The following is a 144,179-nucleotide window of genomic DNA, read 5'->3' on the forward strand; positions in this document are numbered from 1 at the left end:
AAAGGAGAAAGAAAACCGAAAAAGAAGACGAAGAAAACCGATGAAGGACGACTGAAGGATATTCAAAGAAAACCGAAGGACAAGGATGAAGAAAAATTGTAAAGGGACTGACTAGTGAAGAACGAAAAAAACCGAAGAACTGAGAAGGACGAAGGAAATCGAAAAAGAAGAAAAAAAAGAACCGATGAAGCAAGGACGACTGATGGAAACACAAAGAAAACGGAGAAAGAACGAAGAAAATTAAAGAAGGACGAAGGACTAAAAAAATCGGAGAAGGACTACTGAAGAACGAAAAAAAGAAAGAAAGAAAGAAAACGAAGGAGAAGAACGAAGAAAACCGACGAAGAAAGAGGAAAATACGAAGGACGAACGACCAAACAGGAGAAAGAAAACCTAGTTCGAAGAAGGAAGAAAACTGAAGAACGACAAAGGACAGAGAAAAAAAGAAGAAGGACGACTAGTGACGAACGAAGAAAGCCAAAGAAGAAGGACGGGGAAAAAACAACAACAACAACAAAACAAGGTTAGAAAAACAAGCTAAAGAAGAACGAAAAACAACAACAGCAATAAAACAGAATAATAAGAACAAAGAAAAAAGAAGAAAAAGGAAGAGGCAAACCAAAAGAGAACAACCAAAGCAAAAACAAAACAAAACTAAACTAAAAATATATCAAAGGGCGAAGGAAACAGGGGGAAATAGCGAAGAAAACCGAAGATCTGAAAGCGAAGAAAACCAGGAGAAAAAATACGAAGAAAACCGAAGATAGGAGCGAAGAAAACCGGGGGGGGGAAAACGAAGAAAACCGAAGATAAGAGCGAAAAAAAACTGGGGGAAATAACGAAGAAAGCCGAAGATAAGGGCAAAGAAAAGCCACCTGCAAGATCAACTAACAAGGGAAAATATATCAAAAGTGAAAAGACACAAAAATAAATTTCATTTTAATTGAATACAATGAATGGAAGCTTTGACAACAATTTACTCCAGATCGTCTGCCGTAGCAATAACAATTACAACACGACCATTAGTTTCATCAATATCTTATTAGAAAACAGTTATTTACAAAGCTTACTCTTGGCTATTTTCAACGCAATCTTCGCGGTGCCTACAACCATCGCTAACCTCTTGGTTATCATAGCTGTTTTTACGACTCCTGAACTACGAACTCCTTCGTTTTATTTAGTAACAAATCTCGCTTTAACTGATCTATTTATGGGACTAGTTTGCCAAACCGGTTATAGCCTGTTTGCAGTTTCGTATTTCAACCTAGATGTTCAAACTTTATGCATCTCTTATGTTCTATTTACTAATATCTCAATGATGGTTACTATTGCATCGGGATTAACAGTAACGGTTATCAGTATCGATAGATACTTGGCCATATCCCTCAAGCTTAGATATCGGTCAACAGTCACCTTACCACGAATACGAAGACTTCTAGTCGTGTTATGGGTCATGGTATTTATTCTGACGTCACTTCCTCTGTATACATCAACCAAGTGGGTTGGTATATTTGGCAGCATTGTTTTCACCATCTGCTTATTTACAATTATTTTCTGCTACAGCAAGTCGTTTAGAGCGCTGAAGGTTTACTGTAATCAGACTAACCCACAGGGTTCCCATCAAGGAAGCAATGAAGCTACACCATCAAATGCTATCGATGTTTTGAAATACAAAAAGCTTTTAAAGACAATGGTTTTGATATTAGGTTTGGTCCTTATCTGTTACTTACCTCTTTTAGTCATTTTTATAACGTTTGAGCAGAAAGGAGATCCAGAACCCATTTTTTCCATAACCATGCTAAGTATTGTAGGCTTGAATTCTACTTTAAATCCTATCATATACCTGGTAAGAATGAGAGATATTAGGCGAGCTTGCATTCGGATTACTAAAAGACTGTTATGCAAGCCTTGATAGAGTGAAGGCAAATAACCCGTGAAATAAAACGTGTAATATTCAAATAGACACAAAAGAAAACAATGAAATTAGGATCTACTAATGTCGGTATTAGTCTAATATGTATTTCACAGGTTCAATGACTTCACTCTATAAAATATATATATATTATAATAAACAAGTTGGATAAAAAACAATTAACAATAATAACAAAAAGCCGATTTTACACACTCGGAGCCTTGTACACTGACTGCCACATGGGTGGCTAGTACTTTCTGTATTTCTTTGGTTATTGATGACTCGGCAGGAATTCCAATCAAACTTAATACATTAATAATGCCTTTATTTTACATTTCGAAAAAATTACAAAATAATTTGAATTTGAAAGAAAAAATATGAAATATACAACAGTAAGAATGTTGGAAGCCTTTGAGAAACGTAGGAGTTATCGAGCTAGGCTTTCATTAGTTGATATATAAAGTTAAGGACGGCGCCTACTAATTGAGAATCAATTATTTTTTTAAATGACTATGTTAATTATTTTAACCTATCAAAGGGTTGTCAAATTCTGGTTAGAAAAGTAGGGGTCACCATGCATTTAAAAGAAAAATAAGGCTTAAAAATCGTTAAAAAGTGATGACGTCATGATTTTACTAACACCAGGAAAAAAATTTTTTTTTCAAAAGATTTTGAGAAATTTCTAATTTAAATCGTCCTAAATAACTGACACTTTGTTTCTTTACTAAAATATACCCAATTCTACCATTACTTTAATAGTTGGCTATAATATATATAATTTTTTAGCTTCGTGCTCCCTATTTTCGATCAGTAGGTACATAAAGATTGTGTCCATATTCTTTTCAAAACCAATTATTTTTTATAAATTTCATTTCACGAGGCTAATTTAGCATTTACTCCATCATTTAAACGAAGGAAAAATAGGGGTATCCAGGCGTTTTTAAGAGATACGAATTTTTAAAGAACATTATTAGGGATAAATCTTATGCCGAATGCCTGACAAGTGTTACACAGCATAAAACACGGCGTGACCACAAACCCTGTTTTTGGCGTGTTTGCACGTCAAGCTAAACATGCTGCTTCCTGCCATGCAAGCAAAAAAACACAGAGAAAAACTCGATATTTATAAGCTTAATAGTTCCAGAAAGACTATTAGGTTTGAAATGAAGTTATTATCGACTTTTTACTTAACAGCAGAAAGGAATTTCTGAAATATTTGGTACGTAATAAGAGGAATTTTTAGATTGAAAACACCAAGGTAAAAGAATTTCATGATGAAAGTGCTTAGCGACCAAAAAAAGATTTTCAAAACTATAATTACACACCTAGATATTGATAAATGATAAGTTTTCAATTTCATATGTATTTCTTGTTTTTTTTTATTCAAGTTTTATAGGATTAAATCTAAAGAAACGGTAAAAAACTTTATTATGGAAAGGATTTGGTTTTTTAGAACTATGAGTCTGCCATCTTTTCAAAACTTGCCCAAAAAAACTTATGATTCTTTGTCAATAATACTTCAACCTTAGCAAATTATCTGTTTAACAAGCCTTGGTTACTTAAGATCGTTTTCTGCTTTAACTTTTATTGAAAATAAACGTTTTGTTTTGTGCAATTCGAGTAATAAATTTTGAAATTCCTCGAATGTAGATGAGCAGTACGTGTGCGCGTGGACAATAGTAGGCACCGTCCTTAAGATAAATTAAATACAGCTACAGTTATAACAATAAAGTTACTCTATAAAAAAATAATTTGTAGAAAAAAGAAAATTAAATAGAAGAATATAATAAATGTTATAATAAATAAAAAGGATACTAGAAAAAAAGTTATTTGACCTACGAATAGGAATCCAAGCAATTCAAACTTCAGCTTAAAAGTTTATAAGCAAAGTTTAAATATTAGTTTTGACTGACTGGCTCATCCATGATTATAGCGGAGCTCCCGCGCGGAGCACCATACTTATAAAAAAATGGTAAATCATCGAGTTGATTTTTCATGACTTGGCTGCGGTCACTTCCGTCCGTACGTCCGTACGTCCGTACGCCCCTGTACACGACACAGGAATCCCGCTTGATGTCAAAGCTAAGCTACTCACAAATGCGGCTCTCAAATGCACAGAAAAAATCGCTTTAGGACAAGTTATAGACCAAAAACAATGTTAAACAACTTTTCATGTAGTCAAAGATGAATCAAGAAGTGTTCTTCAAGCATTCAGGGGTGTGTTTTTAGCAAACATTCGTATATTATTATTTCTTTTGACAAGCATTTTTCTCGACGAATCGACAAATCAAAAACTTTCTCTCAAAACGTTTTATGTTTCTATAGATAAAAGCTTGATTTATTTTAATGCTCGAGGAAAAATAACACGGAGAGTATATTACAACAACAAATATTCGTCCTTTATTTAGCTTTGTAAATCTTTAACAATTCGGCTGTTTTTAACCATTTTTCGTATGTTTTTCGTTCAAGAAAAATGCAGCTTTGTTCGCCTCCTATCGCGGTGTCCCATCGGCAAAACAAAGAAGACTTTCATCCAATAATTATATATTTTCTACAGATAATTTACAACAAATATTCAACTGTTTATTAAGCTGTTCGAGCAAGTATGATTATAAAAATAAGCTTAACTTTGTTTTGTTGATAGATGTTATTGTATAAAGACCTAGACTTTCACTTAAATAGCTAAAAAAATACTCAAAAGCATTTACAGATGCCAATTTACTGACAAAGAAATTAGTCACTTTATATTTTGCATAATTTTCTATTTAGTCTCAGTTGTTCTTGTCAAGTTTAATTGAATGAAAACTTTGTTTTTCGAAAACTTTTGTCGTTCATGATTTCCGTATCTTTCTCGCACACATGAAAACAGATAAAAACTGGTAAAATTGAGTCTCAAAATATAGTAAGCTTAAGGTGGCTCCACTGGGTTTTATCCGCGCGATTCCATGCAATTTCAAATCGCAAATACTCGGACGCAAACAGTCCAATGCTAAATTTGTTTTAGAGGTTTCAAAGGAAAGATGAAATTTTCGAATGAGCATATTCTTACTGAAATTGGAATTAATATAAAATTGCTGTTAAGCATTGGTGCGTTTACTTCATTGCCTATTTTCTCCATTTTTTGACCTAGGTTTTTAAATTGCTTTTGAGATATTGGAGGATAGGTAATTTGCTTAAGGTACAGCCAATTTAAGTTGACCTAATATTTTAAAATATCAAGTGGTACGATTTCTATACAATTTTTACCCAATATTCCAAAGTTATTTGCCATCTTCTTTAGATAAGATTAGGAACTCAAAACTGAGAAAATAAACTACTTTTTCACAAAGTTACTTTTACAAAGGTACCTATTATGGCCGAAAATCAAACAATGTTATTTTTAGTTTTTAGCGTTTTTCTCCTCATCATCCAAAATTTGGATAGGACGAACTTTAGAAATTTCATTATCATCTAGATAAAGCTTTGGTCTTTTGATGTAGGAAGTTTAAAGAAAAAAACGTAGAGCCGTTTTGAAAAAAAACCGCGAAAATGTAAATTTTATCAAAGCTCTCATTTTTGAGTTTTACAACAACAATTAGTAAAAAAACATTTACTCGATGCGCTTTTAAGATTTGACGCTGATTTTTCGTAAGGCTCATTTTACTTTAAGGGTAAGTAAGACGATTTTGAAAATAATTCGCTGTTCCACTGGCAATCAGTGTAAGTCATACAAGATAGGAGTAATATGGTCTTGCTTATGACTCAAAGCTACAAGCCTCGCCCCTGCATTTTGAACAATCTAAAGCGTCTGGAGAGAGGATTTTGGAAGTTCATATAAAAGAGAGTTATATAAGTCAAGTTTAGATGTAATGAAGGCATGGAAAAGAGTCTCACATGCACTTATACTTAGGTACCTAAGAATTTTCCAAAAACTATGAATAAAGAAAAAGCAAGATTTGCACACAACAGTTATATGTTCATCAAATGTGAATTCCTCGTCAAAAATTACTCCAAAATTCCTTGCCGATTAGGACGGGAAGATATCTGACTCAGCTATATGAAGAGAAACAATTGGTGGTCAAGGACGATGAAAATTTGATAAGATCAGAATTTCAGTTTTATCGCCATTTAATTTTAACTTATTGGCAGCCATCCATCTATCAATGTCGGCTGCACAAGCTTCTATTTTAGTCTTTGCAATTGCAAGTCCTGGGGAGAGGATGCAGGAAAAGTATATAATATAACTGTGTGTCATCAACATACAAATGAAAGTCAATGTTATACTTCCGTACTATATCACCAAGAGGTGATGTATACGAGAGAAAAAGAATGGGGCCTAAAACTGAACCTGAGGAACACCACATGAAAAAGTACGAGATGCAGATTAGCTACTCTGTACTCTGACACGAAAAGATCTTTCAGATAGATAAGATTTAAACCATTGAAGAGCTAAGGCATTAATGCCGTACCTAGTGTTAAGCCTTTTTAGCAACAGACCATGTTAAACAGTATCGAAAGCCGCTGATAGGTCAAGCAAGACAAGGATAACAGCGCCTTGACTGTCAATGCTTTCCAAAATATCATTGTGAACTCTGAGAAGAGCTGTTTCAACGATATGAAATTTCTTATAGGCTGATTGAAAAGTTTCATTAAGGGCATTATATTCAAGATATTCGACCAATTGAGATGCAGCTACCTTTTCAATGACTTTGGAAAGAAACTTTAAGTCTGAAATCGGTCGAAAGCTATTAAACTCCTCTGGAGCCGACTGGCAGTGTCTGGTTCTTGAGAATAGGTCTTATGACTGCAGCCTTCAGTTCAGATGGCATAGTACCAGTTGTTATTGAAAGATTAACAATCTTAGTAAGAACAGGAAGAACGTCTGAAAACATTTTTTAAGAACATTAGCAGCCACTGTGGAAAAGTGTGCAAAATTCGTATACAATGAATTTCCTGATTCAGATCGAGTGACTAAAGAAGTTGGGGAATCATTGAATTTAGGCTGAATGGTTAAGATCTTTTCAACAAAAATGTCAGCAAAAGAATTAGCAAGGTGTTCAGAGGTAGGCGCTGCAGGGTGTACCTGTTCAGTGTGTCTGTTTATCCATTTGTCAAAGGCTGAAAATATAACCTTTTGGTTAGACTGGTTGTCCACAATCAAGTTGACAAGTCTTAGCTTGGACAATTAAATCCTTTACTACTCCACACTGTGCAACATACAATTCCCGGTCAACTGTCAAGCGGGTCCTACCCCAAGATCTTTCAAGACCTCTCAATCTTGATTTCATCAGTGTACCAAGGAGATGAAGTCCGAATAGTTATGATCCGCTGCTTTAATGGAGCATAAGTGTCGAGTAAGGAAGATAATGTAGATTCATACTGATGAACCAACCCAGTAAGATCATATGATGGCGAGACTTACTAATGAAGATTTGGCAACATCAGTTGTAAAGGACTCATAATCGATAGATCTGAGTTTACGGCAACTTGAAACAATTCTCTGAAAAGAAGGCTTTTTTACAAGTAGGCCACAAGTGACAGCCAAATGATTCGAGATAACAGGATCAAAAGTGTTCACATTTTTCAAAATGATGTCTCCCGAACTCGTAAAAATAAGATCAAGAATATGTTTCCCAGCATAAGTTGGCTGTGTGACTTGCTGAGTGAGATTGAAAAGATTTAGAAGGCCTAGATCTTCGATGTGAAAATTGAAGTCACCAACAAGAATTAAAGAGCCAGAATCAGTAGAAAATTGTTCAAGAAACTTCCAAAAATCATCAAAAAACATTTGGTTTGTAAGTTTATTACGACTTGACGGAGGAGGCCTATAAATCACAAAATCAAGATCATGAAAGTCGATAAAAGAGAAAAACTCATTGCTTCAAAAGATTTAAATTCAGTAAAAAAAATACGTTTAGGTTTTAGAGATTTATTGTAAAGAATGCCAACACCTCCACCTCTACCATTCCTTGATATGTGATCGAAGAGGTAACCTTTCGGTGTTAGTTCATTTATTACTTTGTTTTTATTTGTATCCAACCAAGTTTCAGTTAAGAAAAACGGATCAATATTATTTTCAACAACAAAATCTTTTACAGTTAAAGCTTTGTTACATACTGACCTGCAGTTTAGAAGACATAATTTAGATTGCTTGATTGAGTCCGTTGAAAGAGGAAAACGGAGAGGATAGGAGAGGTTTTCAAGGTTTGCACTTCGATGAGTAATGTATTGCGAAGAGCTATTCATCATTAGCGGAACGAAGGGAGCAATCTTGAATATTGATGAGATGACTAGAACGTTGAGAAATGATGGTCTTTATTGCTTTTCCACTCTCATCACTTGCTCGATGACGTCCACCTCGTTAGCCCCTGTATCGGCGTAGAATAGATAGAGATTTTAAAGTGTCCCAAGTAGAAGAAACCAGAAGAAAGCTTGAGCCATGACGATGATGTAAGACATTCGGTAAACAGTGGCGGGAAGTTTGAAGATCCATACAAGATTTCCACCAAAGACAGCGTAAAATATAAAAAAATTCTCCTATATGATATCATAATTTAGGACTTATGAACTTATAAAACCAATATCAAAACTAGAAATCGATTAAAACTATAAATAAAACGTAAAAATCTTGATAATCTACGCGCTAATTACATGCATGACACATTTGATGACACAAATGATGACACATTTGGTTTTAACGTTCAGGGCCTTCATTTTTCGAGTTTAGTTAGTTAATGATCTCCAGCCAATTTTCTCTGTGATGCTACCAAAGCATTTGTTTTTTATTCTCATTGCGGTAAAAATACATTTAATATGAAAACATCATAATTCCTATAGAAAACCAAACATCTTTATGTAAAACTGTAAAATACGTAAGTAAGCTTTTTTTTTTTTTTTTTGCTTACCTTAACCAGTTTTCAAGTCTGTTTTATAGTCATGATTTGTTCTTAAAAAAATCTGGAATCTCCGATCCAAAATTTCGATTTTATTAAATGAAAGAAATCCAAGGTAAATTTCACTAAACCTGATATTGTGTTGTGTTGTCTGTAGTTATCTTTCTTTTTTTTTAAATAAAACTAACCAGGAATTCCGAAAGCTTAAAAATGTCGGCCATGAAAGACTTTCGAAGAATCTTCAAAAAAAAAAAGTTTAATTAATCCCGGGGTGGGGGGGGGGGGGGGGGGGGGGGCTAGTTGTGAGTCGTGTACAAAATTCCTAAGTGGGAGGAGTCTACTCGCGCAAAGAAAACAATGTAGTGCATTTCGATTCGATTTCAATGCATTGTTTTTATTACGGGAGACATTATCTTCATATCGAATAAAAAACAATTGAAGATTTTTTCCCCGATCTTATTTTTACCTTTCAGACTCGTTCAATTTGGGCTGCCTGTGACTTTCGTATCGGGAGCTCCGCTTTTAGGGCAGTGCCTAAATATATTTAAAACACTCATTAATAATTCATAAGTTTATGGTCCAATTGGAGCAACCATACACGTCACGTGCATGAACCTTTATACCCGATAAAGTCCTCTTCATTAGTATTCAAGTGATTTTATATAAAGACACATGTGTCTTTATATAAAGACACATGTGATCTTTATATAAAGACCACTCGAATACTATGAGGATGACTTCATCAGGGATGAAGTATGCATCCAAGTTTAGATGAAGACATAGAGCTTCATCAGGGTCATAGTCAAACCTAATGATCTTTGATTAACGTGCCTATCTTTGCTTTGGCACGCAATATCCAACGTGTGGGAGCTTCTATTGAATCTGGTTGCGCATGCCCGTGACGTGAAATCTCTATCGAAGTATAAAAATCCATGTTCGTGACGTGTATGGTGGCTCCAGTTGAACCAAAATCTTATAAATTGTTCATGAGTGTTTTAAGTAGTTCAAAAAACTCGTAGATCGTGTTTTATCAGGTATAAAAGCACTCGGCTACACCTCGTGCTTTTATACCTGATAAAACACTCCTACTCGTTTATTAAACAGTACATATTACGCAGTATCGATCGTTCATGTTTAGATGCTGACGTACATAGTTAGATTCTTAAATAAATACACCATTTTCGCATGTGAGGCACATGTTTTTCGAAAACCAAATACCTATTTGCACAGGTTTAAGCCTCGTTTATAAGTAAGTTAATCATAGATTTCAACGAAAGTTGGTGTTTTTCAAGCCGTACATGTTTTTTTTTTTTTTTTTTTTTGCATTACATGCAGCCGACTTAATTTGCTTTTAGGTAGACGTAGATGAGTCTTTTAGTTATAAAACACAGCGGCACTTGCCAATTGAGAAAAAGTCTATTTCTTTTTAAGCAAAGAGAAATATTTTTATCAAAAATGTTTTGTTAGTCGGTCATGCAATCACTATTGTTAGGTAATCTAGAACAATTTAACAGGTTATTGCATTATTTACATTTACAATTGACTTTCGCAAATAATGTGCTTTTAAAAGCTTCTGCAGATAAATCTTTAATCATAAAACACAACGGTATTTACCGAATGAGAAAAGGGGCTAATATTAAAACGAGGAATCTTTTCTCGAATATATGGTTCTCGTTAGTCTGTCACTGTTGCCCAGCAACATTGGATCATCTAACATGTCATGTGTTTCAGGTGGCAGGCCCGTAGCTAGGATTTTTGTTGGGGGGGTGCTAATTTACAAAAAGTGGACCACACATATACTTTATTTTTTTAAAGTCCCATAGGACGCATAGGTATAAATAAATTAGTAAAGTAAAATTGCTTTTTTTTACTTAGTTTTACGTGAAAATATTATACCAGCCAAAATCTCGCTTGCTTAAAAAGCGGACTTTTAGCAAGCGTGGGGGGGGGGGGGGGGGGGGGGGGGGGGTAGGGGGGGGGGAGGGGGGGGGGGGGGGGTGCGATGATGTTGAGTGTATGACGTCACAGACTCCAAAAAATAATCGTAAAAATATCATACTTTCGTCCTGAATATCGAGAAAACACTTCATACAGTGATTATTGGACCTTTAAAGAGTATTCTTAGGAAGTTTCAGCTTTATCCAAGTTTGAGCGATTTTCGTCATAGTAGCACTTTAAGCGTATTCCTTTTTTTAAGGGTAATCCACAACCGGCAGAACGAAGCCTGGGAATGGATGAACAAACAATGAATGGTGAGGTAAAACAAAGAACGCAGCTTACATGTAGGACAATACACATTGTTTACCATAATCCATGCTTTCTTTGTTTTTGTTATTTTGTCCAATCTCAAGCTTCGTTCTGCCAGTGGACACCGACCCTTTTTTAATGACGGTATAATTTTTTAAGGCTTTGCTGACCGTATTTTTTTCTTCTGTGTTCCAAACAAAAAACAGATAAATTCACTACAAAAAGGGCTGCGATTGCCGCGTAGAAATCACTGAATCCTACCTAATCACGGTTTGATACGTTGGTCAAACGTTTCCCAGTCGATAAAAAGTCGTAAGCAGTCGCAAACAGAGCAACCAAGTTGACCAGCCAGTACGCGGGACTTCGGATAACATCGGCTATCCTCGCCATGCGCCGCTAGCTGTGCACGTGGGATCCGAAAGTAATCCGAAGTTTTACAACCCTTGCACCGGGATGAACTTAATGTCAGTTGTATCGTATGTCATTTAACTACATTTTTCGCTAGTCAAATAGGATATGAAGTATATCTGGGTAAACTCGATGGCATAGTGTCTACTGCTTATTAATATGCAGTAGACACAAAAACTGAAAGTTCTTCGTCGTCCACTCAAGTCGAAAACGTTCTTGGAGGAATGTTTAACTCGTGCTCAGTCCAGGGGTTGACCATTCAAATCAACGTCAACACGCTTCCTCAGGCCGAGAATAAACTTTAAAATTCCTATTGTAAAAAGGAATTCCTAGTCTTTGAAGATTCTAAAAGTGCCTTTAAGGTAGATAGAAAACATTTTTCTTTTAAAGAATCTAGGTACATTTTGCCGTTTGTACGATTGGAAAATTATATAATTGTATAATTTCATCTGGAATGGTAAAGACAAAGTGAAACGCTCACAACTCTTGTAAATGATATTGAGCTTGGAGGACTAAAGAGGCTAGATATCGAATCTTTAATGCATGCATGCACAACGAACTATGTGCATCAAAAAATTTCTGGCAGACTATCCCAGTAGTTGGAAATATTTTTAAACCATTACTTAGAAAAATTAGGTGGGAAATTACTTTTTTATTGCAGCTACGATTTAAAAAACCTACCTCTAAAGCTTCCTAGTTTCTATCAAGAATGTCTGAAATCTTGGTCAATACTTATCCTACAAGACACCCGATTCGCTAGAGGACATAATTTACCAAGTCATGTGGAACAATAAATTTATTTGCATCAATAATAAAAATCAGTTTTTATTAGAAATATTTACTCTAGTGGAATTTGCAGAATAGGCGATCTTCACGACAATCACACCCCAATTCTAGGGAAAGCTGCACAGTTAGGCCCACTGGAAATGTTCAACCTTAGACAAATAATACATGCTATTCCGACAGCTTGGCGTAAAATAGTCAAAGAAAATTACGCAGCTAATAAGACTACTTTTAAATCTTTCCAAATAATTGAGTAATTTATACTCAAGTAGGAAAAAGGCTTAAAATTGAAAAACTAAGTTCTAGGGAAGCTTATACTAAAGCGTTGTAAAAGAAAATATCCCCTCCGACAGCGCAAAAAAAAAAATTGAAGCAAACTATATTTACACAGTACATGATTGGCAAATGATTGGCAAATGATTTACACGATCCCCTATAGATGTGCGCTTGACACAAAGAAACGTGAATTTCAATTCAAAACATTTCATAGAATAACAATTACTTTTCAAAATAGGAAAAAGTGATTATCCTTTTTGTTCCTTCTGCCAGATTCGAGAAGAGAATAATGAAACATCTTTTTTACCATTGTCCTGAGGTCCAATTATTTTGGTCCTCTGTTAAGGAAAATTTATTTAGAAAATTAAAAATTCAGTATCTTGAGAGTTGGACATCTTTCTTGGTATTAAAGATAAAATCAGTGACCAAATTTTAATCAATCATTTAAATTTATTAACAAAATACTATATATATCAAAGTAGTATAAAAAATTTAAAAAAATTCCTACACTACCTTCATTAATAAAGTTAAAATAACCTATTTTATTGAATTAAGGATAGCTATTGGAAAAGAAAAAGGGCACTACCCACAAACTTGCATTCCATTTTTATCCAACTTATGTGTGTTGCTAAGGCCATCATTTAATTCATTTAATTTGACAGTTGGTGTGAAATTAAGCAAATCTAAACTAAAAATCAAAACTTCAAAATTAGATAACTGGTGAGTGTTAAAAACAACAATCTTTTATAAGACAAAGCTCTTACGATTAGGTGTATCTTTTTTTAATTTTAAACTAGAAGCTGTAGGCAGCGATGACTGGGATACCTGGAAGGAAGGGAGTGAAGAACCTGGTTTCAGCATGCATGGAGTATTTAGTTGGTTGAGCTTCCAAAAATACTGATAAAGTAGTACAGGTACTGATAAATAACTCAACTTGGAACTGCAATTCCAGTTACGGTCCGGATCTTGGCAAAAGTAATTAGCTTGCTGTTCGAGCATTAAACGTGCCCATTTTCACGGGCATTGTATAGCTCGCTTTAAAATCAAAATGCTTCATTTAAACCGTAAATACGGGCTAATATTTGCTGCAGATCTCTCTCATAATTGCTTTACATTTTATAATTTATCGATATTTTTTTTATGAATCACCATTTTTTTGAAGAAAAATTAAAGGAGATCATAATGCTTCATAGATGAATCATGAAGAGTAAACCAAAACATGTTATTGCTTATGAAGTTCATTGAAAATTCTTAGAAATAATCGCTTCAAAATCATCGCTATCTGTTCGGCTTGAAAACCTTGTTTTGGAAATTGATAAATTAACATTTTTAGTTCGGTTGTCTTGAATTACAGCAGTCAACGAAATAGGGCATGCGTAACATAACAAGCCACAAGGCCGTTTTTTTGGTGAATATTTGTGACAGCATGTTTCAAGTATCACTGTGATTACTACCACAAATCTGAGTATCGTGTCAATTGGATCAACACTTCGATACAAAGCAGCGTGATATGATCAAATAGCAGTGCTGTTATTATCTTTACCTTTTCGCATTTTGTTCTAACTATAAAATGTTTTATAACTATGATTAGAGATTATAAATTTAAAATGTAGCCTCTCACAGAATTACGGGCGAGCAACCTGAGCAATTCTGTTGCTTTCGGGCGAGCCGCCTGAGAAAGCAAGGAGAGAGGGTTACATTTTCTAGCTATATATTAAACATTTATTAAATAAATACAACTTAATTTGAGCGGGAACATATGCAGCAACAATGCAGCATTTATTGTCAAATTTAAAGAATATCTTATCATAAAAGCTAAGGCTATATATTCAAAATTGGCATGCACGAGTGTGAATGAGCTTCTATAGCTATAATTTTGACGTATTCCACAGAAAGTTCATCTCTAGATGTGACGTAACATTTTTTGCCAGACTTCAGTTTTCGCGCCAATTTATATTATTGGACGTTTGCCCTAAAATACTATCATATATCATCAACTATACTCTAAATTCCTGGATCAAACACAAGTAAAGGTTCTTCTTGAAACATTCCTGTACCTTAATCTACCTCCCGGGTCTACCTGTTTTTTTCTGCTAGATCGAAAATGTGAGCTTTAAGTCGAGAATCATGTTGTACATTACCAAACGCTGACCATTCGACGGCATATTTCGAACAACATACATCAATTTCATGGTCAAAATAGGATCGTGTAGATTCGATTAGCTGTCCAGTATATTTAGTAACGATCTACAGCGATCGAAAAATCGGCTGTTAACCATGGAGGTACCGGCAGAGGATAGCAGAGCAACATAATCATAATGTGTAATACAGTCTTTGAGTAAATACTGCTTCGGTCTAAGGTGGATACCCTGCTGTGGCACAAACATCTCGCCCATCTTTACACACCACAAGTAAACCGCTTATCGCCAAAAAAACGGGCTTGCGTCTTGTTATGCATAAACCTCTGCCACGTGATCTGCTAGCTCCGCCCTCTAATAATCACTTGACAGCATAGTGACATTGATTGACATCTGGTACATCATAATTCATTGGACTATGGATGTGAATCCCATAGCAGATGCCCGCAAAGGTATCTTGGGTAAGTTCCTGAAGACCCCTGGGTGCTATTGCGCTTTTTTACCATTTTGTGGTGAACATCAGAAAACATCTGTTAACATTTGGTCAGCTACGATTTCAAGCTCACGCCCCCTCATGTGAGCCCATACAAATTATGTCTCAAACGGTTTTTGGATCTTTTTTCAAAACAATGACTATCTAGGCAAAAAACAGAAGTGGATTCAGTTAATTCAACTATTCACGGACTGTATGATATAGTTTAGATTGAATTCTATCGAAAAAAACTACCGTACTTTTAGAACCGTATTTTTGCTGATTTTATAAGCTCAAGCTATCTGTTGGCTATACATTTGCCTCTTACTCGGTTTCTTAGGTTTCGAGGATACGAAACACGCTAGTAACCACGGTAGTTAGCGAAAGGACAGAAGATTTACGGGTCATTTAGGATGTTTTGTCACGTAGTTTACTTGTGCTATATAACTTTACTTTTAAGATCGACCTTTTGCTTTGGAAAGAGAGGAAAAAGACCGAATAGAGCAAAAATTCCAAATGTATGGGAATTCCAATTTTTTCCAATGACAGGGAAAAAAAGCAAAGACATTTTATGACTGTGATCCACAGGTATCCCAGTAAAAAGTTTGCTAATTGATAATACTTATGCAAGGGCGGATCCAGGGGGAGGGTCGGGGGGTCGCGACCCCCCTGTCATTCCTGAGGTCAAATGGGCTTCCTGTGGTAAAAATGCGACTGGGTTTCCTTTGCCCACAAAATTTACCCCTGAGACCCCCCCTTCAAAAAAACCCTGGATCCGCCCTTGTTATGATACATTAAGGCAATGTAAAAATCCATTCTTATTTTTCTTTTCAATATTTCTATTAAGATAACCTCAAACCCTTGAATCACATTAAATTTATTATTATAATCTAAAGTCAAAAGGAAAATCTGAAACAATGACCAAAAAATGAACTTTACAAATTGTGATGGCCCCCAAAGGCGAAACTTTCCAAAGTCGTGTGAACTTATTTGTGCAAGTGATCTGTTGAAGACATCTGGATATAAAAGTCTTTGGATTTCCATATAAAGCGACTGGTGAATTTCTAGCTCAAATGCGTAAACTTTACAACCAAACAGTCAGACCCAAAAAGCTTCTACTTCGACTTGTTTTTTTCGCAAAGGCTTTACAGCAAAAAGAAAAAAAAAAATACTAAAGCAAAGGGCACAGTCAGCTGTGTTATCAATTTTCTAAGATTTTTGTGATAAGACACAGTAGTCGTCAAATTTCATGTCAGAAAATTATTTCCATTCGCAACAGAAGACAAGTCAGGAGAAATATAGAAATACTATTTGGCCAAGGTTTGATTCTTAAAGTGAAACGAAATAATAGGTGAACATTATTTTAGTATTTTCAATAGCTTAGGCTTACCAAAGTAGTCTTATTTATTGATTTGGTTGTGTATGATTTCAAGGAAAAAACGAAGAAAACCGAAGGTAATGAAGAAAACCGGGTTAAAAAACGAAGACAACCGAAGATAAGTGAGAAGAAAACCGAAGATAAGGACGAAGAAAACCGGGGGAAATAACGAAGAAAACCGAAGATAAGGAAAATGAAAACCGGGTTAAAAAACGAAGACAACCGAAGATAAGGACGAAGAAAACCGGGAGAAAAAAAAACAAACAAAGAAAACCAAAGATAAAGACGAAAACCGAGAAAAAATACGAAGAAAACCGAAGACAAAGTGACCAAAATCAACTAACAAGGAAAAGTTAACAAAAGTGAAAAAACACAAAAATAGATTTCATTTTAAATGAATACAATGAATGGAAGCTTTGACTACAATTTACTCGAGATTGTCTGCCGTGGCATTAAGAGGTACAACACGACCATTAGTTTCATCAATATCTTATTAGAAAACGATAACTTACAAAGCTTATTCTTGGCTATTTTCAACGCCATCTTCGCGGTACCTACAACCATCGCTAACCTCTTGGTTATCATAGCTGTTTTTACGACTCCTGAACTACGAACTCCTTCGTTTTATTTATTAACAAATCTCGCTTTAACTGATCTATTTATGGGACTAGTTTGCCAAACCGGTTATAGCCTGTTTGCAGTTTCGTATTTCAACCTAGATGTTCAAACACTATGCATCTCTTTTGTTCTATTTACTAATATCTCAATGATGGTTACTATTGCATCGGGATTAACAGTAACGGTTATCAGTATCGATAGATACTTGGCCATATCCCTCAAGCTTAGATATCGGTCAACAGTCACCTTACCACGAATACGAAGACTTCTAGCCGCTCTATGGGTCATGGTATTCATCCTGACGTCCCTTCCTCTATATACATCAACCAAGTGGGTTGGTATATTTGGCAGCATTGTTTTCACCATCTGCATATTTACAATTATTTTCTGCTACAGCATGTCTTTTAGAGCGCTGAAGGTTTACTGTAATCAGACTAACCCACAGGGTTCCCATCAAGGAAGCAATGATGCTACACCATCAAATGCTATCGATGTTTTGAAATACAAAAAGCTTTTAAAGACAATGGCTTTGATATTAGCCTTGGTTCTTATCTGTTACTTACCTCTTTTAGTCATTTTTATAACGTTTGAGCAGAAATAGATCCAGGACCCATTTTTGCCATTACCATGCTAAGTATTGTAGGCTTGAATTCTACTTTAAATCCTATCATATACCTAGTAAGAATGAGAGATATTAGGCGAGCTTGCATTCGGATTACTAAAAGACTGTTATGCAAGCCTTGATAGAGCGAAGGCATATAACCCGTGAAATAAAAAAAAAACACTATTTAACGTGTAATAGTCAAATAGACATATAGATGTTATCATCTTTGCTTGCAGTACAGTGGTATTTTCAATACTTTTACAAATATTTCATGGATAAAAACGCCGAAAAGCTCGAATCATTAATATCAGATAGGAAAGAAAGGCAAGTATATTTTCGCATGTCATTGCAGGCGATTTGTACACATGATATCGTAATAAAATATAAATAGCATGGCACTCGACTTTATAGAAAATCTTGCATCAAATAGTCTTATTTCTTCGGTAAAACCAATAGATAAGTATATCACAACAGTCGCCATTTTTGAGGTAGCTCGCATGGCTCTTTGCAATCATGTTTTGCGACGACTTTATACGCTGATGTTTACTTGAAACGCACAAATGATACATTTTTCGATGTCAGGCTTGTCTGAGGCTATATCTGAGCATATTTATCAGAGTATCGCCACATGATCGAAACTCTATACAATACACTGACATGAGCTAAGGTATGGCGCTCATGCGCAGCAAAATGGCCCCTTGTTGTACCTGGTATTTATTTGTATTAGTTTTCAGAGCCAAAATACCTTTACAATATAGCTTAACATCTAGTGAGTTATAATTGAGTTGGCTTGCAAAATCCGTCAAAGCCATTGATCAGGCGCGTAGTTTTTTAACACGATTAGTTTATTCCTTAGAAATGGTATTGGATTACAGAAAATACAAGACTTGCTCCAAGTCTCCATCACTATTTTTCCGTCGCAAACTCGGATTTAAATAGTGCGCTTTCGGTTACGATGGCTTCTGAATCAAAGCATGAATAGTTAGCCAAAATAATCTATGGCCATTGAAGTTTGAAAATTCTTAGAAATCCTCGCTTATTAGAAGTCCACACCACAGGGGGCCCGGCTTTGGAATTTGTACATAAATAAATGAATCAATAAAATGCTTTGGGTTTCCTGTGTTGAGATTTGAAACAAGACGCCAAAGATATAAATAAATCAATAAAGTAATTTGGGTTTCCTGTGTTGAGATTTGAACAAGACGCTGATACGTTTAAATTCCAGTAATCGTACTACCAGTAACTTCATAGCAGATTAACGTTACGTATCAGTGTAATGCACGACCTAGTAAATGGTAAGAAAGAGAGAAGGGCTGAAACTAATTTGAGTACCTATTTTGAAACCGCCGTTAAAATTTTTCGCCAGGGTTATTTACCAGCAAATACAGCACCAAACGATCACATAACCAATAAACTTAACGACAGCATGTCTCATTTATAGGAAATATTAATCTGTGACACACAAAACAATGATATTTGTAAGCGAGACAGACTAACATCAAAGTTAGGACTAGAGTTAGGATTCCAGTTTTGGGATCGAGTTATGGGATTCGAGTTACGGGAATCGAGTTTTGGGAATATAATTATGATATTTAAAAAATGTCTAAAACTTAAACTCCAAAATGAAAATAAAAAAGAGAAAAAGAATTAGCGCAATAAAAAATAGTGAGATAAAAAAAGAATGATTTAGAAACTGATTGAACTGATTGCAGCTAGCTTTTTTATGGGTAGAATGAATGGAAGACAAATAAAGGAATAACAAAGGAATTAAAATTTCACTGAGACAATTGCAAAATATATCTATTCTGTTTTTTCTTCCCCAATAGCATTGCTCGTTTTCTCTTCGATTTTTTGTTTTTGTATTGACGCTTATGTTATATTTCATTCTTGTTTATTTTCCATTCTTCGTTACTTCTAATTTTTAAAAAAGGCCATCTTTTTCCTATTTAGGTTTTTTACTTTTTTAATATTGCTATTTTTTCCTGATTTTCATTCTTTGTATTTGCGTTCACTCATATTCCGCTCATGTGGGGTTACATTGGGTACAGTGTTTATACCATAATAAATGGTCAACATCATTCATAAACGATGCAGGCAAAAAAATTAAGTACATCTTGTACTCGTTTGAGCAATAATAAACTGTTCAATTTAACGCACTTTTAATATTTCATTAAGTAGAAAAGTTGTTAACAAGTAACCGTTTACATTTGGTAGACAATCTAACGTAAGCTATGGCGTCTTCAATGTGAACTGATAGATCAATGATACGAACAAAACACATTGCGTACGTTTCAATATATCGATTAACTGATTACAAGTATAAGAGGTAGCGAAAAAAAGAAACATCTGGTTGTAAGATAAACTTGATTCCTATTGACAAATCAGACCTGTATTCCACAATCATACATGCTAAAAAAAATCTTATTTGATAATAACTAGCCTCAGGCTTTTCGTAGACTGTCTTTTCCTAGTATGATTTCCGCGTCTTTAGTTCCTGGAACAAGGTAAGATTCATCTCCAGAAGAAAGATTGTAGATACGACTATGTTCGACATCGGCGGCGTTTGTTACAATGAGCTCTAGAACATCGACTATCAAAAGCCATTCGTGGATAACATATTTATTAAAAAAGTCCACCAACAAAACGATTACAAAGGTATGAACAAGTTGAGATCGACACACTATAACACACGAAATGCAATGAAAGTCAGCTCGAAATACGATCCTTCGTTAGTTATTCAATATGGCGTCGTCTGCCATTTTTACTATACATTTATTTCAATTTCAATTTCAATTTATTATTATTTTTCAATTAGAATACTAATTACAATGTAACACGCTCCCGCATATAGCTGCATAGCTAGTCTAGGCGGGTTTGTGAATTATACAAAATTAATCAATACAAAATTAATATAAGTTTGGTTTCTAGCTCAGTATTACAGTGTATTCTCTCTATTGTTGTATTATCTCTAGACTATGTAATGTTTAATAAACGAGCAGGAGTGTTTTATCGGGTATAAAACACGAGGCGCAGCCGAGTGGTTTTAGACCCATTAGAAAACTCATTAATAATTCATGAAGAAAACACAATAGAAATCATGACCATGAAGGTGATTTTAAATCGGATAAAGATTCGTCTTCATTTGCATAAACTTTAACTTGGATTTTCTCTATCAAACTTGGTTCATTTCGTAAAAAAATCGGTACACAATGAGAACAAACATCATAAGTTTTCTAAGCCGTTCAATAATCTCGCAGATCGTGTTTTATCGGGTCTAAAACCACTCGGCTGCGCCTCGTGTTTTATACCCGATAAAGCACTCCTGCTCGTTTATTAAACATTACATAAAACACGATCTGCGAGATTATTAAACGGCTTAGAAAACTTATGATGTTTGTTCTCATTGTGTACCGATTTTTTTACGAAATGAACCAAGTTTGATAGAGAAAATCCAAGTTAAAGTTTATGCAAATGAAGACGAATCTTTATCCGATTTAAAATCACCTTCATGGTCATGATTTCTATTGTGTTTTCTTCATGAATTATTAATGAGTTTTCTAATTACATTAAGATATTTGATATTAATTTTTATCATATAATTATCCATAAAATACCTATATTTCTCCTTTTCGAAAAACTGATATTTTCACATGTGAAAATATCGTTATCATGTGTATTTAAGCATTACTTTATGAATAAAAACTTTTTATAATAATAAAAAGCTTGTTAAGTTGATTTTATGGATAAATATATAATAAAATAATATTACATGAGCGATTGGAGATACGAAATTTATCTTCTCGTGTTGAAAATCTCGAGATCTTTTCAACACGAGAAGATAAATTTCGTATCTCCGCGCGCCTATGTAATATCCTCTATTTACAAGATGAATTTTATGGCTTTAATTAATTAAATTATATTAAAGTTAATATGAAATATTTTCTAAGATATTTGATATTATTACTATTATTTTCTTCTTTTTTTTTTTTTTTTTTCTTTTCTTATTTTCTTTATAGTTTCCTTTTTTTTGAGGTTTCACACCTCCTTATAAATGCAGGGGGTGTATTTTACGCCATGGGACATGCATGCCCAATATTCGCAGAAGTTCGTTTTTTCCCAAACGAAGCCAACAGCTGTCCACATCAGACGTTTCGGCGACAGAGTAATTCAGCATGGACAGCGCTTTCGCTATTGTCCACGCGAAGAGAATCCAGATTTGCTTCCCTGAAGTTGTAGACTATAGGTGTGGCCTTTGTGACGCGATGCGGTGGTGCGCACAAGGGCGGATCCAGCCAAAATATTAGGGAGGGGGGGGGGCTAATTGAATTTAGGGGGGCTAATTGAGTTTCTTCCGTCAACACAACGGAAAACAAGTAAAAAAGCATCGTTTTTTTCTGCTGAAGGGTGGAGCTTCAGCCACCCTTTGCACCCCCCCCCCCCCCCTGGATCCGCTTTTGGCGCAAGTAGGTCGAACTCAAGGAGATCATGATCCGTACACAGGCCAGCCTCAGCTACTGTAAGCAGGTCGATATTCGCAATACGGTCCGGCTCATTGAATATCACAAGGTCAAGCAGGTTTCCCTTTCGCGTAGGAAGTGTGTTCAATTGGTGCAATGAGTGATCTTTCAGTAACTCTCAAAGTGCGAAGTCAGCAGAATTCAAAGAGTTTGAGATACCGCAACCCTCAATGTACTTGATGTATGGATAGTTAAGGTCTCCAAGAAATACGGTACTACGATTGAGTAAGCGAGACTGGTTGTCGAGAAATTTTGATAAGTATTCAATAAATACGAAGTCATAGCTAGGTCTGGAGTCAGGGGGCATGTATACGGTAGTCAAGAGGGTTTTAGAAGATCCTATAAAATTCAGTTCAACACAAACCATTTCCAGGTCCGTCGCTTCCAAATCGGTTCTACGTAGACAGCCGAACGAATCACTAAGACCCCTTCCTTTCTAGAAAAGTTAACGTCGAAAATTAGGACCCCTTCTTTCGAACTCAGTCGAGCGAAATCCTCAACTTCGCTTCAACTTTAGGGTTCCTCCTACTCCACTAAAACCCGCTACTAGTTTTGATCAATCCTCTCCTACTGCACCCTTCACCACTCCCAGAGCATAGACTCTACCACCCCCAATATATTTCTTACCCACTCCACCACCAAGTAAAGAAAAACCAGTCAAGTGGATAAGTTCATGAAGATGCTCATAAATATAGATATGTAGTAAAGCCTCCACGCGTTCAGAACGATTGAGAGCGGTCACAAAGTCAATAACCAAGTGGGAAAAATTCTAAGGTAGCTATAACGGAGATCAATTTTTTTTGAAAACAGAAGGAAAAAAACGTGTGGCTTGAGTTTACTGTATTCCACAGACTTTGTTTGTACAGTATACGATGAACAATAAAGCGAGTTTAACAAATTCACGTCTGATAATAATTATTGTCTGCATGATCTTCTACCCGATCAGAGGTCATAATTTACGAGTTTGGGCGACTTAGCAAATTTCGAGTATAACTAAAATATTTTCAAACATTTCTCGCAAATATGAGATCGAAATAAATATAATATAATCAAATTTGTCATGATACATAACGTTTATTCATCATCTGAATATCGCAGCGACAGTTGCACTGAGGCGAATCCAGCTGGTAATCACGAAAACTAAAAAAGCTCTGAAATTTCTTTCCGTATGAAAGGTCGACCCAGGGGTTCTCTAAGGGTTCTGTGGGGGTTCTGTAGGGGTTCTCTTGATAGATCTCACACACCTAATGTAAATAGATAGTCTAGTTAGTATGGGTGAAAAAACGAGTTTATTAACAGCAGCATTTTGTTTTTGGGTATATATTGCAGTGTTTTTGTAAAGACATAACACTCCAGACTTGCGTACAAGCAAATATATACTGGCCATCAAATCATCGTACTTAGTTGAATAATGAAAATAGTTTCAAGGACAAGTTATCTTCTTTTGTATTCACATGCATTGAACGTTTTATGAATAAATAAATAAAGGATTTTTGGAAAACGTGTTTGCCGTTGTTGTTTAGGCTAGCTCGGGCAAGCCTCAATGTATTGTTCGTTTGTGCCGGGACTCAACTAGGAAACACAAATGAAATTAGTCATGACCTGTCCAGCTATCTGGAGGGGTTCGGGGATATTGCTCCGGAGTTGCTATCGTTACCGAAACGGCTCTTAATAGGTTCTCATATCGTATGACGTCGTTATTATGGTACAATCCAACAAACTAAAAATAGATATGGCGGACCACCCCTCCCCCTACGGGCCCGTGGCCCCTCCGATAGAAACACGGGTTAGTAAGAATATTCATGCTGATAACTCGTATTTATACTCAAGCCAATTAGGTTGTCGATAGTGATCCCCGGGAGTATCGGAATGCGTGAAATAACCACGGGCTGCGGAATTTGGACTCTTCGTCGCGCTGATGCCGAATGAGAATAGCTATGACGTCACCGCTATTACGGGCCCGGAGTAATGTCTGGAGGAGAGCACCTTGTTCCGGTATCATTGCTCCGGAGCCTTCCGGGTGCAGAAGTCTAATTTCATATCTACTTGCGTGAGCTCTTTGGAGTTGTCATATTACTTGGAATGAAGCTCTGAAAGCATCCAGAAAGTTTAGTTGGAATATCATCCAACTCAGATCAAGCCTTCAATTTACAATCTCTTCTCTGCACTCGATTTAAGGTAAGCCTTACGCTGTTTATCATACCTAAAATTATTTATATTTTGAGTTGTTTAGTTATAATTATTGATTATTTTGAGATATTTGTAAGGCTCTAACCTCTCCTCACGATGGCCTTCTTTATCTCATTGTCCCGCCAAACCTTTCTGATATTTGTATATATATTCAACAAAATTTATTCCAGTTGGTGTTATTTAGTAATTTCATATCAAGTATTTAATCAATTAGTTCGAAATTTTGCATGCAGGATTATCTTAGGTTTGAAAAAGTATGACCATATTACTGAAGGCCTCAAACTTTTGAATTGGCTAAGTGTGAAAGGTAAATTGCTTTTAAACGATTTAGTAATTGTTCATAAATGTTTACATGAGCAAATGCCGAGTTATCTAAGTGATACATTTATAAAACGCTCAAAAACACACGGTAGAAATACTAGAAAAAGAGATGAATTGAATCTACCAAAATGTATATTAAAAACAGGACAGCGATCATTTGCCTTTCGAGGCCGGTGCTAAGTTGTATAATGATCTCCCAAATGATATTAAGCAAATCAGTGACACGAAAATTTTTAAGAATAACTTATTTAACGTGTAGATATTTTCCCTTTTATTGATTACCATTATACTTTAAAAATTTTAATTCTTATAATAGTATTTTATAATTATTTACTATTTATTTTTGTTTTACTTATTTTTAGTATTTTTTAGCATTTATAGCGGAAGTACCCCTTTGGGAGTTATAATAACAAAGTGTGTATGTATGTATATATATGCATGTATGTATGTATGTATGTAATTAAATATGAGTATGTATTTTTATATAAAAAGGTACACTATAAATCACTGATTCAAGCTTTATCTGTAAAGCCGTTATATAAAACAAATTGTTATAAAAGTCAAAAGACTTTTCTCATTTTTGAAGAGTTGATTAGAGACTGGTTATTTTTCTTTGATCGAAGGCAAGATGTAAACAATAAGGATGGATGATTTAAACATTTCCAATGAAGTTTACAAAAGTTCTTGAAATTTTTGAAATTCCAATTATCTAATTATCCTAAACATACGCACTTTAGAAAAATTGATCAATGCATAGATGTAATATTTCAAACACGCGAGAGAGTTCTTTCTTCAATTTCCAAACACTGAAAAGTGAGTTGAAAAAACGAGGCGCAGAAAAAGTTTACGAAATTTAATGCAAATTAAGAACACATTTCCAAATCACCGTCACAGTAGTGATTTGCTTTGTTTTCTCCTCATTAAATATTCATGCATTTTAGAATGAATATTTATTAACCATGCAAAATATATGAATTTGTAATTGAAATTTATGAGTTAGAAATTACTAAATTTGCATTGAATGCTTCATAAGGCTTATTCTCAGAAGCTTATTCACTCTGCACGGCTCTAGTTCCTGGATTTTCAAAATACCAAGAATCCCACCAACCCGGTCCAGATTCAGTTGACTCGGTATTTGATCTAATTCTTTATTTACAAGTTTTAGACACGTAGGACAAGTTTGAACATATTCTAATCCAAGAACAGAGCGGGAGCAGATATTTTGCTTGAATTTTCAGTACAAATGGAGCTCGAAGCGAAACAGTAGAGATTTTCCAGTGTTTCTACAGAGAAATTACAGACTTTTATTGAGAAAAAGGATTCGGAAAATACGAAAATAGCGACTAAAAATGCTGTTGCTACTCTCCTCGCTTTTTGGTAGAGAAATACAAGACCGTATGTGAGTTGTATTTGCAAAATCATTGTCAGTTTTCATGCATTTAGCTTGCTAAATAAAGGTCTTATTTCGTAAACTGACTTCTCAATATTTCTTAATTGCTATATAACAAAACACTTAATATCTGGTCCCTCGGGAAATTAGTTAGTTTTGTTTTCCCTCGAGTCTAGATGTTTCACATCGAGACTCTCGGAAACAAAACTATTTCCCTAGCGACCAGACATTAAGTGTATGATAATTTACTATTCGACCAATTGCCCATAGTATATATATTTCGGGATATTTTCATTTATTTTTAACTCAAAAAGAGTTTTAGAATATTTGAATACCCAAACAGAGTTTTAGAATATTTGAATACTTGAAACTTTCAGCGCTACTCACCAAAACGTTTTTGTATAATTTATTTGCTTATTTAAATATTCTACACTCTTTCCTATTTTACCCTCAGGTTATCTAATCTTTATGAATTTTCAAAACCTTCGCGTGGAAAAATGATCCAAACTTTGCAGTGAAACCACTCGCTGCGCTCGTAGTTACACTTGAGTTTGGATCATTTTTTGACGTCATTTAATGTTCAATTTCAGTACAGACCCATAGAAAACTGACTTCGATTTGTTAAATGGAAATCGTAGTTTCCAATATTAGTTTGCTAACGGCAAGATTGTTCAAACCGATTCGAACCAATAGCCTTGACCTCACAACTCTATTGACCAAGAACAAAAGGTCCTTATATTTCATTGCCAAAAATGGACATGTTTGAACTGAGTCAACGTGGCGTCCGACTCTAACAAAGTTTTGAAATTCACGACGAAACTGAATTTACTCAAACAGCTTGGTCAAACTTTTGAAAATTGTAATTAAAAGTGTCAAAAACTCGACCCAAATCTACAGAACTGATAGCTAAGATATATTGCACTAGTTATGCAACAGAATTTTAGGAATGTTTTGTTTACATGAATATGATTTTTGTCATATGATTCTGCAAGTCTAGGATGTTTACTTTAGTAACCGAGACTGTTTTGACTTGGAGATCTACTTGGAGTTAACTCTTTCAAATTAGCCTAAACATTCAAACCACCAATGTTGAACTTGTCTAGATACGTGATGTGAAAAGAATTCCGTTCAGATTGGTTTATATACCTGGTTATATAAGGACGAATAATTTAACTATTTCTGTGCATTCAATATTGTATTTAGTTGTGAACAAGGCTAAGGCTGCAATTCGGGTTGTACTGGGAGGTACAGACCTAAGTAAGGACAGTTGCCGAGTAAGGAATCCCGACTGATAGTAACACCGACCAAGGAGAGTCCTTCTGGTCAGCCTGACTCTGCTCTAGTTTGTGTAGTTAGATCTGACACTTAATTGTATAAAACGTCTAAGACGAGGTTCAATAAAACGAGTGGCTCGACAGACCAGAGATCTCTTGCGTTCCGTAGTCTTACACACTTATAGTTCCATGAAGAATTGTTATTCGGGAAAAGTGGACTTTGAGAATGAGAAATTATAGACGAAACTTTGAAAAACTGCATCTCATTTTCTTCATGCGAGAAAAAGTTTTGAACACAAACTCTCGCAACGCAGAAAATATATTCGGCTCAATAGTGTGGAGTTCTTAGTGAAGGAGTTTGAAGTAAGTCACTTATTCTCGTATTATAGAAAATGTAGTAGCATTTGGATAAATTGGAATTATTTTTATTTTATCTCAATTTTTGTTTCGTTTTTCAATTTTTACTGACGCTAGTAATTTGAAATTTTATGGAAGATTTTTTTCACTCTTAGTTACTTAATTTATATACTTACTCAAGAGTTCATTTATTTGCGCACCATTCATCCATTCATCCACCATCAATCCATCCATCCATTTATCCATCCATCCATCCATTTATCCATTTATCCATTCATCCATCCATCCATCCATCCATCCATCCATCCATCCATCCATCCATCCATCCATCCATCCATCCATCCATCCATCCATCCATCCATCCATCCATCCATCCATCCATCCATCCATCCATCCATCCATTCATCCATTCACCCATCCATCCATCCATCCATCCATCCATCCATCCATCCATCCAAAGGGTGTAACTAAGACGCGGGTGGAGATGGTTCGTCGATTTTTCCGAGCAGAGACTGGTATCTAGACAGACCAGCACGATTGCTTCCGTTCTATATATGATTGACAAGTAGTCTTCAAACACACACGTTGTGATCTGATCGTGACATTGAACTTAGTGTAGTTCAACAGCGCTGCCGAATTTTTTTTCAGAGGTTTTGTACAAAAAAAAAAACAAAAAACAACCATAATGATAGCTTTATAGAGACATAAAAGAAAATCATACTTACATGAGAGTTAAATGAATATCAAGAGGTATTTTACTCAGTTCTCTCTTCCGTGATTTTATCCACAGGTAGCCCAAGCTTGGTTTCTGTGGTGCCATGTTATTCTAGACTTTCACATCCCCATAATCCTTTGCGTCTTTGGGGGGTAACCAGAGGGTAAAAGCACACTTATTTTGCTGATGGCTGATCAGACAATGTTGAAAATACCTTGTTTGGTATCCAAAGATAAAATTAAGAAGTAAAAAACAGAAATAGATAGAAGCTTGAAATCGTTTAAGGTAAATTTTAAGCATTTTTTTCGTAAGTGAATACATTTTCTGTAAGACCAAAACTCTTCACATGCAAAAATAACTTGGAAAAAACTGATAATCAGTATTGTACAGATAAAAGCAAGTATAATATAACTTCAATTAAGAAACCTTTTAATTTGGGACAGTTTTTTGATAAGTTACCCCCCAAAAACGCCAGGCATTATTTAGATGTGAAAGTCGAGAATAAAGAAATGTATGGGAGTGCTAGTTATTCAAAAATTTCAATAAAATCATTGAAACGTAAAATAAAGCTTCGAAATTTTTACTTGATCATTGAGAAATAGCATTTCTTTCTTTCTCTTTGGTTATTTTTTTAAATTTAGCCCGTTTTAAGGATCCCCCCAACAGTAAGAAATAAGAGAAGATTGGAGACTCGGGATCCCAACAGCGAACCATCACGAGTCTTTTAAACCTCGTATGTCTTCGAATTTCATTTCGAGCGCCAAATGTTAGTCATAATCCCTCTCTCATGCCTATAGAACCGAGAAAGTCGCATTAGAGATTAGTCTTCGCGTCTTTAAGGTGTTTCGATACAGTTTCGTGATCACCAAACAGAACAATCGTCGCGTTGACAATGTTCTGTTTGCTGGATCATTAATTTAGAATTTATACGTTGTTGCACTTTGTTTGAAGTTAGCACTAATGTATATTTTATTAAAATCAAAGTTTTCAACGCAAGAAAATGTAGAAAAATCGAAAATTGGAAAAAATAAAAGTGCGCGTGATTCAGATGTGATAAAATATCATAGATTTAAAGAAATATTTTTATGTTAGATTTGGAGAAAATCGCACTAACACTTCATAATCTCAGTTTTGTTTGTCGCTTTTGGACACTCGGTTTAAAGAATTACTATTGAATGAAATTATTGAAAAGTATCCTAAAATGTTGCTGTTGCTCTTGTTTTTAAACTGTGTAAGTTTAGTCAACTACTTCCTTGCTGGTCTTGAGAACGAATTTTTTTTCGAAGAACGTTTTAAATAAAGCAAAATCTTCGAAGTGCTATTTCTCAATGATCAAGTAAAATGTCGAGGCTTTATTTCACGTTTCAATGATTTTATTGAATTTTTTGAAGAACCCCCATACATTTCCTTATAAGGGAATGTGCAATAATTACCAGGAGGGGGGGGGGGGGGGGCTGAAAAACGACACATAACATTGATGATAAGATAGGGGGGGCTCAAAGTAAAATCACTCATTCGACGGAGGGGGGGGGGGGGGGGGGGCTTAAGTTTTATTCAAAATGTATGTAAAATCACTCGGATACATCTCATCTAATGTGACCAGTCTGAGTGACGAAGTCGACCGACAACTTCCAAGTGTGCAAATCAAGCAGATGTTTGTTTCTGGTAGGTTAACCTCATCCAATGTGAATGAAATGCAGGAGGTGTGCCAGTAATTGATGGTCGATGTAACCACTCTCAAATGCTCTGTGCAAAATCTTGAGTTTCTTGAATTGAAAGCTCAAAAAAGGAAAGCTGAACGAAACACTCAAACTCTGACAGCAAAACAACTAAAGATCTACCTCAAGCAGAACAATCTAAACGTATTAACAGGAAATAAAGCTGCGCTGGTAGCACGCGTCCTTATTTTGCTCTAGCTGAAACACCGGAGGGATGAAATAATTAATTCCAGTGATAGTAGTACAGAATTCCTGTCCAGTGATTCCGAATACGACTCTGATTCTTCTGAAAACAGCTCTGATGTGGAATCAGATGACTCTGCAAAGGACGGTTTTGTTGAACATTCTTATTTGTTGCAGACGAGGACATCGAACAAGTAAGCACAGGCTTGCAACAGCATGACAACAGGTATTCACATAAAGAATTTCTAATTGAAGGATGGTAATCATTGGTGGGGGGTTCAACGTTATTTTTAACATAACGGGGGGGGGGGGGGTAAGAACTAAAAAAATGGTTTTTGAGGGGGGTACTGCCTAATACAATACAATACGATACAATTTATTTGGCACCTTATACTTAAGAGTACATGGGTGTTTGATTCCAAATATATTATAGGTATATACATATACTATGTATTAGGTATTTTTTTTATTTCGTTTTCACGTATCAGCATACATTGATAAATGTATGCTGGTATAGCTTTTTGTAGAGACGCTGATTTTGAATTGATTAAGAACAGAAAACGACTGGCGGCGCTCATATTGCTGAAATTAATGCTGGTGTTTTTTTCCTATGAACTCTTTTAAATCGTTTCTATGAGAGTGGACACCAAACTAGAAAGTATTTTTCGTTTTCTACTCCCAACTTACAAACTGGGCGAATCCTTTCATCTTAAATGAGACAAGGCCTCTTATACCTCCCCGTTTCCACTTCAAGCTTATTGTGTGCTAATTAATAATCTGAGGGCCACTCTGTGCTTCGCCTTAATATTGGTGACTTGACTTAAATATTCTTCAAAGTTATAATCCATTTTAAACTGACGAAAGACTCTGAGTTTATTTTTATGTCTGTTGTCTTTCCTTTCACCATTGTGGAGGTTGCTCCATAAAATTTGCCTCTCAATGTCATATATTCTTTGGGTTATTATTTTTCTATATTCATACCATCTTGGAGAAAGTTAATTTTGTTTCATCCAAATTATCCCCAATCCGAGTTGTTCTAAAGTAGTTTTAATTTTTATGCTCCAAAAGGCTTTTTTAATTTCATTTTTAATTTCTTGGTAGACTACAGCTGAAAGATTTCTGGGTGTTGTTCCGACTTTATAATTATATGCCAGAATTTAAAGCTTCTACTACATGCTTTGCTTTTTAGCGGAAACCTTCCTAACTCAGCTCTGCATGCAAGGTTACTAGCATTTTTTGTCACCTTGAGGAGCATTTTGCAAAATTTCAAATGAACAAGTTTCATGGGCTCTAATTTTTTGCTTGATATATCTCATCATTCGGCAGCGCTGTTGTACTACACTAAGTTCAATGTCACTGATCTGATCACAACGTGTGTGTTTGAAGACTACTTGTCAATCATATATAGAACGGAAGTAATCGTGCTGGTCTATCTAGATACCAGTCTCTGCTCGGAAAAATCGACGAACCATCTCCGCCCGCGTCTTAGTCACACCCCCATCCATATATATATATATATATATTTGTTTGAGAAGAAAAAGTCAAGTCTTGACTTTTTCTTCTCAAACAAATATTCTGCTCTACTTCTATCGATGTATTGAGCACTATTTTACGGAAAATCGATTCACAGATTTCTTATATATATATATATATATATATATATATATATATATATATATATGTCATTAACGTTGTCCACCGAAAAAAGACATTTACACATCTACAGTATTTGTGTCCGTGTTGTATCCGATATACAAACTCGAGGCGTAGTCGATATCTGATATCTGATAGAACACGGCCACTCATACTGCATATATTACATACAGGAAACAACGTCTTAAAATATATTATTTGGAGGATTCCTGGCGTAATGTAACCAATATCGGGTCGGCAAGTCTCAAGCCTTCTCATTATTTTTAGGCAGAAATAAGGAATTTGCTTCCTCGTATAATACGGCAAATGGATAAGTTCGGTAATCTTAGCCTGTGTACAGTCGCTTACAGGCTAGGTAAATGTAGCTTTCAGTAATATAAGCGGTATCTCTTTTCAGACGTCCAAAGGAGTTACATATACACGCTACAAGATTCACAGAAGCCAGCGGGAGTTCCCTGATTAATGATAGGGCAATATCTGAGGAAAATTAAGACAAAGATTCCGGCCCTAGCTGCGAACACTGCCGATGACCACGATGGCTACAAATGTTTACCCAGGTTTGTCCCATATTGACTCCTTATTGAAAGGTACATTACCGTATATGAGATATTATAGAGTTCTTCCAGAGTAAGGCATGAAAGGGTTTATTTAATTAGCATTTAGGGAGACATTTAGCTAAGGAGACAACTATTAGATACATAATAGTTTCACTTTGAGTATGAGCCAATAAAAGTTAATCTCGATCATGTCTCCCCATGACCTTAGTGAAGGATATATACGTCATCCCTCGGTGGATATGAGATATACCAACCCGAGACGAAGCCGAGGGTCGATACACCACATATCCACCGATCGAGGAATGAGGTATATCCGCCTTATATCATCACTAAATGAGGTTTCTTAAAACGCGGTTGCTATAACTACTAGATATCAATCTCCTCGGAGTGTTGATAACTAGTTATAAAATAATTTAGATAGTACGCGTGCGTTGATTGGCCTAGCGCCGTGTTTGCATTTCCCTGTGCAAACACGGTCGTGACTCGCGTCGACACCGGCGGTAAAATTTCTGTTTTGTTTGGAAGTTGTACTTGTACACAATTAGTCATAAGAATAAGAATATGGAGAATCTGGCTAGATTCAAGTTGTTCCTGAAAGCCAACACAACCAAGGAAGCTCCTATGTTTCGCAAAAGGTTCTCACACGACAGGAGAAATTCAACTTTGGAGCTCTATTTAGTGGATGTTCCATCGAGTCGGTCCGCGTTTCTTTCAACAACACCGACGGAAATCAGGATGTAATTTAGCGAGTTCTAGATCTCAAAATAGTGTTTTCTTTTCAGTCTAGAATGACTAAACCCATTGTTTCAGCTTTGGGATTATTATTTCATCTAGATCTGCTTGTAAAAGGCTCTTTCTCAAGGGAAAAAGTCGCTAAAGTTTGGCTTCTTCTCGCTTTGAAATAAAGATTGCAAATGCACAAGTATATAAGGAGAATTTGTATTTAAAACTTTGAATTAAGTTCCTCTGTTTTATTCAATCGTGTTTCGTTATTTTTGTTTTTGAAGAAAATGATTTTATAAAACAAATAAAATACATTTACTGTGTTTGCACACGCTAATACAAACCTCGAGCAGGTGCAAACACTCGCCAAGCCGCTCGTGGTTGCACTGATCTGCTCTTGAATTCTCCCAACCACATCTCGGTTTGCATTAGCCTGTTCAAACACAGCAAATGTATCTTATCAACCTGGACATTCCTCCGTTTAATTAAGTTGGGTGAATATGAAGGATAAGCCAGTAAACAAAAGAAATTGACTCAAGGATGATATATTTATTTGAATTTATAGTGAATTTATTTCGCCCGTCAAAACAGCAGCGATATTGAACAAATTAATTATGAACATGTTCTATTAGATGCATCTATTGAATGTTCATAAAATGTTTTGAACCTGACAATATGACTTTGCTTTTGACTGCATATACATTCATAAAATCAAGTATATTGTATGCAGAACAATACTACCCACCTTTATTACCAACTCTATTACACTTCGACTCTCATAAGCGTCGGAGTAATTTAATCTAAAGAAAATATTGTGTAAATAATCATAAACACTTTAATGATGGAGGCATCAATTTTCAACTCAAAGTTATTCTTCACTACTTCATTATATTTGTCTTTTCATTTGTTGTAACGACTTTAATTTTTTTTTAAATATCACGGGGGAAGTGAAATCACTCTCATTCGTCTTGGTGTAATGTTGGGAGTCTTAAGACTCGTTTGAATACAAACGAATTGTTTTCAATTCTAAATTCAATCAAAATATGTCAATCAAGTAGTCATAGGACACAGCGGTTTTTGAATAAGATAAGGTATTGCTACTGAAGTCCCTGTCCAACTTAGTCTCCCCCACAGCCGCTTTCAGTGTCGTCACGCAACGCTTTCTCCCCTGAGTAGCGGCTGCTTACCCGAACACAACATTCCTTTCCTATGAAAGGCAATCACGGCTTAGTTCTCTAAAACCAGGAACCATTCGCGCCATATGGAAAGCAAGATGCGTCGAAGGCTTCGAGATAGCAGCTAAGAAATTTCGCATCAAACAGTTTAATGATCATCAGAAAGACGCTATACGAAAGATTTTACAAGAAAAACAAGATTTCTTTGAAAAACTGCCTACTGGATATGGGAAATCGCTCAAAGGAATAAAATATTGGCGCTCTAGAGTATAGCCCAGCAATTTCTTTCGAGACAAGCTCGCTTGAATAACAGGAGTTCGAAGTTCTTGGCATTTCAAATAAACTGCTAACGCGACGTTAGAAGGTTGGCCATAAGATAACGCTTTAGCTAACGATTCGAGTTTACTTTTCACGACTTTTCTAACAGTGTGAACAAAACAAAATAAAACAGCTTTTCTAACAGTATCAAATTGAGCTAATCCTCGCAGTATACGCGAAGTAAATACCAGAACTGTGAGCGTTACCCAGAAGTTTACAATGAATACCCGTGGAAGTCAACGTTGTGACAGTGTCAGAATTAAAAGTTATCTAGCCTTTTTGCGATTTTCTTTAGCTTTACACTGCATTCGTTGTTTAAAATAAGTGATCTGCGCGGCTCATCTTCTTCGTTTATTCAAAATACTGTCAGACTTTATATTCGAATTCAATCTCTTAAATTTTGAGTCGTCTCGTTTAACTTCCATGAGTCTAAATAACGCTTTTTAAAAAAGTTTTCCAGCTTCTTTTTGCTTCTAATATTTTGGTACGAGCTCGATAGCAAGTACAAACTCGAATTCACTATCGGACGATTAAACAATGTCGATAGGTAAACAAAGAAAACACTTAGTTCCGTCCCCAATAATTTTTTGGGGGAGCATTAATCATTTAACAAGAACGAATTCAATTTTAATTTCCCAAAGATTTTGTCCAACTTCCACTCAATGCGTCTTAGGATTATTTCTCTAGTCTCGCGAATGTTTACAAGTTGTCAAATTCGAAACGTTTTGTTTGATTCTTGAAACACAATGACACTTATCTAATTGGTTGAACACAAACAATAGGAAAGGAATGTTGTGTTCGGGTAAGCAGCCGTTACTCAGGGGAGAAAGCGTTGCGTGACGACACTGAAAGCGGCTGTGGGGGAAACTATCCAACTATGTCTAGATGAAAATATTAGACTTTTTTGACCTCTCAGTAAACAAAAAATATTAAATTACTTATCAGAACCTAATGAGATTGCATTAATTATACTCAAATTATACTCAGTTTTTAGAAGAAAAAAAAAACGGCGAGAGTATGTTGTTATTTGAAACCGGAAAAATTCTAATCTTGTGACCTTCCATAATTACTGTTTAAAAATCCTTTTTCTTGGCTGAATTTCAAACAAACTAGCATCAATGTAAATTTTGGTTTATGTGTATCAACCAATCAATCAATAAATCAATCAATCAATCAATCAATCAATTTATTTATCCTACAAAGATGGATCAGTTAGAGGACTGGAGAGACCACCAGCTGGTATAAAAAATTATCTATGTAAAAATACAATATAAATTGAGCATACAAATATATACAAAGTTTTAAAATATCTAACTAGCATTAAATATATTAAATATATTTAGGCACTGCCTAAAAGCGGAGCTCCCGATACGCGAGTCACAGCGAGCCAGATTTGAACGAATGTGGAAGATAAAATTAAAATCCGGAAAAAAATCTTCAATTTTTTTATTCAATATTAAGATAATGTCTCCCATAATAAAAAAAACATGCACTGAAAACCAATCAAAATGCACTACATCCTTTTCTTTGCGAGAGAATACTCTCCCGATCCCACTTATATAAATTTTGTACACAACTCACCAGCAACCCCCCCCAGGGGCTAGTTTTTTTCTTGGAACATTCTTCGACAAAGTTTTCCATGGCCGACATTTTTTAAGCTTTGAATTCCTGGTTAATTTTACTTATAAAACGAAAGATAACTACAAATAATCCAATACAATATCAGGTTTAGTGAAATTTACATCGGATGTCTTTCAGTGAAATCGAAATTTTGGAGATTTACGAACTTTTATGGACAAATCAGGACTATGAAACAGACTTTAAAACTGGCGGTAAAAAAAAAGGTGAGCAAAATACATAAGCTTACTTTTATTTCTTTTACACAAATAACGATGTTTGGTTAAGCATCAACATCAAAAGTTTTATTTTTTACAAGAACCGTATTTTCATTCATAAAAGTCTTAACTATTTTTCGAGAAGCTTGAAAATATAAGCTTACTAGATTTTGAAAATTCAATTTTACCAGTTTTCATCTTGTTAACAACAAAAGTTTTTGAAAAACTAATAAGTTTACATTCATTTATACTTGACAAGAACAACTGAGGCAAAATAGAAAATAACGCAAAATGCAATGCAAATAAAAAATAAAATTTTCTTTGTCAGTAAATTTATTATTAAAAATATTTTCTTAGCTTTTGAAAGTGAAAGACAAGATTCCGCTCTTTATAACATCCATTTTGAAATCACAAGCAAATCCTGCAATCTGATTGGTTCCCTGCAGCAGTGATTTCAGCATAAATCGCACGATTTTGAGCTCTAAATTGCACGATTTTGCACATCAACTGATATGAACCAATCACAAGAGAGACATGTCATTTTCTAGCCAATTATATCAAGGAATCCATCTGAGTGTTGGACTCAACGCTTCTTGCGAAAAAAAAGGGCCACGGCTTAAAAAAATTTTTCTGAAAAACGATTTTACCGTCAAAAGTCGTAAAAAAAGACTGAAAAAGCCATAAAAAGGACTTAAAAAGACCAACTGATCACTTAAAATTGTCAAAAGCATCTTTGTAAAGTAACTGCTTAAGTAAGTTGAAGATATTACAGCGAAAAGCAGTGGGGGAAAATGCAATCGGCATCTTTTGAATGTGACTTCTTGGCGATTGATCGTGGAAAGTGGTTTCCTTTCAATCTGTAAAGCATAACAACACATCGACGAAAATAGTCATTAAAAGAAGTTTTTCTTAAGAAGAAGATTTTTGCTGAGCTACGTGACTTCTTAAGGACAACCGAAGGACTAAACAACCTTTGATTTTTGCTGTTTTCTCGGCACAAGTGCGATCTTTACATGTTGAACAGAAATCGTAAAAACACAAGCAGTGAGCATTGCCTGTATGGACAATCAGCCAGTTCATTACAACCCTTTTGGACAGGATTGTTTTGCTATTTAATGTAAGTAAACGATTCTTAATACATGTAATGCCTTTTGGTCCGATATAAATTCATTTTAGTTTTGGATTGAAAGTGTTGGTTTTCAAAATGAGAATCATTGCTCGATCAGTATAAACAAGTTCTCTTGACAGCATGTTTGAATCGACTGCTGGTAGATTGTAAGTCATATCGGTTTAACTGGAAAAAACGTCTTTTTCAAAAAAGATTTCAAAGTGGATATAATAAAGTGGTAATTGAACTTCGTGTCGTGCAATTTTGGTCTGAAATCAAACTTGCAATTACAAATCGCACTCCCGCTACGCGGTCGTGCGATTTTGTAATCGCGCGTTTGATTTCAGACCAAATTGCACTCCACTCAGTTCAATTACCATTATTTATACAATAACATATCTCACAACAACAAAAATTTAAGCTCATTTTTATAATCATGTACTAGATCTAAAAACTCAATAAACAGTTGAATATTTGGTGTGATTTTAAAACTCATTCAATGTTTATATAGATTATCTGTAGAAAGATATAAAATTATTGAGTGAAATTCAAAATGAAAGTACTCTTACCATAATAACAAAACAGATACACTTTTTTTCGCACGTTTGACATTCTAGTTCGTTGCTCGTTTGCCGGTAATTTTAGAAATGTTATTTAGCTCTAAACTTTGTCAAAAATCTCTTGGATTTGTTTAATTGTTAAATTCAAAAAGTGCTTTTTCAAATGATTATCTTATACCATGTATGAACTACGAATACTCTTACCATTAAGAACAAAACAAGTACCTTTTTCGCTCGTTCGTCACGCTAGTCCGGTAATGTTGTAGCTATGTTATCTACACTGAATAAAACAAAATAGGAACTTTCCTAACCTCTATCTTCACACTGTGGCGAATTCTTTTTTCCATGATTTCTTCAATAATTTTTTGTTTCGTTTTTACAATATTTACTAAAAAATAATAGTTAAAAAGCTAGTTAAAAAAAGTCGTCATTTTCCAAGTGACCTGTGATTTGAAAGCTCGACCAATCAGATACGCGATGTACACCTGGCGGGCGACACTTTTAGCGTTACGCACAGGGTTCCCATGCGATGACCACGAAAACTGAGTTGGATAGTTTACCATATTCTATGCCTATGGGCTCCGCTAATACTTACAAGCATTAATATTACTGATGCAGCTCTTGATAAATGTATCTATGAACAATTAAATTAATAAACAAGCTACAAACAAGTAAAAATAGGAAAAAAATAACAACAACAACAAATTAATAAAAAACTAGACGCATATCTGCGTGAACTCGGGCTTCATAGCAGAAAATCGAAAGAATCCTTCGTGAACATTGTCACCCTTTTAGATGAAGCAAAGTCTGTGCAAAATCACGCGTGCTAAAAATGTTGAGGGTGTTAGACTCCCCATAATTCATTACTTGAAACAGCGACGAGTCCTTCCTCATATCCGCCATTACTCAAGCATGTGCTCATGGCTGATTCTACGCATGCGCATAGACTTTGATTTGACGCATGCGCCTAAGGGCTTCGAGAGCGATTTTGACTGCAGAAAAAAAATAACGAAGCCCAATTTATACCTCGGGCATTTCTTCGAAAGCCCGAGTAATAAAACAAAGTTAAGATAATGAGCAGCGAAGGAACGTGATATCTAGAAAGCTTAAAATGTTCCTTTTTAAAGGAACACAAGCAGCATCACAGGAAGCCCAAACAACATCGACCGAATACTCGAGCTCCAGTTTTATCTTCTCTGTTGCTTAGGGTTGGCCTCGATTTTGTGCAGAATATTCATGTGTTCTAGTCAAGGTCCGTGGAATTACAAAGTGTTTGTTTTGTTGAAGTGGTGCATTCTTTACTTTACTGTTGGTATTTATGAATATTTAGATGCTGATTTGAGGTTAACCCCGAGTAAATGAGTCAGTAATCCTGAGGAAAACATTGGTTATATCAATAACAAAATCAATAATGGCCGACATTGCGGACTTTTAAAAATAAAAAGCATTTTGAAAATAAACATCACTGTCAGAAAGGGCATATAGAATTTTGTATTTTTGGAAAGTTTTGGTTTCTATACAGGGAATTCCAGTGAAGTTATTTGGAATCAAAACTAAAAATATTTTGTTGTGTTTAGTCAATTGGCTAGCCTTTCTCTCAAGTTTTTAAAATTTTTAATTTCTCATAGCCTCTAAAAAAATTAATATTTTTACCTCATACTTTCTTACTGTGTTTACATGATCATAATCTTCAATTTTATGTAGTGTTTAATTAGTGAAATAAAGTTTTAAAAATTATAGTAATGAAGAGTCGGCGATTATTGGATTGGATATATGTACCAGTGCTGTCTTACGGATTGCATGTGGTAAAATTTATGAGCTGAAAAACACGTAAAATTTCAAAATTAAGAAAATGAACATTACTTGATCTTATGATATTGTTACTATTGGTTTTCAGCTTATCATTTAGGCATTTATTAGGCATTTCCCCCTCATTTTTTTCCTTCCCTACCCAACAGGGGTAGATGCCGGTGAGGCAATTTTATACCACCTTCTTTTGTTCAAATATGAAGGCCAATAATCCTTCCGTTCACAAATTGTAGCGGAATCCAATATTACGGAATATAAAGGCACCATTTTCTTTGTAATCTTGCTTGTTTCTTTTGTATTTTTCGTTTGTATTTTGAATGTAACGAACCTTTAGCCTCAACGATAAAACATCCCAGGAAGGCCAGGCCGAATAACTTGGTACTAATTTTACAACACTCACTCTGATTGGTCTATTTACCATGGTGTAGCACTATAGGTAAATTGGTTGGACGTTCAATTCAAGTGCCGCGAACTCTGAAAACTAGATCGAACCATCTTGTGGGGCAAAAAATCGAATTCGAGTGATTTCGAAAATAAAGCTAGTGAACTTTTGAAACTTATTTTTTTAAATAGTTAACCTTAGGGTTACTATTGGAGAAATAAAATAAAATTTTATTTTTCACAATTTTCATAACTGATGCTCTGGCCTTTACTGGCACTCTAAGTCTTAATAAGGTTAATACGTTTGTATTTTTTCTTTCATTTTTTATATAGACCTTTTGCAAATTCGCTCGAGTGACTTTGCAAAACAATGGTTTAAACAAGTCAAGGTTGGATTTGATAAAACACAATCAATGTAAAAACATATCAACTCCAACCTCGACTTGGAACCATTATTTCGTGGTCCAAAGAATCGGAATCGGATTTGGAAGCCATGGCCTCCTTTGTAACCATGAAAACAACAAACGAGCAAGCGCCGAAGCGAGGCTTACTATTGCCATCGTGGTTTTGATTCAAATACGATCGGAGGCTTCTTGCCTTTAAAAACTTCGACACATGGTCACGGATTCATGAAAGTAAACTGATACTTAATGAATAATAATATAGGACACTCTTATGATTTTATCTTTTTATATATTTTTTTCTATTTTATTCATTCATAAAACAAGACGCTTCCTACTGCCAGAACGTTAACCAGAATTACAGAAGCAACGAAAGAGAGTCTTTTTATGGAGAAATTTATTATTTAGCGTCAGGAGTTTCTTTCAAGGGACCATGGAATCCTTCACCTCTAAAAGGAATATCATTCTATCCCCCAGGTATGTTTGTTAGTACAGGCCTATACTCACAAACTAACTTACGTCTAGGATGCTGTTCAATATTGCTCATGCATCCTAACGTTAACTGACATAGAGGGGAGCACTATGTGTCTGCAAATGCACCGTGTATCACAGCTGTGGTCGTAATTCGATGTTGATTAGTCGCTGGCTGTTATGTTCTGAGAAATGAGGCTGACAGAGCAATTGATTGACCGATGGACCGGAAAGGCTGCTTGATTGGTGGATTGATTGATTGATTTCATTTCACTTGAAATGCATAGCCCTAACACATTGCACGAGAATGTCCTCTCTATCAAATCAAATGATGAAACTCGGCATGAACACGGCGTGAACACGGTCACGCCAGGGTCACGGCACTGCCAGACCAATCACATTGCGTGAGAAAAAAAATCCCCAAATTCAAATTATAGAAAACATCACGATCGCGGTAAGGCACGCATACGGCACCGACTTTTTAAGTCATACGAAAACTTCTCTATGTAGCAACCACAATCACTTAGATGTCATCCTGTGTATACTCGCCGGGTGCACTTTACTTGAAATATACAACTGCTGGTTATTGAGATATTTTTCATTAGCCTAACATGCAACTTCATGCAGTTATATTTTCTTTTTGATTATAGATATCGGTATTACATTGGAAGAATTTCTCAATGACTACCATAAAATTCTACCGTGGATCAGCGATACTCCGGTTGACAAACGAAACCCAGAGCACGTCAAGTTCCTGCTTCATTCTGTTTTCCCTGATCTCGAGACCAAGATAGCCAGGACTGGAAGAACTGAAGACGTTCTCGATATTATTTTGATGCTTTCATGTGTTAAGCAGTGTCCTGTCGTAACGCGCTACGCTCTGCACATGATACTAGAAACATTAACAAAGACCAGCTACGATTCAGGAGGAATGTTTAATGATTTCCTTTTGAAATGTGAATTATTTCTTAGAGACTCTCTTCTCGACAAGAGTATGTTTGATCATGAAAATGCTGAGGATCAGGGCCTCAGGATTTTTGTGTACAGTCGATGTTTGATGATCCTCTATGCAAATATCGTACAAGGGACAATTGCATTAGCAAACATAGACATAAATGTTGAGCTTCTTCTCGTAAGATTAGATGACCTTGAAGAACAAATCTTCTTTGCAGAAAAGGATAAGCCTCGTTATGCCATATGCTGCATTAAAGAAACAATCGCAAGGCTTTTTTTAATCAAAAAGAAGGACGAAGAACAGAAAAACTGCATTCACATGTTTTTAATTCGGTAAGCAGTCATTGTCAGTATACTACCTATAGCTGTTATTAACTATTCCTTCCTTTCTTCCTCTCTTCCTCCCTTCCTCTCTTCCTCTCTTCCTCTCTTCCTCTCTTCCTCTCTTCCTTCCTCCGTCTAACTCAGTATCATTAGATTTTTGATTGGTCCAACTCTCCTTATTTACGGTTGTTAGGGACAGGTCAAAAAGTAGATGGGTAGGGGGGGGGGGGGGTGCATTTCACTTCCCGGTATTGTTGTCACAGTAGTTGTCATTACGTCTAAAATTAACTGTTTATTTGTTTGCTTACTTAGGAGCTCTAAAAACTGTTGGCTTCAAATATAAAATAAACAAAAAAAAATTGATTTAACTGTCCTTTTGGAGACCTAATAATATCACCTTGATCTAGTGACACAATGATTTAATTTTTACATTTCTTTTGACCTAATGTTTATGCACAAAAAAAATTTGGCCCTCCTCTTAAAACATGCACAATTCTTTCTGGCCCTCCCTTTCAGCCTGCATTAAAAATAATGACCCTCCCCCCATTTGAACCACCCTCCCCCCTCTAATTTTCAAAAGCTAAACAAATTAGATATATCATAATTTAAAACTCTGATCACAAAAAAATGATTATAAATTGTTTGATGTCCTGCGAAAATTAAATAAAATTGCCTCGTAATCCTTGTAGTACTCTTTAAAACTGTCTTGTCTTTTGTGGGAAAAGATATCTATGCCATTTGGAAAACGGCTGACAAGGTTATCGGTTCGCTATTGTCTAAGTCCGGTAGGAACTATGAAATCTAATAGAAATTGTTACCACACAGGTTAAAGAAATACAATAGTAAAGGAGAAGAAAACAAAGACCAAAGAAATTCCATTGTTAAAGATTTCCTCTCCAGAATCAAGACTTCCAAAACAGGCTGGTATGATTTTCATGCTGCAGTGTTTTGCTTGGGTTCTCAGGTAATCTAGGACATTCTTATTCTTGTCTCAATTACGTTTTAAATCAGTTTTCGTATGCTTGTGAAAAAGTCTGTGCCATTTCCTTTCCTACCACGACGGGATGTTTTCTAGCATTGTGATTGGGGATTTATTTCTCGCGCAATGGAATTGGTCTGGCAGTGCCGTGAAATTTGCGTGCCCGTGTCCACGGCGTGTGCATGTCGAGTTTCGGGAATATATATGGTATGATCAATTCCATATTTGGATTGTGGCGGAAAAGCGGCAAACGAAAAGGCCGACGTTTTATAACGAATTCGACATGAACATTTTTGAAAAAGAAAATAAAATTAAAAAAGACAAGTAAGAAACAAAAACTTTGGAAAATCGAGGAAGCTTTGGAGGAAAGAGAAGGAGAGGTTCTCTTCCCTAGTCCTTTTTCTTAAAGAGCAACACGAAAATACGAAATACGAAATGGTTGATATGGTGTCGCCACCGTGTTCGTGCCTCGCCCTGAGCTTTTCATAGTCATACGAAAACTGCTCAAAGCATGCAAGGCATGCTGCACAAATGAAAAAGTCATAGCACAATCGTATCATTATTATGTCAACTGAACTCATTTTTTAAAAACCAGATCCATAAAAAGCCAAAAAATAGAGAAATTCTAAAGTCCCTCGTTGAAAACTATGTCATCCAGAATGCTGATTGTTGCAGAAAATGGACCAGCGAGGGAGAGTGGCAAACAGGTCTTGTTCTGGGCAATGTACTGGAGGACATTCTAAATTACAACCATGACAGAAGTATGTAGTGTAAATATGTCAGTTTTGAGTCTTCAAGTTTTCCTACAGCCATTGTTTCCCAAAATAAACTCAATGCCAGGAAGACTCTTTTTTTTTTCTTTTTTTTTTTAATTTCCTTAATTTTGAAAAAGTTAAAATAATCATCAGCTGTTGCTAAATTAATAATTAATAATATTAATAATAATGAAACAGTGAAATAGCTTTTAAAGCTGCTAAAGCATGATTAAGGCTGGACCAATAGAAACAAATTTTTTGTGTGTTTGTTTGATGTTTCTTTACTGAAAGGAGAGGTTCCGCGATACTTTTTTACGTAGGTAAATGGTTGCACTATATTTTTGGGGGGATTTAGGCAACCCCATCCTCCCTCAATTATGTAATGGTCCGTCCCTTAGATATATTGATGTAGGATCTAGACATTGTCTAAGATCGATTACATATATTGATTTGCATCTCAAATCGAAAAGGTATCCTAGTAGCAAAAGTAGCATGTAGAATAAGAAATGTTGAAAGTAAAATATGAAAACTAAACTTAATGTGTTCAAAGTTGCAGGTCAAATACATATTACTACCACAAAACCAGAAAGTACAATGTAGAATGCAAAGTTCGATTTTTGGCTCCGAATGTACGCCATATGCATTGACGTCACACGAAATGCATGATATTTTACTAATATCTATATAAACGATGTTACTGAAAACTTTGTTTTCTGTATAAGCAAACAAATATATATATTTTTTGATAACGTGACGTCAAAGTGAAAAATTCCAATACAATGTATTAATATTTCTTTTACATTCTAGGCACCCGTGCACTTTCCTGTCTCTGTCTTATTTACTGCTTCAAACATTTAACAAAACGAATTTCACTTGAGAAGTTGATGGTACAACAAAGTTTGCAGCGCAGTCTTTATGGACCAAACAGAGAACTACGCCAAGTGATTTTAGATCACTTGGAACTTGGTGAAAGAAAAAGAAGAAAAAGAGGCGTTACCATGAAAAACATGAATGAGCATATCTCCATCACCCATTCGATGGATTATTTGGTTCAAAAGTACAAGAAGCAGCTTTTACCGAGTTCACAAGATTTCAAGATGAAAAACAAACTAAAAGGCTACTTTTCAGTGAGCTTTCGTGGTGAAAAGGCGTTAGTCAAAATCATAGAAGCGACCAAAGGTAATACACCCATCCCGGCTATGCTCGAGTGACCACCAAACAATGTGTAGTTTTCCCAATGGAATACAGAATGTCCTACCAACAAACTTTAATTCATAAGATACTTTAGTAGTTATCGATAAGTTTCTTAATGTACCTTTATAGAATAAATTGATTCTAAGACAGAAAATTTTCAGCAGTCCATGCTGCATCAAAAACACATTTTAGCTTATCTGACTTAGCAACAGTAACTAAGGATTTAGAACAATGAATTTAGTATCGGTGAAGTAATAACTGCTGTAACTAAACTTTGTGGACTACCATCCAGCTGATCTGAGAAAAAATAATAGCCAATCAAAATCGACAAAACTAATGTGTCATTTGACGTCGTTTTTCATTGTTTACTGAACCCGAGACTGAGAGAGAGAAACCATTTAAAAGTCCCCTCATGATTTTGACCATATTCACAAGTTAAGCTCATTTTTCAAATGATTGCAGCAAAAATTCCTTATTTTTTAGATGACTTGGTAAGAGAAAAAAGAAAAGGTCCAAGCAAAGTCCACCAACAACTTGTTATAGAAGCTTACACCCTACGACGTCTGAATTGCAAGCCACACCCTAACATACTAAGGGTGTTTGCTTACGATACGTTAGCTCAGCCGTATCACCTCATTACAGAGTTGGTGTCTGAAGGTTCTCTTTTGCAGTTTTTGCACAGTTTAAGGTATGTTTAAACAGAATCCCCAATTTAACTGTTAGCAATTCCTAAACCTAGTGAAAAACAGACCACTAAGTACTGCTTTTTCAAAAAACAAAGTAAAATGATATAAGCATTAACAGACTTTTTAGGACATACGAAGAAATTTTTTCTTATGGCGGACGCAAAATCTCAAGATAAAACATTTGAAAAAGTAAGTATGTCACTTTTCGTATTAAAAAGCGGTTTGGAAAGGATATCGAAAACACGTCAAACTTTCGAAAAATGGCAAAAAAATCGAATTCGGAAAATTTGATCGTACTAGCACTTTAACATTTGGAAATGTCTCTGCTTGCTTTTAAGTAATGGCGCCCTTATAACTGATATCAATCTCTCTCTACAGGGGACCGGTTGCAGAAGGAAAAAATTATGTGCATTCGGCATTGGTTCCCTACTGACATATCACAATATTTTGCTCAACCTCGTCCAATAGTTTACATATATTATTTGTTTTACGATACTTTTGCTGCTAACACGCTTTTTTTTGTTTAAAAGGTCTCGCCCAGAACCCATGCCAGTCCCATCAGCTTTAATAGAAATGATGTTTGGAATCATGGATGCTGTAATCTACCTCAATGAACAACATCTTGTGCATCTTGCCGTCGTGGCCGCAAAATTCTTAGTTTCCCATGACAACGTTTGTAAATTAACTGGATTCCATTATGCAAGAGAAATGATAAAACAGGTATTATTCTCACCACAACAAGCATCCATGTAGTCATAAAGGTTTTTGTAGGTTGGATTCATATTATGAAAATAAAGTTGACTTGATTAACCAATAGGCCTTTTGCAACAATACATCGGGCAGAATGGGGCGTCACATCCGGGACATTTATGAGCTCAAAAGCGCCAAATTCAAATGTTCAGCTCGATTGCTCGCGCTCATTTACAAAGAAAATAGGCCAAAATGGCCATAGTTGTCATCAAAAACGCTTATTTCTGGCATGAAGAAGCACTTAACTTAAAACGTTTTCATACGGTTTTTGTAGAACTAGAGTTCCACTTGCAAGATCCGAAAAAAATAACTTGAAAAATCGCATATCTTTGCCATTAAATGCTATCTAAAGTTTGCCTACATGAACGAACTGAAGTATGAAGATTTTTTAAAGAGCTGATGATTTAGCTCATATTTCTACAATCACTTAAGAAGTCAAAACGTTTTCATGTGGGAAATGTTTCCAGACATCGAAGGATTACCTCTGCGAAATTTCATTGACTTTCCATAAATATTTTTGCCATTAAATGGAATTTTTCGAAAACAGATAGCGAAATGCATACTGATCAGAGTGGTTTAAATCTACCGCGGCCTCCAAAAGAAACACAAGCTCCGCCTACTGGAACCACCAAGCGCATCATAATAACAAGGGACACAAAGGCTTTTAATAGCGTGTGCAAAGAGTAAAAATCACAACAAGTTATCACTCATTGAAACTTTAACTTTAACCCAAATAAAGTCGCTTTAGTTTACTTCTCGACTTCGGTTGTCAAGAAAAACACAACAAATGTTTCCTGTGATCACTCATTGAGACTTTAACTTTAACCCAAATAAAGTCGCTTTAGTTTACTTCTCGACTTCGGTTGTCAAGAAAAACACAACAAATGTTTCCTGTGATCACTAGTTGAAACTTTAACTTTAACCCAAATAAAGTCGCTTTAGTTTACTTCTCGACTTCGGTTGTCAAGAAAAACACAACAAATGTTTCCTGTGATCACTAGTTGAAACTTTAACTTTTAACCCAAATAAAGTCGCTTTAGTTTACTTCTCGACTTCGGTTGTCAAGAAAAACACAACAAATGTTTCCTGTGATCACTAGTTGAAACTTTAACTATCATTTGAATAAAGTCGCTTAAGTTTACTTCTCGACTTCGGTTGTCAAGAAAAACACAACAAATGATTCCTGTGATCACTCATGGAAATGACCCTACCCCCCGAAAAAAGGGACGCTGTGTCAAAATGAACAATAGACATGGATAGAGCACCTCTATATTAGTAAGAAGCCAAAGTTTCAGCTTATGAAATGTAACACAGGAGAAATGGTATTAAATACAAAACCGAATATTTTATAAGGATTTGTATGGGAAAATGTGCTGTAGGGCAAACTATGCCATCCAGCACATTTCCCCTTACAAATCCTTATGAAATATTCGATTTTATATTTATTGCCATTTGTACTATAGTCAACATTATAAGCTAAAACTTTGCCTTCGTACTAATGTTGAGGTGCTCTTTCGATTTCTGGTGTTCGTTTTGACACAGCGTCTCTTTCTTCGGGTGTAGGTTGTTGCAAAAGGCCTATTATCTGGTAAAAAAATGTTGCAACTGACAAGAAAACTACTGAGGCTGAAAGGTTATTTGGCGAAACAGAAGTGTAATCTAACATTCAATCATTGTTGTAAGGATCACAAAGTGTTGTCTCGATCGCTTCAAACTAGGCTGCGGGTAAAGAATCAATCAGGATATCGAGGGGCTAAGAGGTATGGACTATAATTTCTATCGATAAGAATCCGTGAAAATCATAAAATGATCATGAAGCATACAGCAGAGATTAGTAAGATCACTATAGAGCTTTGGGAACTGTGCAGTGGAAGGCTTTTACGACGTATTAGACGAGAAGCTGACGACTATTATAATATAATATTTGAGAAAACGAAACTACGGCATATTAACAAATTAAACAAGCTTATAAAACACCAAATAGCCGTTAAGCCTCCTATCAATCCAAAGTGGGTTGTTAATATGTCAAGTAGAGATCTAACCGATAGTGATCAGATAAGTCAGTTTTAACCAAAGCATTAAACTTTGCTCCTGCACCACGGAAACTAACTGTTGAGAAACTTAAGTCAGAAGTAAGAACTAAGGTAACTAATGTTTTAATTAGACGACGCAACTTTACCTGATGATAACATGACTAAAGAAGAAAAAAGATCAGTAGAGTCTCTACGTGATGATAAGAGCATCATCGTCTTGAAAGCAGATAAAGAAAATTATACAGTGGTTATGGATTGTATTGATTATGATAATAAGATCGAGGCCATGTTGAATTTTTGTCTAAATTCTACTGAAGTCAGTTTCAAGAGTAAGTAATACAAACAGATACATGGGTTCGCCTATTTCTGTATGTGTGACTGATTTAGTCATGGAGGTAGTTGATTATGAATCGACAGCGTTTTCGACAGTCGGTTGCTACACCACGTGTCTTTAAAAGATGCGTCGACGACACTGTCAGTGCATTGTCAAGAAAGATCAGATCAATGTCTTTCATGATAATTTAAACCAACAAGACCTGAATATCAGCTTTACTATGGAGAGATACTTTGAAGCGGGAATTCCGTTTTTGGATACTCTGAATAGAGTGTCTGAAGACGGTGGAATTAAGATTTCAATCTATCGCAAGAAGACGCACACAGACAAATAATGGTTATTTTTTTCCGTCTCTGTTGGTCCAAGTTCTGTTGATAAAATTAAATCTATGGCCAATGACTTCTATTTTGATCTTAATGATGAAAGCTTTGTCCCCAAACAATACCCTTTGTCTAAACAGTTTACTCTCCATACAATAGAATGTAAAGACTTTGAAGACATAGTACTGTCCATGCCTTTCAGTAAGGTCCCTGTGATTGACAAAATCCCAGTTCGTGTCATCAAAGATTGTCTTGTACCAATTCTACCTACAATCACATCTATTGCTAATGCTTCACTTAGCTCTTCTACATTCCCATCTTGTTGGAAAACAGCTGAAGTAGCACCCATACCGAAAGAAGGCGACCACGAACAAGCAAACAACAACAGACCCATTTCACTCCTACCGGTTTGTCTCAAGTTTGTTAAATGGTCGTCCACAATCAGTTTACGTCGTATTTAACATCAATAGCATTGTTATCAAAGAACCAAGGTGGGAATAAAGCGTGGCATTCGACTGAGACCTCTGTCATCAAAACAACTGATGAACTTTTGAGCGCAATGGATAAAAAGAAATTATCTGCCATTGTACTGTTGGACATGAGCAAAGCCTTTGATAGTATTAGCCACAAGATCCTGCTGACAAAGTTACAAGATGTAGGGGCTTCTCATTCACTCATCCAGTGGTTTGGTAGTTACCTTAGTGAAAGACATCAAGTCGTTAGGATCAATTCAGCAGTCTCTGAGCCTCTCCCTTTGGTCAGCGGTGTTCCCCACGGAACCATTTTGGGCCCTCTTCTTTTTATTATTTACACTAACGACCTTCCTTCTGTGTCTAAGAAATGCAACTCACAGTGTGACGTAGATGATAAGAAACTCCTCATATCTTTTCAAGTGCAAGACAAACAGTCCGCCATATTTCTAACCTGAACGAAGACCTCCTTAACGTTAGGAACTGGCGTTTTAACAACTACTTGCTCCTAAATCCAACCAAGACTAAGCTCGTGGTGTTTGGAAGTAGGCAAATGTTGCCTAGATTACAAGAGTTTACTGTATCTCTACTAGAAAAGACCTTATTCCTGTTCAAGAGGCCAAAGACCACGGTGTGACTCCCGATCCTCATTTATCATACGACGAACATATCATTAATACTAGTTCTGCATGCATGTGTCGCCTTGGACAGATTAATCGTGTTAAACATGCATTTGAAAAAAAGACTCTCTTAACTGTTATAAACACTCTAGTTTTCAGTAAATTATATTATTGTTCTAATGTTTATGTTTGGGCAAATTCATCATTGCACAACCTTCAAAAATTGCAGGCCGTCCAAAACTTTGCATGTCGAATTGTATGCGGGGCTAGGAAGTATGATCATATCATGCCTTTCTTAAAACAATTGAAATGGCTTCCAGTCGACTGCCAATTATATTATCGTAGTGCTACCTTGGCGTTTAAATGTATGAGCGGCAGTGCCCCAGAGTATCTTTCGTCGCAATTTGTTAAACGCGCAGAAATAAGCAATCGCACTACTAGAAATTTGCAAAAAAACTGAATATTCCTCTCTTCAAGACGGCCAGTGGCCAAAGAACATTTTATTATAGAACAGTAAATCTCTGGAATTCTATCAAATCGTCCCTTCAACTGTGCAGAAATGTTAATATTTTCAAACAGTCGCTTAAATCTAAGTTATTACGGGAGTTCTTAGATAATTACCTCTCCAGTTTATTAGTTTATTCATCTATATCTTCATACTTTCTACATTATTTATAGATAACTATTATTTTACTGTAAGATATTGTAATATATGTTTTTTCTTAATATTAATAATTATATTGTTATAAATTAGTAATTAGATATTTAGCTGACTTTTTAGATGTAATATATTGTCTTTGAAAAGTCATTATGGGGAAAGATAATAAAGTATGTATGTATGTATGCCATACGACAGTCATCACCTTTTGAGTCACAAAGCAGCGGCAGTCCACATCCTTCCTCATCGTAAAGAAACTCTGCTTAGTGACTAGGGTTCAAAAGAGAACGAGAAAGATCATCTCACAGAGAGTTTAACACAAAACGGCTACCCTATGAAATTTATCAAGAAATACTCAGTCATGCGTAGAAAGAACCCAGAGAACGATGAAACGGAAGATCCCAAAGGCTTTGCGGTGTTACCGTATGTTAAAGTAACTACTGAGAAGATCACTAGAATTCTTTCACGCAATAAAATCCGATGCTGCATGAAACCAGAAAGAACTCTGCGGAATGTCTTATATGTCTCAGGTCCCCCAGGAAAAGCAATTCTGCAAATTATATAAATCTTTTGTAATTTTTCGTGTTTTCGGGTTTGCGCGCGCGATTCTATTACTCGCTCGCGCAATTGTCCTAAGTTTGTTCGCGTAGTTTTTTAAATATTGTAACGTATTTGAGTTCCTCCGAGGAACTCTGTCCGTCTCGGTCGAAAGGGAAATATATATTGAATTACTTAAAGGTTGATGAGTCAACTTTATTTTCATAAGTATATAGTTTCTAGTTCAAATCAAAGTCTTAGACGGAAAGAAAATCCTAAAAAATCAACCTTATTGAACTTTCTGTATAAATTGATAGTAATGTATAAATGGTATATTAGATGCGAACATAAAAAGTACCTTTTTCCGTTCCAGAGGGGGGGTGGGGGGGGAGGGGACTTATGCAATATGGCTTCCATTAACTAAGTAACAGCTAAATTATAAGCAATCAAAAACATCAAAAATTGCAAAGAACTGTATGTTTATGTAAGAGTTAATTACCCAGAACGGAGGCTATAAGCCATATACATCCCGCATAGCCATATATTGACCTCGCATTTATAATGAGGGTTATAACAAAAATAAAGCCTTGTGAACAACAAAGAAAACCGTGTCAATTGAGAAATAATAGGGGCAAGCGTCCCCAGTAATTATACACATTTCTTTGTAATTTTTCAAAATGTTTTGGAGGCTGCTACACAAAAGGTATAAATCCCAAAATATTGAGTTTCCAGAAATCTACAGATTTCTTTATACTTTTTCTTGTTATGGCGTTTATTTTTTTACTAGGTTAAAGTAATTTTTTTCAATAAGAGCAATAATGGCAAAAAGCGCCAAAAACTAGACCTTCGTATGAGTTTCGATCCTAGTTTTCGTTTTCGGTTAACACTCAAAACCTTTTTAAACAGTTAGAAAATGATGTACTATGATAAAATGCCTGTTTGAAGCTGTATTTTCAATCGTAAAAAGATTTTGTGTTGCATTTGTGTTAGAATGTAATTTTGTCAGTTTTTTTTTATAGAAAATATATGGAAAATAAACAAATGAAGGCCTAAACATCATTTTCGATTCAAATTTTTGTTTTGGGTTAACACTTTATTCAATTTCATCGGTCATCTCCACTTCCAAACAAGTTAAACTTTCTGAATAACAAGATTTTAGCCTTGTACAACAGCCTTTCTTCAAGAAAATAGTTTTTGGCCGCTCGAATACGAAAATAATTCTCTCTTAATTCGTTTCGAGTCCTCAACTCGTTTCTAAAGTGGCCAATTTACGTGTAATCTCTTTTTTGGAGTCCTTCATTTGCTGGAAATGTCTTTCCTTCGATCGGAAAAGTACGATAAACTCGTGTTTCGTAGTCCTGGCTGTATGAATAGTCAGTCCATGTATTTGCTTCCTTTCAAATTTCTACATAGGACAGCATGCGCATAGGGGATTTTGTAGAAAAAGAAAAATGCTATTGTATCTTATTTTCCATTGATTTTTCCATTCGGTAAAAAAAAATTAGCACACTTTCTTGGCCTCCACTACAAAAAATGGAGTTTCTTTTTTGGATTTGATTTTCGTCTGGCTTTTATCATTCGATAGAGATTACTTCATGCAAAGCGCGCGCGTACGGGATTTTCGCACGAGTTGGTGCAAATTTCAGATATAAAACCAACGAGTGGGAAAATCCCGTACAAAGCGCTTCCCATGCTGTAATTTATTTATTTTATACATACTGAGATTTTGTTTTTTTAATTATTCAACTTTAATGCGTTCTCTAAAAAAATACAAAACCCCTTTATTTAAAAATTCTCTTCGAAAAGCTAAAAAAAGCTTTTAAAAAAGCTACATGTAAAACTATTGCAAAGTAAATAGCAAAACGTTTAAATTATAAGCTAAATATGAAACTGTTCATTTGAAAATAACGAAATAAGCAACCAAAATCGGTAGGTCAATGAAGTCTTAACTTAGCTTGTCAAAGCGGAGGGCTGTCTTCGTCTGACGATTCAAACACACGCTTGATGCGTTTGAAGCTACGTATTGACTCTGTTGGCTTGAATGAGTTATCGGTGGAAGTCGGCGACTTGTTTAAAGTGTTTATTGTTATGTTAAACTGTCCTCCGTGAAAAACTGCTCCACTGAATGGGCCTGCTGTAGGAAAACTAGAACTTTTCATGAATGAAGATTCACGGCACTCGGTGCCCACTTCACTTTGTAAACTCGACACTGGCCTTTTTTCTGTTGACGTACTTGTAGTATTTCCACTCAGAATCAAAGACATGTTTTTCTGTTGTTCGTTTGAAATAGTACTGTAATTGTTGACGCTTTGAACGTTTCTGTGACCAGATAACTGCATTATATGAGCTAGCGAGATGTTGTTGTCATTCAGTTTTTGCATCATAGTTTTTCGTGGTGAATGGTGAATCACTATCCTTCATTGAGCTAGGTCTTTTTTCAGAATATAACTTGTAAACAAACACTGGATCTCTGTCCGGCGAAGCGTTTGCAAAACTGAAAGCTTTAGGTTTTACTGTTCTGACATTTCTCGTATCGGCTCCGGTCCTTGTTTTTGTTTGTCGCTCTGAATATTCTAAATATTCACCTCCATTCACATCTGTTAGCAGCTGAATGTCTCCCCACTTCATACGACGGTGCTCGTCACATCCCCTCAATCCAAACTGATTGGTGTTCATAAACTACATTGTGTTTAGCAAAGCCTCAGCATTTGAAATTCCAAGTAATTTTTTATCGTATAAAATGTTTACTTCTTCATCGGTAAGAGCTTCTGCTGCGTTCTGCTTGTTTCCTTTGCAGTCTAACTCTTTTTTGAGTTCTTTACTTCGAGCTTCTAAAGCTTTTCTCACTTGTTCAAACTGGCTGTCTGAAATAATACTGCAAGGATCTGTTGGCTTTCAAGTGCCGATTAAAGCTGCAAATTAGCCCTCTTAAACTAGGAGGCTCGAAATCTTCACCATCTTTTCTTCTAACAGCTACAATAAATTCACTGATATATCCATTAAGCTCTTCTGGCGGGATTTCCTCGACTCTTCTCGTTTCATTTTTGGAGCTGAGAAACTCAGTCAGCAAACTTACATCTCTTCGTGTTTTCAAAAGAGTGTTTCTGTTTTTTTGGTCTTCGATAAACTTGTCTATAGGTTTGTCTAGAGACACAAATCTTCTTGGTTGTTCAGTCATCCTCACAAATATCTCCGAGCTCTTGATTAGATAAGTTTAATTTGAACTACGAACAACTTGAATATACTGAAAATATTTAAAAGCTGCTCGACAAAGCTACCCGCGATGACCGCGAAAACACGATTCGCCTCGACAGTGGTTTGCGATTAGACGAAACGCTTTTTTCGCGCGTGATAAATCGTTTCGCCTCTCTGATTGGCTAAAAAAAGTCGCGCACTTGTTTTTCACAGACGGAAATTTGATAAGAAAATCTCAGTATGTATAAAATAAATATATTTCCTTTATGGCAATAGATATGTGGAATAGTATTCCCATAGACCTCAAAACATGTAAGAATACTATTTCGTTTCAAAAGCAACTTAAAAGTTATCTACTAAACCAGCAAAGGTCTAAATAACTCAAACAACATTGTTATTTTCTTTATTAACTTCACTTGATACATACTGTAAAATATTTCTCTTATAGTAGTTTCTTTCATATTTATTTATTATATATATTATTAGTTCTTTAGTTGTTGTTTTTTTTTTTTGTTTTTTTTTTTTTTTTTTTTTTTGTTTTTTTTTTTTTGTTTTTTTTTGGTTTTTGGTTTTGTTTTTTTTTCTTAATATAACATGTCAATACTAAATTACGCTCTTAAATCTACAAAATGGCAACAAAATACTGGGAGCTAGCTCGAAAACCTAACGGTTTATCTAGCTCTCAGGTTTATCGTCTACATATAACCTTTCTCTATTTATAAAGTAACCATCAATTTTTATATGTATCACGAACGTAAAGAGCAATAAAGATACTATCTATTGGGATCATGTGATCCTGAGCTTTCGCGCAATGTTTTACCATAAATTCAGACCACGTGTCGGTCCCAAAAGTATTATTTCTCTGTTTAACAGTTGCGCATGAGAAGACACATGAATATAGATACAACTCAAACGAAGAATCTTATTCTCAAAAGAATGACAACTGGTCTGAATTTTTGGTAAAACGTTAGGCCCAAGCCGAAAGGTTCAATTGGGCCAATGAATACATCTGTCTTTACATATATTTTATGCTTGCAGCAAAGTGGCAATTATGAGTATGTGTCAATTCATGATAACACAGCAACCCGACATGCAGCCCCAGAGTGTTTGGAAAATGGCCGATTCTCAGAAAATTCTGTTTCCTGGGCAGTTGGAATTTTGTTGTTTGAGATGCACACCTATGGCGTATCGCCATACAATCAATACAGCAATAATCAAGCCGATGAAATCCGGAGCCACGTAAGTCCATTTTTGTGATCATCCACTTCTTATCTATCTCACAACGCTGCATCGTTCCTTGAACCTTCACATTACTACATATGCCCCTACTGTAATTTATTTGTGGTACTTCATGCAGGATTTGAGTTCAAACAACCGGATAGATCTTCTTGGAATAACCAAAACGACGGTTGGTGAAATAACCAACAGGTGGGACTTTCCCTTATTTTTCTAGCTTCCATCGCCCGATGACAACTCAGCATCGTCCCTTAAAACCCTCATATCCTATCTACTTTTATTTATCGATTGTTATTCACAAGACTTTTTTTTGTTGTAACCCTCATTATATATGCTGGTTAATAACTATATGTTGACCTCGCATTGATAATAACCAATAGACCAGTTTCGAGCTCCAAATTACCGCTGTGTTCCTTGATTACAGACTCATTTGCACCTGGTTAGCCTTGAAAAATTCACATTCGGGTCACGCTACATACTGCTTTCTGATTGGCAACAAACCCAAGTCTGTCGGGGAAGGGGAATTTGTTTCGAGCTTGGTATCACGTTCGGCCAATCAGAATGCAGTATGTAACGTGACCCGCTCACGCTTTACAACGACCGTTTGAACACCATCGATCACACGCTGTAGAAGAAATCAAATATTCGAATTCAAGCCAGGATTTTTCTGGAAATATTTGGCGTAGTGGCATTCAGAATACATGTTTTATTATATGTCATCAATGTTTCGCGCGCTCTGATTGGCTGCTAAGTGGCCCAGATTTTCTTGTAATGACCGGTCATTACGGAAATTGTTCTCGGCTTCATTCACGGCTCTTTTAAGTTGCGATCAAAAGCTACGAAACCAAACATTAAATCAACCGAAAACATAAACAAAATACATTTATCTTTTCAATAACTGAAAAAAAATTATTGTATAGCTTAGAGATACTTCTCAGTGTACAATGAGCGACGAAGACAGCCACAGCGAAAGCGAATTTTACTATCCAGATGAAGAAGAGGCAAAAAGTGAGCAAAACAACATGGCTGAAGTACAAGTCATACAAGTCAGCAAATGAGCACCATCAGCGACAAATGTCGTACATTTTGAGTTCTTCAAGTCACTCGCAAAATTCTAAACAGATAACTGCTCCTCCAGACAATAGCAGTGGCCAGTTGATAGCAAGTTCACAGCAGCCACACAGCAGCCTGAGTCTCCAAAACACGACGAATTCGCTCGCTGTGAATAATTCAAGCAACCCAGCAGCTTTAAATGGTGTTTTTCCTGGAGCGAATATCAGCAGTATCTCTCAATGTCAGTTCCAGATCTTCAATGGCCCAGTTAAGTTAATCCAACAAGGTGCAAAGCGACGTTATGTTATTGAGAGCGACGACGAAGAAAAGCACTTCACTGAAATTACTGCAAGTTCTCCGCACGTGTTCAAAATTCATTGGCAATTTGGGTCTATTTTTCTTCTAAATGTTTGAGTTTTTAAGAGTTCAAACACTTGTAAACACAGGTATCTGTGTTTTGTGAAATTAAAATACCCGCATTTTCCTAGATCCTGCCATAATAAAGACAAAAATGTTTTCGCTTTGAAAAAAACCGTCTCTGTGAATTTCAATAAATTCGCCAGGATCGCTTGGCTCAGTGAACACGACCTCAACTTTGACCTTGCGTGCGCAAGCGGATGTTGAAAATTACTTCCGGTGTTCATAGTTAGGTATATTATCATTAAAAATACAGCACTAAAAAAGGCCATATAATAAATAACTTATTAACCTCGTCCGTTCGGTCATTACAGGGAAATCTCAGACCTCGGTCTGAGATTTCCCTGTAATGACCTCACTCTCGGTTAATAAGTGGTATATAATAGAGAAATTATCGTTCCTTTGACATGTTGCATTTTTATTGCGGTTCAAGGGGAGAGAGAGAGATTTTTTTTTGGATTTTCTAGCGTGATGCAGTCGATATCGGATGCCAAGTCTCCAGCATTCCCATTATTTAGGTAGAGAAGAGCGGATTTTGAAAAAAAAAAAACACTAAACGGCCTCAAATCGCGCTGAAACTTCGAATTCGCCAGAAGACTGAACTAAGTAAAAGCAACAACTGCAGCAAGTTTTGAGGCAAATTGTTGAGTGAAACATTTTATTTTCGTAACTTTATCATAACTCCCATACATTCCCTTATAAACCATACACAGGAACCTTGTTTGGGCTGCCTGTGCTTCAAGTGAAGGTCCGTGGAATTTCAAAATATCTTTATTGATGAAGTTGTGCATACTTTACTTTACCCTTAGTATTTTTTGAATATTTAGATAATGATACGAGGCTAACCCTGTGTAAGTGAATCTGTAATCAAGGAAAAGATCGGTAATTTGGACTGGAAAGGGATCTATTCAGTTCGATCGATTCATCAGCCCCACTCTTACAGGTTATTTTTTTAAATCCTTTTTTAATTACTTGATTATTTATCTTTGTTATTTTATAATGGTAATTAAACTGAGTGGAGTGCAATTTGGTCTGAAATCAAACGCGCGATTACAAAATCGCACGACCGCGTAGCGGGAGTGCGATTTGTAATTGCAAGTTTGATTTCAGACCAAAATTGCACGACACAAAGTTTAATTACCACTTTATTATATCCATTTTGAAATCTTTTTTGAAAAAGACGTTTTTTCCAGTTAAACCGACATGACTTACAATCTAAAAGCAGTCGATTCAAACATGCTGTCAAGAGAACTTGTTTATACTGATCGAGCAATGATTCTCATCTTGAAAACCAATACTTTCAATCCAAAACTAAAATTAATTTATACAGGACCAAAAGGCATTACATGTATTAAGAATCATTTACTTACGTTAAATAGCAAGACAATCCTGCCCAAAAGGGTTGCAATGAACTGGCTGTTGTCCATACAGCCAATGCTCACTGCTTGTATTTTTAAGATTTCTCTTCAACATGTTAAGATCACACTTGTGCCGAGAGAACATCAAAAATCCAAGGTTGTTTAGTCCTTCGGTTGTCCTTAAGAAGTCACGTAGCTCAGCAAAAATCTTCTTCTTAAGAAAAACTTCTTTTGATGACTGTATTTTCGATGTGTTGTTATGCTTTACAGATTGAAAAGGAAACCACTTTCCACGATCAATCGCAAAGAAGTCACATTCAAAAGCTGCCGATTGCACTTTCCCCCACTGCTTTTCGCTGTAATATCTTCAACTTACTTAAGCAGTTACATTACAAAGATGCTTTTGACAATTTTAAGTGATCAGTTGGTCTCTTTAAGCCCTTTTTACGGCTTTTAAAGTCTTTTTTACGACTTTTGACGGTAAAATTGTTCTTCAGAAATTTTTTTTTGAGCCGTGGCTCTTTTTTTTCGCAAGAAGCGGTGAGCTCAACACTCAGATGGATTCCTTGATATAATTGGCTAGAAAATGACATGTCTCTCTTGTGATTGGTTCATATCAGTTGATGTGCAAAATCGTGCAATTTAGAGCTCAAAATCGTGCAATTTATGCTGAAATCACTGCTGCAGGGAACCAATCAGATTGCTGGATTTGCTTGTGATTTCAAAATGGATGTAATAAAAGTCGAAATATATAAACATTTGATAGAAAATCTTCTCAACTGATAAATACAATACTTAATTATCTCGAAAGTCGGGCCTGCGGGATGTATATGGCTTCTTGCCTCCGTTCTCGTAATTAACTCTTACTTATTAACAGGTAACCAGCCGTGGTAGGCTACGAATGGAGGATTGCATCCCGAGAGAAATTTGTGAGTTAATTGAAATGTGTCTTGTTTATGAGAAAGAGGACAGACCAAGTCTTGTACAACTAAGGACGGAGTTGGAAAGAATTCATCAGCAGATAATTGAAGAAGGTGGGAGTACTAATCCTACGAGATGTTTGAATCGCAACATTTTGATGCTCATATCTGATGTGTATATTTCTTTTCTCTTTTACATGTAGAAAAGAACTGGCCAGCTGCAGTCTATCCAGATCTAACAAACGTAGATCTCTCTCAGACTAAAATTGCGGTTCGTTTTTGTTTGCTGTTGTTTTCTCTTTGTTTGATTTTTGAGGGTTTATTGACAAGGCAAAAAAACGCTTTTTGACCTTTTGCCATAAGGATGGCTTTACAAATTCAAGCTCAATATTTTGTAAACACGTTCTTTTGGAGCCAAATAGCAAAATATCAAATGCGACCAAAATTTATTGAATGCGTATTTGAGATATAAATGCGTGTACTTTGGGAGAGGTGATATTTTGATCAGCAGAAAAACTGACGGGTTCATCGTCATCGTCATCGTCATCGTCATCGTCATCGTCATCGTCATCGTCATCGTCATCGTCATCGTCATCGTCATCGTCATCGTCATCGTCATCGTCATCGTCATCGTCATCGTCATCGTCATCGTCATCGTCATCGTCATCGTCATCGTCATCGTCATCGTCATCGTCATCGTCATCGTCATCGTCATCGTCATCGTGTCCTAGTGTCCTAGTGTCCTTGAGTAAAGTTAAAGTGTCTTGATGTTTTTGGAACAACTTTGTTTTTCTTTTGGAGAGGGGGAGGAGTGGGGGAGGTTTCGCGCTTAATATCTTTAGATGCTTGTCGCGATGTTCGAGATCATAACGATGAAATATTTTTAATACACAGATAAATTCGATCGAATCACTTGAGGATCTTGAAAAAGAAAAGAATGTGGGTTTTTTTGGATCTGGAACAACATCAATTGATAGACCAACCATTCGTAACTTTGACATGGTAAGGGAATACTATTCACTATGGCCTGACCGTTTAATGATATTATGGACCGAATTCAATAATAGCCGCCATTGATTTTTAAAAATTTAATACTAATCTTTTTAAAAAACCACACTATCAGAAAAAGCATGCAGAAATATGTAATTTTGCTTATATACATACAATTCTAGGGAAGTTATGTATTCGGAATCAGAATTATGTGTTCAATCAATTGAGAAATTACAAGCTTCGTTCTGGTGTTTTTCATATTTTTAACTCCTCAAAAATTTAAACTTTCTAACTTTGTCTATGTAATTTTAATCTAGAATAAAAATATAGTTTTTGAATTAAAATATTAATTTTGAAACTAATGATAATGAAGTGGCGGCCTAATTGCATTCAGTGTTTAATACTTATTATTATTAATGATATTATAATAATAGTTTTTGGATGTTTTTTTTTTAGTACAAAGCTATCAGAGAACTTGTTTTGAAGACCCAAAAAGACGATTTGGAAAAACTGAAGCATCTAAAGCATGAAAACATTGTGAGCGTCATTTCGTTGACAAATCACGATATCAAAAACGTTGCACTGGTGAGTTATTTCACGTGGAAGTCTATAATTGTAGCACAATCATCGTCATCAACATTATTGTTGACAATTATCAAGTAACGGAGTGTTGTCTTGATTGGATACACCTAATTGAAAAAACGTAGTTGGGTTCGAGAAGGTCACATCAGAAAAAAACTGTTAATATTTGGTCAGCTACGATTTCAAGCTCACGCCCCCTCTTGTGAGCCTATACGAATTATGTCTCAAAAACACGGTTTTTGGATCTTTTCTCAAAATAATGACTATCTAGGCAAAAAACAGAAGTGGATTCATTTAATTCAACTATTGACAGACTGTATTATATGGGTTATTACATCTATTTAAAAAAAACACCGTACTTTTTGAGTTGAATGAACGCTATTGGATGTATTTTACAAGAGAAATTGCATGACATAACAGTGGTCAAGCTAGAAAATCGTCTCTCATTGATATAAAAAAGAACCTGTCTATAAAAACAAAAGTGGATTTTGAAAACCCCGTGCTTTCCTGAACATTTTGGTATATAATTCATAGGAATTTGTTAAAATTTAGAACCGTATTTATGCTGATTTTATAAGCTCATACTATCTGTTGGCCTATACATTCGCCTCTTATGATTTCTTAGGTTTCCTAGCCTCGAAAACACGCCAGCTACGGTAGTTAGCGAAAGAACAGAAAATTTACGGGCTATTTAAGATGTTTTGTCACGCCGTTTACTTGTGCTATATAACTTTACTTTTAAGAACAACCTTTTGCTTTGGAAAGAGAGGAGAAAAACCGAAAAGAGCAAATATTCCAAATGCATGGGTAATTTTTTCCAGTGATCATCGAAGATACGACCGAAAAGGATTTTGAGTACTCCGAAATTTGTATTATATTTGCATATAGACATGTAAAAATGCTCCGTAGAGCAAAGTCGGTCGACCTAGATTAACAACATGCCAAAGTCCTGATGCATAAAATGTGCACAGGAAGGGAAAACTGCAATAAGCATGAAATTAGCATAATTGTTTGTCTTCCCATGCTCCTCCTCGATCTTAGTTTTGATGATATTACCTTTTTTTAACCCGACTTTTTTTTTTCAATTAGGTGTATATGCCACAAAATCAGTTGATTTGTAAGCTTATATAAGCAACTTAAATTTAGTCCCTGGAATAGGATTGCACTACTTCGACGATACGGTGGCCATCTTGCCAGGGGGATAAGCAAAACAAAGATGACGGAAAATTTATAGAATTTCGTGTGTTTGTCTTTCTTTTATGGGTAAAGGTGATCGAAGTGCCGTCTTAATTCATCTTTTGTTATATTCTTTTGTGGTGAGCTGTTAATATCAATCGACGTCATTACTGTAACTAAGGTTTATTTCCCCTTGGACGGCGTATGTTACCTTGAATATGTTACCTTGCATTCCAAGATAACCTCCGTATCGTCGACATAGGGATTGCATCCAAAGCCTTCAAAATATAAGCTTGATGAGCGCGAAAAAAAGTTTTTTTTTTCAAAGAAAGTTGGAAAGATACGATGTATAGGTAAAATATAGTAACATTTAACGACGTTTACTAAGGATCAACTGAAAACTCAAGTAAGAAATATTTTTTCAATTGACATTATAAAATATGCTGTCGGCTCTACATAAACGTCACAGATCAGCAACTTTATGGTTGTTTTTATAACTACTTAGGTGACAGAGTACTCAGGACATGGTAGCTTGTTGCAGAAAGTGTTAGCGGAAAAGCATCTACCAGAACAGCTCGTCAGTTTTGTTGCCCAGATATCCCAGGGAGTACAATATCTACACGATAATAATATCATCCACGGTGACCTGAGGGCAGAACACATAATGGTTTTTCCAAATGATAAGGTTTGTTCTTTCTTTCTTTCTTTCTTTTTTTTTTTTTTTTTTATATTTTTTTTTTTTTATTTTTTTATCAGTCAATTGGACCCTGATCAATAGACCCCTGGAAGCACTTCGGAATGCAGCTCAATTTGGAGGACATAACAATAGGTTTCCGATTTTCTTGAGTTCGTTTTGTCCTCCCAGTTGAGCCAGACTTCGGGGATAAGACCTTTGAGGGGCGTTTACGATATATTTATTTCATTGGCTATAGAGGTTTTGCACCATCAAGTCAACGGCAGCCAAGTTAGATGGCAGGAACAATACAATCATTTTACATAAGAAAGAATTCAATTCCCAAGTAAGAGAAAAGGAATTTTATTGTTTTGCCATCTAACCACAGGCAGCCTATGCTATATTATTGGCATGGGCACGTGATAGTGCAAAACCTCTATTGATATTTTAAATAGCAAACAAGTAGTTCAAAATATGGCGGCAAATTTATTGGGGGGCTATAGCCCCCAGTCCCCTCTTTTTCCCCCTCCGCGATGCCTGTGAGCTGGTTTGGCGTCATATGCAAGGCTTATAGGTTCTATAGGGGTGTTGTCTTCATAGAGTGGTTTTCGCATGAAGAGGGAATTTTTGACCTATAGCACGTAAACGCTGCGACAAAACGAAAACTTTATTAACGAGGGATGCGTTATTCTTAAATTACACTTTACGTCATCGCAGCATCTGGTGCCATATAAGAAAATATTTCTTTTTAGAATCCCTCGTTAATGGCACCAAAATGGCCGCCATGTTTTTGCCTTTTGACTCTCATTTGCATGGGAATGCTTCTAACCCATCAATGAAAGTTTTAACGTTTTCTAACTTTCTCATAATTATATGAGTGACTTTAAAGAAAACTTCATATAAAGCTATTTTATCTTCAAATCTAATTGATTATAGCAGTTTCTCCATTTTTTTCGTTTTTTACTCGTTTTCAGACAATAATTCAAAACGATGATATTTTTTTGTCACCTAATTTTTATGAATTATAAACAACAATGTATAAATCAATTATCAAACAGAAAATGAAATATCATATGTAAATAGGTAAAAGTTTCACGTCTTGGTCGATCAAAGGCTGTTGGTAAGATACTTGATACTAAAAGCCCTATGCCAGAAGATGCTGTAAGATGGTAAGCCGTAAATATAAATTTATTTTAAAAGAGCAACCCTATTCATTTCTATTGTTTGATGTCGGGTTTGAAATTCGATGGAAAACCTGTCCCGGGTTTGAAATTCAGCATTGATACTAACAGGGGAAAGCGGGGTTTGACACGTGACTTAGACTTGCATTTCATATAGCTGATGGCTTCGGTATGACTTAATAGGAAGGGTCATGAGTGTCTTACTGAATTAAAGGGAAAGGGATACAACTATTTTCTAAAGACTACATTTCTTTTAATTTCGGTTGAAATTTTGATGGGAAACTTGTCCCGGGTTTTGGATTCAGCATTTTTGTTATTTTATTCAGTAACTTTGCACTAGCTGAGAAAAGACTCGAAGTCCACGCGAGTTCCGTGAACCTGAGACAAGATGCATGTACATATAAACTACATTTAGACAATATACATCAAAATATAAAATGAAAATAAAGCTTAAGACAATAAATATATATACTAGAGGCGTCAGCAACAGCAAAAAGCAGTCAAAAGCGGAAAGCAAGAGAGAAAAATAGTGAGATCGCAGCAGTGTTTTAAAAGACGAAACGGAATTAGAAGAATGAATCATAGAAGGCAGCTAGTTCCAAAAGACTACAATGCGATTGAAAAAGGAATCCATTTAGGTAAATGTTTTGCATGAATGAACCCTGTAGTCTGTACTGATAGCCGGCTTTTAGTAGATCTGAATGAAAGCGAGCATGAAGTAAATAGCTAGATAGATCTATATCACTTGAAAAAATAAAAGAGATCTAAATATTCAGGCCAGTAAGAGTAGGTTGAGTTTGACAAGCCTGTCTTTGTAAGATAGATCTGATTGGTACCTGAGAATAAATTTAGTGGACGCTGGATGCGTTCGAGGAGTAAGGTATCCCGCGAGCTTGATTACGGTGCCCAAACCTGACTGCCATAACAAAGGATTGACAATAACAGGGAAGAGGGGGATGCATTCAAAACCCGGGACAGGTTTTCTATCGAAATTTAAACCTGACATCTAACAATGAAATTAGGGCGTGGTTGGTTTTTAAACCAGTTAAAACGCACGTGCTCGGGTTTGCATTGAAATTCAAAACTTTACGACTGCGGGCCTAGGGACCCCAATTTAGATTAAAGTGAATGGTGAAAATAAAATCGGAAAAATTTAAAAATGCAATTTTGTCCTGAAAAAGTAAACGGAAATCTCCAAAATTTCAAGTTAAATGAAAGACATCCATTTAAATTTTCACTGAACCTGACATCGTGTTGAATTATCTGTAGTTATCTTTCATTTTTCATGTAAAACCAACAAAAAAAGCGAAAAAATGTCGACCATATAGAATTTTGTGGAATGATCTTTCAAGAACAAAACTAGCCCTGTGGTGTGGCTGGTGGTGGGTCGTGTACACGTTACGAAAATCCTGTACGGGAGAGTAGTAAGGTCGATATTCGTTCTCGACCAAGTCCTACGCAGGTAAGAACCTTGACATAACATGGCAGAAAACTTTCTGCACGAAAATTTCGCTCATAGAAATCTTGGAGGAAGAGCCAAAAGAGTTTTAAATAAATGAATCCCCCATATCGTAAGGATCATTTTGATCAAGCTTTTTGTGGAGTTCGAGGTTCTCAGTTTAGAAGACGATGAAATCGTGGTTTAAAGTGAGTTGTTTGTTCAAATATGGTGATTGAAGTTTCCTCCCTTGTCAGAGTATATATACATAAGATCAACATTAGATAACATAGGGAAATTATTATAGGAAAATACAGGCGCGCGCGAAACTGAAAACAATGTTCTAGTGCATTTTTTAATGTTTTTTTTTTTTTTACTCTTTCGCATTACGGAGGACATTATCTTGATCTCAAATTTAAAAAATTCATAATTTCTTAATTTTTCCGATTTTATTTTTAACATTCACTTTAATCTAAATTGGGCTCCCTGTACTGCGGGACTGCGGCCCTCGGTCTTGAATTTCAATGCAAACCCACTAGTGTTGCACTAGTGTTTTAACCTTTATATAGTTACACTAGTGTTTTACTGGGAAATGGAGGCTTTGTACCATCACGTGATGGAAGCCATGACAGGAGGCACAGAGTCTTTTCCCACTGGAAATCTGAATTATTATTTCTCATGTAAATCAGATGAGACTAGATTCCATTGTATCTGTCTTCTGTCATGTCTGCCATCACGTGATGGTGCAAAGCCTCTATACGCCACTGTATTTTTCATCCAATTACATCCGGAACCCCAATGACATATTATACACATTACCACTAGTAAAGATATCAATGACGTCCTTTCCAATCTTTTCAACAAGTTTTTGTTTGTGAATGTATTTATGTGATAAAAAGGAATTGCGTGCAATATTTTCGCCACTTGAAGATAAACTTTGTATCTTCGCGCCAGCGGTAATGCCCTCTATTTATTTACAAACCAACCGCCACTCCACTTACGGGGCTCTTCCGTGAGTTCTCTCCACAAGCATTACCACTACATTCTTTATTTGCAACATACAACGCTCAACTCACATATTTATTTTTTTACGGAAAGAACAAGGACAACCCGGAGAAAACCCTCGTGGCAAAAGAAGAGAACAATACATCAAACTAACTCAATTCATATGTGATGCAGTTTGAACCTGGACCAAAGCGGTCAAGGGCGAGGGGTTAACCAATACGCCATCCAATCCACCTATGCTTAACGCTCGAAGGCAACTCCTGCAATTCAAATCAGGGCTTATCGCCAAAGTCATGATTTTTCAATCAATTTTATTTCATCTTAAAATAGTCAATCAAGTAGTTTTTTTGCTTTTATCTGGGGCTCCAAATTTCAGATTAATAGGTTTTCGTTAAATTGCAAGATCAATTTAAGGGACTAATGGTTGAAGTATTAACTAAAACTTTCTTCTTATGTTACGATTATTTTGTTAGAATTTCATTTCAAGCATCAAGAGAAATCTACATTGCAAGTTCTTGTTTGGAAAATGCTAAACAAAACAAATTGACCCATAATTCCTTGTGGTGAGTGCGGCCCGATCAGCTAGATCCTATTTAATATCAATTTCATTGAATTTTACTAGGAGCCCTCCAGAAGTGATAAAAGACGGTACTTACTCGCATAGCAGTGATGTATATTCATTTGGTATCGTGTGCTATGAGTTGTTTGATGCTCTTGATGCTGCAAAAGAGAGTAAAACAGACGACGTCAAACCCTTCCCTACCATCGAAGACAACCAGGTTGGCGTTTCTATGGATGTCCAGATCTTGTCTTCCCTTTTGAACAACTAATTAGCATATTAATCTTTCTTTCTTTCTTGTTTTAGATTCTGGCCCATCTACAAGCTAACAAACGTCCAACGAGGCCACAACTTATGCCAATATGGGTTCACCTTGTTGCAAAACAGTGTTTGCTGCTTTGGCCTTCTGAAAGACCGCCATTCGTTCTTATCGAGGATGCCTTAACTTCCTGGTAAATTGCCTAACAGTTGCATTCTATTTCCATAACACATTAATGTTATAATTCATTTTTTCTAATCCTACAGCAAACCCTTCGAATCTTGCTTGCTGTATCATTGGGTTAAAAAGCACGAAAACGAGGCCGACAACATTGACGTTAACGTGACTCAGTCAATGAAAGCTAGTCATGTGATTCCCAAAGAAAGCCATCAAACGTTTGAGAAGCTCCGCCAGCTTGCCGCAGTTGAGGTGTTCCTGGATCACACTTATGTATACGCACCTAGAAAAAAAGACGATGAAGATGACGAATCCGCATACGAGGAGCTTCCTCTCGCCCTAAATTCGGAAGGTAATGATTCAAATGATGTAGTAAATGTGTTACTAGATAATTATCATTAGTCAAATTCCATTAGCGGTCTAACATCAATGCTGCATTCTGATTGGATGAGCTACTAGTAGGCTATACGCTATAACTTACTAATATCTAGTAGTCTGTTAATCAAGGCCCTGTTGTACGAAGCCTGGATAGCGCTATTCAACGGATAAATCTTATCCAGTGGATAAATTTGATGGATAACAGCATCGCCTTAACCACTGGATAAGGATTTATCCGCTGGATAGCGCTATCCAAGCTTCGTACAATCGGGCCCAGCAGTGAAGAAACAATTTTGAGAAATAGAACAAGTCTCTTTTATCCAAACATGTTTTGGCGTACATACAACCTAGATTATATATAGGTGATAAGAGCACGTGAGAATTTGGTGCCTAATATAGAAAAGAAATTAAGCAATGGTCGATGCTTAACGTGATAAATATATTGATGGTGCACGCGGATAGTTGGGAGATCAGGATGGTAGCGTAAAAGCTGCACTCTAGCTACCAGAGTGCTCTCCCGGCCCGATCCCAACTATCCAAGTGCACCATCAATAGATTTACGCACTGCTAGAGCATTGACCATTGCTTTTATAACATAAAGAACAAATTTACACAATAAAAACTGTTTTTTTATTTTGCTCTGATCGAATCACAGATTATCTTAAGATGCGAGAACGATACTTTACGAGCTAAATTTGAAATCAGTCACGTCTTGTGTTCGGAGCAAAAACAGCCCAAATTGTATTTTAAACTTCATTTTTAAAACTTTTTCCGAAAAGTTCGTGCAATGGAAGCAGTTCCTAAATGTATTCTTAAACGTTTTCATTCAAAAGAAAGTTTTAAAGTTCATTTGACTGAGAAGAATTCAATTTAGCAATTTTCGTTGGCGCTTGGCTGCATCACATTTTTTAGATAGATAGATAGATAATAATAATAATAATAATAATAATAATAATAATAATAAATATAATAACAGTACTTGTATAGCGCATTCTGCTACCTCAATGCGCTGTGGAGATAAAAACGAAAATAATAAATAGTTCAGTCCAGCAAACAGGTTCAAAAGTTTTAAATTAAGTAGGCTGATTGAAAGAGTACAGTTTTCAGGAATGACTTAAATTCGGGAAGGCTGTCAGATTTCCTGATGGTGTCCGGTAGTGAGTTCCATAGTGTAGGACCAGCAACTGAGAAAGCACGGTCGCCATAATTTGAAGTGAAGGTACGAGGAACAGACAGTAGGCTTTGTTTAGATGATCTCAGTGAGCGTACAGGCTTGTGTTCTTGTAGGAGCGCGGAGACATAAGCGGGAGCAGAACCATGAAGAGCCTTGAAGGTAATCAGCAACAATTTGAAGATTATTCTCTCTTTAATCGGTAGATTTCGTTCTTGTGACAATCCTTGCAGCAGTATTTTGGATTCCCTGTAGTTTCTTGATTTGGGAGTCAGGAAGACCATAAAGAATACTATTACAGTGGTCAAGTTTTGACGATACAAAAGCGTGTATAAGACGTTCAGTCTCGGTCTTTCCAACGTAGTTAAGTATTCGTCCAATATTGCGTATTCCCAGTGATGCTGCTTTGCAAACATTATTCACATGTGTTGTCAACTGAAGATGACTGTCGAGAACGACACCAAGATCACGAGCTTCAGCTTTTGGAGAAATGTCATTACCATTCAGGCTGACAGACAATGGCAGATGTTGACGGAAACGCGACGTGAAATGAAGAATGTAAGTTTTCCCATGGTTACATACTAGCTTGTTAGAGGACAACCAACGCAAAATGTCCTGGAGACAACACTCTAGAGATGACAAACCAGGGTCCCTGTTCTTGGGGTTTAAGGAGACATAGAGTTGGCTATCATAAACTTTATTTACCCTCGGTTTTAAAATGAGACTTGCTAGGCCTCTAGCATAGCTGCTAAAGATTCGAGAGAAAAAAAGTGAAAATATAACTAGAAAGAAAAACGAAAAAAGAAAAAAAAATTTTTTTTCGAAAACTGAGTAGAAAGAATCCTTCAGTAGCTTTACTTGGAATCCAGTAACCATCGTGGTGTTTTAAAGGAGTACTGTGGGGACCTGTAGGGCGGATTTAGCAAGAAAAACTGAACTAATTGACTTCTCAACTGCAAGACTTCTTGATTTTGCTGTGAGTGAGCTGGCCGGTGGAAGGGCGAGTTTTTTAGTAAGCCAAACTTGTGCTCAAACAAATACGCTATAAACTTTTTATTGGAAGGAAATCAATAGTTATACAGGAAGGTAGAAATACAGAAAGGTAGACAAGTTAGTAGTCTTTTTAGTTTTATCTGAATGCTTGCAATTTTCACCAAATGTTTACCAAATTGACGTCACCAGCGTGCTCTATACGTACGGTGGCCAGAAGGGGCAACACAAAAAAAAGCACAACGCAAACGAAAAAAGCACAACGCAAACAAAAAAGCAATGATACTAAGAGACTGGGTTCTAGGTATATATAGCTATATATATTATATATATATATATATATATATATATATATATATATATATATATATATATATATATATGCAAGTTTAATCATGTCCAATTTTTACAGGGACACGCATGTTTTCCTTTTTCAAAGGCTCATTTAACTGGCTAATCAGGCAAGAGCACTGTGGCTACTGGCATGCAATACTGATCATTAACTTTTGAAAAAGTTCTAATGATTTCCCTGCAGTGTTTGGATAATAGTAGTTTTCATTTTCCATTACAAAATGAAAATATTCTTGATAAATATTTGCATTATAAATGTCTTCATCATCCTTATCATCAATTTGTGCCTCCATTTCTTGAATTTTATCTTTTGATACCTGCAGCATGCATTTAACAGCTCAGCCTGTTAGATTTTTTCATAGAATCAACAATTTGTTTACCGTCGATGTGGCAGCAAAAATTGGGGCCTCAGCTTGTGTACTTCCTTCTTGTCAACCTCCTGCTCTTTTTTTTTTTTTTTTTTTTTTTTTTTTTTGCGTGTTCCATCTGGATTCAGTTCTTTAAGAAAAGCAGCGACCCTGTGTCTTGGAACGTGAATCTCATAATTTAGTCTCAAAGAATGCCACACAGCTCTTTATGCTATAAGAAGTGAAGTCTGCCCCAATGGCTACGATTTAATTGATCATCCTCGATCACCTAGACGTGGAGATGGCTTTCTCAGTCTGACCTCTAGCTCAGCTGGTAGAGCATCGGCAGTACAATTCCGAAAGTCGTGGGTTCGATTCCCAGCGAGGTCGGAAATTAATTTTTCCGAATTCAAGCACTATAACTTATCTATATTTCTATATCTTCATGTATTTTAATATTAGTATAGTTTTAGTTTTTTAGACATTTTTTACACTTACAGAACAAATGAAAATACCCCAATTGAGATTTGCGCTATACAAATTCAATAAATTATTATAATTATTAATTATTCCATGATTTTGATGCAACAATTCGTTGATAACTTCATTCTGGTAACCTTGGTTGAAATAGCGTTCAATGAAATCTAAATCTTCCATCACTCATTTAAAATCTTCATATGAAAACAAAAAGTTAGTAGTGGTTCTACACTCTCGTAACTGCTTCTACAGGCTTTTTAGAACAACCAGCGGTTTGGCTGTGGGAGCCTAGAACCCAGTCTCTTAGTCTCGTTGCTTTTTTCTTTGTGTCGTGCTTTTATTTGTTTGCGTTGAGCTTTTTTTTTTTTTTTTTTTTTTTTGTGTTGACCCTTTTGGGCCACCTTACATACGAGTACTCCATACATTTTTTTTGTTCATAGGTGGTGAACCAATCGGAGCACGCGTTATATCTTAGTTATGTTATAATCTATTATGTATAGGAAAGATTACAGAAATAAGGGCGAGTTTAGTGCGTGTCAACTGTTGATTCAAAAGGGGTTGTTCCCATTTGATATGCATAGCCGCTTTGATTTTTAACTGGTAATCAGTTTGCGCAGAGTCAATAATTGCAAAGCTACGTCCTTAATTAGCCAGTAGAGAGCTTACGAATCGACGACCGTTTGCACGACGACGACTTCTAGTGACGTCACCAACTAGGTTGGCGTCGTAAGTGGCGTCGTAATAGAATTTAGCTTACGAAGGTAGCACGACGGCATGCCGAAAACGCGCGTGCGCGTCTACATTAATTTCCCGCCAAAAGGTTTCAATTTAATTTTCATCGGTTTTTTGAGACTTGTAACTGTTGTTTCTTTGTTTTTATGTTTGACTCGTAAAATTTAACAGTTTTCTTTTGAAACACTCTATCCTTTGTTTCCTTGTTTACATGCCGAACTTCAGAGAGACGAGACTTTGTATTTTACATGCTTACCGAAAAGGATTTATTAAGAACAGAGAGTTTGTTTTACTTTACGATGCCTATACTTCAAAAAACCCAGATTTTCCCTATTGGAACTATGACCGTTTTGAGCTAGACTTGTTAACAGATGATGAATGCAAGGCCCAATTTCGATTCTTCAGGCAAGACATCTATAAACTTGCTGAGGAGCTCCAATTACCAGATGAAATTGTAACATACAATGGCTTGGTAGTTGGATCAATTCCTGCTCTATGTATTTATCTGAAACGTTTTGCTTACCCTTGCCGATATGGAGATTTGGTTCCTCACTTTGCTAGACCAGTTCCTGAACTTTGTATCATTACTAATCACATGATTGACTGGATCTATAACCGCTGGCATCATCTACTTACAAGGTACAATCATACTCTTCTCTCCCCGGCAAATATTGTTTTGTATGCTGATGCAGTTCATCAGTCAGGTGCAGCTTTGGACAACTGTTGGGGGTTTGTAGATGGAACGGTTCGTCCAGTGTGTCGTCCTGGTAGGAACCAGCAAATTATATACAATGGACACAAACGTGTGCATTCAATCAAATTTCAATCTGTTGCTCTACCGAATGGATTAGTCGGCAACCTTTTTGGTCCAGTAGAAGGCAAACGTCACGATAGTGGTATGCTAGCCTCTTCTGGTTTACTGCAAGATCTCCAAAGATTCTCTTATAACCCAATTACTGGCTCAACGATGTGCATATATGGAGACCTTGCTTATCCTTTACGACCACAGCTACAAACTCCTTATAGAGGTGCAGTACTTACACAAAATCAACGAGATTACAACAAATCTATGAGCTCTGCTAGAGTCTCAGTAGAATGGATTTTTGGGGACATAATAAACTACTTTAAATTTTTGGATTTTAAGAACAACCTTAAAATAGGTCTAAGCGCAGTTGGCAAGATGTACATAGGATGTACCCTAATGCAAAATGCACGCTCAATTTTGTATGGATCTATTACTTCACAGTACTTTGGTATCGATCCGCCTGCCCTACATGATTATTTCATCTAATTGATTAAGTAATGTTTTACCCTTGATAGCCAAGTGAATAAGAACAGTGAAGACCAGTAGTCTATGGTTTTTATTGATATCTGGCAAACAAAATTTCCAGCTGAATAAAAAATGTGGCTATAATCAGTAATAACTTATTATAAAAACAAATGTCATTTTAAGTCAATCAATTTAAGGCAAATAATTTTGTCAAAATTAATTTTCTACCAATTGACAATTAAGATGTTCCATTTCATTCAAAAATGCAATTCAATTACTTGATTGTAAATTTAAAAAATCGAAATCGAACAAATCGTAACTGAATCATCAATGAAAAGGCATGTATACTTTACTTGTCTTTTTTCAACAGCTCATGAAATACCTGAGCTTGGGTATTTTGCTGATTCATGACATTTGCATGAACATTTGAAACTGTTGTTGCTGGGTTTTCATTTGATCTTGGACCTGCCTTACCATTTCCTGCTGTTGCTCAAACATTCTTTGTTGTTCAACTTTCGCTCTTTCTTCCTGCTGCTTCTTTATTTCCAACTCTGCCTTTCTTAACTCGAATTCTTTCTCAGTGGATTCTTTTAGATATTCCATGGCATCATTTTGTTTCCTTCTCTTTTTTGGTGTGTCACTGCCATCTTTCTTTTGTTGCGAGAGGCGTTCCATTGCCTTGTTTCTCATTTCCTCTGCCAACTCCTTATTTTTCTCCATCTTCTTTTTATCTTCCTCTGATGATTTCTCGGCCAACTCCTCCTGCTCATCTCTTAACTGAATGTAGTTTTCCATAATTTCATCCAGCTCGGTTTTTTCTGGAGAAATCCCAGATGCGCTTTTTTCGGTCCTTTCTTTCTTCTTAAGGTGACTGCCTACTTTTGGAAATTGATTTAAGCTTTTTTTAAAACTTCGATTTTCCGAATTGAAATTTAATGCTGATTCCAAATCTGGAAAGAAAAATAGGGTGTCCCGAGCTTGTTTTTGAGATAATCAGCATTTAATGGAAGCCTACGCACGAGCTTTTGGAGTAAAAATTGCGCCACCGGAAGTGATAAGAAAAAAATTAAGATTCATAAGATAATAGTTATTTGCAGACTATATGATTGCACGAACGAAAGCTAGTCAATCCTTCTACAATAATACATGGAAATTTTCGACAAAAAGAAAGAGAGATACATTGATTTGTCATATTTTGTAGTTTCGGTGCTCTTAAAAAATCTCATAAAGTCAAACAAAAATCCCTACAAAAATCTATTTTTTCACGTGTTCCTGATTTAAACTTTTCCTAAAATGTTGATATAACCTAGAGTTTTAGGAGTTTTTTCGAATGAGCTATCAAAAAATATAGAGTCCCGTGCAAAATTTGAGGGTTTTGCCCTGTTGAAGCTCAAAACGCGTATGGTTCTTCAATAAAATATTGTAGATTTTTCAGCGGTTTTTGAGCGCGCGCACATCGTGGGCTCAAATCGAACGTTCAAAAGTAGGCAGCCACCTTAAATTCCCTTTCCATAATTTTCATCCTGTCCCGAATGGCCTTCTGAGAAACAGTAAATGTAGGTTTCTCTTGGCGACTGTTTAGACTCTCTGCGATTCTGTCTAGGCAGTTTCCTCGTTCCCGGCTCCCTGCTTTGAACTTCCACAACTCAAAAAGCATCATCTCTCTTCCTAGAAAAACATCGTGATCACTTGACCATTTCATTTGTGAAATCCTATTCAAAAAAAAAAGTATTACAAATTATAATGGAATCAACAGAAAAGTTTCAGTGCACAATTTTCTTTAGTCTTTGTTTGATTTGTTTTTTGTTTTTGGAGGAAGATTTGTTTGTTTGTTATTTTTTGTGTGTCTGTGTGTGTTATGTTGTTGTTATGTTTTCCCTTTGACTAATTATTTCTATTTATCTCAATGATAAAAATATTTTTACACCGGCTTACACCAAACAAGGCACATGTCTTAAAGTGGTTTAGCTAATCAGATTTTTAGAAATATCTACAAACACTGAACAACCTTTTTGGTGAAATAAGCTTAATGCATGTAAACTATCCGACATCTTGCTCTGAGCATATTTTAGATCGTTTGATTTTATTGCAGGCCGTTATACTAGCTTCTCAATCTTTTAATAAAACACAGTTTAACTAAACACCGTTTTGATGTGAACGGGGTTGTATTGCTCATAAGCTTAAACTTGTAAGCTTAAATATAAATAACAAATTATTTTTCAAACTGACTGTACATTCATTGAAAAGTTCAACTTTTAATAAGTAGGGCCAGCTGTATTTCAGTAAAAGAAGTTACTTATCTCATTACCTGAAGCACCAATAACATTTATTAAGGAATATAAAGAAGAAGCAATGTAAATGCAATGTAAGATAAAACGTATTTCAATTCAAAGGCGAAAACTAAAAAAACTGATTGCTGCATTCTAGCCCGGCATTTATAAGCCAATTTAAAAAAGTTGAATGAGATATTCACTCTTATATATTCAAAAGTTCTTCTTTTCAGTCTAATCAATGACTGTTATCGTAATTATCTCAAATTTATCTCGATAAAACCAAACCTACTTTGTGTTGTTGGCTGCCATGATGACTGGATAATCTTCTGGCTTGTAAAACTAGGCAAAGAAATATGAAAACCTTCACATTAGACTATAAAAGGAATAAAAAGCGAAATTTTACAAATGCTACATGGTTTTCAAAGATTTTTGATTAAAAAGACTCGAAAATATATAAGTTAAACTCATCACACGTAGATGAGCTTGGCGTTGGTGCTTGGGTGGGAGGAGCCTCGGGAACTCGGCGGAGGTCAGCGGTAACTATGGCAACCCTGTCACCTCCAAATGATTCTCCAAGGTGCTTGGAGAGGAGGAACAGGAAGAAGGGCCTCCCACCACAATGATCCAAGCACCAACCCAAACTAAGGTCACTCCAGGAAATTAAGCTTGAGAAAGATAGCGCGAGATCGAGGCTAAGGATTCTGTAGGTGTCCGGATATAACTTTGATAAGCGTTACTAGTCCATCTGCCAAGGGTTTGGATCATGTGATCTGGAACACCATTGCGCGCTGCAACTGTGGCGGCTCCAATCCTGAAGCTATGGCTGGAAAAATTACCAGTCACTCCCGCACCAGCGAAAATATCCCTCAGCCACGACGTCAGCAACTCTCGAGACAATGGTTGGCCATTCTTTAATAAGAATAGTGGACCTGAAGCATTTCCTCTTTTATGCAGAAAAGCGGACATTGCAGTCACCGCACACAGTGGGGAGACGCCACAACCAATGTGAACATAGCACCCTGCGCGGAAAGGATCGGTTTTGGATGCTTTGATCCATACCCGTAAGCACGATGGTCGGTCCAAATTATCAAACGACAAGTCCGAGACCTGCAGGTGAATGGTGGGGTCGAAACTGGCCAAGCTGGAGACCGTAAACTCTGCCGATCGCAGGAAACCAAAGTATGCGAGCGTACATGACGACCAAAACATGGCATGGTCAAACGAGTCAATATCCAGGGCCTTGAAAATGGTGAGCATGAGAGCGTCGGTAATCGGTAGACGCTGTGAAAACTGGGACCCTTGGGTACGTTTAATGCCCCGAAAGACTTGATGCAGCCGCGGACAATTTACCAATGGATCTGCGTGACCCTGCTCGATGTGAAGGGCCCGAACCGCTGACAGGTAGACTTTAATAGACCGATGCTGAAGCGACTGTGCCAGAAACGTTACAAAAAGACATAAAGTTCTCTCATCTGCAGGTAAGACAGGAACTTTGCCAAGCTGATGGCAAAAATCAATAAATTTACGCTGAGCAGACGCGTAAGTACGACGTGTGGTGGGAGCCAGGCCATTTAGGAGGAATTCCTGACACTGTTTCTTTAGAGTGGACTGGTCAAGTTGAGAAGAAGCTGATGCGGAATTGGAGTTGGGGATCGGTGTGCTGAAGGAGCCAAACGCCTGAACTCCTGCCAACGAAAACGGGATAAGGCATCAGCGATTGCATTGTGGACGCCGGGTATGTGGAGCGACGAAAAGGAAAAGTTAAAGCGCGCTGCCGCTAGCAACAGACTGCGCAACAGCCGCATCAGGTCGGGGACTTTAGAAGTCCTGCCGTTCAGCATGAACACCACAGCCTCGTTGTCGGAACGAAAGATGACATGCTTTTTGGACCACCGATGGCCCCACACATGCGCGGCTAGAACGATCGGAAAGAGTTCCTTATATGCAATAGATTGAGAACCCTGCTTCTCCAACCAGACACCGTTGAACCACGCTTGGTCCAGAAACGCTCCATAACCAATTGCTCCTGAGGCGTCCGATACCACCTGGGTATCGCCTACGACTGGGATACCAGGATACAGCCAAAAAGAAACCCCGTGCCACGTAGAGAGGAACTGGTGCCACCAGTCTAAGTCGCGATGGAACTCGCAATTCAGACGTATAGGATGGTCTCGCTTGCGGAAACAGCCTAGCAGGTCAATCATGCGCCGTATAAACGTGCGACCAGGCCACACCACCTTCGCTGCGTGGTGGAGGTGGCCAATCAACGATTCTAGGTGATGTCTATTACACCAGCGTCGCGACCGCCAGGTAGCAATCAATAGTTTAAGGTTGCATAACTTATCTGCTGGCAAACGAGCAATTTGGTTCACTGAGTCCAATTCGATGCCTAAAACAACCAGGGTAGTATCAGGGCCTATGCATTTGTCGGGATGTAGCGGAACACCTAGAGTGCGGCATACTTGACGTGACTTAGCTAGGTTAACTGCGCAGGCGTCAGTGTTAGGAGGGCCCGCCATGATAAAATCATCAAGATAATGAACGAGATTGCTAACTTGGTAATTGTTCACCAAAATCCACTCTATCATCGAGGCTACCGCATTGAAAATAAACGGGGCTGATCGAAGACCAAAAGGTAACGCTAAGTCAACGTAATACTTTCCGCGCCACTTCATACCGAGAAGGTACCTGTCAGAAGGATGAACTGGAATATTACGGTAGGCCGATTCGACGTCGAACTTTGCCATCAATGCTCCGGTACCAAGGCTAGAGATCATCCGAATGATTTGATCAACCCTGACATACTGAAGGGTAAAAGCCTCGCGGTCGATACCATCGTTCACGCTAAGTCCCCTGGGAGATGAAAGGTCGACTATGAGCCTCCATTTTCCAGGCTGGCCACGCTTAGGTATCACCCCAAAGCTGCTGACGTGCAGGTCAGGAAGGGGAGGTTCGGAGAAGGGGCCCGCGACCCTGTTCGACCTGACCTCGTTTTGCAGATACGAATCAATCACCTGAGGGTTGTGGATAGCGGTTTCCTTGTTACTCTTGGCCGATCTTAAAGAGCTGAGTTGACTTTGGAATCCAACTTTGAAACCATATCGAATCCCACTTAAAACATAAGCCACTTCAATCTGGTCTGGGTGTGATAGCAACTCTTGGGAAAACCACTCAACACTAAGGGGCGTGACGTCAGATACCAACGGGAGGTTAAGCATAGCTGAAAGAAGATACAATACGACCGTGAAAATAATAGTGACCGGCAGATGTTCCGAACTGCTCACACGACTTAAAAAGAGATACGTGAGGCGATAAACGACGAGTAAAGCTAATTACCCTAGATAGGAACTTAGACGGGGTAAAATTACATGCACATAAACATAATATATCGAGAGTAAAGTATATGCTATGGGAGGGGGAGGACCCACTCTGGCGATAACACGGGACTCGAAAAGAACGAAAAATTAGCAAAATAAACGCGTAAGAGGGTCCCGACGTAAAGCTTGAAATGCTGTTGCGATAGCATACAAAGGGACCTACAGAGACAGCTAGAAGACGGCTTAATTGTCCTAATAACGCCGCAGCCAATCATAGAGGCCAGACTGACAGCAAAGCTTATTTCTTAAGGGCCTGGTTACGCGAAAAGATTGTATCAAGGTTTTGTAAATATAACGCGCTAAAAGGTATGACAGCATAGAGAGATAACACAAAAGTCCTAGCACGAAAGGTTTTTTTTTTTTTTTTTTTTTTTTAATCTATATATATATGTATATATATCATATGCAATGAAATACCAGTGACATTGTCTGCGTTTCTTATAAAGCCTAGCATGCAGAAAAGAAATAACGACGGCACGAAATGTCCCGAGACCATTGAAACGTTCCAGACAATTGACAATACACAATCTAAATGCACTTGAACTGTCTAGACAAGATTACGAGCGAAAATTATAGAGTGCTATACAAGATAGCTAAAGCTAAAGAACAAATTAAACGGAACATTTTTTTTTTTTTTTTTTTTTTTTTGTAAGAACCATAAGTATAACATAAAGTACTAGCGTGCTTGGATTAGCGGCGCTTAGACCTGTGAAGTTCCCCCGACGACTCGGCAAACGTGGATTTCCGTTTGGACTCCGAAGACTCGTCGGTCCCACTCGGGCAATCTACCAAGCGATGGCGGCCAGAACATGAAGAGCACTTGTGTGCGAAGCGGCAGCCACTATAACGCGAAGAACACTGCCCCCGATTCCAAGAACGGCATATGGTGTCGCTATTGGATGAGCCCTTGGGTTCTGCTCCTTCAGCAGCTGTAGCACTGAGAGCGCGTGGGACAGATCCCGCGGTGTGGAAACTGTAGAGCTGGCTATTGATGTGCGACCAGTCTGTGAGTTTGCTTGCTGCTGCGTGCTCACGAAAAGCCTTATCGTAAGACAGCCAAGCCCGGCCGCTAAACTGGCGATAGGTTCGCAGAATAAGCAGCTTGTAGAGCAAAAGATCTTTCCAGCGATTGGGAAAATAAGAAGTCAGCACGAGCGAGTAAATGCTGAACGCCTCGACCCACGTCATTATGTCCTCTACCTTTCGCCGCTGGCGCTTGGGCGTAGAGGTCAAAACGATGCGACCATCAAAGAAGAGTTGGGGCTCGTTTTCCGTCTCCACCAGGTTAGGAGAAATGAGATCGCTCATGTCGACGAACTTGCCACTGATGATCTGGGTAACCAGCTTTGCGGGAACGGGAGAGCAACCTGGGCCAACGATAAAAGGCTGATGCAAGACCGCCGAAACAGATGGCAATGATGGCGCCCAAACCGACGAGACGGAGCTCGGCACAGATGCTGAGAAAGCTAGCGTAGCGCTCGTGTCAGCCAATGACTGCGATGGTAGCGTAAAAGTGCTGGCGAATGAAGGTACAGGTAAAATAGACGTACCTGTAGCGTCCTGCGTAGCAGAAACCACTGCGGAGGTGGAAGAAGTTGGCAGTGCAGGCTGTGAAGAATAAGGTGGCGAGGAGGACGAGTTTCCTGACCCATTTGCAGAGGATGCCTCCAAAACCGCTTGAACAACCTCCCGGATAATCTCCTGCCGGTCTTCTGCAGAGAGTACGGCCGTACTACTTCGTGTAGCCCGAGACATAACGAGAGTATAGCGTAAAAACAAATAGCGTTGGTGTAGCGTACAAACTGCGTAAGCTAGCGTTAGCGATATGAGATAGCGCATAGCGTTAGCGAAATCGGATAGCACGTGGCGTTAGCGAAATTGGATAGCACCCGATGCAAGCTTCGTCCCCAGATACCATCTGTTCATCATTCATCTCATTGCGTGAGACATTAATTTGCTTATCAGATGGCCGCGAAGCTATAGCCTTTTGATGACAGATACTTGCGATAACAGGCAACTTAGTTCAAGTCTAACTTTGCTGAAATATTTTATTTAACCACATTAAAATACATCACATACCTTGAGGTGTAGGACGACGTCAAATTACTGCTTTAGAGGTCGTCGTCGGTCTGAAGACGACGGTCCACATGACGTCACTTCCTGCTGCGCATGCGTAGTAACGGTGTTCTCATAAACGGCGTCGTCGTCGTGCAAACGGTCGTCGATTCGTAAGCTCTCTATTCTTACGTTTACGTCGCCTTTGCAGTGACGATGCCAATTTTTCTCACAAATGCCAAGAAATGCGTTCTTTTTTTCTTAAGCGAGGTTATCCAGTTACTATCATCGATCGGACTATGCACAAAGCTTCATCCATAGACCGCAATACTGCTCTTACTCCTAAGGCTCGCACCTCTAACCTAGACCGTATTCCGTTCACGTTTACCTATCATCCCATTAAAAACTCTGTCAAACCTATATAATTCATCGTGGTTTTAATTTACTCAAATCTGATCCTACCACTTCATCTGACATTTTCAAAGAACGCCTTCTCTTTTCTTTCAAGAGAGACTGCAATCTGCGTTCCTTCTTAGTTAAAAGGCAAAATTTCTTCTGATAAACAACCTGGCACTTTTCGCTGTTCTCGCAAACGTTGTTACACTTGCCCTTTTGTTGCTCCCCGTACCTTTGTTAAAAGTCCTAAATCTACCTTTAATATAAAGGATCACTTCGACTGTACTTCATCTAACATCATCTATTGCATTTAGTGCTCTTATTGTAACATGCTGTATGTTGGGGAAACTGGACGAAGTTTAGGTGATCGTTTCAGAGACCACCTTTACGATACACTGTATTCGCAAGAAAGATATCTCTAAACCAGTTTCTCGACATTTCAATTCTTTGAACCACTCGGAAACTAGTGCTAATATTTTTGGTCTTTGCTTAACACACGGTAGCAATAATTCACGCAAAACAAAAGAAATGCGCTTGATTCATTCGCTTGGCACAGTTAATGCGCACGGGATGAACGAGCGCTTCACCTTTAATTAGCCACTTCTCACCTACCATTATTATTTTTGATCCTTTTGTTCTCTTTTGTTTTTCGACTTGCTATTTTCTTATTGATTTGTTTTCTCCCTACACCACTATATAAACCCCTCCATCATTCTCTTTCTTTCTCTCATTGACTCCGACGAAGGACTAACGTCCGAAACGTCAGTCTATTATCTTTCGTATTTACGGTGATTAAATTATCTACTACGACACATTTGCTTCAACTAAAAAGCTCCGACGCAGTCCAAACTAGTTCCAAAACTAGTCGTTATCTAGCATTTTGATAGTCTGCGGAGGCTTTAAGATGTTTTGAAGACGTGAGAATTTTTGTCCCCTGAGAGATGTTCTTTGATGCGTGTTTTTAGGTGTCGGCGAGTTTCGCCGATATAACAAACATTACAGTTTGCACACGTAAAATTTATAACACGCGAGCGCATATCATTGGGGATTATATTATTAACGTTAAATAAACTGCCTATTTTGCAAATGGTAAATACAAGCTCGATATCAGTGTTGGTACAATATTGTCTCACTAATTTGCTGATCTTCTTTTGTGTAATGTTAGAGAACTCACCAATAAAAGAGAGTTTGTAATACCTAGTATTGTTATCAACATTATCTAAATTAGATGTAGGAAAATCTTATTTAAGTAATGGTTGATGATTTTGTCAAGAAGACCTTGCGGATAGTATTTTAACTAAGTTTTTAATTATTGATCTTATAAATGCGATCGATCAAAGCGCGCAATAAACCAACTTTGTATGATATTGGTGAAAAACTAATATAGTTGGTAAATAGAACTATGAGTATTTTCTTTCTATAAATAGATGTTAAAGTACGGTCACTAGAGTTGTCTACTAAATACGTATATCAAGAAAGGGCAAGATTGCAGAAGCATACTAACTAAATATCGAAGCTAGCTTGTCTAGTATCATGCCAGTGGACAGAAGAAACACTTTTTGAAGAAACACTCAAAAAAAATAAAAGATCACCGTAGTTTGAACTCAACAGAGTACATTTTGAATCTAATTGTACTCCTCTACTTGTCCAATCAGAATCGAGTTATTCTACTGAGTGTATTATGAGAGTACACATAACGCAGGAAAAAGCGTGGAGCGAATACAAATATCATGCGATATCCATACTCTAGATTATTTTGTACAGTAAAAACACGGTTTTGAAAACTACTTCAAATGAAATATTCGTTTTGAAGCCTTCTTTTTGGGAAAACGTAAGCGCAATTGGATGATAACTAACTTGTTAGACATTTTAGCGTAGAATGCGGGTGGACATGTTTTCTCGTCTTTGCATTTTGTCTCTCTCTATCGGGCTCGAATAAAAAGATTCGACTCGAAAAGATATCAACCCGTATTCCACCCTAAATGTCTGCTAAGGTCTATGTACTAGGTCCTTTATATAATTTTACATACAATGAATTAGTATGTTGGACTGGCCTAGGTGCCTCGTTTTGTTGTATATGGTTATTAGTTTGAGTACTGGTATTATAAGAAACAATCGTTTGAAGGCAATAGGGTGTAATTCTATTATCTCTTATTCATAGGTATTTCCTGTGTCGAAAAAAATGATTTCATAAATCAAATGAAACGTAAAACGATTCTTTTGATTAAAAAGGGAACAGCTTTAATTAATGTTTTTACAGTTGTCAGCTACATTTTTCAGTCCAAAAGTTTAAGGTTACATTCAGTTCAACTTCGTAAATACAAGATATAGATTTGATGTGCTTGAATAATTCTTTTAGTTAATCGAGTGAAAGACCCAGTTACTGTACAAGAACACATTATTAAACCCAATAGGAAATATATAAGCGCTTCCGTTTGTGTAATTTTACGAGCAAATGGCGAATATTTGGTACAATGCATATTCCCTTCCAATTTTTATTCATTTTTAGAATGGACTAAGCCTATCTAAGGCCCGGGATCTAAATGAATATTCAAAAAACGAAACTGCTTTTCCTAAAAAGAAGTACATAAAAAACGTTATTGCTGTTGTACTTGGTAATAAATTTGTATCAAGCCGGCGTATTCTGTGCCTATTCTGTGTTTTGGTTTTGAAATACCAAGGGACTCCCTCAATGTAGGTGCGTAATAATAGGCAATAATGTACGAGCAGGAATTTCTCGGTTTCCCTTCATGCTTTGTGCTAGAGATTTCTGCTCGTGCACATTGGCTATTGTGTGCGATGACAGTATTAGGCACCAACCATAAAGTCGACAAAAAAATTGTTTATTCTTATTTGTTTTGTTCTTCAACAGAAAAACATCAAGCGCTTTTGCGTCCGCCGGCTCCTCCTCCTCGTCCTGGCTCTTCCAGTCAAAGCGACAGCAATACGTCTACACAAGAATCAGGCCGAGCAAAGTCAGAAATAGCTCTTTATACTCCATTGTCGCCACCATTCAACATTAAAGATTATCGTCTCAGTCTTCCCGATCATGAGACTTCAGATCAACGTTATCAAAATGTACAACAACACAACTCTTGTCTCAGTCTTCCCGATCATGAGACTTCAGATCATACTTATCAGAATGTATAACAGCATAATGAAGCAGGGCATGTAACGTAGGATGAAGGCGCTGTAGAAGGTGAACCTGTAGAATGCCCTTTGCAACTTCCAATGGTTGAGCACGGAAATGGAGTACAAGAGCACATATTAATGGCTGGTAATGATCATAGTGATACGGAATGTTCCTGGTATTCTTTAAGGCCACAGCATGGTCAGCAAGATGGGAGTTCTTCCAATGAAGGACCTGACGACCAAGACATACTGACATCATCTGACATACCTGACATACCTGACAACTAGTAAATTACATATAAATAACTCACTTTCCACAGATAAACACCAACTTGAAGTACACCTGCGTCTGAAAAACAAATATTACTGATGGCACTCAAATTCCAACATTTGATGAGAACACTATTAGAAGGGAATCAGCTTCTTTTTTTGGCTATAGAAAGACTTTCCTCACATTGCATCGGTTGTCTTCAAGGATTTAACACTTTGATCAAACAACAGTCTGTTCTTTTCTTTTGAAGACTACGAATGCAAGACCTATTTCTCAGAGATAGCCAATAACAGGTTTTGCACAATTCAAACCAATTTCTTAAACCAATATCATAATGAGACTCTTGAACAGGTTCGTCTTTAATCAAGTGATGTCGATAGGTCATCAGTGAAGTTCGAATTGCTTACAAGTGAACCAGCTGAGCGTTGAACTCGGCGCGAAGAAAACATGGCGATAAAGTGAAATTGTTTTTATTCATGAGGAGCTTTGGTCAAAAAAAAGTTTAAACTTTGATTGACATAAAGTAGTTTCATGTTACGTTTAACGACACCTTCAAGAAATCGCAGTCAAAAATTGCATTACAGCATAGTTTGTTTAATTAAGAATACACTATAGTAGTTTCATGTTTCATGTTGTTTTTGTTTTATCAAGCATTCGACTGTAAGCGTACAACGAAAATTATTTCTTTATCGTATTTAGAAGGAAAAAACATAACGTAACGTGAACTAAGCAAGTCGACTTTTGAATATATGTTCTAATAATGAAAAAAACAATTACTGTAGGGGAGAGCCAGACTTGATCAAGATATACAGGCGCACGACATAAAGGACGACATTCACTTCTATAAAACAAACTCGCTATGTCACCGGTTTAGGGTTATGAAGTTGTCGAAAGTGCTATTTGTGATATTTTGCGTGGATAAGGCAGTAGGCGGAAATCAGGTCCATGAATAAAACCCCAAACAAAAAGTTGATGATGGAATTACTTACCGTGTATCTGCTCTAATTACAATGAACGAGTGTATGTTGACAACAGGATTGACCCCTACACACTTATACTTAAGAAAGGATGGACATTACTTCACACCTAAAAAGACCTCATGCAAAGTAAACTTTTTTGACCAAAGCTCCTCGTGTTCCTTTCCATATTTCCGCTTCTTGTAGGCACGTATATCATAGTTTAGTTAAAAGAAAACAGAAAAATGCGCAAACGTTGGATTAAAGTAGCCTGGAAATAAGGGCCGGAGATAAAACATCTAAACGAGCTGTGATTGGCTGAAACAAAATTCACCGATCAGCTGGAAGGAATGCAACACAACATTAACTCTTCTGAAATGTGAAATATGCTCATGTTATCAGTTATCGGCACATGAGTGAAGATTGGTTCACATACTGCCCTCGCCGATCGCGAGGTGGATGATATAGAGAGGCGGCTGAAAATGGCGAGAAGTCTCTTGATATATTCAAGACGTAATAAATGATTATGAATGGTAAACCGCAAAGCCAACTCCACCACATCTACCAGGAATCAAAAGAAAGACGTGGTTATACTGGACGTAGTCAAAAGAATTTATATAGTTTCTGTTGGTTTCTACACCAGGACTGATGTGAATACTCACGTGAAAACGTGCAAATTTGCAAAAACCATTGCCCTTATCTAATGCTTCTTGTCGCTGTGAATTTCTCGCTCTGGATATATTTTCTCAAAAATGTCACAGGATTCCGGCTCCAAATCTCAAACTGTTGACTGCAAAGCTATCGGTATTGACTATGATTTGAGTTTCTTCAAGATCAGATAAGTCAATACCGGTAGCTTTGCAGTAAGCATTTGAAATTCGGAGTTGGAATCCTTAGACATAAGGTTAAACACCAACTTTGCAAACTGATTGACTCACTGATTACTGTTTGGAATTGACGTCTGGGGCGCTGCCCATCAGGGTCCGGTTGTACGAAGCCTGGATAGCGCTATCCAACGGATAAATCTTATCCGATAAATTTATTGGATAACAGCATCGACTTATCCACTGGATAAGGATTTATCCGCCGGATAGCACTATCCTGGCTTCGTACAACCGGACCCAGCAAAAGTAATACTTCCAAGTGAGCGGCAGAGTCATTTTACCTCACTTCTTTTATAACGATCATTTATATCTTTGAGACACCCAAGTAAATTAAAACCTGCAATTACCATTCACCGATCACCATTCGCCGTTCGGCCATTCAGCCTTTTTTTGAAATAGCTGTATACTACCAAGGGTTGACAGATGCCTTTTCTAGTCAATTTATTAATAGCTATATTATTGATAGAATTCACGCTTACTGCCTTCTTATTACTGTGATAAAGAATAGTTATTATAAACCACTATAATTTTGGTAGTACATTACGTAAGTATGCCTACTACTACTAATAGAGGCTTTGCATTATCATGGCAGCCATGACATTAGGCAGGAGCAACTGAACTGATCTGGTATAGGCTGATTGTACATGAGAAAGAATTCACTCTCCCAGGGGAAAAAAGCTCTATTATTCTGCCTCCGGTCATGACTGCCATCACGTGATGGCAAAAAGGTTGCATTGCTAGAGACAAGCGCTCCCAGCTCTACGCCACCTGTGCTTTATTCATTAGTTAAGTTGCCTAGGTTTAGTGTAGTACGCCCCAGGTTGGCGATCACATATTACTGTCCAAGCTCAGGCGTGCTGGTCTGTGCATTTGAAGGGTTTTACGCCGATCACTAGTTTAGTATTAAACAAGATCTTGTTCAATACTAAACTAATGATTGATGTAACGCTAGCCAATAGAAACAGAGCTTTAATTCGCTGAAAGTTTAATTCATTTATTCCAAAAAAGTCAAAATGCGGATTAAACAAATGCAAATACTGCACAATGTATTCTTAGTGTAGTGTGCCCCCACGGTGTCCATTACATATTAAAGGATGTTGACTCACTGAAAATATCAAGTTCTGGCGTAAAAAAAAAGGATGCTTTTGTTTATTCTCCCATTGTTAAGTTTCGTTCTCCTGAAAATCGAAGCTTCTTTATCTATTGAATTAAGTTCTTCGGAAATTATTCAGATTGCAGTGTTCTTTACCGAACACCACAGTTCGGCTATGTTAATTTCCTGTAATTTCCATCCAAAAAGTAAATTATAAACGGAAAACAAACGCCAGTTCAACTTCAACTTTGGAAAGCAGTCCATCTCCTTTGGCCAAGGGAACGCCCAGTACCTCTGTGAGCTTCTGCCGACTGATAAATGCAACTCTTCATCCATGTATCAGAATAATAATCCACGTTTGACAACTACAGCATCAGGGCGAGTTTGAAAAAAAATTTCCAGACAATTTTTTGCGTTTTCGTTCCAATAGAAGTAATCGGCAAATAACGACAGGAATTTAGATTTCAATTCGGATTCATAATATGGTGTTGACCTACATCCTTACTGTATGCTTACTCATCTAGCTCAAATTTAAAATTCTAGTCATGAAGGCCAATGTTGTTGCGTAATTCAATCTAGAAATATCTACTTATCCAGCTATGAGGAAGATGAAGTATGTATCCTCATTCATAAAAAGATCTAAGACTTTAAGGAAGGGTGCGCAAAAAATAAAAGATACACTTTTTTTAGCCATTTACAATATCTAATGTTTAAACCAATTAACTAATTTCAAGTTAAGAAACCATGTTACTTACTACTCCATCCTTCATTATCATTTCCAAAATATTTTCCGGGCATCGAATTAATCGCACAAGCTGATTGAAATCAAACGTTCTACGTAGTAGATAAATATGAGCGGGAGATCTGTATGGGTATTTACAAAGACGAGCCGCAGGCAAGCCTTTGTAAATCCCATAAAAAATCTTCAACGAATATTTTATCGTGCTTGTGAAATGAATGAATACTTGGAATGCGTAACATTGCTTTGTGACTCTGTGTTATGCAAATTCTGAAAGTGCGATGCATGTATGACGTCCCATAGGAGTTGACTTACCAAAAACTGAGGCCCCGTCCACACTATGCCGGATAAATTTGAATCCGCAAATTTCACACCGAAACCGAAAAAAAAGTTTTCCGTTCAAACCTGAAAACGAATAACATTTTTCTCATCCGCACTAGTCAGATCAGAGGTGGCAAAAACGCTTCATTGCACATCTGAGCATGTGCATCGAAGCTAAAATTGAGCCCGCGCTGAATTTTTAGCCTTCCCGCCATGTTCCCATGACAATCATGACGTCATCGTATTCGAAAAATTTTGGATAGGAAATGTTCTCCGTCCACAATAATACGGCTAGCCGGAGTTTTTACATTGTTCCACTCTGGAGACCGTATTCGAAAAAATTCGTTTTCGGTGAAGAATTGTTCAGAATTCGCCCGAACTAGTGTGGACGGCAGGCCCAACCGAATAAATAAAAGTTCGGATTCAAATTTATCCGGCATAGTGTGGACGGTACCTGAATTTTGACTAAGTTATTTGAAATTAACTTCGAGTCGTAAGATGTCTGCGGCTTGCTTTTGAACTCCCAAAACTGAGGACGAAGAGAGGTTTGAAGTTGCATCAAAAAGTACATAACATAATACGAAATGGGCCGTTAAGTTGTTCGAGAAATGGCAGCGAAACAGAATGAATAAGATAGCGCAACTGCGCCTACATTGTTCAATGATTTTCCAAACTTCGATTTGGATGTATCTGATAATTTATTAGCAAGCATTCCTTTACCTGATACTACAAACAGCACTAATGTGCAGAAGATGTGTACGAGCGCTTTATTTACTAATTGCAGTATTAATTTTGTTGTTAACAAGTGAAATGTTCCCTTTATCTATACACAGGTAAGGATGATAAATTAAGATTGATATTAAAATCAATGTTGTACATTTGTCCTTTTTTTTATTATTATTCAGTTACATATCTTTATCACAATATATGCATACTAATTAATAAGCTGAATACGATAAGTAGTAGTTCCCCCACACACTACGCCAACAAGTCATGCATGTTGCACACGATTCACTCTTTGGTAGTCACTTAGGAATAAAGAAGACGAGAGAGAGGATACTCGCTACCGCTTATTGGCCAGGTTTAAACCGTGATGTTGCTAATTTTTTGCAAAACATGTGACATTTGTCAAAAAGCTGTGCGTGCACAGAGGATCTGTACATAAAGTACCTAGTAGTATAGGGGGTACCAGTCCTGTATTCCTCGTAGACACATTTTGCGTAGGAAAAGTTTTTTTTGTGTCCACTGCGCTGGTAGCAAACACCAGGAATGTCCGTAGTAGCAATTCCCAGATTTTGGATAGCAAGGGGTCGCGACACCCTACTATGGAGGGACGATTCGTTCCCCTTCTACTAGTAGCCAAAAACCTTCGACGCCTATATATACATGGAAGAGCAAAAGAGTATTTCGGCAAAATTGCAGGAGATGGGTATACGTGCGAAGAATAGGGTGCTGGCACATTTGCTGTTGGACAACGCATACGACGGGAATCTACTACCCGACATATCCAAGTGCGACTATTTGCGCGGAAACGAAGTTACTACCAGCCTGCAGCCACTGTCCGGGCTACCACCGTTTGTAGACGATGTGTTTGTCTATGGATTTGTCGCAGAGAACGACATGTATGGACGCATATGCAGAAACGCAAAAACGCTGGTCTCCAAAATATCCACTGCGGCACAGGAAGCATTTGGCACGTTCCTACATGTCCAAATAGTACACAGCTGCAGGCAAGGAAAAATAGTAGATCGCGTCTCCCACATGGCAGCCAAGTGGTCCAGTTTGCACGGAGAACCTGCAGCGGTTTTCGTAGCCAAAGTGGACACCTCGGAATTGTCCATAGAAACCATAGAGGAAAAGATACCCAAGTTCAATACTCTACTAGATGCGCACGGATATGGTATCTATTCCGTAGACTACACACAGGATTTCTCCCGAACCTTGGATAGAAAAGCTTTGGTGCGCAGATTGCGACAGCTGGGCTACGAACACCAAGGAGAACTGGGCGGACGCAAAGGTACTATTTTAGACAATACACACCAAGTAGGTGGGCATGTTTGCACTTGGATGGAAGACGGCAAACGTACAAAAATATACAACAAGATAGTATCGAAGCCGGGGAAGTGCAGAATCCAGTAGGAGCAAAGTTGAAAGAGTACGTGGATTGTCCAAACGACCACCTGCGTAGGACATTCCTGCATCCAGACGTGCAGAAAAGAGGATGCAGCAGAGTGGAAATATCCATCTACGGCAGGGATTTCTCCAAAGAACACACAAATGCCATTGCGGAGACTATAGAGCCCCTAGCAGACATATTCGTAGTACAACCACCCAAAAACATGTTTGTGTATTTGCTGCGAGGAGACAAAAGAAATCTTCCTAGCTTGGTACTGCCACGCGGAGACAGGTAGGATAGCCGGCATACGCGTACGAGGCAACGAAAAATGGGAACAATGCGTACTTTGGACTATAGCAGAGTTTGGACTACGCAAATGCCCTATAGCACCACTGCGATGCTACACGAAAGACTCTCCTACGGTATTGGCGGAGTCTAACAAGCCCACCCGCGTGCACAAAGATCCGCCTACAATCGCAGATTTTTCTCCCAACTACGGAACACGTGGAGTGGGTTTGGCGCACGAAGAAGGCACAAAAGATAGGAGTGGAAAAGAGTCTCTTCGGAATACTAGAAGTGCCTACGGACCGCAGGATTTCCTTCCTGTCCAAAAGAAAACGACAGCAAAGATTGGAAGACATACGGGACGATTTGGAAGGAGACGAGTGGGTAGAAGCCACAAGAAGATACCACGCAGAACTGTCGGAACAAAGGCAATCCATCCTACGGCAGAAGGAAGAGGACAGAAAGAAAATAGAGAAAGAATTGGAAAAGTACAGGAAACTATTGGATAGAATTTTCAGAAGGACAGACAATCTGCGTAGATTGTTCTTTGGAGAGGAAAGCCCGTTTGGCCCAGAGACGCCTAGGGCTAAAGTACATAGGATGGACCAAATACCTGCAGGAGACTACAAGATACTAGGATACGCGATCCCCAGAGACTTGGATGCCAACTGGTTGGCAAGAGGGCACCGCGTAGTATTGCGCAGGGATAGAGAAACTTCTGTAGCATGGGCCACGGAAGCCCTATTGGAAGCGTGCGCGGCCGGGAAGTTCGAAGCAGACGGCAACATGCGCATAGCTATTCCCGGGGAAGAAATATTGGTGGAATGGAAAAACAATGTAGCAACTGTCTTCGTGCCGGAAGGGCCCGGTTTGGATACGTACTACGAATTGGCTAGGAAAATAGAACATCCCAAACACCCGGAAAGACTACTAGAAGTGCCTGCGCCACCAAACAAAGAATGCGTGCAGGTGCTGCACATGCAGGAAGGAGAGTACCAATGCTGGAAATACGCCAAAACCACGCACACAAAAAAAGAAAAGACAATCCTATTCCTCTCCGAAAAATGCTCGGAGTGCGTATTGGAGGGCTGTACGGTAGAGCACGCTACTACTCCGGTCTGGGGACACTTTCTGGAGGAGCAGAAAATAGACTGGACGTCTCCACCACCGCTATACTGCAAAATAGGTAGGGAAAAGACTACCGAAGCAAAGAAGAAAGACAGACTGGTGCACGTCTCTACTCCGGAATCCTAGGCCTGCAAAGGGTGTTCGCCAGGGTTACAAGGTTACCTCCAGACCATTCTCTCGCTCTATCCTGCGTATCTTTGGTATACCTATGCCGTACTTTTTGGCTACCTTCTGCAGCCCTACTCCGTTCTTTCGATCTTCCAACAATCCTGCAATTTCTTCCTCGGATAGTATTTTGGGTGTTGCCATATATATCTGTGGATACGGTTCGAACATAGCTAGGTACCTATGGATCCATAGGGTATTCTGTGGATCCATAGGTATATAGATGTATCTCTACATAGCTGCGGGTATGATCGCATACATGCTAGGAAAACAAAGAACAACGCAAATACTTTTGGAGATCTTGGAGGGCCTCTACAGACTTCGCATACCGGGCTACATAGCAACTTTGGCGCAACTGCCGCGACGTAGATAGTAGAAGGGGAACGAATCGTTCCTCTCTTGCTCTGGTGGGAAAAGTACAAGAGCCTTGTTTCGCAGCCCCAAGACAGTGCTCTTCGCAAATGGGGAGGTGCTTCGCCTCCACCTACTTCCCTACGGACATTTCTGGTGTTTGCTACCAGCGCAGCGGACACAAAAAAAAAACTTTTCCTACGCAAAATGTGTCTACGAGGAATACCCGCGTGGGGAAGAAAAAGGTAGTCGAAAATGGTTGCCGAAACGATGGGCAAAAATATGCTCTTATAATCTTATTGAGTAGGCTCCTATGTTCCCTGGGGGCCATTTTAGGGACTCATTTTCGATTACTACCAAAGTTACTTAATAGTAAAAATCCTGTTACTAAAAAGGTGGTGTTGGTGTAATGAATCCCCATAGGCCTCCAAAATACATAGTAAAAGCAGGGGTACTTGAGGCGGTAATTCCCCCTATAGGACTCCTAAACATGGGCGTTAATGGGGGTTGAGGGGTGAATCAGGACTGGTACCCCCTATACTACTTACCTCTAGGTAGTTTGCCTGTCATTCACGTACCGTTTAAGAGAGTTGCAGTTGATATCGTTGGACCTATTCATCCACCCTCTGAAGGGGGCCATCGCTATATATTAACAGTTGTAGATTATGCTACCAGATATCCCGAAGCCATACCGCTGAAGAAGATAACCGCAGAGAGCGTAGCTGAAGCTTTGGTTAGCATAAACAGCCGTTACGGTATTCCTGATGAGATCCTGAGTGATAGAGGCACGGAGTTTATGTCAGATTGCATGAAGGAAGTATCAAATCTGCTGAGTATTCATCAATTAGCAAGCACTCCATATCATCCTATGTGTAATGGACTTGTTGAGAAGTTTAACGGTACATTGAAGACCATGTTGCGTCAAATGGTAAGCGCGCAACCTAAGCAGTGGCACAGGTACATTGATGCATTACTGTTTGCTTATCGAAGCGTCCCGCAAGAATCCACAGAGTTTGCTCCTTTTGATTTAGTGTATGGGAGGTGTGTGAGAAGCCCAAGTATTAAGTTTTAAAGGAGCTGTGGTCTAACGACATTAATGACAGTAATCATGACACTAAGACCATTTATGAGTATGTTTCAGAGCTTAGAAACAAGCTGTGGGGCACGTTACTGATTGCTCAAGAGGAGTTACGGAAGCCACAGAAGTACAAACGCTACTACGATCGCAAAGTCAAACCACGTACATTTAAAGCTGGCGACAGTGTCCTGGTTCTGCTGCCGTCGAACAACAACAAGCTACTCATGCAATGGAAAGGACCCTACAAAGTTGAAAGCCTCGTTAGAGTTAGCTTGACGGCGCGCCCTACAAAGATCCTACTAGGAAATACCTCTATTGAGTTCTTGGGCCAAAATATTGCTGTTGGCGAGGTTAGTGTTCATGCAGAGAAGATTGATAAAGTTGTGCAAGCTCTAAAACCGACGACAAAGAAGCAGCTGAGATCCTTCTTAGGACTTACAGGTTATCATCCCAACTACATTCCTAACTATGCAGCTATTGCAGTACCATTGACTGTCAAGTCTGTTGGGAAGAAACACAGCAAAAAGCCTACAGCACGCTGAAGTGCCTTATAGCAAGTAAGCCAATACTGAAGATACCTGATCTGGAGAAACCGTTCATCCTACGTACTGATGCGTCTGACTACGGTGTAGGAGCAGTTCTGATGCAAGAACATGATAACCGTTTATTCCCTGTTAGTTATGCAAGCAAGAATTTGACAGACAGAGAAAGATCCTATGCTACCGTTGAGAAAGACTGCTTAGCTGTAGTATGGGCTCTAAAGAAGTACATGATCATTCTTCAAACGGACCACCAGCCATTGGCCTACCTTAACAAATCAAAGCTCAAGAACAGCAGAATCATGCGTTGGGCCATGTTTTAACAGAGTTACAAGTTCAAGATTCAAGTCATAAAGGGAACAGAGAACGCTGGAGCAGATTACCTAAGCAGAGTATTAAACTGAACACTTAATTATGTATATGTTGACTACATCTTGAATCATTGAATATAATACTTTAATATATATTGAACATTTAACATTACTTATCGAATACTTATAGTTTATTGAAGTTGTAGTTATTGAAGACATTTATGTTGTAATTTAAGGTTATTACTGTCCTGAAAAGGGTGGGTAATGTCATGAATCTATTTAGCAGTTTGGTGAAAGATTATTGATTGTTATTTATGTATTCATTGTTTTACTTTTCCGCGTCCTCCACGGGACTATGTAACCTCATCCTAATTATGCAAATATGTTGTATAAAAGGAAATGAGTAGTTGGTGAGAGATATTTTAAAAGAAAGAAGCAAATAACCTTGCCCAGATAGTTTATTCGTGACAAAATGAATCAAAATATAAACATGGAATATAACGGCCAACAATTAGAATGAAAAAAAGTCGTTTGACAAGGAAATGTCTTATTGATCACATATGCACAAAAATCTCTAGATGTATTGGTGTCATTTATAAATCTTGGTTTATCTTAACTTCTAAGGCCAAGTTATCTTTATATTATTCTCTTATTTATCCATACTTGTATTATTGCAATATAATCTGGTCTAGTACCTACACATCAACTCTGAATTTTTCGTTTGCACGTTACGTCATCGCGGCCATGTTGGTACCATTTAACAAAAGATTTCTCATTAGCATCCATTGTTAACGGTACCACAATGGCCGCCATGGTTTCTCTCAACTCTCTTGGGAATGCTTGCAAACCATCAATAGGGCTCTGTTACTCCAAAAACGAGTAGTACGTACAATAGCAAATGCAGAATATTGTAGTCATACTAAACCTTTATTTCATCGTTATAAAATTTTAGATATTTTTGATTTAAATACCTTTTGCATTACCAACTTATGTATTTATATCACAACAATATCCTCCCTTCTTGTTTCCATAACCTATTTGCTACCAGTTCACAATTTCACCATTACAATACCAGAATATCTATAACCTATAGATTACACCCATGTCGAACAAATATGAAAAAGTTCACAGTCTTGCATAACGGACCAAAAATATGGAATAATCATCTTCCTTCTTGTATTACTGCTAGTAAAAATAACAAATGACTTTAATAGAAAACGCTTTCTTTATATATTACAAAATTTATAATGAAACAGAAAAACTTACATAAGTATAGGAAATCGTGCGATCTCGAATACAATTTGTATAGGAAATCGCACGATCTCGAGTACATTTTGGAAATTAATAGACACGAGTAATGTTTTGAAAGTTCTTGTAATTGCACGAGCCTTTCAGTCCATCGCGCAACTGAAATGCATAAAAAAGATAAGTTCTTACGGCTTTAAAATTTTACTTATATGTTTTTTGATTACGAAATGATAGAAAATAATTGTTTTGACATTGTTTTGGCCGTGTTGCCAAAGCGACTTAATTCGGTACTCCTACGGAGTACAATTAACGCTATAATTGTACTCCTCTCGACCAATCACGGTCGAGTAATTTTGTTGAGTGTACTATAAGGAAATTAATAGACACTCGTAATGTTTTGAAAGTTCTTGTAATTGCACGAGCCTTTAGGCGAGTGCAATTAAAGAACTATCAAAACATTACGAGTGTCTATTAAGGTGGCTGGACCCCCTCACGCTTGACCGCTACCTTCCACTTTTGGAACGCTAGTGCATAAACGTGTTTTATCCTATTGCAAATCCTTTTTTGCACATAAGTAACATAAAGATTGAATTAATGTTTGATGCAGTTTTTAGTGAGATCGGACGTCATAAGACGTGATTATGATGAAATATTTGATTTCCTTTAGAAAATAATTTTAGCCTTGCAGAGCGTTCAACACTAAAATGCTTCGTACCACATAATTATATACTAGATGCCTCCATTTGTGGGGATTTTTGAAAAAATCTATCTAGCTAATAATGAGATATTTGAGATTATTTAAATATAGTGCATAATCTACTTCAAAACTAAACAATGGATTTCATACGGCCGAAATTAATATTTCAGAGCTATATATTCACAAAAGTTATTGCTCATTTAGTTTTACTCTGTATCTAGTTTTAAAAGGAACATTTTGAAGGTAATCGACTTATGCGATTTTGTGAAAACGTATAGTGCAGAAGACGGGGTAAACATTTGATGCGCACTTTTCATCGCAGTTTTCTAGTCAATCTTACTTTTTTGCCGCTGTTGACATTGTTTTGGCCGTGTTTCCATAGCGACTTAATTCGGTACTCGAGAGTCGAGTAATTTTGTTGAGTGTTCTATAAATAATGATATTGCACCGCTTTTATAAGTGACAGATGTAATTTGTAATTGATATTTTGTTAGACATTATAGTAATAGAGTACTGAATAGTTTACAATAATATAAACTAATTACGATTTTGAGACGGCAATACCACAAAATATTGACGGCTAGTTGGGAGAAAATATATTCCGTATTGTGGCGGAGTCGCGTAGCGACGGAGCCCAATACGAGAATATATTTTCTACCAATGCCGTCAATATTTTGTTGTATTGCCGTCTCAAAATCGTAATTAGTTTTGTATCGCGATTCCTGTAATTTTTTTGGGTTTTTTTTGCATGAAAATGTTCAGTTTTCATGATGAAACAATAAATTCTCTCAACGTGAAAATTCCTGTTTCTTTGACAATAATCGATCACGCAGGCACTTTTTCAATGCAGTCGTTTTGAACAGAAAATTTCTTTTACTTTCAAAAACGTAGCAAGAAAACTTGAAAGAGATGTAAAATGTATATGTTTCCGAAACCAACTTGGACTGAGGACGACTTGGAGCTTCCAAATTTTCAAATTTCATCTCAAACTACTACTCCTTCCGGTTCAAAGCCTTTAAATACCATATCAAAGTCATCAAATGTCACAGCTCGTAACTCAGCTGCCTCTGTTTCTGTCAACGAAGAATTAATGGGCGACAAAAAGCGAAAATCTAGCATTGTTGTTCTTGAGGATGATGAAATTGAAGAATTTGAAGCAAACCAAACTGCTGCAAATACCAAAAAAGGGACTGAAGTGGCCATTCGCCGCTTTGAAGCATGGTATCGTGAACGGTACAATAAGGATGTAAACTTGTCAGATGTAAACAAAACCACAACCAGCTACCTCTTAAAGCATTTCTTCTTAGAGATAAGAGACACCAGAAAAGACCGAGTTGGGCAGGAATACGAACCATCTACACTACAAACCTACAGGAATGGTTTGAGGCGATATTTTCTAGAAAGAAAAACAGGAGGAAAGTTTGACATAGGCGAGGATGAAGATCTCAAGAAAAAGCTAGCATCAAAGAAAAAAGACCTGAAAGCTCAAAGCAAAGGCAACAGACCGAATGCAGCTCATCCCTTGGATGTCACACAAGTCGAAAAGTTGTGGGAGAGCGGAGCGGTTGGCATAAAAACCCCAAGACAGCTTTTGCATTTAGTTTGGTGGAATAACACCCGCATGCTGGGAATGAGAGGACGCCAAGAGCAGTTAAATTGTCAAGACGGAAGTATAACAATAAAATATTCAAAGGAAAAGGTGATGAAAGGGATCCTTACCTTGCTCTCGAAGCGTATCTAAGCCACAGACCAGAAGGAACCACAGCATTCTACCTCCAGCCTATTGACAATCCACAAGGAAATGTTTGGTATAAAAAGCTACCTTTAAAGCGGGATGGACTTGCCAATATAATGAAGAGATTGTCATCAATAGCTGGGATACAACAGGAGGGGATACTTCACAAACTCCTCTGGAAGAAAAACGGCAATCCAGGGTCTCCGTGGGCACTTTGATCCTCTGACGATTTCAGAACTGACTGGCCATGCAAATCCTATCAGCATCCAGTCATACAGTCACAACTCTTTAGAAACACAAAAGATTATGTGTGATTTGCTGGCATATAATTCCTCTGGCAGTATTCACAGCTCTAAGAGTTCCTCCACAGTAGTAGAAACTTGCAGTCATCTTAGCGACGAGAAGGACGAGCACGTTCTCCCTGCCAACCTGTTGAATAATTCAACGTTAAACAACTGTCAAATTCAGATAACTGTTAACAAAGAATGACTTTGTAAATCATTATAAAAAGAGTAATTTTATGGATGTAAGTTAAAGGTTTAAAACTATGAATATTTGAAGCTCATTTGCTCAGTACCAAATTATTGTAAACGATTGTAAACCGTTTTTGAAATTCACTCGCTTTTGAAAGCACAACAACATTGCTGCTTTTAAAGATAAATATTTTGAAACGAACATTTTTTTATCGAGAAAATCTTACCTTATGTTAGCTTCCCTCCTTTTTTTCCAGTGATAAACTTGAACTTTCATGAGTTTGATGAAGAACGTTCAAAATGTAAACGAATTTGATTTCAACTTTGCTTGAATAAAATAATTTTTACTCAGCACCATCTTGTTTCGTATTGGCTGACAAGAACAATGAGCTGTCAAAACACGCGCGTAATAGCCAATCAAAACACTTGATTTGAGACGTCAATACTACAAAATATTGTCGTCTCAAAAATATAAGAAACTATTTAGTGAATCGCGATACTCATGTAAATTTCGCCTCCAAGCCTTTTTTAGGAATTGAAATTAGTTAATAGGAGGCTCTCGTCATCATAAGCTGTAAAGCTTCTAGAGGCCTACCTGCCCATCTAAATCTTATACAAATCATGATAAAAAATGTACATGTGATAATAATGGCGAAAAATAAACCAAATCAAATTTTGCAATTTAGGTCACCAAGTACAATAATCTCTCTGTTTTCTTTATCAAGATTCTCGAGTACAGTTTCAAAGGACTCAAAAAATCTACGATCAGTACTCGGTGGCCTATAGCAGCATAAAATATAAAAGCTTTAACTATTTTTTTACAAGATTTCGACACACAAAGCTTTTAACGTATTATCTTGTATCAAATCATGTCGAATCTTATAATTGATATTATTTTTGATATAAGCACAAACCCCTCCTGAATGTCTTTTTTCTATCTTTCCTGATGATATCATAATCATGACCAGAAATCTCGGACATTGAGCCCGCGATCGCAAAGCGTAGTTCCCCAATCGCAGTACTTCGAGATCGCATCAAAAATATAGCGAAAATGTATGGGAGACGACAACATTCATGTAAATAATTTTTTTTTTCTTTGCCAAGTTTGTATTGAAGTATATAATTAATTGTTGTTTCGGACAAACTACATAAAAAATAATATTCAATGGGCTTACTTTGCTTTCCATGCCATGCGGCTTTAATTTTGCCCTTCGAAGATCTCCCTAGCATCCACCATAGATTAGCAAGAAGTATCCATACACTATCTTCACTTGGTTCCAAAGAATCCATGACTCGATCATTTTTAAGTTGCCAAGATCGATCTAAGTAGTGCAATGTTTACTTTGATCGCTGGCGAAGAAATTGGAAGTCTTTAGCATTAGCAAAGTTTGCCTTTTGGGAATCAAAGTTTTTAATTTTTCACAAAAGAAGTTTATAATCCATGTCGAGTGTATCCTGCTTCCGGAAGGCCAAGACGACGCACGAAAATCCCCACTGGTTTGGCGTTTTAAAAGGCATTTTCTGAGCGTGTTTGATACCAAAATGAACCTCTGAAATGAGGCTTAGCTATGCCTCAGAGAAATCTGGGAAGACTTCCAAAGGAAGCCCAAAATCAATGATAAAAGACTGTGCACTTTTACTTCCGGTGAGATGAAATTTGGCTCGACTTTTCGAATTACAAAACAAAATGTCGGTTCAGCTCGATTTTCATGATTTTGAAAAGCTCCAAAGTACTTTGAGGGTTGATTTGAGTTGTAGTCTTACCTATGTAAGACGTGACAACGAAACATAAATGCAAGTGAAATTTCATTCACAATACACATTTTAGATATTATACATTCGACTTCAAAATAATTTGGTTAGGTTTTTACTTTTTCCTTCCTGTTTCCATGTAAAATGACCAATGAAATGTTGTTTAGCTGTTGGTAGTAGCCCTCACGTACCTACGGTGGCCGAGAGGGGTCATCCAAAGTTGAAATGCCAAACTGCCCAAATCGAAAATCGATACACGCTGAAGACAGAGTAAGTCCTTCTCTAGTCTATTATCGCTTCAGACAATTTGACTTGGAGCACTTTCGCTTAAGCCAATTTGACTTGAAGCACTTTCGCTTAAGCCAATTCGACTTGGAGCACTTTCGCTTAAGCCAATTTGACTTGGAGCACTTTCGCTTAAGCCAATTCGACTTGGAGCACTTTCGCTTAAGCCAATTCGACTTGGAGCACTTTCGCTTAAGCCAATTCGACTTGGAGCACTTTCGCTTAAGCCAATTCGACTTGGAGCACTTTCGCTTAAGCCAATTCGACTTGGAGCACTTTCGCCTAAGCCAATTTGACTTGGAGCACTTTCGCTTAAGCCAATTCGACTTGGAGCACTTTCGCTTAAGCCAATTTGACTTGGAGCACTTTGGCTTATCGGCCGAGAAGGGTCATTGGAAAACTTTACCAGGCGTTCCTAATATCACCACAGGTAACCCACAAAACTGTTATACTTCGAAAGAGAAAAACAAGATGGCGGACGAAGATGGTGAGCGGTTTTTCTAAATACAGGAATCGCTCATCCATTGTCCTCTAGTGATTTCCTCTAGTGATTTATAAGTCATATGGTATATCTACGGTATTAGACTGCACTACACTGCACTATACTACACTTGACTGCACTAAACTGCACTACACTACACTTGACTGCAATAGACTGCATTACCCTGCACTAGACTGCACTAGACTACACTAGACTGTATTAGACTGCACTACACTGCACTACACTGCACTACACTGCACTACACTGCACTACACTGCACTACACTGCACTACACTGCACTACACTGCACTACACTGCACTACACTGCACTACACTGCACTAGACTGCATCAGACTGCACCAGACTGCATCAGACTACATCATGCTGCATCAGACTTCATCATGCTGCATCAGACTGCATCAGACTGCATCAGACTGCACTACCCTGCACTACACTGCACTAGACTGCATTACCCTGCACAAGACTGCACTAGACTGCATTATCCTGCACTAGACGGCACTAGACTGTACTAGACTGCACTAGACTGCATCAGACTGCACTAGACTGCATTAAACTACATCAGACTGCACTAGTCTGCACTAGACTGCATTAGACTGCACTAGACTGCATTAGACTGCACTAGAGTGCACTAGAGTGCACTAGACTGCATTAGACTGCACTAGACTGCACTAGACTGCATCAGACTGCATCAGACTGCACTAGACTACACTAGACTGCACTGGACTACACTACACTGCACTGGACTACACTAGACTGCACTAGGGTGCACTAGACTGCACTAGACTGCAATAGGGTGCACTGTTTCCCAAAACGTTATCCTCCTCTCCACCTAAATGAAACTATAAGTAATTTTCATCATAGTGTAGTACGTGTTTTTCATAGAACGCATAATATAGTCTTGTCCAAAAATGGCTTGTTTTTTATTTTCAATACTTTTGACAACTGCCGCGCATCTCAAAATCTCATACCATGCGTGTTTAGCTAATAGCATTTGACTGACGGCAAAAACAGCAATTTTTAAACTCTTTTTGGAATGTCAAAATTTTGGACAGATCGTCGGGATGAGTGTGACGTGGGATGTTTTTCCCGATGACTGGGATGGGGTGGACTAGCTCGTCCCACGTACACACATGTAGACCTTTATGGATTTTCTGGTCTTTTATTCGCTTGGTTGTTTTCTTCACTCTTCTACTCTTAGTGTGAATTTGAACTTGAACTCGAACTAGAACTAAAACTCGAACTCAAAAACAACTAACTCTTAGTGTGTGCTACAAACACTTAAGTATTATTTGTGGTCTATAGAAAGTGACGTCAAGCCGATAATGACCTGACGCTAACTGTGATTGGTCAATGCGACTCAGAGGAGTTAATGAGCTAGTTCCCAATTCCCGAGGAGGAATTTGAACTAACCCAAATTCCTATGATTTACTCAACTCTAAATCGCATAGATCATACAGTAGTCGTTATACACTTAACTTAACTAATTACCACTTGAAAGTGATTCAAGTTTGAAACAAAAATGAAGGAGATTATTGAGACTAAAGTTGGGGCGTCAATAGATTGTTGACACACCCGATTATGCAGTACTATCAGAGAACAAAAGCTTTAGAGATGTCAAAAGTGAATAGAATGTTTGCTCAGATGGCCAACAACTCCACGTGCTGAGCTGTCGACCTTAACCTCAAGCAAACCATTAGGACTGACATTTTGGTTCCGAGAACACGTTTCTTGCTTACCGATCAATTGATTCTGTTTAACTTTGACACGCGTTTCTGTTCTCCCTTGTGACATGTGGAACCAAAATGTCGAGCCTATTCATGTAATCCTAGAAGTAACACTCAGAGCAAATAGACCTACTTTTCTTAATTGATTAATTGATTCCTACTTAAGTTTCGTGCCTGATAATCTGTTTTCTGTTTTCTATGATGATCTACAATAATCAAACTTGACAAACATTTTGTCCTATGACATGAGTGAAGAATATTGAACAAATATTGTTTTCTCTCAAGAGAATAGAATCAGTCTTTTATTAGAATTTAATCACAGCAATAATCTCTCAATACAATCATAATAACTTAAAAAAATAATAATAATAAGCTGACGTTTGTTTCGCAAACTCCAAAATGTACTCGAGCATAATTCTTTTACATTGCATCCAAAGCAAATCGTTACAATTGTCGCCTTTTCCTTTATCTTTGAATTGAAAAATATGGGAATTGCGATACCAAACTTATCGAATAAATATCATCAGGGAATTTTGTTGCTCCAACTAGCCGCCCATTTATTTATGGCTCAATCGTAACAATTTACTATTTTGTGCTATTTATATAGTACTGATCCGTGTGCGTTTCGTGCATTTATTCAATTTTCAATTTCAAATTGTTTCCACGCTGTTCGTTAGAATCTACTAAAATTGACTTCTCCACAATCAAATTACCGATGTTCTCTAAGCTTTCTTGTTTCTTTCTATTGGCAGCTGTGAATGTACAAAATATTGGTACGACACTGGTATATAGAATCTACTAAGGTTGAATACTCTACGATTTGCTTGCACGATTCAAAGTCTTGCGATGTTGCCTAAACTTTCTTGTTTCTTGGAAATACTCATCTCTTTCTCTTGGTAGCTGTGAATATACAATATACTTTTTAATTATAATTAGGACTATAATCATGTCAAAAAATATACTCGGAATAACTCACCTAGTCGCGACGAGATTCTGGCTTTTGGTCTTTTCATACCTAAAAGGATGTTAAAAAATCTGTATTTAATAAAAATCTTAAAGCAAAAAAATAATTAAAGCATTCGACAGTGTTTCTATGATCATAAATATCTGGGGTGGCAATTCGCCATTTCAAATTATCATAACTGCCTTTGGCAAAGTATGACTATGGCGGGAAATAACCTTTAAAACCTAAAATGCTAAACTAAGAAGCGTGAATTTACATAACTAGTCAGGTCTCCAGATATGCACTTAGATTTAAATACTCACTTCCAGAATCCGAAATTTCTCCAACTGCCCCAACGATCACACTGTCTGCATCCTCTTCTGTTGTAAATTAAATAAGACACACGATAATATGTAGTCTTAAAAAGCTCTATAGAGCGTTACAGATTCGTGAGTTTCAAATGGGTTTTCACATCAGTCCATGATTTTTGAAAATTAAATTAGACATTACATGTCACCGGCCTGACTGCCAAATTCAGCAGTTATTAAGCATATATTGTCGAACTTTTTTCTTTCAATAACTGCTGATCTAAAATACTCACCTCCTGATTGGAGTTTGTGACCCAAACGTTAAGTGTTTGCATTCTCATGGAACAAAGTAATGACTAATTGAATCCACCTCATCCCCCCTCCAAAAAAAAAAAGAAAAAAAAAAAGGAAAGAAAAAAAAGAAAAAGAAAAAGAAAAACATAAAAGAACATTACCTCTTCCTTTCTTTCTTGTTCCAAATTCTAAAATGAAGGAAATTTATTACTTTAATCAGTGAATGAGAATGAATATAAATATTTTTTTAACTATATAACTACTTGTTGCATATTGCAACTGAGGTATGGCAAGTATTTGCAGAATGACTTCTGTACTAAGTTATTCTGTATGGATTAATCCATGTCTGGACGTAATTTAATGTGAATACATTAATAAAAGAAGGATATTATGAATTTTTTGATACTCGACCGATAGTAATCGTGGGAGGTTGAACGCCCATCAGTCATGAATAATGCATGAGGCGCACTGCATAGTTGCAGTCGCACAGTTTAATGTAAGATTACTTGGTAGATTAATGACCATTAATCACAAAATTCCTACTGTTAATTTTCAATAAAGTAACATACGAAAACAGGCTTACTTTCATCTAATTTCTTGATTGCATCCACTGGCATCCATTTTTTTGAAAAATGGATGGCGGTTGTCATCACTCCCTCTCCTCTGAATCGCATTTTCTTACCAATACACCCAATGTTATTGACTTTCACAAATGCTCTTATGGAATTTTCAGTTATCCCAGTTATATCTTCATTGACTGACTTGCAATACTCCAGGAATTTGCGTGGATGCAAAGCTAGTGTTGTGCCACACACACATCCCTTGGGACTGAAGTCATTCTCAAAAAATTTGAGGACCTGGTTGTTAAGAAAAGAGCATCCAATAATTAAATATTATAACATTTATAAGTGGGCTAAATGTTCTTTTTTTTTTTTTTTTTTTTCTTTGGCAAGCTACCTTTCAACTTTCCAAGCTTTTAATAGGAAGAGGAAATTTTTGTTAGTAAGCACTACTGAAATTTCAAATAATAACTTATTATAAATTTTGATAAAGAATGAGGTAAAAATACTGACGTTTCGGATGTTAGTCCTTTGTCTTTACTCTCTTTTCTCACTTTTTTCCAATGAAGGACTTAAACCGTCAGTATTCTTACCTCATTCACATGGTGTACAACTTATATATTTCATCAACTGTTTCATAAGTATAACTGCTTAGTATAATACCTTGGAAAAGTAGTTTGGGTAATGCTTTCTTCTCTGAATTGGTGTTTGGTTCTGTAACCCAAGAACTTGCATGCAAGCAGCAACTTGATCCCTACATTGATAAATAGAAAATAATAAAATATCTTATTGAATTTATATAACCCTTTTTAATTTATACATGTCTAATTCATACCCCTCTTTATTACAGTATGTTGTATACCATTAAAGGGGAAATAGTAACTATTAACTCCCCGCCAAATAACCTGTATACCGACTTCCTGAAGAGAGATCAACTGAAAGCCAAATTCCTTGTTTTGGAGTTCTAATCTATTTCTCTTCATTATTTTCTTTCGTATTTTGATGCTTGCTGACCATTAACTGTCAATGACCTGACAACCAATTACCAAGAAACAGTTGTTCAACAGGTCATGTGAGGCATTAATAGTTATTATTACCATAAAAAGAGTTAGCTAAAAAATAAATTATGATGGACTAGAGGGTAGATTTTGATTGACTAGTAGAATATACATATAAAGCAGAGAGGAACAGATTACAAACATACAGTATGCTTACATACAGTAGGCACTGAATAATCATTTGTTGTAGGGCTTAATTAGTCACCTTTTTGCAAGAATACCATGCCTCCTTAGTCTGGTCCACATCATTCTGTAACCAAGCTGTTGGGCACTCCCATTTTATTTATTTCTATAATTTTAAAAATGAGAAGAAAAAATAAACTAAGACAAGGCCTACAAAGGAGCATCTATTGGGTCTATGAAAGTCCCTTTTCCTACTTTTAGACAAATGAAGTGCAATTTTTTGTAGCAATTGGGTAAGCTGTTTTTAACCATATTTCTAGTCTATGACATCATCAATCCTAATCCCTCTTTCAAGTGTGCTGTTCCTGCTGACCTTCTACATAATATTACCTACCAATATGACAGACATAACATCCTTAGGAAGAAGATTTTGGTCATGACGATGAACACCATGCTTCTTCTGAAATCTTTGAAGTGTTCTTTTCCTAGGCAGGCAGATTATTTTTCAACTTTAAGCTCAACTTAATTAAGTCTTAATATATAGGCTTAAGCTTAAGCTTAAAGTTTTTAAGGGAAATTATATACCCTTAATTAAAACAATAAAAGTCTAATAAGCTTAAATGCTAAAAGTGTACAAGTAGCAAATCATAATAATATGAATGGGGCGTAAATCTGGAAATCTTAGCTTAGATAATAACAAAAATGTAAGATTATAATTAAGCTTGGTAATTAATGAAGTAAAGGCTACTTACGACCAATCGATGTCGAATTTTTTCTTTATATATCTTCTTATAATTTCCACGGGCTTATTTTGATGTACAAGATTTTCTACGAAATTCTTTATTTCTGTAAAATGTAATTTCATTATTAAGCAAAAAAGCTACCAAAATTCGTGCAATATATGCATAATAAGCTGCATTCAAATAGTTTTTGACTCCTCACCATCTTCGTCCGCCATCTTGTTTTTTTCTTTCGAAGTATAACAGTTTTGTGGGTTACCTGTGGTGATATTAGGAACGCCTGGTAAAGTTTTCCAATGACCCTTCTCGGCCGATAAGCGAAAGTGCTCCAAGTCGAATTGGCTTAAGCGAAAGTGCTCCAAGTCGAATTGGCTTAAGCGAAAGTGCTCCAAGTCGAATTGGCTTAAGCGAAAGTGCTTCAAGTCAAATTGGCTTAAGCGAAAGTGCTCCAAGTCGAATTGGCTTAAGCGAAAGTGCTCCAAGTCAAATTGGCTTAAGCGAAAGTGCTCCAAGTCGAATTGGCTTAAGCGAAAGTGCTCCAAGTCGAATTGGCTTAAGCGAAAGTGCTTCAAGTCAAATTGGCTTAAGCGAAAGTGCTCCAAGTCAAATTGTCTGAAGCGATAATAGACTAGAGAAGGACTTACTTTGTCTTCAGCGTGTATCGATTTTCGATTTGGGCAGTTTGGCATTTCGACTTTGGATGACCCCTCTCGGCCACCCTACTCACCATAGTCTTTCTTTGTGAGTGTCGCCATATTGAATATATCTCAGATGGGTAATTCCGCTGACTTGACCGTGGGATCAAAATGTCCGAGATTTCTGGCAAAGTATCTATTTTTATAAATTCTTCTGATGTGTTCTCGTCAGGCCTTGTTTCATTTATTGCCAATATGTCAAAATTTAATCATTAATTACTATTTTCAATTCATCTATATATTAACAAGACTTGAAATATTGGCGAAGGACCCAATTTTTAGTCCTCTTGTTTTAGCGAAGTTAAGAATTTCCAATTGAAAATTCGATTTGGAATTCATTGTAATAGATATCTCAGCAGAAGATGTAATGTAGTTGGGTTGGTGATGGTTATCTAAATAACATGTATCTTTCTGACAGTTTTTTTTTCAGGAGTTGATATAACTCTACCAAAAGAGTTAAAGTTACTCTACATAGTGGAGTAACTTGAAAGAGAGTTTAAAAATCTACTCTACAATGAAGGCAATCTTAACGCTTCCAAGAGCAATTTGTATTTCTCCAAGAGTAATTTAACTCTTTGGAAATGATGAACAGTTGAACATTACTATAAAGAGTACATTATCAATGCTAGAGTAGGTTTGAACCTATTTTAAGATTTAAAAAAACATAGTTTTTTTAATCATGTTTGACGAAAACAACCAAAGTAAGTTTGACTATTTTTGGAGTAAAATTGACGGGCGTTGTTTCAACTCCTTTTGTTGATACGACCCTAGAGTAGTTTTAACTCTGACGTATCGTACACAAATCTATAATTGCTTGTAGCACTCGACCTCTTTCTTTAAGTTTCACCAGGGAAAAAGCATATGCCGCTTTCATTTTTTCGGCTTTTTATGTGGGTCAAATTGTCCATTCTTTGCCCGATCGGAACGATGGTAAGGTTCTTGGCCCTCCTATCTCGTCGATCCGATCAGCTTCACTTGCGCTAGATCACTCAAACACTTCCAGAGTCATCATATTCTGAATCGCGTTGTGCATCTTTCGCCGGTGATGATGTGCTTGCGAATCAGATGATTTCTGTAAAAGAGAACATTTTTGTAGGTCTTCGCACAATCATCTATACCACACAGGACATGAAGGTTGAACTCGTTAGACCACGTGCACATTATATGACATGTATCAAATTGTCATAAATATCGCTCGCTTGGGCTACCTGTGTTCTAATATGTTAATTGATCATTGTTAACACGTCATAACGCGCGCAAGCGTATTCTGACTCGATCCTCAATAAAACACGCCGTCATGAACTAGGACCTATCTTTTATGTTGTGTTAGTCACAACACCAATCTTCTTGATCGTGATGTAATATTTCAAAGCCGACAATGAGGACTGGACGGGATTTCAAGTCCAAGCAATTATAGTTCTAGTCCGAGGCACCTGACCAAGCTTGTTGACCACACTAGTTTTTAGCTAGTTATATCTTTTTGTTGACGATTAGGTAAATTCGAAACGAAACTGTCTTCCAAGATTTGTATTCCTTCAAGAAATACTGATGTACACAGTAGAAAAATATATACGACACAGCTGTAACATTGAAGTAAAGGGACCGATGGCTAAAGAACGAAAAGATTTAAGAGGATTGTTAATGAGCATGTTTGTCGATGGCGCCAAACATGCTCATTGCCGATATAGACAGAAATTTGAATTCGAATTCGTTTTGAAACTTGTATTGGCGGTTGTAATGATCTTCGTTCCCGGCATTAACTCAAAAATGCTATCACACCACACATATAGGTTTAACTGAGTTGGAAGCTATCAGTGAAATAATTTTGGTTTTGACAAAGAAGACATAAAGCGATTTTTATCTGTGCCCGTATTATTAAATGCAAGTTTCAAAACAAACTCAAAATCAAATTCTGAATAATTAACTGAATCTTATAGCCTTGATAGGAACGCATTAGCTGGTTTGACTGTAACTGCAAAATTAAGAAGTACGAGTACAGATTATGTCACACAGTGGACGCAGGGGAAATAAAACAGTTTTGATCGTGTTTTTTATGTAATAAAAGCAATGGTCAATGCCCTAGCAGTGTGTAAATCTATTGATGGTGCACTTGGATAGCTGGGAGAGCACTCTGGTAGCCAGAGCTATAACTCTCACGCTACCATCATGCTCTTCCAACTATCCGCGTGTACCAGCAATAGATTCACGCACGCTAAGCATTGACCATTGCTTAATTAAACCAATCAAAAGATGTCTCTTTCACTCCATAAAGCTCTAATTTCTTTCGCAAGATAAAATTTGAAACAGAGTCAAAAGCTTTTGCTTTGACCACTAGATTTGTCATACCTTTGTCAATATTCAAATGCGAATGGTTTGTGGTATTGAAAAGAGCTGTAACGGAGGAATGAAGAGGACGAGGTATTTCGTAAGCAAATTATCTATCTCTTTTCAGATAAGTATACATTTGATTATTCACTACTCTTTTGCAAATTTTAGATATGGCAGGAAGGACAGATATTGGTCTATAGTTTTGCGGATCCGATCTATCATTGGATGCAAAGTGCTCTGAGTTTTACTGTGTTGAAATTTGAAAAAAAAATTCAACAAAAAAAAGTTCAGCAATAAAATTATCTGAAAAGAAAGAAAGAAAGTAATAAAGCAATTAAGAAATTTTAAAATATCAAATAAAATAATCCTGGTTTGGTCATTACTTTCATATACACTGTTCAAGAAAAGACGAAGACTAGAATGGGGTGAGTGAAAGATTTTTATTGAAATTTTTGTGTGAAAAGTTATAGAATAACATGAAACAACATGCAGGAAGCCCAACCTCACAAAAAGTTTTTCCTTGGTTCCCTTTGTTGAAATTCTTTTTTTAAGGTGGCTGCCTACTTTTGAACGTTCGATTTGAGCCTAAAATGTGCGCGAGCTCAAAAACTGCTGAAAAGTCCACAAGACTTTATTGAAGGACCATACGCGTTTTGAGCTTTTTAAACAGGGGAAAACCCTCAAATTTTATACGGAACTCTCTATTTTTTAATAGCTTATTCAAAAAAACTCCTAAGAATCTAGGTCATATCAACATTTAGAAAAAGTTAATTTTTCTAACACACGAAAGAAATAGATTTTTGTAGGAATTTTTGTACGACTTTATGATATTTTTTAAGAGCACCCGCCCAAACTACAAAATATGACAAATCAGTGTATCTCTTTGTCCTTTTGTCGAAAATATGCATGTATTATTGTAGAATGATTGACTAGTCTTCATTCGTGCAATCATAGAGTCTGCAAGTAACTAGTATCTTATGAAACTTAATTTTTTTCTGGTCACTTCCTGTGGAGCAATCTTTGCTCCAAAAGCTCGCGCGTAGGCTTCCATTAAATACTGATTATCTCGAAAACGAGCTCGGGACACCCAATTAATTTTTCTTTACAGATTTGGAATCAGCATTAAATTTCAATTCGGAAAATCGAAGTTTTAAAAAAGGTTTAATTTTTTTCCTAAAGTAGGCAGGTGCAGTAGAATTAATAAAGATATACAATCTTGGACAAAAGGAGTTGAGAAATTTGCACCCAATCATTAAAAAGTACAATTTTCCTCATGAAAAACCGTGTTTGATTTACCGTACTCCCTTTTCCCTAGGACAATGTTGGTCTCAATAGGTAGCACTGCTTTGCCTGTCTCCATATGGAAACAACATCGTTTAGGGGAGGGGATAGGAATTTTTTTTTTAATGTTTTACATCAACTCACAATTTCCCAACATTTAAATCCAATATTGTAGGTAACGTTTTTATAGCCATCATAATTGTATAATCTCCTACCAAAAAATCTTATAGTTTAGACAATTTCAGTGCCATTGTTGAAATTCAAGTTTGTAATGGGGTTCTATAATTGATTCCCCAGTCTAATTCCGTCCCTATACTCTTAGGAGTCTGTATTTAATGGTTTTTATGCATGGTCAGCCGATTTGCTCTATTTGACATAGCATATTATCAGGAAGCTCAACCTTACGAAAAATTATTATTAAGCGGGGCTCCTGTGTTTAAAAGGATTTATAATGAGGACCAAAACACGTATGTGCATGTACAAATTTGTTTTAAAAAAACCATGACCGCTGGATTATGAAAACTTTGCAAGTGACAAGAAAACTGAGCGGTTTTCATTGAAAAGCCCTTTTAGCGCAAACATAAAAACGTTTTCAAATAAAAATAAACCGCCGTTAGGAAATAGGTTGATAGATTAATAGTAGCGGATTTTGATTTTTTTTCGAAAACATTGGCACTTTTAGAGGAAGCGGGTGAGCCCGCGAATTTACCTCCGCATTTTAGCCCTGTTCATTCATAATTTTAGCAGAAAACTACTCTAAGCCAAGGCTCCCTGTGATGCGAATTTTCACTAAACTAATATGTTGAATATTTTGCAAGACAATGTTTTTTATTGGCCAAAGCTGAAACTCAATGAGGCTAGGGTGAGCTTTGAATTTTGATCTAATTAGTAAGAACCTTTTTTTCATCTGAAAATTAAAGCATGCATCTCATTAGTCTTCACGATGGTCGGTTGCTGTGGCTTTTGCTCCAGCATTGCCATTGACAAAAATAGAATGCATACATAATGACGTAATTTGTGACGAAATACGAGTAATAGACCACACATCCCGAACTGGAAAAACTACAATTTTGATTTTATGCAACTTTATCTTTCCCCATTACGGATTTCTGTAATTGTCTTTGCGTTGAAATACCCTTAAATTTTGACCATATATGGTCATGTGGCGGGAAATTTGAATTTTTTAATTTGCTTTAACTTTTCGCCATTTTATCCGATTAAGACCGGGTTTTCACTATAAATGTTTGTTTTTGAGTATGAAAAATGTCTGTAAAGTTTTAAGCACTGCTTTTTGATATTTTAACGCTGTTACTAAAAATAGGTAGCACAAATGACGTCACAATTTTAAGAAAACTTTAAAACACTTATCCAGTTTTCGTTTTATCAATATTTTCAAGTGTCTTACTTGATTTGAAATATAAACAACTACTCTGTCAGCCAAAACTTGGAGGTACGAACCAACCTGGAGCAAAAGCCCTAGCAACCGGCCATCGTGCTTGCAAAATTTTTTTTTAAACTGAAACAAGAGAAGCAAGCTTTCAAAAGTGTCAAATATTTACAGACAATGTATGGTTTGGATGGACGCTTTGTTCTCCCAAACCATACATTCTCCGTAATCCAGAATATTTCTCTGCTGACTGGGAAACTTTCCCATTAGAAATTTCGAGGTTGTGGGTAAAACTGGGTCGATTTGGTATTGCAGTACATTGTTGGTCTGTTTCAGAGGACAGATTTCCAAGATGGCGTTTATTTCGTCCCACAATGCACTGCAACGCCAACTCGACCCAGTTTATTTTTTCTCGACCTCGGAATGGTTAAGAGTAATTGAGCTCAGCGTTTTTTACACCGAGTTCTTATAAAACACTTCAACGTCTTCGATAGTATATTTACCCGCAATGCCTGTAAAGAATCTACAAAAATTATTAAAAACACAGCCAGGAGGAATGGTGTAAGAGAACCCGTCGTTATAACTTTTTTCCTGCGTAGAGGCAAAGTTGGATATATGGAGGTCGAACCCACCTCCAAATGTTGGTCCATAGTAGACAACATGGTATAAAGCGTCTGCGGTGCCTACTATTTCAAATTTCTTAGGATTGAAGCCATGGATGTTGTATAAAGAGAATATGAAAGATTTCGTAGAACTCTTGTAAGCACCTGAAAATATCAATAAATGGAATATTATGATCACATAAAAAAGACAAAAATTAAGGATGACGTTCATGGGCAAAAGATCTACAATCGGTTTTTTTTTTTTGTTTTTTTGTTGTTTTTTTGTTGTTGTTGTTGTTCGTTTTCTTGTTTTGTTTTTTTTGTTTTTGTTTTTTTTGTTTTGTTTTTTTGTTTTGTTTTTTTTTTTTTTTTTTTTGCATTTTGCATTTTGCATCATAAGGAAACACATAACATCACATAGAAGCAGCACAAGAAATAAAAATTTGGGGTCAACGACTTGTTTAGTCTTTTTTTTTTTTTTTTTTTTTTTTTTTCATGTTTGTGTTAACTTACCTCCTGATGACCATGCCAAGTTAGCGTATCCACCCCATATGTACTGGTTTTTCCTCACTAACGTAATTGTAGCTCCTTTTCCGTCACATTGAGGATGGAAGGTTTTTGTCACATCAAAGCCGTCTTTCTTGCCTGACCAGCATCTTGCCCATCGAATGTTTACGATATCTTCAGGCACTGCGTCCATGAAAGTCTTTAAAGCGTTAAAATAACTGTCACCGCCATAATCCTTGAGAATCTCTGAATCCTTTAAGTAAACTAAGAACCAAAGTAAAATTGGATGGATGGATGGATGGATGGATGGATGGATGGATGGATGGATGGATGGATGGATGGATGGATGGATGGATGGATGGATGGATGGATGGATGGATAAATGGATGGATGGATAAACAGCTAAAGAAAAACAAAATAAAGGTAAAAAAGAATTGCTAATGACGTACTAATGTCTGTACAGTTTTGGCCGTCTCCTTCGTAACCATCTTTGCACGTGCAGTTGAACGAGCCAACAGTGTTTGTACAAATGGCGTTCACACTGCAATTATGCTGTCCTGTGGTGCATTCATCCGCATCTGTTAAAATTCGAAAGAAGATAGTAACAGTAAAGTTGGCTTTCGATCTGCCGTCAATTGCCTTTACTCTTCAGCCCGCGAGTCTTGCTTGGTAAACTGAGCAATCACTCTTTGCGTGTTAATTCGACCTAAAATAAGTTGCTTTTTTTTGACAACTACATACAGATCTTATATATATTTAGTGTCGTTATACCTTTGCAATTTTGGCCTTCGTAAGCATGCAGGTCTTGGGCACAAACATTCGTAGGTGTCGTTATCGTAGTCAGGAATGCAAGCGAAATTGTGAAGACAGGGAGACTTGCTGCAGTTGGACTGGACAATAAAAGTAGAACAGAATTATTATTTTTCTCTCTCGTCAAATTGAAGATTAATCGAAGATTAGTTAATCTATTGACTAGTGAGATTATTTACTTGAAGATAGATTACTTACTTTAATATTAATCAATTGAAGATTATTTAATATACTGAAGATAAATAATGGTAATTAAACTGATTGGAGTGCAATTTAGTCTGAAACCAAACGCGCGATTAGAAAATCTGTAAAAAAATTTATAATTGCAAGTTCGATTTCAGACCAAAATTGTACGACACGGAGTTCAATTACCAGTTTATTACGCCCATTTTGAAATCTTTTTTGAAAAAGACGGTTCTTTTTTGTCTTCATCCAATTCTGTAAATTAATAATTATAATTATTATATAATTACCAATGAAATATCTATTTTTCTCTATTTCGAAAAATTGATATCTTCACACGTGAAAATAACATGTTATTTTCACGTGTGAAAATAACACCATTGCGATGGCTTTTCAAAAATACACGGAAAGAATAGCATGAAAAAGCCAAAACATACTTCATTGATAATTATATAATAAACAGAATATTACATGGCATGAAAATCTACACTACGCTCACTCGTGAGAGATCTTTTCAACACTCGAAAATAAAATACATATATACATATTTCAACATACAATCTGAGCATTGCTTCGGCTGTTTGTAATCTTACAATGCGTTGTGATCAATCTGCTTTTTATTAAGAACGGCTTATTTAAATGACAAAACTGACCGAACCTCCTTCAAAACTCCATTGGAATTGTTCTTTTTTTCGCCCTTTAGTATTTTTTCTACGATTTACATACATCTACATTGATTATTTTCTTAAGAAAGCATTTAGTAAATACAACTGTTGGTCAGTAATATTAAAACTTAGTCTCCCACACAGCCGCTTTCTGTGTCGTCACGCAACGCTTTCTCCCCTGACTAGCGGCTGCTTACCCGAGCACAACATTCTTTTCCTATGAATTAACCAATCACGGCTTAGTTCTCGAAAACCAGGAACCATTCGCGCCATATGGAAAACAAGATGCGTCGTTAGAGCGCCTAGGATAAGCCATATCGATGTGCGCTTATCTCCTTTTCCGACACCCTAAGAGATAACAGAAAATGCTGATTTTAAAAAATTCGCATTTAACACTCTAAAAGATACCAAATCGCGAATTTTTACCCCTAAGAGATACGACGAGCATCCCCGGTACTTTTTTCCCGGAATCCCTCCGCCCTCCCCCCTCGGGCGTGTAGAGCCTTGATCGAAAGAGTAAATATTGAAAAGTGTGCAATTACGTTTTTAAAATAAGATTTCAAACTCACCCTGATGCTGTAGTGGTTAAAATCTGGATTCGGACTTTGAAACTTGGACAAAGAGTTGTATTTATCAGTCGGCAACAGCTCGCACAGGTACTGAGGGTTCCCATCGTAAAAGAAGATGGGTTGTTTTCCAAAGTTGATGGAGAAACAAGTCATGTTACTGGCACAAGCAACAAGACATTGCTTGTAGTTCGGAGCATGGAACTGTTGTTTGTTGTTTACTTCTAGTGTACTGTTTGGGTGAAAGATAAAGTTAAGATAGCCGAATTCTGGTGTTCGATGATAAGGCTGTTTGGCAGCATTGAATATAGTTTCCGAGGAGCTCGCTCCTCTGAAAAAAATTTGAGCAAAGGGAAGCATCCAAAGAATAGCGAGTGCCTTCATGTTTCTCTGATTGTCTTAGCAATATGTTCAACCGACGACGAACATCTTCGAATGATTGTGAATCCAATTGTGGTGCAAAGTAAAACTTGAGAATCCTGTCATCACCTGTCATCACCTGTCCCAACATGTTGTTTTGAATCAGTGAACAAAAATTAGTTAATAAGGCAAGGCGCTATGTAATTAACGGGTAGAAGTGCCTTCAGGCATAATATTATGAACCTCGCATATCAATAGCATCCTGCGTTCTTAGGGTCTATATATCGACTCTGGTGCTTTTAAATAAATTGGTTGCTAGATTACTGTTGCGTTACATCATTCATTTATTGTTTCGGTGGGCATGAACTTACTAATTCATTGCATTCGTTTAGGGTACACAGATGTTTATTTACAGATGATTATAAATATTTTGCTAAGGCATATAATTACATTTTTTGGTTGAAGTTATTGTGTGGTTGCCAATTCTTAATTATTTTCAACTTGATTTGGACAATTCCAATTTTCAACCCTTCTTAAACCATTAAAAACGGTAAATATATTGAGTTAAAATATTGAGTCAAAATAAAGTGTAAACAATTAAGTATATGGCAGTAGCACGCTTTTAATTACTAACGAGACCTAATTACAGGAGGCGTTGACTTTCGTAAATTGCTACTAGTTAACAGAATGTGTAAATCCTTTGACAAACTTTTTATCTAGCTATAGTTTAATTTAAGTGTAAAAAAATACAACTCAAAAATGACACACATTTTATAACACGGTTTTGAAATTTGAGGCGTACTCGAAACGCATCTTCGCCAAAGTCTATAAATTCTATGAGCCGTTTTTGAAATCAGACCTAGTAAAATTTTCGGGGGAAAATTGCTACTAATTAACAAAATAATGGTTTAATTTTTTGACCAACGATTTATCTAGCTATAGTTAAATTTATGTGTGAAATAAAATACAGCTCAAATATGGCACATGTTTTATAAAACGGTTTTAAATTTTGACCCGCATTTGAACCCCCTTGTCCGTCGCCAAACTCGTGATAAATTCAATAGACCGTCCTTGAATTCATGCCTAATGTTGAGACCGTTTTCTCAAGATTGGGTGCGCATCTAATTTTAAGGAACTTGACGGGCCACGTTTCATGGTAAATGGTAATATCCAATAAGTTTACTATTGTTTGTGCATAAGGGTTGTTTTGGACTCTAGTTCAATGTCATATAAGCTGCTTTTCTGGAATGCTCTGTTACATGCAGGTGTCCTTGCTGTTGTTGGCTTTCATCTACGACATCGAAAATGTTCCCGAAATCCCAAATGCATCAAAGTTTTAGGGATATATACCCCCGGTTTCTAAAAAACATGCTAAAAAGTCCTATTCTAGGAATCTTGGAATTGACTGATACTGCATGATGTTGATACTGCATTAGGACCGTAAATAACACAGGGAGCCGCCTGCACATGAACAAATAAATCGATAATGTTAAGGATGTGAAAATAACTGGCGCAGCTTCTTTTAAAAGTCTGCACGAAATGTTATCTTGTGAGTCTTGTGAGAAGGCAGTTTATTCAAACGCTTTTGAACTACCTCCAAAGTGGCATGTTCTAACTTGAATAAAGAGTTCACAGCTGTAATATAGGAATCAAAACTTTTTTCTCCAGTTGGCAAAACCGAAGATAAATTTGGCCCGATATTGGTAAAATAAGAATTCAGGGTTTCACAGAGGCCTAAAGGGTCAGTAAATGTTTGACCGTTCATTTTAAGTTCATGTATAAAGGTGTTAACTAGGTCAATTGTTTTCCAAATTGCCTTTGAATTAGCCTAATTATGTTTGATTTGAGATAACAATTAGCTTTAGCCTTTTTTACCTCATTATTAATTCTGTTTCTTTGTTTTTTAAACTTTGAATTCTTTTACACTTTAGGATCGTTGGTTATTACCGCTGGCTTTTTCATTTTTCATTGAAAAATCTAATAGAAATGTATGGTAGTTCTCACTATAAAGCTCCTGTTCTGGTCAAGTTCCTTAAATTTGGATGCACACGCAACCTTGACAAAAAGGTCTGTTGTGGTCTCAACATAAGGCCTATTTTCAAAAACAGTTTATTGAATTTATAGACTTTGGCGAAGACAAATTTTAAAACCGTGTTGTATTTTTTCACACATAAATTAATAATTAATAAATTAAAATATAGCTAGATAAAAAGTTTGTCAGAGAATTTAAACATGATTTTGTTAATTGGTAGCAATTTACGAAAGTCAAAGCCTGCTGTGACCTAGTCTCATTAGTAATTAAAAACGTTCTACTATTGTGCTGCTTGTTTACGCTTTATCTTGACTCAACCAATAATTTAACTCAATATATTTTACCTTTTTTAAGGTTTAAGATTGGGGTTGTCCTAAGACAAGTAAAAGTATAATTTCGCATCGTTCTTGTTTGCACTCTATAACTAAATGTTTTAACTCAATATACACCTATTTCGAAGATCGTTGTCGCACCAAGAGCCCCAAGCAACAAGCCAAGGCTCCAGAGAACTGATTTATTCTTGGTTCATGCAAGTGGCTATAGTTCTACACTAATTCTTATCATCTCAAGCAGCCTTGCTTGGAGCAATTTGTGAAGTCAATAAATGAAAATGCACCATGAATAAACTAATTACAGCTAAAAGTACCGGCGTTCTCTACGGTCTTGCCTTGTTGCTTGAGGCTTTTGGTGCGACAACGATTTCTGAAATATGTATATATTGGCGATGATGATGCTTAATGTGAAAAGCATCATCGCTTCACACAACAATACAGTACTCTCCAATACCACAGCAACGCCAACACAACAGCCAGACAATGCAACTGCAGGAAAAAACTGAATTCCCCCTGGAAGGTAAATGCCCCCGAAACAAACATAGTCTACTCAGCAACAAGTAAAAAAACAAAACAACAAAAAACGTTAAAGAATGATACAGAAACCACAAGACCTCCTTCCCACACATTAACAGAAGAAATCAAATATAACTTTCTAAACACAAATGGAACTACCGCGCTGAAATTAGCAGCCAACTCAGCAGCGGTGAGCGCCAAAAACTATTTTCCTGAAAAAAGGCTGTTGTACAAGGCTAAAATCTTGTTATTCAGAAAGTTAAACTTGTTTGGAAGTGGAGATGCCTGATGAAAGTGGAATCAAAGTGTTAAACCCAAAGCAAAATTTTGAATCGAAAATGAGGTTTAGGTCTTCATTTGCTTATTTCCCATACATTTTCTATTAAAAAGCCTGACAAAGCTACATTCTAACACAAATGCAACGAAACATCTTTGTACAATTGAAAATACCGCTTCAAACAAGCATTTTATCATAGTACATCAGTTTCTAACTGTTAAAAAAAGGTTTTGAGTGTTAACCCAAAACGAAAAATGGGATCAAAACTCATACGAAGGTCTAGTTTTTGGCGCTTTTTGCCATTATTGCTTGTTATTGAAAAAAAATCCCTTAAGTTTTAGGCCTGGATCTTTCTCTATATCATACACTGAATAAACTCAAAAAAGAAAACAAAGAAACACGTCACAGCATTTATTAATGAAAAACCATCTCAACTAACAATGTCCAATATATAAATCTCTAACGAAGTTGATCATTAACTTTTGCAATTGAAAAAAGTGACATTCATAAACACACAAAATTACGAAACTCAAAGAACGTGTAAAGATTGAATGAAAAGTCACTTAATCAAAAAATCTTGAAAAAGAATATACAGGGCACCCACTATAGAATAATATTTAATAATAAGTAATGGGTTGTTTATAGTTAATAATTATGAATTCACAAATAAACTACATAAGATAGAAGATCGAGGCTGGTTATATTGAAATATGTGTTACTTTCTTCTTGCAAACTCAGAATTAATCCAAAACCGAACAACACACAAGCACAGTTAATTCATTTTAAAAAATCACACACGTTTCAAGTACCTCTCTAACGAATTTAATAATTAACTTTTACTAGTACTTTTACTAGTACTTTTACTAGTACTTTTAAAAGTGAATAATCATAAGGGACTCAACGAAAAAGTAAACATTGAAGGTCGGAAAAGTCACTGAATGAAACACATCTTGAAAAATTCATAAGCCAACAAATAAATATTTACCAATTAACTATAGGCCATTTGATAACTTTAAATTCAAGATAGAGACCGCACAATATATAAATAATTTATAGGGCTCGCTATATATATTGAAAGCGTTTTCGTCTTCTTTTTCTACAAACAAAAACAAAACAAACATTTGCTAACATCAACAACTGCTGTATTATACCCTTAAATGTAATAACACCCAAAAATGCAATACCCACCATAAATGTAATAAAAATCAACCATAGATGTAATAAAAACCATAAATGTAATAACAGTCAACCATAAATGTGATAATCGACCCCACCATAAATGTAATAAAATTCAACCATAAAGGTAACAATCAAAACCCACCATAAACGCAATAACCCCTCCAACCATAAATGTAATAACCAAGTTTTCCGGAGAGTCAAATAAAGTGTTCAATCAACAAACATATATAAAAAATATATATAAATATTAGTTAGAATTATTATTGCTACAATTTTATATTGCTACAATATTATTATCATTATTATTATTATTATTATTATTATTATTATTATTATTATTATATATTATTTATTGTTTGTACATAATTACGTAACTCAGCCCATGGTCTGCGATAAAATTTTCAATAAAAATCTATCTAAATACACATCTAAATCTAAATGAACAAAGTAATACAAAAAAGTCTTTATTCCTGAACTATAGTTAGGTTTAGGGTTAGGGTCAAAAAGGGGAATGCTGTAAAACATTGCCCATGACTCCAATGTTTTGTGGAAAATAGTGCTATCGGTGTGCAACATCCCAATTCCGATCATTTCCTTTCGTTTTCAGCGCGGTTATAGTATTACCCCTTTTTAACACTAACCAACAATGATATGAGTCTATTGGCAATTGACGTAGTGATAATCAAAAGGTAAAGAAGCTAATCGTCCAAGACAACAAGACATCCGGGCCTGCTTCACGACGCCCGAGAGGACGAAGGTAGGCCCACAAATGACAACTGTTCTCAAGAAGGAGTATGTTTTGTTGGCTGAAAAACAAAAAGGAATCTCAGAAGATCGTAACAACAAGGCTACTCTACCCAACTTTGATCTGCAAAGGATTTAGCTCCAGAAATTTTAAACTTTGATATCCTTTAGTACCTTGGCGGGTATTGTTAGCCTTAAATCTTCTGGAGGTAGATCGTTGCGTTCTAGCACGGAATTTGACTTAGATGCATTCACTCAAATTCAAGTGCAAATGCCAATAGTCTGAATCTGCGGTTCCACCCGTACTGAACAGAATTACTATTGCAGCAACACTTCATCAGTAGGGTAAAACTAGCCTGCCTCACGACGGTCTGAACCCAGCTCACGTGTCCTACTATTACTCTCACACTTCTGTTGTCGGTCCTAAATCAACTGTTAAAATCACTGACCATTTTGTTTGTACCACTTCTAATGTTGTATATTGTATTAAATGTACCCGCTGTAATCTTTTGTATGTGGGCGAGACTGGCCGCCGTCTTGGTGATCGCATTTGCAATCATCTTTATGATATTCGCAATAACGATCCCACCAAACCAGTTTCCCGCCATTTTAATCTAGCTAACCATTCTCTTTCTGACTTCATTGTTTTCGGTCTTTCTTTGCTTAACGGCAACAATGATTGTCGCAAGACCAAAGAAATGCGGCTTATTCACCTATTGGGCACTCTTAGTCCCAACGGGATTAATGAACGCTTTATTTTCAACTAACCTTTTCTTTTGTCTTTTGATTGTTTGTTTTTGTTTCCTTGCCTACCTTGCTCTCATTGGTTTCTTTTGTCTTATTCTATCATATATACACTCCTTTCTACCACTTCTTTCTCTTTTACTCCGACGAAGGACTAGCGTCCGAAACGTCAGTAATTTTTTTCATCTTTTCACGGTGTATAATTTACCTTTTCATCATTACTGTTTCATTAGAAACACCGACGCAGCTCACACTAGTTTTTAGCTAGTTATATCTTTTTGTCCCATTATTGGGTGAACAATCCAACACTTGGCGACTTGATAGTAAGAGCCGACTTTGTAGGATCAAAAAGCAACGTCGCTATGAACGTTAATAGCTGCCACAAACTCCTAAAGACTAAAGGATTGATAGGCCATGCTTTTACAGTTTGCATTCATACCGAAAATCAAAATCAAGTGAGCTTTTACCCTTTTGTTCTACTTGAGATTTCTGTTCTCATTCAGTTCACCTTAGGACACCTTGCCTTATCAATTGACAGATTTCCCGCCCCCGCCAAACACCCAACCTGACAGTGTCTTCGACTCTGATTGGTCTGAAGCGTCCGAGTTCGAGTTCGAGTTCGAGTTCGAGTTCGAGTTCGAGTTCGAGTTCGAGTTCGAGTTCGAGTTCGAGTTCGAGTTCGAGTTCGAGTTCGAGTTCGAGGTTCGAGTTCGAGTTCGAGTTCGAGTTCGAGTTCGAGTTCGAGTTCGAGTTCGAGTTCGAGTTCGAGTTCGAGTTCGAGTTCGAGTTCGAGTTCGAGTTCGAGTTCGAGTTCGAGTTCGAGTTCGAGTTCGAGTTCGAGTTCGAGTTCGAGTTCGAGTTTCGAGTTCGAGTTCGAGTTCGAGTTCGAGTTCGAGTCCGAGTTCGAGTTCGAGTTCGAGTTCGAGTTCGAGTTCGAGTTCGAGTTCGAGTTCGAGTTCGAGTTCGAGTTCGAGTTCGAGTTCGAGTTCGAGTTCGAGTTCGAGTTCGAGTTCGAGTTCGAGTTCGAGTTCGAGTTCGAGTTCGAGTTCGAGTTCGGGTTCGAGTTAGGTAACAGTTTAGTGAAACAAGTTTGGAAATACTATTGACAAAAGAAATTGAAGAAAGTATTGTGAGATTTCATTGATTTCATAAACTGGCTTATGGAGGTTTTGATGAAAAAAGTGTATTGGATATTTGCTCGCCAAGTGTTCGCTCAAGCAAGTTTGACATTTTCTTCGAGTTTACGAAACCGAAGTAAGCTTATAAGCTTATTTGAAACATGAACTGAGGTTATTATGATTGTTTTTTAAATGTTTGGGGCTAAAGTTTATTATTCTAATTAGAAACAAATCGCCAATAGAAGAATAACTGATTGTACGATTTCTTTGTCATTCAAACATTCTGACAGCTTTAATAAAATCAAATTTTCTTCGAAGCCTGTTTGAAAGAAAAAAAATTGAACGATATGTTTCACTCAACTATAGCCGAAAGCGCAAGATATATAGCTTGAAATTTCCCTTATCCTTGTACCACATCGTCAGGAAATAATTTTATGTCATAAAAGTTGTAAAAGAGAAGAAAGAAACGTCTTTCTTTCAGAGACTCATTACATTCAGACATCGATACCAAAAAAGTGCTGTTTTCGCCGTCAATCAAACGCTATGAGCCAATTGTGCGCGGTAATTCTTAGTTCTTAAACGATAATTACCATATTACATTGACGGCTCTCTCTCGATCAAACTTATAGGAAATGAGTATTTCATTAAAAAAAGTCCACATGCTAATCAAATGAACTACAAATGTGATTTTCAGCGGTAACGGTCGCAGGATCACAAAAGCGAGCGAAGTAAACTGGTACCTAACTCCAACTCGGTCTCAAACTCGAACTCGAACTCGAGTCATAAAAAATCTCGGGACAGGTGATGATAGGATTCTCAAGTTTTATCTGGCACCACAATTCGGGATTCACCATCATTGGAAGATGTTGGTCGTCGGTTGAACACTTTGCTAAGACAACCAGAGAAACATGAAGACACTCGGTATTCTAGCTTTGGGTGCTTTCCTTCGCAACATAAATACCACTAAATACTGCTAAATTATGCTAATCCTATTGTTTTCTATTGTTTAATTAGCGCTATTTGCTACTAAATAGTGCAAGAGTGTTGCATTCTTTTAGTGTTCGTACTCTATCTATCTATTATTGCTTTCGTATTAATCATTGATTTCTAGGGAGGGAGCGATAGAAAAGAGGGATAGAAAACTTAGGAGTTCCCAACCACTTAAAAACACTGCAAAATATAATTTGCCAATTTTTAAGTTTTCCAGAAACAATTTTTGATAATGATTAAATGATTAATACTAGAGTATTGGTAAAGATTTCTTGTTCTATATCCCCTCATCATTATGTTAATTCACAGCAGTTTTTGGGTTTTCAAGATCATTACCATATCATATCATATCAAGGGCGGATCCAGGGGGGGCAAAGGGAGGCTGAACCCCCTCCTTCAGCAGAAAAAAAATATGCTTTTTTATATTGTTTTCCGTTGTGTTGACGGAAGAAACTCAATTAGCCCCCCCCCCCCCCCCTAAACTCAATTAGCCCCCCCCCCCCTTAAAATTTTGGCTGGATCCGCCCTTGCATATATATCTATATTTATATCAACACCAAATCCATGAAACTTTGACTATTTTGGGATATATATATACATATATAAGAAGGGTAGCGATTTGAATCATTGTTCAATAAAAAATTGTTACTCGTTTCTAAGTTGTTCTAGAATACTTAACGTCTAGCAAGTAGTGGATGTCTTTCACGTAATTCTTCTTTATCAAATTTATTGAAATCAGCTTTGTGTATCATTCCTTGATCCTACTCGCTAGTGGCTTGGTTGTTGTCGAGTAATCAATGGTTATAAATGATAACTAACAACTTAGTCAAAATAGGTAGAAATAAAGTAGTTTTTTAGTTTAGCCGTAAGAGAGCTATAAGATTAACTGATTTTTATATTCTCGTGTAACATATCATAAAACTTGGGACCTTGAAATTTTACAACAAACTCTCTTACTTTGGTCCTACAAAAAGGAATATGATATTTATCGTGACTTCTTGTGTTATAGCCATGACCTTCTTTCACGACTTTAAACATGTTTACAAATTTTAATGGAAGAAGATTATGCCCGTGAGAATACATGAACTGGCCTGTCTGTAGTCTACAAATGTCAGAAAACTTCAACAAATTTAGATCTTTGAATAAAGGAGTAGTGTGAGCATCAAACTTGCTTTTAGTAAGAATCCTAATACCATGATGTTTCAATTTCTCTAGTAAAAATGTCATGCTTATCTGTGTCAAACGCTTTGAATGAATCTAAAAATATCCCAACTGCAAGTTCCTTATTGTCAATAGCCGTTGAAATTTGATCATACAAGGCAATCAGAGCTAAATTTGTTGAATGATTTTTCCAAAAGCCATATTGATTATTTACCAAAATAAAATGTTTGTTAAAGAATTTAAGCAATCTATTGTATAAAGCTTTTTCGAAAATCTTAGAAAAGGCTGATAATATAGAAACAGGTCTGTAGTTCAAAAAATCAGATTTATCTCCTGCCTTGAAAATTGATGGTTTTCACGGCGGCCATGTTGGAGGAACTTAACAAAAGAATTGTCAATGAATTATTTTGTTATATCCTCCAACATGGCCGCCGTGTCTTTTGTTATTCAACTCTGTTGGAAATGGTTGAAAACCATCAATAGCAACCAATCGCGCTACTTTTAATTTATCGGGAAAAACTCCGCGATGTAGCGATAAATTCAAAATACGTACTAATGGCGGAGCCAATATAACTAACAACAGCTTTTATATCTCCCATTGTAATGCGATCAAAGCCTGCAGATTTGCCTGATTTAAATCCATTGATAATTTCTACAATTTCATCTTCAGTTGCTGGCGCCAACAAAATAGAATTTGGATTGTTTATAGTCGAAAGAAATGATTGAAATCTAACATCACTATCAGCATTTTTTTTTTTTTTTTTTTTTTTTTTTTAATACAATTATACAATTTTACAACTTTCAACTTTCAATTACTTCAACTTCTTATTGTTCTTTCTCGTTAGTCTCCTCAGGCAGGCATTGGCCTTGGCTCTTTTGCTCTTTGGGCTTCCTGTGCCGAGGGATAAAAATCATTGCCGTCACATCCACAAAATAGAGTGACCACTAGTACGCTGCGAAGGCTGAAAGATCGTACGAAACACAAATTCAAGGAAGTTCTCCGTACGAAGCAGCTCGTTTGCTTTTCTTCATGTATGTCCAGAATACACGAACTGATACGGATGGTAAAAGCTGGTTTACCATCGGTACAGTTGGTGAAAGTAATTAATATGCAAGATTCACGAATTCATTATCAATGTCATCAAAATTCAGATGCACGCGTCAATCAGTTCAATTGGTCACCCTTTGGTAAAGCTTGCGTGTTCATATTAGAACTGGTCACCCTTTGGTAAACATAAATATTCATAGACACCAAACCACACATCACCCTGTTTCAGGGCTTACCATTGGTACCGTTGGTACAGTTGGTGCCGTTCGTGCTTTCCCTTCATCTGTCTGCTCAACATTCTCAACAAATTCATTAACCTCGATTTTTTGAATGTTATATATGTAATTTTGTGGATGTTAAGAACTGTCTGCGGTCGCCAAGAATCAAAGATAACTATGTACTCGAGAACGATAAAATATACCGTCGGCTCCCGTAGGAAAACATTATTATGTGTGATGCGCCGTTTTCAAAACACGAAGACACATATATTCATCGAACACAACTAATACACGAGAAAATATACGAACGGATCCCGTAGGAAAACATTATATGTGATGCGCCGTTTTCAAATCACAGATCTAATCGCAGCTCCTTGTTTATGGAAAGGGCTGTCGTCAGAAGACAGAAGGTGATATGTTAATTGCAGCTCGTGTACTTCTTCACACCACAAAGCTTATGTCAGAATGTTTTTATATTAATGCAAGGAAAACCTTATACTCTTCTGTAATATTGTATACTTATACCATTATGTCATTATCAAATCACGAAGATATATTTCATTACTTCGTTCGCATCTGTGTGTGTCACATAATCTAAAATAAATGTTCTACACTTATTATGTCATAATTGCGCCGTTTTCAATACGTCTAATGTGCTCACTTTAAAAGATTTCAACAAACGATTACTTCTTTTATTACGGGGGTAAAATTCAGGTTTTCATTTAACATTTTAAATATTTACAAAATTTTCAAAGGAATTAAGAAAAAATCGTCTTACTGCCAAATAACCCAGTGTTTACATATAAATATGGTATCACTTTCTCGTAAACATATCTCAAACTTTCTCGTAAACATATTTCAAACTTTCTTGTAAACATATCTCAAACTTCAAAGCCTGCATTTTAAAACAAGTCAATTAGCCCCAATTCTAGCCTCATTAATTGACTGCTGGATAATATATTTTTAAATCCAATGACAATCCACTCATTACCGTACTGTCATTCATATATTTCCTTTTTTTGTTGTTGTTGCATGTATGGACCAATGTCTGATGTTGAGTTTAAGATTGAGTGAATGATTTCTCAAAGTTTGGTGTGTTTTTTTTCCAAAATTACTGGGAACCTTGCCATGAAAAGCTTTCTATTGTTGTGTCCACTAAATCCATATTAATTCTGAAACCATAGCCTTGTAAGTCCTCTTTTGTCTTTAAGAAGACCTTGCTATGTAAAAATAAGACAGTTATCCACCTTCAGCTCGTGGTTATGTGTATATTCACCTCAGGTTTTGCCCTCAGTGAATAATAATTATATCACACAACCCCTCGCTTCAGGCCAATAACCCTCACTTATTGTTTTTTTCTCCTTTCTCAATTCTTTCTTGCATCATTTGTTTTTTGCATAACATTTTCAATAATAGTACTTTTGCTCAAAAATTGGAGAGGTCTCCTTGGGTAACATACTAAGTAATTTCGAAGAAATTGAAACAGTTTCTGTGAGAGCAAAAAGAAGAAAACTATAATAAAAACTAGCAATATACACCTAGTTGCAAGAAGGTTGTCATAGGTAGACTGTGCGAACAGTCTCACTTTTCCCTCCTAATTCCGTGAGCACATACACAGGAATCCCAACAGACACCTGCTCGCGGAATTCAAGGGAAAAGTGGGATTGTTTGCAGTCTATGTCATAGGAAGAAAGAACAGTAATTTAGTGAGAAACGAATATATTAATATTTTTTTCTTAATATATTCCTTTCTCACTATATATAAATAATTACAAAAGTTCTTTCTCTCTATGACAACCTTGCAACTAGATGTGTATATATTTACAAAAAAACGATAAATATGTATAGTGTTCATATGTATAATGTTCATATATCTTGAATTATTATTACATAGGAGGATTACATGTAGGATAAATTAAAATAAATAAAAAATCCGGATAATATTCAGACTAGTTAGGAGAAAATATATTATATGCTTCTAATATGGATTTTGTATATTGAATTGTATGCTTTTCAATAAAATCGATCCTCCTATTTTTTAACCTCAAATATAAAGAAAAAACCACTTAATTTTGAGACACAAATACCACAAAATATTGGTGGCTCACTCATGATCAAACTTGCAATATCATTAATTTTAGTATTTCCTTTGCTTGCTGCAGTGGTTCAAGAATAGTGGGGTATTTATAGTCACTAGTACTAATATAACCAGTTCAGATGTACAACTTTTGCTGCTTTGAATCTAATTGCCTTTGAGTCTGAGCACTGTTTCTCTTAGCCTAGTACAAGTATATGTCAACCAAACACATGTCGTTTTCTGGAGCTAAGCAGAAGAACTACTGTCTCATATGGTAGTTCTTGGCGTATACTTGGACTCAAAGGCAATTAGATTTGACACAGCAAAAAATCAACTTCTGAACTAGGCAAAGTTATCCTAGTACTAACAGTGAAGTATCACTGTCACTTAAATAAAAAAATAGGCACTTGTGAAGCGCATGCATGCAAGGTTCCCTGCATGCAATGGCTACTCCTTTTTAAGACTGATAGTAAAAGAAAAAATAGTGATATACTGCTGTTTCTTGTATAATTATTAGAATATGGGAAGCATTTTAAATAAATAAATAAGTAAATGAATAAATAACTTAAAGTTTTCATTATAAACTATGCAAAAAAAAAAAAAGCTTGTCATTGAAAATGTTTACAATTGAATTTATAAATGTAATATTTTGTTAATATTTTGTTTACATTAATCGAAGAAGTCAATTATCTTGGGCTATAGCAAACTAAACCCTTAACATGCCCGAAGAGTGGATAAAATACACGTTTTTGTTTTGATAATATAAGAGGAATCGCAAAAGGAATCTACGGTATTCTCAAACAGAAATGATCTGTCAGTTTAAAGCCTCTATTCAAAAACCAGAGGTTTTTAAAGCAAGTGAGCAATCCTATATGAAGGGGAAAACTGTGATGAAGCTCAAACATGAGTGATCGTAATGTTAAGCCTAAATCTTATAAATAAATATATTTTGCTTTTAAATATGGAAACTAACTATAGCTCTGGCTAACTAGTTCGATAAATCGGTTTCCGATTTGCAAACAACCAACTTTCAAAGATTCTACTGACCTTACTTATTTTGAAAAAACACGAAGACGGCCACATAAAGTTAAGCATTATATTTCTTGAAGCACGCTTATACAATCTTTTACCTTAAAGTGTATATGACACGAAAAAAATTTAATGTTAAGAATGTGTAGTTTATTGGCATTAATAAGAATATCACGGTTAAATTTGTTCCAAAAACCCATTTCTCTAGAAATTCAAAACATTTTAGCACGAGTTGTGACGTGATTTTGTTTACAAGTCTCCAGATTTTGTTGCAAATACATGAAATATGTTTGAATATAGAATCTTAATTTCAAGTAGTACACTTTTCAGTTTCCCAACATTGGAAGAGTACTACGTAAGCTATCAAATGAAGCTGACTAAAATATGTCTTTTGTTGTTAATTCATATGAATTACAATTTATATTTAGTACATTACTACTGAATCTAGAGTACGTGTCAACAAAATGACGTCACAAATTGGGATTAACTTTCGCAAATATCTCAAGAAATAAGCTTTTGAAACTAATTTTGTTACGATATATTTATTATTACTAACAAACTATACATTTTAAATGATGGAATGTTTTCGTGTCATATACACTTTAAACTCCTTCCCTATACTGGCCAATGTTTCATGGTTTACTCAAACTCTATATGTATACCAAAAAACACTAAGTAGTTTAGCGATTTTCTAAGCCATTCTATTGACAAATATAATTACATTCGACGCCACAAGTTCGATAGCTGGACTCAACCTGTACTATCTGTTCCAATCTTTTACCGCCATATTGTTTTAGGATTGTACCACAGGGTGACCAATTCACCAAACGTACCAACTGTACCAATGGTAATACATTTGGGAAGGGGGCCCTGTCTTTGTGTCTCATTACGTATGCACACTTTATCACAGGGTAACCAATTCTATTTTTCACCATACGTACCAACTGTACCAATGGTAATACATTTGGTGAAGGGGGCTTGTCTTTGTGTATCATTCCGTATGCACACTTTAACACAGGGTGACCAATTCTATTTTTCACCAAACGTACCAACTGTACCAATGGTAATACATTTGGTGAGGGGGCCCGTGTTTTTGTCTCATTTCGTATGCACACTTTACCACAGGGTGACCAATTCTATTTTTCACCAAACGTACCAACTGTACCAATGGTAATACATTTGGTGAAGGGGGCACTGTCTTCGTAGGCCAATTTATCATCGGGTTGCCTGTGGTAAAGTGTGCATACGTAATGAGACACAAAGACAGGGCCCCCTTCACCAAATGTATTACCATTGGTACAGTTTATACAGTTGGTGATTATTTATTCATGGCTTGCCATGAAAACCAAAATGTACCATTGGTAATATATTTGGTGATGGGAGGGTTCTAATTTTTTTTTTTTTTTTTTTAAATCTTTTCTTAGTCCTTTTTTACTTAATATTCTAAATGATTACGTATGACGACGTCATTCATAACCACGTCATGTAAATATTTAGTATACACACATTAAACAAGTTAATGATATGCACAACTTTTGCATGTTAATTACTTTCACCAACTGTACCAATGGTAAACCAACTTTTACCATCCGTATCAGTTCGTCTATTTTGGACAACCCTCCTTTTCTTGAACTTGGTCTGCAAAACCACGAGACGACATTTGTAGAAGATATGATTCCAGGAATTTATGCCGACATAAATTCCGCACTACCACTACATTCTATATTTACAACATGCAACACTCAACTCACATGTTGCTTTTTACGGAGTGAGGAAAACGGAGATCCCGGAGAAAACCCTCGTAACTCGTGGCAAGGGAGAGAACAACACAACAAACAAACTCAACTCACATATGATCCAGTCTGAGCCAGGCCTCGAACCCGGACCACAGTGTTGAAAGGCGAGCGGTAAGCCACTACGCCACCCATGTCACCCATAAAACTCAACAAGAAATCCATGGAATACAACTCGAAAAACACCCAGATAGTTCAATAATTCGGTGAGCTGAACGCTGAAATTTGGTTTTTCGCTGCCATCAATCAAACCTAATCACTCGGTAAAGTTTCATATTTTCGACAGAAATTTTGAATTTGTAAATTTTTTAATTTAAATTAAGCAAATCTAAACTCAAAATCGACATGAAAACTTCAAAAGTAGATAAAGTAGATGGTGGGTGTTAAAAGCAACAATCTAGAAAACACCTGTTAATTCATTTTTATAAGACAAATTCTTTTCTTAATTTTAAAAATGTTGCTAAATAGTAATAATCATGATACATTACGTAACGTGAAAATCCAATCTTATTTTTCTTTTCAATATTTCTATTAAGATAATCCCAAACCCTTGAATCAGATTTGAGTTATTATTATAATTTAAAGTCAAAACGGAAATCTTATACAATGTGTCCGATTTTTAAATTAATTGAATCTAGGTACCAAAAATAAACTTTACAAATTGTGATGGCCCCCAAAGGCGAAACTTTCCAAAGTCGTGTGAACTTATTTGTGCAAGTGATCTGTTGAAGACATCTGGTTATAAAAGACTTCGGATTTAAAAGTGTTTCCATAAAAAGCGACTGGTGAACTTCTAGCTTAAAGCGTAATAACCAAACAGACTTTGCTAAGTTTTTGTGAGAAAACACTGTCCTCAAATTTCATGTCAGAAAATGATTTCGATTCGCAAGAGAAGACAAGTTAGGAGAAGTACTCTTTGGCCAAGGTTTGATTCTTAAAGTGAAAAGAAGTAATAGGTAAACATTATTTTAGTATTTTCGATAGTTTAAGGTTACCAAAGTAGTCATATCTATTGATTTGATTGTATATAATTCGTTTGGTTTACTCACCTTTTCTTTTTTTCTTTTTTTTTTTTTTTTTTTTTTTTTTTTTTTTAAGTTGTCTGAAATTTTGTGCTTTTATGTTTTCTGGTTAAAAAATCCAAAAAACAATATTTAAAACTGAAAATTCAAGTTTCATATTCCAATCTAATTTTCGGCTGTGCATATATTTTAATTGTAAGCCTACTACTCGGTCTCAGATATATTCTATATTTCAGATCTCGGACAACAAAACACCTAAAAAAAACTGAAGTAAAAGAGAAAACTGCAACAAGTGAAGCTGGTGTATATGAAGATTGCTTATAGAACAAGGTTAAGGTGCGTGGGTTTGTATTTCTTTAAGACACCTTTGAAATGCAGTCAAGAGGTGTTTTTGCTTTTGTTTTGTTTTTTGTTTTTTGTTTTTGTTTTCGATCTCTGATCACGGATCGTCTTTAGCATAAGAATAAATAAAATATACTGAAGAAGATGCGCGATTTAAATATCACAGAAAACCAAGTCAAAAATATCATAGGTTATTATCCTCTTTGTATACTCACAGGTAGCTCAAGCTTGGTTTCTGTGGTGTCATGTTATAAGGAAATTTATGGGGATTCATCAAAAATTTCAACAAAATCATTGAAACGTGAAATAAAGCCTCGAAAATTTACCCGATCATTGCAAACCAGCACTTCTTTTGCTCTGTGTGGTTATTTTTTGAATGGGGAAAAAATCCTTAAAACGGGCTAAATTCAAGTTATATTCAACATATTCGAGTTTTTTCATTTTATTTTTTTATTTTACTTTGTTTATGCAGCCATTTTTATTTATGTCATAATATCCTCAATACTCAGGATAGATGCAGAATGGCATAAAACTACTTAATATACCTAGAATAAATTATGCCAATCTCAGTAGCTCCAAAGCCCTAAAAAATGAACGATAATTAAAGTCGTAGGCCAATTAATAATCTGTTATTTAAATGTCTAATAACGAAAACGCTGCATTGTTATTTCTATTGAAATCACATGTTGATAGCCCATTTATATTACAACACAGCCTTGGTGTACTTCGGGCTTCATAAAAGCTTTAAAGGGAAAGATATGGACTTTCAGATTTCCTTGAAGAGTAGCATGCCGGTAATGCTTGATGTCGTCTTTATAAAAGCTTCTATTTTGGGGTTGATTCTTGATGTGTTCTTTGTCTTAAAATTCTACATTGAAGCTCGGCTTCCACTTAAAACTTTACACGGCATTCCGCTATCTTTCAAGTTCCAGCTCCTAAAACCATGATAGCCTTTCTCCAAGGTATCCGTATGACAACTCGTAAAACATATTCTACAATACCTAAAAATTTGTTTTGATTGCTAAATATAGAAAAATAAAGATATATATATATAATCGTCGTAATAAGAATATGTTGACCTTCTTAGCCGTCAGCTATCCTTCTTCAAACTCGCCACCATTTCGAAAATCAGAGAGCTCAAACGTCACGAATGGAAATAACACTGTTCCTCCTGGCTTCGACTTTTAAATCATTTTATAAGATTCCGATTCTGATCAATTGATGCTTTATTATTTAAAAGGTATTTTGGCTTTAAAAAATTTTGCAATTAAATACTAGGTACACATAAGTTTATTTGAGTTTTGATTTTTTCGTTATTAATAATGATAGAAGGATTAAAATAGATATGTAAAACAATATTGACCTTCGCTTGGGACCGATCTTGTATTTACTGTATTCAAATTCTAGCTCACTCGTAAATTAAAATTAAAAAGTATAGATTTACCAAGGAATCTATGAAGACGCAAGAAATTCTGAGAGCAATCCTGAGCAAAGATAAGCCGTCTTATACCGTTTTAAAAATGAAGCTTTAAGATTTATCGACTTTTCTACCTTAACTAAGCAAACGTAATTCGATCTCTTTAGTTAATGCCTACCCACCTTGTTAAAATCTTTAATGGAGTTCGAAGGACTGCTGGAATTTGGATATTTTTTATGATTTTAATTTTTACACAAATTTGGAGCCTTTATGCGTTAAGAAAACGACACTTGTGACAATAACACTTCTGGGGGAAAAAATTAACTATGATCCATTTATTTATATTTTCAAATTAAACATGATTCATTGAATATATAGAGGATATTACATGGGCGCGCGGAGATACGAAATTTATCTTCGAGTGTTGAAAAGATCTCTCACAAGTGAGCGCAGCGAACGAGTGAGAGATTTTCAACACTCGAAGATAAATTTCGTATCTCCAAGCGCCCATGTAATATTCTGTTTATTATATAATTATCAATGAAAGTATGTTTTGGCTTTTTCAGGCAATTCTTTTCGTGTATTTTCGAATAGCCATCGCAATGGTGTTATTTTCACACGTGAAAATAACATGTTATTTTCACGTGAGAAGATATCAATTTTTCGAAATAGAGAAAAATAGATATTTCATTGGTAATTATATAATAAATAGAATTATTACAGTCAAACTAAGAAAACCGTAGTATCCTTTGCGGCCGTCATTAGTTTCGGTCCCAGATCCAACGGCCACTCTGAGCATCTGGGACCGAAACTTGTGACGGCTGGGGAGGAGAATAAAAAAGCCATGAAGCACCTAAAATGTGTCTGGAATGTTAACATTGTGTTCTGACCAATCGCATGCGAGAATGACTTCATTTCTAATCAATTTTCGCATGTGATTGGTCAGAACGCGATGCTTAACATTCCAGACATATTTTAGGTGTTAACGGTTTTCTTTCGGTTTTAATGAAAAGAAAAATTTGATAAACAATAATTTCCCGAATTCGAAGCCATTCGTCCACACGAAAACGATAAAAACGCTCAATGTAAACGTATATTTTTGAAAACGCTCTCCAAAGTGGATATTTTTGAAAACGCCGTTTACGTTTTCTCCTGTGGACGCTGACGTCATAAGTTAACTCCAGTCTCCTTTATCGAGTACGTTTCCAAGATGGCGTACAAACGCGTTTTGGGGTGCGTGATGCTTGCCATCGTTTTATCGTTTTCGCGTGGACGGGTGAAAACGATGACCGTTTACGTGTGGACGGGCAGATGCGTTTACAAAAATATGCGCGTTTACGAGCGCAATCGTTTTCGTGTGGACGGGGCCTTACAGGATAAACTACTAGAGAAACCTTTTAAAATTGCTCTAGTAACCGGCACCTCGCACTCGATCTTGAATAAATAACTTAAATGTATTATGCCCAACCTCTGATAATTGTATATCATTCCTATTTATTGTTGTTCTTTTTTTTTTTTTTTTAATCAGAACTAAACTGAATTGCTAACCAGCAAAGCATGGCCAAATCAATTTTAGAGGAAAAGGCTTACCATCTGCTGAGCTCGAAGGAAGAAGCTCCATCGTATACCGAAGAGAAGACGGAAGCTATATCAATAGACGAAGAACCGACAGAAGAAGAGGCAAACAAGTCAACAATGTGGCAGACTGTATGTAATCTCGTTAGTGATCTCGAGGGTACTGGACTACTAGGGTTGCCTTATGTACTGAAGGAAGGAGGATGGCTTGCCGTAGTCATGTTGACCGTTGTACCTTTTATGTGCTTCTACACCGGCAAGATCCTTATTGAGTGTCTCTATGACAAAAACAACAAAGACGAAAAGGTGTGTTTAGATGTGTTTCTCAGAAAGCTTTGGGGAAGGTTTAGCTGCATGCTGCATCTTGAATGTTGCATGTTGCATGTTGCATATAAAACTGTAACATTTATTATCTAATATATACCAATATTAACTAGTGCTCTTACATTCCTTTCTTTTCCTGCAGGTAAGGATAAGAAGAAACTACAGAGACATGGCCGAAGCTTCATCGCCAAAATACGGCGGCATCATTGTAGTTGCAATACAAGTTGTCGAGCTAACCCTTCTAGCCTCACTGTACCTGGTCCTATGCGGTCACTTGATCCACGCCATGGTTCCTGTACTCTCTTTAAACGCCTGGATGTTGATATCTGCAGTGGTCGGGCTGCCTTCAATTTTCTTTAAGCATCTTTCTCAAGTCGCTTGGATTAGTCTTATAAGCCTTATAGCGCTAACCATTGCAATAATCATAGTGCTGGGGTATGGGTTTTCTCAAAGCCTCCAATGGGATATCCGTGCTATTGCACTGTGGGATATAAAGGGTGCCCCTATATCTTTAGCTATAATAACATTCAGTTACATATGTCATCCTTGTCTTCCCGCTATCGAAGCGAGTATGAAGGATCCTACAAAGTATAACGCTATGTTGGGAATAACATACGCGTTTGTGTTTATGATAAAGATAGTGTTTTCCGTGATGGGTCTCTTTACATTCAGCACAAACATAAACGAGGTTATCACCAACAGCCTTCCAAAGGGTAAGCTTCACATCCTAGTAAACTCTTTCCTGATAATCAACGTCCTTTTTTCCTACCCCTTTCGAGTCATGACGATCATCCATTGCGTTGAGGACTCCGTTGTTCCGGAGTCCTGTCGTTCCAAGTTTAATGATATTTTGTGGTTTGTTGGTATTCGGGTGTTGATCAACTTCATAACCCTATTGCCTGCCATTATGGTACCCCACTTCGCACTCATGATGTCCTGTGTTGGTAGTCTGACAGGAATGAGTGTAGTGTTTGTTTTGCCTTGTTTTTTCCATCTCCGCTTGAAGTCAGGGGAGCTAGAATGGTATCAAAAGGGGCTTGACTACTTTCTGATAGGTTTTGGTGTTATAGTAGCTATTATAGGGCTCATACTAAGTGGACGTGCGCTGATTTAAAAGAAACAATCTTTAACATATATTGACTGGGACAAAAAATAGTGTGTTTTGTGTTTCCAAGAGCGTAATCATCATTAATATTGATATTATCCTTCATATTTATTGATATATCTTCATTATGATTATCGCAATGATATTATTATAACCTTTATGTAAATCATCAAAATTTCCTATTATTATTATCATTATCGTTGTCGTTATCGTTATCGTTATTAGTATTATTATTATTACTATTATCATTAGTAGTAGTATAGGAAATCGCACGATCTCGAGTACAATTTGGAAATTAATAGACACGAGTAATGTTTTGAAAGTTCTTGTAATTGCACGAGCCTTTAGGCGAATGTAATTAAAGAACTTTCAAAACATTACGAGTGTCTATTAATTCCAAATTGTACGAGAAGATCGTGCGATTTTTTGTTTATAGTTCAACTCAACAAAATTTCAATAAAAAATGCGAAGCGACGCCGATTTTCAGTCCATCGCGCAACTGAAATGCATAAAAAAGATTAGTCCTTACGACTTTAAAATTTTATTTTTATGTTTTTTAAGTACAAAATGATAGAAAATAATTGTTTTGACATTGTTTTGGCCGTGTTGACATAGCGATTTAATTCGGTACTCCTCTCGACCAATCAGAGTCGAGTAATCTTGTTGAGTGCACTATAAGAGTGGAAATCTGTGAAATAGATAGCTAGCTAACTTATTACTAACCTTTGGTTGCCTAAGTCTAATTAGTTAAAATAGGCGAGCCGTGACGGGTAGACTAGTGCAAGTGTGCTACTCAAGAGCGCGCATTTTTAGATATTTTTAAACACACTTAAAAAAACTGAAACAATATTTTGTTGTCCATGCTTTTCCTTTGTATATTTGACATGTTCGCATTTTCGTATCTATTCATTTGCGTATTGAGTTGTTACTCACTAAATTCTATGTTTTGTCTAATTAAGCGCTAACTATCTCCTATTTCATCCTAACTATTTTATTTGCACTCTATTGTTATTATTATCTTCGTTTATTTGAACTTTCAGTATGCGTAATACTTTACAAGAATAAAGCGGAACTTTTATAGTTCTAGGCTATAACCAAGTATTCCGAAGAGTCAAACAAGGTGTTCAATCAACAAACAAGTCTGAGCAGCATTGTTTGAGTGTTTCGTCAAACACAGTGGGTGGGGTAACATACCACGTGATAGCCTGTGTAAGCAGCCGTTTTGGATACGGATGTACATAATACTTTTTCACAAATCCCACGGTCAAGTGAATAGCCTGCGTCAACGGAAGCAAAGTTTCGCGCAATTTCGATAATAGTTTAAAAAACTAACTTATTTATTTATTTTAGGACTATTACATCATATTTTCTCTCTGTCAAAAAACAAATCCCACAGTCACGTGATAAGTCTGCGCTAACAACCGTTCCTTGCACTTCCATCCGTATCTAAAACGGCTGTTTATTACGTTTATGGTGGGTTTTGATTATTATATTTATGGTTGACTGTTATTTCATTTATGGCTGTTATTACATTTACGGTTGATTTTTATTACATTTATGGTGGGGTCGATTATCACATTTATGGTTGACTGTAATTACACTTATGGTTGACTGTTATTACATTCATGGTTGATTTTTATTACATTTATGGTGGGTATTACATTTATGGGTGTTATTGCATTTAAGGGTAATACAGCTAGGAGGCTATTCGGGTAAGTAAGCATAAAATAGATACGGGAATAATCTAGTCTGTGTTTAAATAAATGCGAGAGAAAAATTCAGGGTATAGCACAACTCGTTTTGAAACAGCTCTTCAGTCATAGGGTCCCGTCGATAACTTGTATATATCTATTGTTCAAGTGGAAACTCTTTTTACGATTTCGCAGTTCTGGGAAATTATCCATTTTTGTGAAGTCCTATTGTTGACTACATTCTTATCCAATAGCTTAGACAGTTCTTTCTAAAGCTCTTTATGACATACCGCGAGAAAATCAGACACTACAATAATAATTTTTGTCAAACTCATTAATATTTCATGAGGAAAACACAACAGAAATCACGACCGTGAAGAGTGTCGTAAATCTGATACAAAATTGTGTTCATTTGCATATAAACTTTAAGTTGGATTTTCTTGGCCAGATTCACTTTAATTTTGCAAATTTTAGTGAAACACAAAGAAGCTAACCTAGACGTTTGACAAGCAATCTGCAGTATTTGTGTCTCTGTCAGTGGCGAATCCGGGGGGGGGGGGGGGGGGTCGAAGGGTTCCACGGAACCCCCCTTGAAGGTTTGATCTCTTAGGTAATAGAAATATATCTTATATAAATTTTGCTTAAAAGTATCCACAAAGATAATGTTGAACACGAAATGATAGATATTTGCTGTTATAATATTTAATTTACTTTTAAGTTCCGTTACTAGATAGTAAATTAGGTGATTAGAGCCAATTTTTTTTTGTTAAACATCGACTAAACAAAAGATAATTATACACAGTTTGAGAAACGGAACCCCTCTTTGAAAAATCCAGGATCCGCCACTGCCTGTTGTATCCGATATAGAAACTCTCGGCTACGCCTCGAGTTCGCATATCTGATACAGCACGGCCACTCATACTGTATATATTACTTACTTTATATCCTAGAATTAAACTCTTTATATCTAGTTTTATTCCTAACGCCCTCGTGCTTTCATCTGTTTCTAAGCGTTTGGAAGCCTTGATCAAACACTCGCACTCGTTTTTGGTCAATTAAATCAAACTCACGATAACAATCGAATGCAAACCGAGGAAATTGATATCAATACAAAAATTGTGATTTATCTCAAATAGATGAGGGATAAAAAAGCGAGGAAATTCAGATCAAACATCAAGATAAACAAATATTTTATTGTACTTAAGATAGATTTATAAACATCACAGACACAAATCACAGACACCTGAGTGGCTGCTCAAAGATCGCCCAAAGCCTTTACTCAGCCAGACACGACAGAATGCTGAGACCGACCCTTTCAACTTGAGAAAGCTCCAGAAAACGGTGTCTAAACACGACATAGTTGTAGAAGATAAAGAAACTAAAGGTGCTGACACACGGAGCAACATTCACGCAACAAATTTTAATTGGGGTGACACACATTGCAACAAAATCACGCAACATCGCTTGTGTCAGCCTGCTATGTTAAGATATTTGGTCAGCAGTCATTAATTTGGTGCAAGCTGATTAGCTGCAAATTTCAAAATTTTGCAGGTAATGTTGCAGCCATGTTTGCATGATGAAATTGGTTGAACGCAATGTTGCAAGAGTAGAGCGCGATTCAACTTCAGATTTGTTGCATGCAACGTTGCGTGCAACAAGTTTGGGATAGACACAGGCTACAACATTCCTGCTGCGTGCAATCTTGCATGCAATCTTGCACCGTTTGTCAGAACCTTAATGCTTGGCCACTATTTGAAGGCACAGTTTGTCAAGTTGGTAAGATGGCGGAGAGAGCTGTTGAAAAACAAGAAAAATACACGGAACTACATGTAGGCATTAAAAAAGAGTGCAAAAACTCAAGTGTAAATCACATTAATGTTAGAATGTTGATCACAGTGAATAAGCGATCTAAGCGAACGCTGTAAAAAAGACCTGAAATAAAATGATTTCGATGCCGGAGGGAATGTAGCACTGGAAATTAGATGTACATTTACTGCCGTAAATAAATCCTGCATTCTTTTCTGTCAACAGTAAATATAACATGCGATTTTTGACGTATTTCTTCAGTCATCCTTTAGGCTGATTTTAATTTTTTACGACAAGTCCAGAATGGCCACAATCGCTCGACAATCGCGTCCATTTTACCAATAATTTTTTCATTCTTCGTTCGCCATTTGTAATACTGAGTAGCCAGGCCTCTTGTTGCTAGGGAAACAGTTGATTTAGGTGCCAGTTTTTATTCTAAACGCTTTTTTTTTTTTTTTTTTTTTTGATCGAGCAGACGCGAGTTTGAGCTGGGAAAGAAAACCGGGCGAGCCCTGGGAATTAGGTTTTAGCGGGGAAAATGAAAATGTAGATCGAGTAATCATGGCATTGTATTATTAAACTACGTTCAAGGAGGGACTTATTCTGAAGATTTTCCGAAAATTCCAGCTAACATCTTCATCTGTTTTCTGTTTGGCACTCGAACCCATTCTTCCACACGGTAATGACCTGAGTTAGTATGAAATTGTACGTGATGAGCCGGACATCAAAGAATACAGCTCTCTGTTGCTCCCAGAAATCTCGGGCGTTGATGTCGATACGGGCGTCGGGGGCTCTATTCGCACCCCTGTTCAGAGTCTCTCCGGTTGAAGAACCGGCGTCACATCAACATCACTACATACAGTGCTCAGCAGTTTAGCTTCCAGATCTCGAAGCTCCTTGTGGCATTGTGTCACAAAACCACCCCTCCTCCAAATCATCACATGGTCAACGTCTAAAATATCTCCGCACACGCACGTTTTCTGTGAGTCGGAGATTTCCCAATTATGTCTTACCTTGATGGCGTCTCTAAATTCTCGCTTGTTTCAATCGTATCCCAAATTTTTTTATGGGCATTACAGTTAGCCAGCTCGAAGCGCCTTTTTATGAGGCCAACTCAACCGCTCTCAGAGATCTTGGGGTTAGATTTTTCTTAACCATTTCTTGTGTAACCTTTAGGAGCTCGTTTTTCTTAGCTCCTTCCTGTAACCTTGCAGAGTGCATATATACCTGCCGCAACTTGGTGATCTCTGATGACGGGAATCAGGATTTCAGTTATCGCACGTTCAAGTGGCTCAAGTAGGTCCGTAATATCGGGGAGTGTACTTATGAAGTACGTCCAGCGCGGTGACGCAGACCAACAGTGAAAGCGGCGTAGCACGCCTGAGCTTTAGATATGGCAAACTCCGTAAGCTTACAGTCTTCCACCTTCTCTTTAACATATTCCTCTAGGAATGACTTGGTTACAATTGACAGTTGTTGTCGGGTTATAAGCGGCTGAAGACTAATGGCGTACAGTCTCATAGCAAGAGGATCACCCTGCGTGTTGCCTTATGCAGATCGTGATTCTTGCCCACCGAGAATAAAAAGCCGCGCGGGCTGTCTGTAAGTATTGATTGCATACGTTTCTACGGTCGGGCACAGCACCCTGATATTATGTAGCGCTGCAGATCCATTCAGAGCATTAAAAGCATTAGAGGCGTGGCATCTGTACCATCTTCTTAAAAGATGCTGCGCATTGCGTTAAACGCAGCCTCGTTTCTAGGGCTGTCCACAAGTTGCTCCAAAAACTAAAAAATGTTGCTCAAAATTTGCCAAAAAGTTTCTCAAAAGTTGCCAAAAAAATCAAAAAGTTGTTCAAAAGTTACCCCAAACGTACTCTAAAAGTCGCTCAAAAGTTGCCAGAACACTGTTCACAAAATCTTCATTTTTTTACTATAAATTGAGAAATTTACCTTTAAAAGAAGTGTCTTTTCTACCTTTAATAACTTGAATAACTTTTTAAACTTGAACATACAATATTTTCTTCTCTTTTTCAAAACTTAATGCAAAATGTCAAAATTATTTGACGACTACTATTGTTTACTATCGAAGCATTTGTTATGCTTTTTCTTCTTCCGAATCACTGGAGCATGCATCCGCTATTTTTTAACAGTAAAACCGCTGACTTTCTGATCGCATGCATAGATTACCACAGGCAACCCATGTTTACATTGTACAAATTAGCTATTTTTGAAACTTTGAACGACAAGAAAACAACTAATATTCTGTTATTGGGACTGATAATTTGCTAGAACGTACGAAGCAGCTCGTATGCCTCGGGTTCTTCTTTGCGTATTTCTTCAATCACCTTCAGGTTGTCGACAACAAAGTTATAGGTGTCTTGAACCGGAGCATCGTAGCGGATTCCTAGCAAACATGTCAATCTGAACA

General features: G+C 36.7%; 7 protein-coding genes and 2 pseudogenes across 10 annotated transcripts; 5 read left to right on the forward strand and 4 right to left on the reverse strand.

Annotated features, from left to right (window-relative positions):
* Positions 1–952: 952 nt before the first annotated feature.
* LOC116299385 (beta-4C adrenergic receptor-like) lies at positions 953–1,912 on the forward strand. Its single transcript, XM_031708040.1, has one exon. The coding sequence runs from the start codon at positions 953–955 to the stop codon at positions 1,910–1,912; it is 960 nt and encodes a 319-aa protein (XP_031563900.1).
* Positions 1,913–16,889: 14,977 nt separating this feature from the next.
* Positions 16,890–17,848, forward strand: LOC116299386 (beta-3 adrenergic receptor-like). Its single transcript, XM_089027625.1, has 2 exons — positions 16,890–17,529; positions 17,697–17,848. Exons 1-2 carry the CDS (start codon positions 16,890–16,892, stop codon positions 17,846–17,848), a joined length of 792 nt encoding a protein of 263 aa, XP_088883751.1.
* Positions 17,849–24,210: 6,362 nt separating this feature from the next.
* Positions 24,211–88,302, forward strand: LOC116299382 (uncharacterized). 4 transcript variants are annotated; one of them, XM_089027263.1, is made up of 21 exons: positions 24,211–24,403; positions 30,551–30,599; positions 32,424–32,613; positions 41,221–41,370; positions 42,015–42,651; positions 43,468–43,606; positions 44,217–44,382; positions 45,184–45,555; positions 46,054–46,258; positions 46,787–46,976; positions 56,212–56,412; positions 60,115–60,271; positions 60,361–60,428; positions 61,052–61,159; positions 61,604–61,732; positions 63,411–63,590; positions 64,662–64,747; positions 67,825–67,981; positions 68,068–68,213; positions 68,287–68,549; positions 84,887–88,302. In XM_089027263.1, the coding sequence occupies exons 3-21, from the start codon at positions 32,553–32,555 to the stop codon at positions 85,162–85,164; spliced, it is 3,693 nt and encodes a 1,230-aa protein (XP_088883389.1). In that variant the 5' UTR covers positions 24,211–24,403; positions 30,551–30,599; positions 32,424–32,552; the 3' UTR covers positions 85,165–88,302. The 4 variants fall into 4 exon arrangements, with proteins under 4 accessions (XP_088883389.1, XP_088883388.1, XP_088883390.1 ...); XM_089027262.1 differs by lacking the exon at positions 30,551–30,599; XM_089027264.1 differs by lacking the exon at positions 30,551–30,599 and having other exon boundaries at positions 32,424–32,583.
* LOC148912417 (uncharacterized protein KIAA1958-like) lies at positions 53,937–55,156 on the reverse strand (annotated as a pseudogene).
* LOC148912418 (uncharacterized) lies at positions 71,132–74,022 on the forward strand. The gene has a single exon (XM_089027266.1). The coding sequence runs from the start codon at positions 72,855–72,857 to the stop codon at positions 73,932–73,934; it is 1,080 nt and encodes a 359-aa protein (XP_088883392.1). The 5' UTR covers positions 71,132–72,854; the 3' UTR covers positions 73,935–74,022.
* LOC148912419 (uncharacterized) lies at positions 74,239–76,521 on the reverse strand (annotated as a pseudogene).
* LOC148912420 (uncharacterized) lies at positions 76,652–81,611 on the reverse strand. Its single transcript, XM_089027463.1, has 2 exons — positions 81,114–81,611; positions 76,652–77,871 (listed from the first exon to the last, which is right to left on the reverse strand). The coding sequence occupies exons 1-2, from the start codon at positions 81,400–81,402 to the stop codon at positions 76,847–76,849; spliced, it is 1,314 nt and encodes a 437-aa protein (XP_088883589.1). The 5' UTR covers positions 81,403–81,611; the 3' UTR covers positions 76,652–76,846.
* Positions 88,303–104,069: 15,767 nt separating the features above from the next.
* Positions 104,070–108,233, reverse strand: LOC116286352 (uncharacterized). The gene is made up of 10 exons (XM_031692828.2): positions 108,028–108,233; positions 107,838–107,931; positions 107,480–107,570; positions 107,168–107,251; positions 106,568–106,658; positions 105,928–106,201; positions 105,506–105,532; positions 105,066–105,122; positions 104,776–104,814; positions 104,070–104,699 (listed from the first exon to the last, which is right to left on the reverse strand). The coding sequence occupies exons 4-10, from the start codon at positions 107,209–107,211 to the stop codon at positions 104,680–104,682; spliced, it is 552 nt and encodes a 183-aa protein (XP_031548688.1). The 5' UTR covers positions 107,212–107,251; positions 107,480–107,570; positions 107,838–107,931; positions 108,028–108,233; the 3' UTR covers positions 104,070–104,679.
* A 25,324-nt stretch (positions 108,234–133,557) lies between these two features.
* On the forward strand, positions 133,558–138,299 carry LOC116303181 (vesicular inhibitory amino acid transporter-like). Its single transcript, XM_031712681.2, has 3 exons — positions 133,558–133,825; positions 136,777–137,129; positions 137,290–138,299. Exons 2-3 carry the CDS (start codon positions 136,806–136,808, stop codon positions 138,259–138,261), a joined length of 1,296 nt encoding a protein of 431 aa, XP_031568541.1. The 5' UTR covers positions 133,558–133,825; positions 136,777–136,805; the 3' UTR covers positions 138,262–138,299.
* The last annotated feature ends 5,880 nt before the right edge of the window (positions 138,300–144,179 follow it).

This window comes from Actinia tenebrosa, unplaced genomic scaffold (genome assembly GCF_029948245.1).
Source record: "Actinia tenebrosa isolate PJP-AT-01 unplaced genomic scaffold, QUT_ActTen_1.0 PGA_scaffold11__36_contigs__length_13525064, whole genome shotgun sequence".
In the NCBI taxonomy this organism is placed as follows: Eukaryota; Metazoa; Cnidaria; class Anthozoa; order Actiniaria; family Actiniidae; genus Actinia; species Actinia tenebrosa.

Excerpts from the sequence above, each read along its gene's own strand:
- LOC116299382 (XM_089027263.1), top strand. The coding sequence starts at position 32,553 with ATGACCACGATGGCTACAAATGTTTACCCAGGTTTGTCCCATATTGAC. Across the intron at positions 46,259-46,786 it reads CAGTTTTTGCACAGTTTAAG|GTCTCGCCCAGAACCCATGC; the intron begins GTATGTTTAAAC and ends TTTGTTTAAAAG. Across the intron at positions 46,977-56,211 it reads CAAGAGAAATGATAAAACAG|CAAAGTGGCAATTATGAGTA; the intron begins GTATTATTCTCA and ends TTATGCTTGCAG.
- LOC148912418 (XM_089027266.1), top strand. The coding sequence starts at position 72,855 with ATGCCGAACTTCAGAGAGACGAGACTTTGTATTTTACATGCTTACCGA.
- LOC148912420 (XM_089027463.1), bottom strand. The coding sequence starts at position 81,402 with ATGCGCTATCTCATATCGCTAACGCTAGCTTACGCAGTTTGTACGCTA. Across the intron at positions 77,872-81,113 it reads TGCTACGCAGGACGCTACAG|GAGTTCAGGCGTTTGGCTCC; the intron begins GTACGTCTATTT and ends TTTCGTTGGCAG.
- LOC116299385 (XM_031708040.1), top strand. The coding sequence starts at position 953 with ATGAATGGAAGCTTTGACAACAATTTACTCCAGATCGTCTGCCGTAGC.
- LOC116286352 (XM_031692828.2), bottom strand. The coding sequence starts at position 107,211 with ATGATGTGGACCAGACTAAGGAGGCATGGTATTCTTGCAAAAAG. Across the intron at positions 105,123-105,505 it reads AACAAGAAAGAAAGGAAGAG|AAGAGGATGCAGACAGTGTG; the intron begins GTAATGTTCTTT and ends AATTTACAACAG. Across the intron at positions 104,815-105,065 it reads AGAAATTTCGGATTCTGGAA|GTATGAAAAGACCAAAAGCC; the intron begins GTGAGTATTTAA and ends ACATCCTTTTAG.
- LOC116303181 (XM_031712681.2), top strand. The coding sequence starts at position 136,806 with ATGGCCAAATCAATTTTAGAGGAAAAGGCTTACCATCTGCTGAGCTCG. Across the intron at positions 137,130-137,289 it reads AAAACAACAAAGACGAAAAG|GTAAGGATAAGAAGAAACTA; the intron begins GTGTGTTTAGAT and ends CTTTTCCTGCAG.
- LOC116299386 (XM_089027625.1), top strand. The coding sequence starts at position 16,890 with ATGAATGGAAGCTTTGACTACAATTTACTCGAGATTGTCTGCCGTGGC. Across the intron at positions 17,530-17,696 it reads TAGAGCGCTGAAGGTTTACT|CAGAAATAGATCCAGGACCC; the intron begins GTAATCAGACTA and ends ATAACGTTTGAG.